The 120,000-nt window shown below is 43.8% G+C and overlaps 6 protein-coding genes across 9 annotated transcripts; 4 read left to right on the forward strand and 2 right to left on the reverse strand.

The window, feature by feature from the left end:
• Positions 1-7,341: 7,341 nt before the first annotated feature.
• Positions 7,342-9,309, reverse strand: rps29 (ribosomal protein S29). The gene is made up of 3 exons (XM_083642676.1): positions 9,215-9,309; positions 8,633-8,732; positions 7,342-7,513 (listed from the first exon to the last, which is right to left on the reverse strand). The coding sequence occupies exons 1-3, from the start codon at positions 9,274-9,276 to the stop codon at positions 7,505-7,507; spliced, it is 171 nt and encodes a 56-aa protein (XP_083498802.1). The 5' UTR covers positions 9,277-9,309; the 3' UTR covers positions 7,342-7,504.
• Positions 9,310-11,879: 2,570 nt separating this feature from the next.
• Positions 11,880-14,892, forward strand: mgat2 (alpha-1,6-mannosyl-glycoprotein 2-beta-N-acetylglucosaminyltransferase). The gene is made up of 2 exons (XM_083642840.1): positions 11,880-12,043; positions 13,108-14,892. Exon 2 carries the CDS (start codon positions 13,369-13,371, stop codon positions 14,779-14,781), a length of 1,413 nt encoding a protein of 470 aa, XP_083498966.1. The 5' UTR covers positions 11,880-12,043; positions 13,108-13,368; the 3' UTR covers positions 14,782-14,892.
• Positions 14,893-24,022: 9,130 nt separating this feature from the next.
• On the reverse strand, positions 24,023-31,092 carry wdr20b (WD repeat domain 20b). 2 transcript variants are annotated; one of them, XR_014553016.1, is made up of 4 exons: positions 30,841-31,089; positions 28,226-28,408; positions 26,080-27,656; positions 24,023-25,904 (listed from the first exon to the last, which is right to left on the reverse strand). XR_014553016.1 is itself a non-coding variant. In XM_083642754.1 (4 exons), exons 1-4 carry the CDS (start codon positions 31,087-31,089, stop codon positions 25,845-25,847), a joined length of 1,932 nt encoding a protein of 643 aa, XP_083498880.1. In that variant the 5' UTR covers positions 31,090-31,092; the 3' UTR covers positions 24,023-25,844. The 2 variants fall into 2 exon arrangements, 1 of the variants encoding a protein (XP_083498880.1); XM_083642754.1 differs by having other exon boundaries at positions 26,217-27,656; positions 30,841-31,092.
• Positions 31,093-34,067: 2,975 nt separating this feature from the next.
• hsp90aa1.1 (heat shock protein 90, alpha (cytosolic), class A member 1, tandem duplicate 1) lies at positions 34,068-39,092 on the forward strand. The gene is made up of 11 exons (XM_083642490.1): positions 34,068-34,204; positions 35,626-35,775; positions 35,898-36,264; positions 36,386-36,519; positions 36,661-36,969; positions 37,102-37,267; positions 37,382-37,572; positions 37,676-37,823; positions 37,930-38,198; positions 38,304-38,637; positions 38,781-39,092. The coding sequence occupies exons 2-11, from the start codon at positions 35,626-35,628 to the stop codon at positions 38,888-38,890; spliced, it is 2,178 nt and encodes a 725-aa protein (XP_083498616.1). The 5' UTR covers positions 34,068-34,204; the 3' UTR covers positions 38,891-39,092.
• A 457-nt stretch (positions 39,093-39,549) lies between these two features.
• hsp90aa1.2 (heat shock protein 90, alpha (cytosolic), class A member 1, tandem duplicate 2) lies at positions 39,550-47,643 on the forward strand. Its single transcript, XM_083643511.1, has 11 exons — positions 39,550-39,675; positions 41,329-41,481; positions 41,743-42,109; positions 42,525-42,658; positions 43,304-43,636; positions 43,757-43,922; positions 44,139-44,329; positions 45,254-45,401; positions 46,081-46,349; positions 46,488-46,821; positions 47,082-47,643. Exons 2-11 carry the CDS (start codon positions 41,329-41,331, stop codon positions 47,189-47,191), a joined length of 2,205 nt encoding a protein of 734 aa, XP_083499637.1. The 5' UTR covers positions 39,550-39,675; the 3' UTR covers positions 47,192-47,643.
• A 1,660-nt stretch (positions 47,644-49,303) lies between these two features.
• On the forward strand, positions 49,304-97,717 carry ppp2r5cb (protein phosphatase 2, regulatory subunit B', gamma b). 3 transcript variants are annotated; one of them, XM_083642578.1, is made up of 16 exons: positions 49,304-49,348; positions 49,944-50,003; positions 56,262-56,427; positions 74,103-74,302; positions 81,289-81,399; positions 81,539-81,631; positions 81,832-81,962; positions 82,090-82,149; positions 83,165-83,273; positions 83,578-83,631; positions 85,060-85,230; positions 85,627-85,754; positions 85,907-86,008; positions 88,289-88,361; positions 89,599-89,718; positions 94,612-97,717. In XM_083642578.1, the coding sequence occupies exons 1-16, from the start codon at positions 49,322-49,324 to the stop codon at positions 94,744-94,746; spliced, it is 1,740 nt and encodes a 579-aa protein (XP_083498704.1). In that variant the 5' UTR covers positions 49,304-49,321; the 3' UTR covers positions 94,747-97,717. The 3 variants fall into 3 exon arrangements, with proteins under 3 accessions (XP_083498704.1, XP_083498703.1, XP_083498705.1); XM_083642577.1 differs by having other exon boundaries at positions 49,314-49,348; positions 56,259-56,427; XM_083642579.1 differs by lacking the exons at positions 49,304-49,348; positions 49,944-50,003; positions 56,262-56,427 and adding an exon at positions 66,537-66,679.
• The last annotated feature ends 22,283 nt before the right edge of the window (positions 97,718-120,000 follow it).

Consider the following 120,000-nt stretch of genomic DNA (forward strand, 5'->3'; position numbering starts at 1 on the left):
ATGTGTCCTCTCAATCTGGATACGGCAACTTTATGCGGATTGAGAGGACAACCATTTCTGCAATCTGATGGCAGAAAACGCATGTTAACGCCAGGTGTAAATGGCCTCTATATGTTGCTGGCCTTACTGTATCATTTTACATTCATTAAAATGTTTCTCCAAGTTTCTCCAAGGTTTCTCCTTTCTATTTGTGCCCTCTGTCCCTCACCTGAGCCGCACAGATCCCGCAGTCAGAACAGAGGGAATGAATGAAGGAGCAGTTTGCCTGCTCACAGCCCTTGTGAGGAACCTCTCAGAGAGAAGTGCCTCTTGGTCTGCCTGCTAACAGTTGAAAGCAGGTAAACCCAGTGGAATGTTTCCATGCCAACAGTGCGGCGGCAGCGTAACATTTTCTATTCACTTATTACCGCTGTAATCTGGGGGATGGATGAGAGACCTGTGCAACGTGCAGTTTGGCAGTCAGTCAAACAGCAGCGCTGAGAGTTTAGTCCCCGAGCCGCCAAACAGGCCGTGCGTCTGCTTTGACTGGACTATGCAGTGTTGCTCTCAGGTTCCCTTTGATTGTGAACAAAGAGCGCGTGCACGCACGCACACACACACACACACACACACACACACACACACACACACACACACACACACACACACACACACACACACACACACGCAATAATACAGGAACGCAGAGTGAGTGAAACACACCCAAGATTTCAACACACACACACACACACACACACACACACACATGCACGCACGCACACACACACACACACACACACACACACACACACACACACACACATGCACACACACACACACACACACACACACACACACACACACACACAGGCGCGCACACACACACACACACACACACACACACACACACACACACACAGGCGCGCACACACACACACACACACACACACACACACACACACACACACAATAATACAGGAACGCAGAGTGAGTGAAACACACCCAAGATTTCAACACACACACACATACACACACACATGCACGCACACACACACACGCACACGCACACACACACACACACACACACACACACACACACACACACAGGCGCGCACACACACGCCCACGCTGTCTTTCACCAACGCTGCATCATCATCACCACAGCATCTGTGTGTGTGCAGTGATGACAAAATGCAGTAGACCCTTTTCACGGGGGCCATTTTGTGTCGAAAAGGCAGAATAAACACAGGTGCAAGCAAAAAACGAATGAGGGTTTTTCAAATTCCAATCATGGAAGTTTGAAACCCTCGTTAGTGTTTTGCTTGCACCTGTGTTTACCCTGCCTTTTCGACACAAAATGGCCCCCGTGAGAAGGGTCTATTGCCACCACTCCCCCACGACAGCAACCTCCTTCCACAGAAGTAGCAGGCATTCTCAGATTGCCCCCCCCCCCTACACACACACACACACACACACACACACACACACACACACACACACACACACACACACACACACACACACACACACACACACACACACACACACACACAGCAATATAATATCATTGAGAGGTGTTAAGGAATTACAATTGTAATAAATTGCCATATATCAATATCACCTCTCAGTTCTGACACGGGACAACTGTTGCCAAAAAACTCTTTCTGAGGGAATGGAAGTCCTCCTCGTCACCTTCATTTCAACTGTGGTTGACGGACATGATCTCTGTTATATACGGATGGAGAGACTCAGGTACGTAGCATTACAGCTGGTATCATTACGTTTAATATTGAATGTTGATGTATGCTTTTTCTTTCTTTTCTTTTCCCGTGTCTGAGCCTGTTCGTTTGTTCATGTGTTGTTCTATTTTTTTTTATAAAATATAAAATGATATAATAGCCTATATATATTTTTTTTTATATATATATATTTATATATATATCACCTCTCAGTGATATTATATTGCTTTCTACAGCCGTTAACAGCTGTAGTTAGAATACTTTAGTAGTTATATTTTAACTTCCTGAATATTATTTTTTACCCCTACCTATTGTTGAATACCTGTCATTTTTGAAGACAAGTTTATTGAGGCCAGTGAGGAGGAGTACAGGAGAGTGAGGCTGGTGGGATGGTACGAGAACATCTGCAGCAGTAAGACAAAGGAGCTGGTAGTTGGTTTCCAATGAAGCGGCAGTAAGCGATGACACCTGTCACCATCCAGAGTGAGGAGGTGGAGGAGATGGAGTCCTGCAGGTAGCTAGATAGCTGGGGGGGGGTGTTTCAACAACAAGCTGCTCCAAACAGCACAGATGCTGCTCTCTGTACAAGAGAGGCCATGACAAGCCTGTTCTCAGGGACGTGCACAGACAGACCCCCAGGTGGTGCTCAAGCACCTAGCCCTTTTGGCCTCTGACTGAGGAGTGCCCTTTTTGCAAGACACGTCTGCGGCCGACCTTACAGTCTCTCAGGCTGTAGCGAGCCCATTTCTAAAGCGAGAGTGATGATGCTGTATGAAACTGGAGGACATAAGGCAGAAGTGGCTCCACCTGGTGGTCCGCCAGAGCATTGCTATTTAATTATTGATTGATTGATTGAATGATTGATGGATTGATTGATTTATTCATAAATGTATTCATTGTATATTACATTTTTCCAGTATGTGTGTTGAGCCTGTACTTTAGCAATGAGTTCATGTAAACCTGGTCTTTATTGCCACAGTATTTTCTTTATGTGTAAATTGGAAGGGGGGGGGGGCACTTCAAGTGTAGTCACCCAGGGGCACCACACTGTGTTAATCTGGGCCTGACTCTATAACATTTTTAATAATTAGGAGGGGTGCCCTTTTTTCACTTAAGCACCCCCCCCCCACACACACACACACACAAATGTCTGTGTTCTCCATCTAGACTACACCTCCCAACTCCATGGGTGAGCTGATGCAGCAATATGAGCGCTTCCAGCTTCCGCCTCATCACCCCAAGGTGCAACCTGCAACGCGGAGCACTTTCTGTTGCTCGTCCAAACAGCCCCAGACTCAGCCAACTTGGAGGATGCTGAAGCAGGGCGCCTGCACGGTCTATAAGAACTATCTTTCACTTTTCTGTACGGAATGGATTGTTGAACATATATCTCCTGAGGCCTTACATACAGTTACATATTCAGCTTCCATGTGTGACGACGATGCACCTTACACATTCTCACTGTGTGTGTCTGTTGTGTTTGTGTCTCCATCTGGAGTTTTGGATAGGAGACAGCTGGTATTGGCCATAGTCCAATCTACATGTTTTCCCACATCTGTAATTTGAATTTCGATTATGTTTTTAATGCATTGGGCTGTAATGATATTCAGTGTTTTACCAGCTGCTCTCTGCTTTTAAATGGAACTGTTGAATACATTAATTCAAGGTATGTAGTTTCTTTACAATGCTTATCTACACAGACACTTTCTATACAAAAGCATGGCCTTCTGTATGTGTCAATGTGAATACAAGCACATTTTGTACATCCTGTACATTGTTACATACATACATACATACATACATAGAGCATAGAACTGCATGCATTTTCATACTGCACACATTTCATTCTTTTTAGTATATTCACATATTGTAGGCCTATGTATTTTTCATGTTTTAAATGGAACGGTTGAATAAATAAGGTGTAGTTTTATTTATAATGCTCGTCTCTACACACCTAGACATGTTCTATACAAAAGCATGGCCTTCTGTAGATGTGTTCATGTGAATATAAGCACATTTGGTATGTCCTGTAGCCTAGAGCATAAACACGTTTTCATATTGCACATATTATTTCTATTATGCATTTTTCATGTTTTTCTTTGCCTCGGTTAAGTATTACTGCTGCTATTGTGGACACTCATAATTTACTCTCATCATCATCATCATCATCATCATCATCATCATCATCATCATCATCATCCTACTATTTGCTCATTCAAACAGCCCAGCTTCCCCATGGGATCATTCAAGTTTCATCTGAATCATATTGAGTGCAAAGAGATGTGTTATTTACAATGGAGAGGACTTTGCTTCTCTGTATTCGATGAAACCCCATAATGAACCATCAAAGTGTTAGGTAAGGTGTATAGATCCAGCCTGCGTAGGAATCAAAGAAAAGGGTTTTTAAAAGAAAGCAAGGAAAGAAAAGATCAAAGTAACCGTATTTCAGACAATATTTTCTGTATTATTTCCATCTCTGTGTAGAAGAACCCCCTTCATAAACCTATAGCCTAAAAACTCATATTAGACCTAAAGCTTCCACAACTGCATGAGAGTTGCGTCTGATATGATGGAACCTGAATAATCTGAACGCACAAATAACATTTTGTATTTGTCCGTGCTATGGTGCAGTTGTGGATAGTTTCATTGTCACTCTGTAAATGTCCTTCGAGTTGCAACGTGAAGTATTGCTGCCATCTAGTGCCTCACACTTTACCTTATCATTTAAAGGCAGCAGGCAAAAGAAGGAATGCATCAATATATAGGCTACATCCAGGCCTCTGCACTCTCGCTCTACCAAGGTGCCTGTGAGCTTATTCAGTTTGCAAAGCCAATGTCAAAGTGCTAAGCGATATTATCAACTTGACAGGGGGGGTGGAGAGAGCCTGACGCTGTGCATTATACAGGGTGAAATAAGGGTGATTGAGATATGGTTGAATGGGATGGTAAAACTGGACAGGGTTTATTTTCTTGCCTCAATTCCTCTATTGGCAGAACACATCAGGCAAATGTTAATGAATAGCTTCCATAGCATCCTATAGGGAGGACATGACTACTCAATCATATCACCTTACAGTTTAATTCTCACCTGGGGAATTAAGGTAAAAGATCCCCTGGTTCTGAACAGCATCTGTAGCAGAACAGGTACAACTCAATCTGTTTGCACAGAAGCCTGTAATCCTCCCACATCAAATTGGTGCAGACAGTCAATGTTACTTTCCCTTTTAGCCAGTTCCCAATATTTCAGTCTTAACTAGCATTAGAATAGGATGGGGAGCTAGTCCATTTTATTGAACCAATGCACTTGCTACTTAACATGCAAGAGAACACCCATCACTTCATTTGTGTAGTGTAATTATAGGTGTTCCTTTTAAATGCTTATTTGTGTAATTATGGGTGTATATTGAATGCATCTTATAGTCTTAACTGTTTGCATTTGTATTGTTTTACTGCTGGAACGAAGACCCCCCGCCCAGGGATTATTATAAAGTAGACTACCTACCTACTGTACCTTGTATCACCATTTCAGATTAGCCTATAAACCTACCCGGCAAATAGCCTAAATATAGTACATTTTAACTTTACAATATTTCAATAGAACCTACTGCAGCACTTTGTGCAATTGATTGATTGAGTTCTTTATTGATAATGAATACACAGTATATACAATATACATATATACATACACAGGCCCACCATTATCAAAAGGATAAAAACGCAATAAAGCTAACAGCTTATTTCCATTGCGGTCCTCATGATGACTGTTATAAAATGTGTACTGTTGTGTGTATGTCTGGATGTGTGTAAGTGTATAACAGTGTGAGTGCCACAAGCACTTGTCAGAGTCTGAGGGTAACGCGTGGGTGTGCCTGCCACGCAGGGGGGAGAATGATATGGGAAAGTGGGGCACAGTGAATAACCAATAAAAATAAGCATAAAATAAAATAAAAGACAATTTGTGCTATTAAAAAATAAACCCATCAAGTCCTAATAAATACATACATTAAAATATAATCAAGTAAAATAAATAAAATAAAATAAGATCTAATAAAATACAGGGTCGAGTGAAACACCGGCTCAGTTACTGGCTGGCCGACAACAGGTCGCCCCCCACCTCAAACACCTTGGCTACCATCAAATCCAGCCTACATGTACCTATACTGGACAATATATTATAATATACTATAGCATTACATATCATTACCATACAATATTATATACTATATAATAATATAGATATATAATATATAATATAATAATATAATACCACAATATAACACAACACATTAAATCCAGGTTCTGTTTCTCCTGATCCAGTTCTTGACTTTACCTTTGAAGGAGGGATAGGGGCTGATTGTCTTAATCTCAGCTGGGAGACTGTTCCAGGCTACTGCCGCTGAGTAAAGAAAAGAATTTTGGCCGATACATCTTTTGCATTTTACTGGGACCAAATCTGTGGGGCTCCCTCTAGTGCCGTGCCCATGTACGTCACTGACCTTGGTGAAGTAATTTCTGAGATATTTTGGGACAGCATTGTTGACTATCCTGTGGACCATGCCGAGTTTGATTATATATCTATATATATATAACTATTCACTTACTTGATGTGCAGTTTTACTATCTGCAAGTTACTTTTTGCAACTTATTACACCATTTGCACTGCTGTATCTTACATTATCTATACTTATTTCTATAGTACTTCCTGATACTAGTGTAGAATAATGCACATCATTTTTCTTATTTCTATTCTTATCATTTGTTTATGCATTGTCATTTACATCATTCAGCAGATGCTTTTATCCAAAGCGACTGACCACATTTTGTCAAGAGAAATCAACTATGCAACAGTCTATGGCAGCAGACTTTCTGAAGGAATAGTCTATGGCAGCAGACTTTCTGAAGGAATAGACTATCACTTGTAGAAAGTAGTTTGAAAATGTATAGCTATAACATTCAACGTGTATCTGACTGTTGCCAGGTCTGATGGTTGCAGTCTCTGAGCTGCCAGCTTGATCAGAATCAGAAGTAGGCTACTTTATTGATCTGAGGGGAAATCAGGTAATGCTGTATAGTTCCTCACATTCAAGTAGGGAAAGAAATATTTCTGCAGATAAATAAAATAGCCTACTGCTGATATCAAGCTGGCACCTCTGAGACAATCATCAGAGCTGGCAATAGTCAGATATACTTTGAATGGTAAATGTGATCATCTTCCATATGAGCATCTTTAAGGTGCAAGAGATGTACATCATAAGCAAAGCACCTAACATTTCAAACCAATTGATAAAAATTCTCCATATATCCCTTATATCCCCAGGGATATACTGTAAGTGTGTTCATTGATCATTCATGTACACCCTGAATAGCACTATTTTCATAAATACACTTTCCGGAAAACATTTTAAGTTTCATAATTTGACAGAAAGCAATCTATCTCTGATCGTAATTCATCTTCCCTGAGCAGTATATTGATCCTAACAGTTCATTTCAATCTGACCAAGGCTTCTAGCCTGGATTCTAAGCATCTTCAATAATCGTCAGTCGCGCAGACCATTACCTGCTATGAATAGTTACAAGATGAGCCAAACATCCTTATTGATGCAAGAATAAGCACAGAAGAGGATTGTATTGGTCAAAAGAACATTTATTTGCAGCTGAATTACTCCATCTTGGCTCCCCTAACAGAACACCCAGGTGAGGAAACTTCAGTGCGGACACGCCACTCTGCTGTCAGGTGACTCCGCTAACAGAGATCACCCAGGCGAGGAAACTTCAGTGCAGAACATTTAGTCCAGCTGTATGGAAAAAATATGGATGGAAGAAAATGGCATTTATTGCAAAGTTAAGACATCCAAGCTGCAGCATTATTCAAAATATTCCAAAACACTCGTGAACTTTATAAGCATGTATGCCTGTCATGCAGAGTTTTGCACCCCTGCCGAGAATTGCACCCCCACCATATTTTGGGGCCGTTTTAACTTAAAGGAGAATTTCGTTTTTTTTTAACCTGGATCCATCTCCTGGCATTAATTATGCTTTGGCCACTCACCAGGCGATCTCCGCGGCGTAACCTATGTGGGATTCGAAATAACGAAGGTTATGCCAAACCCCACATAGGTTGCGCTAAAACCACCACCACAAAGCGTCCTCCTGTACTTGGTCAGTCGGCAGGAAAGTATCGCGGGACTTCACGAGACTTGGTGACCGAGATCACGTTTGAGGTAATTTGATCCCTGTGGGACTCCAGGAAACAGCCTTTGGGGAAATATCACTGTGGTGCTTCTTGAGGGATCAGATTCTGACGATATTTGGCGAAAAGGGGAATAAAAATAGCTATTTAGATGCAGGAAAGACAGGCTCACACTTGGCCCCAAGTCAGCTCCATTTTACAACTGACTTGGACGCTATTGATGTCAAAACAACGCTAGGATGGCCAGAAACGCCGCGGAGATCGCCTGGTGAGTGGCCAAATCATAATTAATGCCAGGAGATGGATCCAGGTTAAAAAAAAACGAAATTCTCCTTTAAAAACAGGGATGTCAAATCTCGGCAGGTACAAACCGACGAGATTTGCATCCCCCTCCATAAAGCCAGGAAAGATCCCCTCGCTTGGAGATCACATCTACCCAGACGATTATATCATTTTTAAACAGTTAAGTTTCCGTATAAATCATTACAATATGCTCCAGGAAGGTGGGGATGCAATTCTCGGCGGGGGTGCAAAACTCGGCATGACACTGCCAACTGCCATTATGTTCAGGTCAAGTCAAGATAACATAGCACGTCATCAGTTGCCGTCAGACTTTACTTGCATCCTAGGCCATAATACTAGTACATCAAAGACAGCAGGGATAAGTTATAGCCTACACCTAACAGCATTGAACAAAATTGAAAAATAAGTTAACGTTACTTGCCTTCACGAAGCCGATGTCCTTAGCGTACTGCCTGAAGCACTGGCGGCACATGTTGAGTCCGTATTTACGGATCAGACCGTGTCTGTTCGAGCATACCCGGCTGGAAAACACAAAGGATTGTTAATTAGCTTATGATCGAAGAGCGAGACGTGCCTGCAGCCTTCATTCATCCACATTGATGTCAGGTGAGGCACTTGTACACACAGATAAAACACTGCTTCAATTTACATTGTTATTTGCATCCGGGCTAAAAGAAACATGAGCTAATAAGCTAACGTTACCAAGTATGAGACTTAAACCGAAAGAACGTGTGCAGATACACTGCTGGAAACATAAAGAACCGTGTTGACACAGTTATCGTATCGACAACATTGAGGACAGTGAGGTTCTGACCGAGTCGAGTGAGCTAGCGTTAGCGCTCATTAGCCAGGCGCAGCATCCGCCGCCATGTTAGCTCGAGCTCAGCCTCCATGTGGTGAACTTTTGGACGTAAATGTCGGAGTATGGAGAGCCGCAGAGAGCTCTAAACCGACCCGAATCACAACCTCAATAAATACTCGACCCAACGCGAGCAGGACTGACCAGGATCGGGATCCCTGTCCGAATTTTCTCGGGTGACTCCAATAGAGCTGCTGATGGCCCATCTTGTCTCTTTCGCTCGAGTCTCGGAAAGGAAGGAAAACCGGACGCGCATGCGCAAATAAAACTCACGTGTCATTTGACTCCTTTCTTTCCGGCTGTGGCACCCTGCGTGGCGCCCTCTGGTGGCCGGCGTTGTTCTAATATTAAGCGTGTAACGTTAACATCCACCTCCAGGTGGCAACAGCCACAACAACAATAATCTCAGTGCATGATGTGCGTCCACATTCTGGGCTGGTAATCGGCTACATCTTTGTGACATCATTTTGTAGCAGACATCAAAGCAATTAGTATCAATATCCTATATCAATCCTGCTAAATGCCCAACATGCTTCTCTGTCAATAGCCTACCTGCAACTCCATGTGCAATACTAAAGCTCTCTGCTGCTACTATTGGGCACCTTTCCACTGTACATATTGTGTTACTCTGTTATCTCATTACTGCTGCTATATCATGCAACTTATCACTGTACATATTTTATTACTCTGACTGTCACTTATCTGCAAACCTGTCAACACAAAGCTCACTTACTGCTGCTCTGATGCACCCTCCCTGACCCTGTACATAATCTGTAAACAGCAAACTTAAACAAACCTCACCTAGCTGGCAAGTCTGTTTATACTCTGTTCATATTGTTTATACCTGTTAATACTATCTATATCTCTTAATATCTGTATCCTTTTATAATATTTTACAAGTTTGGTATGTTTCCACTCACACAATATTTTTTACAAGTCTGTTTATACTCTCTTAATACTGTTTATATCTGTTAATACTATCTATATCTGTTACAATCTGAATCCCTTTAGAATATTTTATAATCTCTTTAGACCCTTTATATTTTATTTGTTGATGTCTTGTATTATATTTGTTATTATCAATGTTAATGAGCACCAACCACACCAAGACAAATTCCTAATATGTGAAAAGATACCTTGGCAAATAAAATAATTCTGATTCTGATATTGTATCTAATGAAGATAGGGCCTTGTGCTTTTCTGTTAATAATTTTCTAAAATATTACAAAACTAAAATATAATCAATCCACACCAACATGAATGAATGAATTTATTTGACAAATTAACAATACACCAACAGAGTATAAAATAATTCATCCGGATATCACAATAAAGTCATTAAACTTATTTCCATTGTGGTCCTGAGATCTTGGCTGGGAGGCAAACAGAAAAGGGAAGGACACCACAATACACAACAATACAATACCATACTCCACATGAGAAAAATCAGTAGGCCTATAGAACAACCCAGAATAAAAGAGATACAAACCAACACAAGTTAAAAACCAGTCAAAGAAAGTTTCTGCGCTATATTACTGTAGTTTACGCAGCATGATTTTTTTGAAGGTTTTCAAAACTATTCAGAGAATTAGCAGATTTAATTTCGTTAGGGATTTTGTTCCACTCCTCCGCACAGGTGCAGAGGAATGTAGTTCTCCCAACTTTGCTTTTTAGGTTCGGTTGTTTCAGGTTCGCTACACTAGCCCTCGTGTTCAGGCAATGAGTGTCACAAACAAACTGAAAATACTTGGTAAAATAATTTGGACAAAGGTTATGTAAAATCTTATAGACCATGATAAGATTTAACTGTTGAACCCTACCTTCAACAGGGAGCCAATTCAACTCTTTAAAATGGTTTGGGCTAATGTGCGCTTTTGGACCGAGGTTAAGGATGACCCTCATTAGTTCTGAGCTGTTTGAAGCCTGTCTTTTGATCATTTATTTATACCACGTTCCAGGATATACAGGTGTAGTCATAGTGACATTGAATTAAAGACGTAGCTAAAGTCCTCATGGTCTTCTTATCAAGGAACTTGGATATTCTTGCCAAATGCTTTGTCTTTGAATGGACCTTCCCAATGACAGAGAAGGCCATAGATTCACTGGTCATATACACTGATCCAATTGACTTCCCAGATACGTTAGACAACACTCTCCCTGTAACTTAATACCCTTACATTCAACAGAAAAACTGGGTTGGTCCCTTAACTTATTATGCTTTGTTCCAAAAACAATTTTCCTAAGTGCAAGGATAACTTATTGTTGCATAACCACAACATAATTTACACGATTTTGCTGGGTTTCCAAAAGTAGCCAGGACTCAAAGAAACTATACCCAAATGCTGAGCACAGGGTTTTGCAGACACTGCCAGCCAGTGCCCTTGTTTTTTCCCCACTGAGTTTAATTGAGGCCATCATTTCTGTGGATTCATCATGAATGCTGGTAATTAAAGACGACAAACATTTTTCAGGACTGAATATTCTGAATAATAAAGCATGTAGTCTACAGTAAAAGCATCTACCACCAACACCACCACCACCACCACCAACAACAACAACAACAACAACAACAACAACAACAACAACAACAACAACAACAACAACAACAATCTCTCTCTTGTAATGAACTTCTGAAATGATGAAAGTAGCAACAAGTATTGAAAGTATGATATAAAGCTGTAATTGTTGGACATGGTTGAACTGTGTGCAACTGTGCATCACTTCATCAGCAGGGCAGGCACTGTAGGATCGTTCAGGCGTCTTGAGCGCCCCCCACTGGACTAGTGCATTGTGGGACGGGGCAGGCAGCCAGCCAGTGGTTCTGTATTTGGAATTTTTCGAGCTAGCTGGGTAGTTGCCTTTTAATGCAGACGCATTCGGGAGCCGGATGGGAGGAATGGAGGAGAATGAGAATCTCATGCCACCGTACTGATGTTTCTTGTTGAACGGACTGCGCCGCTCCTCCAGTTTTAGGTAACTAGCATCCTCATTCGTTGGTTCATAATAATGGACGCTGTTGTTGACGGGGTTCATTTGGACGGGCTTGCTAGTTGCTAGCCGAGCGTTGCTGTTAGCATGTTAGAATACCGCTGCCTGGCATTAATCGGATACCGTTGCTGTTGTTTTCGGTTGCTACGGGTAGCTAAATTTCGCGTTGAGTTTGGCGAACAAACGTGTCATGTCGAAATGGATGGAAAGCATCGTTGGCAGGTTAAGCGGAGTCGCGTGGAAAAGAATACAGAGACAAGACGATTTAGTTGTAGGCTGTGGTGGCAAGGCTCAATATGAGCTTCAAGTGTGTGTAAAACGACGCACTAATCAGTAACATGGCAACACGTTAGGGACATGAATAATGCAAGCGTATTGAACAAATCCACATGAGTTTTGCTAACTAACCATAGCCTGGCATCGCCAGACCAATTCACAGTGCAGTGCCATTGCAATTGAAACACGAGCAGTAGATTCGTCAGGTTCCCAGGCTAAACTAATCAGCCATAAGAAAAAATAAGTCAAACAGTATCATGTTACATAAAGTATGCTATTGTACAAGTGCTATCGGCTCACAGTTTGATGCAAATCGCCATAGTAACGAGTGCACAGTGCACACAGTTTTATGACGAGAGACTCCATTATTAGTAGGCAGTGGTGGTGCAACACTGTCACCATTAAGTTGCACAGGGCCTGATAGTGGCTAATATATTACCCACCTTAGACCTAGCATCAAAGCTCTATCTATCCAGCCATTTTGTTCATTTCTGGATTCACGAATTGATTGTGACAGTGCCTCTCGGCAGTGGGAGGAGAGAGGAAGGGGTCAAATATGAAGCGAGAGAATCCACTGCTAATACAACTGAAGATGGAGATTGGTGGTGCAGAGAGACAAGAGTAGAAATGGGTAATACTAATCAGCAGTGTTGACTGAAGTATGTAGTTGCTCTTTAGTGTAGAGATCAGCATCCCAGTTTGTTATGACTATTTTTAAGTGTGTTGCTGTTGCCGTGACATTACCTAACCTTGTTTCTTTATCTTTCATTCAGTGGGTTGATGCACACTGCTACCCTGCTGCCTCCCAGCAACCGGCCTGCCTTATGGAATATCCATCCACCGCCACTGACATTCCAGAGGGATCCATGTTTACATTCCAACAGATCACGTTGCCGAAAATTAGCGTCTCAAGAGCTCTTTTTTAATCGGGCCCGCCCTCTGCGCCGAACACGCCATCTGGATTGCAAACCCTGTGCTTTCCATTTACTGTACAATCAACTTTTCTCCTTTCGCAAAGAGGCCGAGTCCCTATCATGAGATTCCGAATCTACAAGAGGAAGGTGGTGATACTGACTCTGGTGGTTGTCGTCTGTGGCCTTGCTTTCTGGACCAGCGGGAGGCAGAAGAAGAGCGGCGGTGGGCCTTTCCCCAAGGAGGCGGAGCCTGCGAGGAGAAGCAGCAGCATTAGTAGCAGCAGCAGCAGCAGTAGCAGCAACAACAACAACCAGGTGCAAGCCACACCCGCTGTCAGCCGGGCACCCGCGCCCCCACCTGTCGTACAAGCCAATGAGACTCACCCGGAGAAAGAGAAAGAGAAGGACAAAGAGAAGGTAGCCAAGCCAGAGGTAGACAACACCACCTTAGTCTACCGCGGCATCGTCTTCCAGCTCAACTTCGACCAGACGATAAGAAACGAGGAGAAGTTTAAGCGGCAGAAGGACGATCTGGTTGTGGTGGTTCAGGTCCATAACCGGCCAGACTACCTTAAGCTGTTGGTGGACAGTTTGCGGAAGGCCAGAGGTGTGGAGAGCATACTGCTGATATTCAGCCATGACTTCTGGTCTCCCGAGATAAATCAGGTGGTGGCCTCGGTCGACTTCTGTCAAGTCCTCCAGATCTTCTTCCCATTCAGCATCCAGCTGTACCCCCAGGAGTTCCCCGGAAACGACCCCAAGGACTGCCCCAGAGACATCCCCAAGAACGACGCCTTAAAGCTGGGCTGCATCAACGCCGAGTACCCCGACTCGTTCGGTCACTACCGCGAGGCCAAGTTCTCCCAGACCAAGCACCACTGGTGGTGGAAGCTGCACTTTGTATGGGACCGAGTCCGGGGTCTGAAGGACCACAAGGGTCTGGTCCTGCTGATCGAGGAGGACCACTTCGTGTCCCCGGACTTCCTCCATCTCTTAAAGCTGATGACGGCTCTCAAACGGGAGCAGTGCAATGACTGCGACATCCTGTCGCTGGGGAGCTACAGCCACATCGGCTACTCCAGCAAAGCAAACAAGGTGGAGGTCAAGGCGTGGAAGTCCACCGAGCACAACATGGGGATGGCTCTGAGCAGGGAGACGTACCAGAAGCTCATCAAATGCACCGACACCTTCTGCACTTACGACGACTACAACTGGGACTGGTCCTTGCAGTACCTGACCGTGACCTGCCTGCCCTCCTATTGGAAGGTGATGGTCAGCGAGGCGCCACGCGTCTTCCACGCCGGCGACTGCGGCATGCACCACAAGAAGACCGCCTGCATGCCGATCGGCCAGAAAACCAAGATCGAGAACATCCTGCAGAGCAGCGGGAACCAGCTGTTCCCCAAGAACCTCCTGATAACAAAGAGACTGCCGGCCAATGGGGCGGGAGGCGTGGCACCACATGTCAAAAACGGGGGCTGGGGCGATATCAGGGACCATGAACTCTGCAAGAGTTACCTACGATTACAGTGACCTTATTGCTATACTATTATATATTACTATCTCTTTTGCATCCTCTTTAAAGAAAAGAAAGCCTTTTAAAAAGTAAATCTTTATGGACTATTCTTCATATTGCCTGTTTTCTTGGACTGTTCCAAATAAAAAAAAGAATGTTGAGTTTGGGGCCTCTTTAAAACTAGTATGTCTTTACATTGAATTATTTTTTGCCTGATTCCTGATAGGTTCACAATCCTCTGTAGTTCTGTTTATCCCTAAATCTGCAGATCAATGTTTTCTCTGTGGTGAGTTTTGATGACTAAAATACTTAGGCTGAAAATACAGAAAAGAGCAGCGACTGGGCCAGTGATAAATTTGGTGAATTTGTGGACCTAGCAGCAATCCCTCTGTGCATGCATAATTAATTGCGGCTATTTATATCACATAAATTTGCCGAGATCAAAGGAGATCCTTTGAGACACCTTGTTCTATTTAAATGATCTCCCACTTAGCTGATCTTCAACAGGTTTCTAGAGCACACCCAGGGTGTCGTTACTCCTCGACTGGCAATAGGATGTCACTTAAGATACACTGCTTTAAGAAGACTATGTCATCATTAATAAACATGCCACTGACACTTAGTTGAGCGACACTTGGAGACCAGGTATTTCACTGGGCCATGGTTGAAGACAGCTTTGGTGGTGGGTGTGTGCATTCATTTTATTTAGCAGTCATGGAGCAGCACGGTCCATCATAGCTGGTAGAACTCAGTAATTCAGTTTGTGTAGCTGTGTGCATAGATTTTCATTTCACAGGTGATGTGCAGCATCCCCCTGGCCTGGAGAGATCCCGAGGTGATGCAACTCTCTCATCTCTGTTGTTGCTGTAGAGGGGGTGCATTTACATTTTAAGTGCTTGCTTAGAGTGCGGCTTAGTATTGACAGTTTCCGCTAAGGGCCGAGCTTGGCGGTGGCTCCTCTGAGGCCGCATTGATTACTCCCGCCCGCGCCTCCCCCAGCATTGTTTTACAAGCAATCCTGCACACTGTTCCAAATCTGAAATAACTGCAATGCTATCGCTGACTGGGCTTTCCATACATTTATATATATATATATATTTAAAAAGAAAATCCTCTGGCATACTATGCTGGAGGCCTTTTTGCAGACTTGGATCTTTGGCAGGAAATTCTTAAATATTGCATGATATCCTTACTGAAGTGCTTCATCCAGGTGTACCTACACCAGGACTGAGTGACGGTACACCGATGAGGCCTAATAAGGCTTATCCCTCCTGGGACAAACGTCTCCCGCACAATTATTAGACCACACAAGTTCCATTTGATTTCCTAGTCGTGAACTTTAAATTCCTAATGTAGGATGGTGACTTGTGACTTGTGGGATGCTGTGCTGCCGTGTGACCCGTCAGTAGGTAGCACAGCTGCTCACATGATGGTGAATGCACCTCAAGGGGAAAGGCTGCTCAGAATAGAGGGAAAATAGAGAATAAGAGGAAGTGGCTCGTGATGCTGAAGCCTTTGAAACAGGAATGCACTGTGCTCTCCCGAGTCCTGGAAGGTCTACTCTGCACCGACTTTTTCAGATCTGGGGGATGAGAATGAAAAGGGACGCCCACAGTGTCTTCTTCACTCATGCAGTAAAACCATTTTTTTTTGGAAGCAACATTTTAGACAGGGACCCTTTCAACTCAGTATATCTGAAGCGGATGAGAGAAAATAAAATCCATTATACAAAGAGGCATTTTAAAGAACCGGGGCTGAGATCAGTCAATTCCCTCAAGTCCTTGGCTTGTGAGGTCCCTGAGATGGTCCAAGACCTAATCATTGCTCTTATACTGATTTCAAGAGCGGGCGGTGTGTGGGTGTTCTTTCCTCTTCACACACAGGCTTCTGTAGCCTACACTTGATCACATCCACACACCTACACACTGGATGCTGCCTCAGAGGTTGCACAAAATAGCCTCTTTGCTTGGTCGGGGCATCCGCAGCCAAACTGCATTCTTAAGTGTAACTCAATAGTCTTCCTGCTTAGATTTCTTCCAAGTACTTTCTGTTCTTTACATTCATCCAAAGAGCCCTGGTTTCTCAGTGTCGACACAGATATGCTGTTAGATATTTGTAGAGAGACAGTGGAGTTTCAATGGCACACGGGTCTTTCTGCATTTCATAATTCAGACACCCCAACGACTTCTTGAACATTTACCAACGCATAGCATGTGATCCCATGTGCCAGAATCCAGGGTGAACATACAGAGAAGTTAAAAGAATATGATGTAGCTACTACTGACCCACAAATGATGAGGACACGGTCAGAAATCGACACCGTCAGACAGGCGGCAGCATCCCCCACCAATGTTACAGCGTTGAGTGGGAGTGTGCCGGGTGTGCTGGTATATATATATATATATATATATATATATATATATGACTTCTGCTCAGTCATTCCTACAGTTCCCAAACTGCCTACCCAGCCATTTCTAAACCCACTACTGGTCTCAGCATTTGGCTAAATAAATATCCCTCTGGACTTTGAATTAACAGAATTCTTGCTTCATTATTATAATTTCCATAACCACAAGCTAGACTGTCTCCTTGGCGGAGTCCAGTTAAATTTGACAAGCTCTCACATTAGAGAACATCTCCATTTGAGTTGGTCATATTTGGGTTCATATCTCTTGCAACAGTATTATCTGAGGCAGCTTTTGTATAGCAGCTTCCTTAGCTCTGAGAGGCTATATGAATCATGCATAGCCTTAATGCACACTCCTATAGGTAAACAGAACGCTGGCTCAATACAGAGGCGTGCACACAGGGGGATTGCATCGCTCCAAGGAGATGAGTGCGTAATGCAGGACCTTACCTGACCTTATCTATTGGATTCCTATCAGAAGTGACCTATTTCCCAGAGGGAGCAAGATAAATGCAACCGTTTCCTAATGTTTTGCTCTGAATATCAGTGCTTTTGCTGCTAAATAACTCATTAAAATGGCTGGAAAAGACACATTACATTACTAAACATTGTGTGTTTCGTCAGTGCATTTGGGCCAACATGACAAAATTACAACATGGTACAATTTGGAAATAATGCATTGATGTGATTGGTAGATAATGCATTGATGTGATTTGTAGATAATGCATTGATGTGATTGGTAGATAATGCATTGATGTGATTGGTAGTCAATTAACATGACATTTTACAAGAGAGAAACAAAAACATCATAGCAGATCGAATATGCATTTACCATCTTGTTTGTACAGACACGTGTAAATGTACATTTCATTCCCATGCTATTCATGAACTCCTCTGGGCTTCTTCTTCTTCTATGCAGCCCTGGTGGTTTTGTGTCAGACATCTAGCGAACAGCAATCCTGCAGTGCAGCATTGATTTGTGCAGCTCAGGGGATCAGGCAGGCAGGCAGAGCTCCTCAGAGTGGTGACTGACTGACTCCCTGACAGGACGCTCCAGTCTGCCCGGTCACACTTCCATCAGCCTCCACAGTGATCCACAGGCTTCTAGTGTAATAACATGGTATCCATTTAACATTCCTAAGTGCTTTTCTGTCTGCTCGAGACACTCGTAAATGATGGAGGAGCAGTTTTATTTCCCACGTCTTATTGCATCGCTTTTTTGATGTATGAATTAATAGTTCATAGGCCTTCTCGAGACGTCTTTGTCTTTACAGTCATATGGAATAGTTTCCGAAAGCATCATTTTGATACTCCATTCTTATAATTCTTCGTTCTTTGTGACCATCTTAATACAAAAAAAAAAAAAAAAAAACCCAATAGGCTACAACTATCAAAAAGCTATATTTCTTGTATGCAGGCCGGGTGTTTCATCGGTTAATTCTCACTAAAGAACTCACGGGTGTTACACGACCCAACTCGAGAAAGTAACAAAAGGAGGGAGTCACACACCAAAATAAAAGTTATAACAATAAATGATGAACTAAAAGTAAGGGGAAATAAACTAGACAACACAAAACACATTCAACAAAAAGAACAGACCAAAAAGGTGCACAGGTGAGGAGATAGAGAGAACTGAATGGTCTGCACTAATCAGCCTAACAACCCCCCAACCACCAGACTCCTCCTGCAAGACAGCGCCAGGAGAGTGGGATTCAGACGTCTGTTATGATTGTACCATAATGAATCCACAGGGTCTGTCATATTGTGTGCCCCATCTGTCACTAACTCAGAGTGAAGCAGCCTTTAGTCCCATGATGTCAGCCTTCATTAGAATCAGCCTTCACCTCCTGCCATATCATGTCCTTCCCCTCAGTCAGTGGTATAGCCCATTTTCTGCGTTCTTAGCTCTGAGAGACTATATTAATCACTCTGCACACATTGCTGGGTAAACACAACTCTGGGTCAATACAAAGGCGTGCACACGGGGGGGGGGGGGAAAGATGAGTTATGCAGGAGCTTGCAAAAGCAGTGGGGTGCTCTCTGAATATGTTGGATTCCTATCACTGTGACCCCTAGGGGGGGGGGGGGGGGGGGAGGGGGGGCAGATAAATGCAACTGTTTGCAAGCTTTACTCTGAATAAGCTATTATAGTGTTTTGGTTGCTGCTGCTGCTAAATAACAGATTCAAATGACTGGAGAAGATACACTATTACATTAGTCACAAGAACCTGGCTCAAGGAAGTAACAAAGAAGGGAGTCATACGTAAGCAAAAGGTAAAACAATAATTGGTAACACTTTACAATAACGTACACAAATCCTATAGTAGTTACTGATAAACTAACCATTAACTAATCGCCAGTTAATCATTCGCTAATGAAAAATTTGGCATTAGTTTATCACTAGTTAATCATAGTTAATGAGTAGGTAGTCATTAGTTAATGATTAGTATCTAATTTCCTGAGTAGAGTAGTTAATCAGTACCTAATGATTACTAAATTTCAGCTCGTGAATAGAGTAGTTAATCATTACTTAATGATTCCAAAATGTCAGTGCGTGAATGTATTAGTTAATCATTAGTTAATCATTAGTTAATCTTTTTGTGTACCCTATTGTAAAGTGGTGCATCATACTCAGTAGTTTATGAATACTGAATCATTACCTGTCCATTAGTTACTCTTTTCGCACCCTAATATAAAGTGAAAGTTATCCTTATCAAATAAACACTCCCTCCAGGTGAGATTCGAACTCTGAACCCCAAGATTGTTAAATTGTAAGTCTGGTTCTCTACCATCTGAGCTAACCAGCCTGTTACTTGGTAGAGCCATACTATAGGTCTGTAGAGTCAGAGACTAAGTATTATGTCCTATCCACATACTACTTTCTGTTCAAGTACTTATAGTTTTTAAGATATATTCCACCCAAATACTACCTTCTCTCCAAATACTTATAGTTTTAAAGGTATATTCCATCCAAATACTACTTCATGTCCAAGTACTTAGGTATGTTTCAGCCAAATACTACTTATGTCTAAGTACTTGTAAATACTTGGACAGAAAGTAGTATTTGGGTGGAATATACCTTTAAACTATAATACTTGGTCTCAGGCTCTACATTCAATAGTATGGCTCGAACAAGCAACAGGCTGGTTAGCTCAGATGGTAGAGAACCAGACTTACAATTTAACAATCTTGGGGTTCAGGGTTCGAATCTCACCTGGAGGGAGTGTTTATTTGATAAGGATATCTTTCACTTTATATTAGGGTGCGAAAAGAGTAACTAATGGACAGGTAATGATTCAGTATTCATAAACTACTGAGTATGATGCACCACTTTACAATAGGGTACACAAAAAGATTAACTAATGATTAACTAATACATTCACGCACTGACATTTTGGAATCATTAAGTAATGATTAACTACTCTATTCACGAGCTGAAATTTAGTAATCATTAGGTACTGATTAACTACTCTACTGAGGAAATTAGATACTAATCATTAATTAATGACTACCTACTCATTAACTATGATTAACTAGTGATAAACTAATGCCAAATTTTTCATTAGCGAATGATTAACTGGCGATTAGTTAATGGTTAGTTTATCAGTAACTACTATAGGATTTGTGTACGTTATTGTAAAGTGTTACCCAATAATTTATTATATAATATAGGGGGGAAATAACTAGACAACACAAATGACATTGAACAAAAGAAAAGAATACAAAATGTGCATACAAATGTGTTGTTGTTGTTGTTGTTGTTCTTCTTCTTCTATGCAGCCCTGACGGTTTTGTATGAGACATCTAAAATAGCACCAATCCTGAGCGATCCTTGCTCAGTGTTAATACAGCATTGCTTTGTGCAGCCCAGGGGGATCAGGCACAGGCAGGCAGAGCTCCTCAGGGTGGCAGGTTACTGGATTATGAAGGAGCAGTTTTATTTTCCATAATGCATATAGACGGGTTTCACGGTATTGTGGGTGGGGTAGGGAACCGTTTGAAACCTCGCTTATTTGCAGTCAGCTATTGTATTAGCAAACACTGCGACAGGAAGTAGGCAAGGGGCAATTTAGAATGTTTAGGTTGTCAAGTTCAAAGTGTCTTATAGAGAAACCATTTAATGATTTCATCACAAGTGCAGATATAGGGGAGCTCATACAGGAGGCGGACTCAGGACAGGGATCTTGAAGACTTACAGTATGTGGTAGATTCCAGGTTTCTTCTGAAAATGTTGTTTTAATGTTTGTTTTTTGTTCAAAATTGTCTTTACTTTATTAGGTACCACTGGTCGATAGATGTTGAGAGCGAGAGGGAGAGAGAGTGGGGGTTTGTGTGTGTGGGAGGGTTGTATTTGTTTTGTTGTGTTTATTGTACAAAACCTATATTGTAATACTTGCAATAACAGTTGATAATTGTACAGGGAAAAATTTAATAAACATATTATAAAAAAAAAAGTGTCTTATAGAGGAGCACCTGGTGTAACACACCGTTCTCATTGGCTATACTATTTGCTATACCTCATAACCTCCAACACATTAGGCTGCATGCTGGGGAGACCCCCTTGAACCCCCTCAAGGACCCCTGGGGGTCCCCGGAACTACTCTGCTATAGGCTATTTAATCATCTTTAATAGCTCTGCTGCCTCCTACTGATGAAGCAACAAACATGCACCGAGAAACCCAGATGGTAACATCAGTTTATCACCTCAGAAGGTGCTAGAATATGTGTCACTCGCGGTATTTATTATAATATTTCAGGTTTTGTCTGCCTGCTGTGCTCAACCCTCGCTACCAACCTCAGGGCAGTGAAGGTAGCGTTTCAGGTGACCTCTGTGCCAGCTCCTCTTGTGCCCTACAGTCGGTCTTTCTCTGGGTGGGTGTCCTCTCCTCGACCCATCTCTAAAGTAGAAGACGAGAACTGTGCCTGGGACCCGCAGGACACACGTTTGACAGAGATGTGGAGCTGTTGATTTATTACAAAGATGCTCACCAGCCCACTGCAGTGGTGGAGGCAGGACAGGCTGAGCCTGTACTGTACCACTGGAGCAGTTGGGGTTAAGGGCCTTGCTCAAGGGCAACTGATGGTGGTGGTAATGAGCGAGGGCCAATGAGGGCCAACTATGATGTCACGATGCTCCTGGAAAGACCCGGAGCACAACTATGATGTCACGATGCTCCTGGAAAGACCCGGAGCACAACCATGATGTCACGATGCTCCTGGAAAGACCCGGAGCACAACTAATGTGTGTGAGAATACACACAAAAAAAGCCAATCCTCTTGTGATATATGAATATGGTAATGTCTTTGTAAGCTCTTTATTCGACTGGAATAGTTTCCAAAAGCAGCAATTGTTTTAATCCTCCAATCATATAATCCTTCATTGTAACAATCTCAATACAAAAATTAATTACAGCTGATCAAAAACCCGCATTTCTTGTGGGTTGTTCTATCCGTTTAATTCATTCTCACTGCTAGGATTCAGAAGTCTGTTATGATTGTTCCATAATGAATCCACGGGATCTGTCATATTGTGGGCCCCATCTGTCAGTGAGAGTGAATCAGCTGTTAGTTTGATGTCAGGCGGCTGTGTCAGCCTTCATTAGAATCAGCCTTCACCGTCTGCCATCATTTCCTTCCCCTCAGTCAGCTGTAGCGGCCTTACCCAGACCTCATCTCAACACTATATTCACATACACAGATGCACACACAGATATTAGAGACCTTTCCACACATGGAACATGAATTCCCTTACTCAGCCCTCTGGCCTTCCTATCCTAGAACCACATAGACACACACACACACACAGCATGCCAGCTCATTCCCTTGATTATTCCTAGCTGCAGGGCCAGACATTTTGACCGTTAACTCCATATTGGGAGCAGAAAATGCCCGTAAACCAAGAAATATTTCAAACAAATGTAATGAAGATTGTAGTGATGATTCAAGCGGGCCTAAAGAGTGAACATATTCATTTCGCGTTGAGGTGCCCCTAAACTTTTATTATTCAAGTTCAACTGTAGTTTCCCACTGCTCCTAGTTCTAGGACGGTTCCTACAGTAGAGGATGGGTCAAATGCAGAGGATGAATTTCCCCATGGGGATAAATAAAGGATAAATCTTTAACTTGACTTTGTTTTGGCAAGCCATCACCCTGCTGCAAGTGTCCTTGAGCAAGAAAACTGCATCCCTACCTGCTCCAGAGCTGCTGCTCTGTAGCCGAGCCTGACCTGATGGAGGAAAGCAAAGGTATTTTTCCCTTACAGGCATCAATAAAGTATCACATTCAATAAGGCTGCAACATTCATGAAGACATGGATCTATGGGAGTATACCAAGCTGCTCAAAATGAAGGTTGCATGATGCAAGTGATGTAAAAAACTCCCCATTCCTATTTTAGGTGTGGACATTGCAACATTGACCGAATTGACTTGAACGCAATTGTATCCTTGTATACTCTATTCGACTGTAAGCACATCGGTCTTATATTCCAACATCCAGAGCCATGATGGGCTGCACGCGCTCTCCTCTCCTCTGAGCAAGACCAGTCCAGGAGTGCAGACCATGGACAGTGATGTGAACAGGAGTGCAGACCATGGACAGTGATGTGAACAGGAGTGCAGACCATGGACAGTGATGTGAACAGGAGTGCAGACCATGGACAGTGATGCGAACACAATTTGGGGGGTGAAATAGCAAAGATACAATATAATGCAGTGTAACGATCATCGTATCATTTGACTTTGCCCTGTGATTTTACACCGATGCATGAAACATCAAACTCAACTGTCAGCGGTGAACAAAATGACTCGAGGTCAAAGACGTCTGGTCTGTCAAAGCTGTTTTAATAGGTGTCACATGAAGGAAAAGGCTCCCACTATTCATCTCCTGTCTTCCTATGCGGGCGCTCGAAAAACACCCTCACCTCAAGCACAATATTATACCATCATCAAGTGCTGACTGTTTATCAGCTGCTTATCGAACACAGTGTCAATTGTCTTGTTCACAAGAGGGGGGGGGGGGGGGGGGGGGGGGGGGCACTCACAGATTGCCACGCCCTGCCCATGTAACATTGTATCAGTCTGGTTCGTTAGTGAGTGAATTCACACAGATGTCGATGGGTGGGAGGAGCGGTGCCAATGGGGGCGGGGCTACGCCAGCGTTAGTCTTTCCTGTGGTTTACCTGAGCTCTGGGTGATGGCTGAATTAAGAAGACCGCTGCGTCTGCGCCTATCTTGCCTATAACGTCGTAAAGGAGTCTGCAGCAGCGGGCTAGCTAGCGTTCAGCACTACCTGTTAGATAAAGAGGATTCATCTCTCCGATACCAAACATTTCATTAATAAAAATACACCTGAATTCTCTTTTATGTACAACAGAAAAGAAACATTTAACCTGCATAAATTCAAGATTAATCTTTAATATTATGTATATATTTTCTGTATTAGAAATATCGCTATTTTCTGAAATGAGGATCTTTAAACTAATGTAATAATCATGATCATTTCACCCATAAATCATTGAAGTACAATATTTACATATAATACAGAGCCCATTTAATCTGAAACAATATTAAAATAAATGTTCAATAGATACAAAGTTATTTTTTTTCTTTTTTTTTAATTCTATTTATATTTCATCAACCTTGTCAGGGAGTCCTTACACACTCCAAAATTGTAAAGCCATTCTCCTCTAACAAACTATTTAAGTGCAAACAATTTTCTTTTTTTTCTTATAAAAAAAAACTAATTTATGATTGCAGCATCCAGCGTTGAGACAAGCCGTTTCCCCTCAAGTGCTTCCAAAGGTGTCTTTGAAACAATTTCACTTAAGATCCACCATCATCATGAATTCAAAATGAATGGGGCGGGAAAAAAACACGACAACAAGAATGAAAGAAAAACAACACAATCTGTGCAAAAATACTCTGATATCTCCGATTAAGATTAAAAGCTTTTGTTGTTGTTGTTGTAGTTGTAAAGGAAGCAAACCGCTCCGGTCTCTCCCGTTGCTGTGAGCACGAGGGCGAGTCCGCGGCTGCACGAGGGACCGTCCAGGAGGCGAAACTGAAAGAGACGCCCGCATGTGCCGTGATGTCTCCTCGTCTCGCTCTCTCTCTAAAAAAAAAAAAAAAGTCATCCTATTCCCTTTATTCTCTGCAAATAGATGGGAATAAACAAGATATAGGAGGTGTAGTAAATATGTCAAAAGGGTTAGGTAGAGGCTGTTACTGCTTACACCTCATCTAGTCGTCCAAGATCTACAGGCACAAAGGATAGGGGTAACTAGAGGTTATTTTCAGACTAGATCAGACCTGATATGGCCCTAGATGGGACACAGTAACGAAACGAGCCAGGCAACCCCTCTCCGAAACCTCCTGGACAATTTCAAGCTTGCCCCTCTGACTTCCGCAGTGTTTTTTTTGCCCCCCCCCCCTCGACGACGGGGGTCTAAGTTCCTACCCTGGCTTGGCCATCGTCAGTTATCTCGAGACGAGTGGTAACACAAAGAAAAAAGAGAGTGTCTGGTTGTTGTAGTGATGAGAATGAAGATGCGGTTTTGCGAGTGACGGTGGGTGGGTGTGAGGAGCAGCGCTGCGGGGCCTTGGCCTTGGCTATCCCCCCCCCCGTCTCGGTCGCGCGGAGCAGCTGTCCTTAGCGGCACCAGCGCCGGGGGCGGGCTATACTACTGTTCCGCTGGGAGAGTTGGCCGTTGGGTTGTTTTGAGATGATTGCAATCCCTGTGGAAAGACAAGACAGGCAGAAAAACGCATTGATAACAAACAAGACAGTGATGGATGTCAGGTTTTTTACACATCGTGAAGATCATCATCGTCTGAGCAAAATGTGGCATTAAACCATCAAAATAATGTGAGCGTGTTGTAATGAATCTTGTATGGAAACGGCGATAAAAACCTTTGGTGGCGTTGGCGCGCACACAGAGAGAATAAGCGTTTCTGAATGCAGTGAGGGGAGAGGCCTGTATTCGAAACCCGTCTGCTTAGTTTGAGAGGTCGTCACATGATGGTGTCCGTGCGAGGCCGGTCACTCACCACTTTCCCAGGCCTAGCCCATGTGCAAACGAAGCCCTCCTGGCAAGCTGTGACCAGACAGTCCTCCAGGAAGATCAACACAGTGAGTCTCTCGTGAGCGATCTTCTTGCACACCAGCGGCTCCAGCAGCGGCACGTCCTCCATGCGCGGGCACAGCGTGGTGCCCAGAGTCTTGGCGGCGTCGGCCTTGGCCGTCCGCGACGAGCTCAGCTGGTTGAGCTTGTCGCTGCTCTTGCTGCTGATGTGCCCCATGCTGTGGTTGCGCTTGTGGTCCTTCTCGTGGCGCTCCTTGCGCGAGTCGTGCAACGACAGCGTCGCAAACTTGCTGACGCCCGTGGCGATGAAGGCGCTGTCTATGATGCTGCTGCCCTTGGCGGCGGTGCTGTTGCTGCTGCCGCCGCCGCCGCTGGTGCCGGTGTGACTGTTGGGGGTGCTGCCCCCCGCTGGGTTGGAGGAGTGTGGCAAGCTGTTGGAACGAGGCAGGGTGTTGGGGAGGGAGTTCGCTGGGTTGCCAGTGGTGCTACCGCTGCTCACGCTGCTGTTGCCATTGGTGTCAGTGGGATTAGCGGTTGGGGCGGTGGTGGTGGTGGTGGTGGTGGTGGTGATCGCGGTAGCAGCCTGCCCCCCGGTGGCAGGAGGGCTCGTGGCACTCATAACGTTAGTGTGAGTCCTGGTGCGGGACAGCGGGAGGTGCGGGAAGAGAATGTCCTCCGTAAGGTCCCACAGACACAGCTGGGTATCCTGGCCTACCGAGCCAAAGCGGTAGGTGACGCTGACGGGCCTACCGTCCGTAGAGTTCCTCTTAGAGAGCCGAGAGTGAGCGCTGTTGGCCCGGTCTCGGCCCGCGCCAAAGTGAATCTGCTCGTGGAAGTCCTCGTCGCTGCCGCTGAACTCGGCGGGGGGGTCCCCGTCCTCCACGCTGGTCGTGCAGTGGTCAAACGCCACCACGCTCACCCACGACTTGTGGCCGTGTCCGCGCGCGATCACCCTGCAGTCCGAGAAGGACCACACCGTCACCAGGTCGTCCTCGCCGCCCGCCACGATGTAGCGTCCGTCGGGGCTCCAGCACACGCACAGCAGGCCGCCGAAGTAGCTCTTCATGGTGCCGTGGAGCTCGGCAGCGTCGAAGCCAAACACGCGCAGGAAGCCGTCCTGGCTGGCGCAGGCCAGGAACTTGCCGTCCGGGGAGAAGGCGAACTCGTGGAGTGCGCCCTCGCCCACCGTCCAGCGGAGTAACGGGTTGCGGGCCGACTTGCTCTTGCAGGTGTGCACGGCGTAGTTCTCGCCCTGCTTCAGGAGCTGGTAGTGAGGCGGCGTGGTGCCGCAGGTGTGCTCCACGTTGTACAGGTACAAGCTGCCGCTGGAGTGAGCGACCAAGAACAGGTTCTCGGAACCGGGAACCCATCGCACGCAGGTCACCCGCGACTTGTCTATCAGTCTCTGGAGGGGAGAGAGAGAAGAGATAGAGAGACTGGTCAGTGTGTGTGTGTGTGGGGGGGGGGGGGTTGCGTTTAAGACAGATGTCTGTCTTAAACGGATACACACACAAATGAGGGATATACACGCAAATGCTGCATCAGGTATCAATGGGTTAATAGAAATAGGTAATTAAAAATTATCAATAATTATCGGTATCGGCTGATATGAAATATTTTATATCAATACTTTTTTTTTTACTATATCGCCCAGCCCTATGTGCTGGTATGATTCAAAATCTAGTCCATTTTAGGAAAAGCAAAGTAGTGTGTTGTGCTATTGGTCAGAGTATTGGATAGTATTCCGTTACATCACCACACGGCCATCTTGGTAGGAAAATAAAAGGTGATTGTAATCAATTAACAGGTGATTACAATCAAGTGACACAAACAGCCAATGAGCTGTGTGTATTGTAGCACCATATTGGTAGGAAAATACTTGTGACATCATGATGGGAATACTATGAATAGCGTGAAAGTGTGCAGAACAAGGCTCCCTAGAACCTCACTGGAGGCTCACTAGAAAGAACCCACCTCTTCATTGAAGAGCTTGCTGGTTTCCTTCTTAATCGGGTCGATGAGCTGCACCTGGCCAGCGGAGAAGCCCACCAGCAGGGAGACGCTCTCCGCTGTGGCTGTGAGGGGGTTGAAGTCATGGCAGGTGGGCTGCGTTCCTTTGTAGATCCTCTTGTCTACGGGCTTACTAAGGTCAGCAGCCTAGAAGAAGACAAGAGAAAAGTCTTGTGAAAATCAAACAAGCTTGCTGCCGCAAAATGGCCAAAAAGGCACTGCTCCGCTTCCTGGTGCCCGATAGTGACGATGACTTCTGAAACACGGGAAGTCATCATTCCAAAGGGAGATGAAGAGCAGCCCCAGAAGGAAATGTAGGTTAACCTGCAGTGCCTATGTCTACCAACAGGTGGTTGAGGGCACACGGACTATGTAGTGAGATAGCACAATAATTAAACCTAATTTGTCAAGCTGTTATAAAAGAAAAGGTGGTTTGTTAAACCTTATCAAAAATCATACAATAAGATGTTAACCGGTTCGCCGTAGCATAACGCACGTTCAGACAGTGAGAGCCTACAGAATGAGTATCATTATGGTAACAACATTAAGTGTTCTGTAAATTTGCACCCAAAACGGACACTATTCATCTCTGGCAAATAGGCTGTTTCAGTTCTGTAACTAAAAAGAAAGACAGTGAATGTAAAAGATAAAATGCCTGTTTCAGCCACAAAATAAAAAGCCTGATCACACTGATGATTACACATTGGGTCTGGACTACTTGCTGTAAGGACAAGTTTTAAGTTTGTAGGTCAATTCACTGGTTGATTGTTGATTGATCAGAATCAGCGAGTGTGGCAAAACAGCACATATAACTAACTAGGCATCTCGTTATGACATCACAGTGAGACAGACAGACAGACAGACAGACAGACAGACAGACAGACAGACAGACAGACACAGCCTAGGCTCCCATTTATATACTGATGATGATGATAGAATGGTTCATCTGGGGACAGTTTTTCCCTCTTCATTCAGATTGAATGATACAGTCATGTGACCTAACAGCAATCCTACATAAGAGAATATGTTCCCCCAAAAAGCTGATAATCTCAATTACAAATGGTTACAAAAAAAGATAATGTAAATCCTTGAGAATGTAACAAATATTTGTTCGTTGTATGACAGAGAGTGCACAATTAAGCTATTAAGCTGGACATTACCACCCACTGTCTGGAGGTTGACGTTCTGATTCTAAGTACCATTGGGGCCTGTGAAACACAACAAATAAGGCCGTTCCCTCTTTAGGGAAATGTGTCAGACTCGGATCACAGGAGGATGACAGAGCATATGATCATGTGGCAATGAATCCTTGTCAAGACCATTTCCCAGATCCGCTCGCTGCCCTGGGCCTCCAGTCCTCCAGTCCTCTGAGCTTTTTCATGTGCTCCCTTCTGCTCTGCGACGTCACAATTACAGACCCACAAATAAAACATTTGAGTCGTCATCCATTGCGGCCAGGAATGTGGTTTGGCTATATCAACCACCAACCTAGTAGGACTCGATTTCCTTCCAAGAGAATACCACTATTCTAAATTCCAATCCTCTGCTTTTCCTGTTTTGGGCTGGTTGAGGGCAGCTCTACAAGGTCAATAACTTCATACATTTTGTGTTATTTACGAGAGAGAACACGGGGGTACCCTGCATAGGAAAAGAGTGGTGAACTCCGGCCAAAACCCTCATACCCAAGCTGTCATTAGAAAGATAAGTCTGCTAATATTGTTGGACTGCACAGTCAGGGGGGGGTAGGTAGCCTTTCCAGGAACAACATCACCAGCATGACTGTCACAACCGCCACTCTTGTTTGCTAATGTAGACAAACGTGGCTTGCTGCAATGACATCATCACTGTGTACAACCCAACCACCGGGTTCACATTGCATCACATCCAAAGGCTGACATAAGAGTGAGCTCAGCATAAAAACGTTACAACAACAAACACGCCTCATCTCCAGTGCGATAGTTATCTGGAGAGACAGTATGTAACACTGTTTTATTTCTGTGATTAAAACAAAAACAGACATTTCTGATGGTCGCTCGCTAGTGAAAACTTTACACTTATATCTACAGTGTGTTAAGAATGGAGATAATAAAAAACAAACAAGTTGATGACCTGAATGTGACAGCAGTTTCCATCTCGAAGTGACACATGCAGACATACATAATAATAAGCTACGGACGCGGGATGTCAACATGTCATTGTCATGTCACAACTCATGACAAGCCATTTCTCACGCGTCCAAGGTTAAAGCGTGTGCTTTCGAAGAGCAATCCATCATTCACACTCCGGGTTAACGTGTCATCACAGCTTAGCTAGACCCTGACTGAACACACTCAAACGGAGGGACTGTTGGAATCCGAAGAGCACGCATCTCAATCGAGGCAAAAACAAACTGTGGCGATGCTAGCTAGGGATGCTAATAACTAAGTTAGCTAGGTCAGCTACATGGCCTTGTCTGGCAATCTGCGCACTTCAGTGACATAACCAAAGAGGCTACAGTGACAGCGGCGACGCAACACGTCTCACGACGCCCGGCTTCTGGACATCACACAGGCTGTGTCGGTGTAGTTGATGCTGTTTACCTTTCTCACGCCTTTGTAGATATAAAAGTACAGCTCCCGGCCCACATTGAAACAGATTCTGTCGCCGTTGCCGGACTGGTCGTTCACGTTGACGAAGGAGACCTTGACGGGATTGGAGCCCTGCGAATTAAAAGGCACCCTGTTCGGGCGGCTGTATTCAGAGTGAGTGAGGAGTTTATAGACGCCTTCTCGTGTAGTGAATTGAGTTTTAATTTCGTTCATCTCCTTCCCTCCTCCCTCCGCCGCCATCTTGGAAATTGGCGTTCATCCTGTCCAAGCCCCGGATGTTACCGACAGCGCATGCGTTCCACCGTTGAAGCCGAGGCGAGAGAAGCCCCTCGGCCCCTCAGCCCAGCAGCCATGCGTTTAGCTCGATACTTCCATGGATGGATGGTACACACCTGACCTGATGTAAGTCAGTTATGAGGGCTTCACTCACTGCCTTAGCACAGAAACCGGCAACAGACACAGTATCTATACATCTGATAGATTCATCCAACCGGGTGAATATAATACAGAGAGAGAGAGAGAGAGAGGGGGGGAGGCTATAATAGTAGGCTATATAATGGATGGCTACACAGTGACATCAGTGATTTGTGATGCAAATTGTGAGATCAGTGAGATCATCAGCGATGTCATAAATCCCACAGTGTGCAGAGCGCGAAAGTGAGGGAAGTTAAATCATCAGTTGTCACGTTTTGTCACTTCCTGGGAAAAAGTTGGGCGACACACAATTGCTCAACGGTGTGATGTCACTCAGGCAGTTGTGATGTCATCAGTGATGTCACTCGAGCAACTGTGATGTAGTATGAGCCGATGGCACACAGTTAATTGCACGATGCTACACAGTTGCACAGGCGCATAGTTGTCAACTGTGATGTCACTTGAGCAGCTGTGATGATTGAAGGGCCGATGGCGCACAATTGCTGAAATGTGATGTCACTCGGGCACTTGTGATGTCATTAGTGATGTTACTCGAGCAATTAAATGTGCAGTTGAGCAATTGTGTGCTGCGCATGCCAATAGAGCAGGCGAGGCTGTGCAGCGGGCGACTTGTGGGCGAGGCCGCGTTGCGGCCGAGCTGTGTATGCGAGCCTGCGGAACGGGCGATTTCCATAACTGCATCCATGATGCATAATCTCCAGTGTCTCCGCCCTAGGAATTGAGCGTGCTACTATCATAAAATCTTTCAATAGTCTTTACAAAAAATAATAATCAAAAAAGGTTTTTTGCCCAATCATCAAATAATTTCATTATAGACGTAGCACAGGTGACCCCAAGCTGGAAAAATGGGTAGGCTAAGGTATTGGTCCCTTTTGCAGTGCCCCTTTTCTCCAGGGCATACTGCATTTTAAGTGCCACCCAGAATATGAATACATAATCAATGTTCATAAAGCAGATAGTCTTACACCAACCATCTTACCGGTATTTTCTAGATATGTTCTGAACACAGCCCCGATGAACTGTACTGCAGGCTATCTGCTTTTTGAAAAGGTCATCCCGCAATGATTGCGAAACTTCCACATTTCTAGAATTACAGGGAAGCTTCTAGTAACGTTTGCTGCTATCAAATGGAAACATGGATTACATAACTGATCTGTAGAAAGTGCTGTGCAGCACACTGCCATCCTCTGGTCAGCTGAATCGAAACACCCACACCGACACCAGACCAGAGAATTCTAGCCTTTCTGGTGCTTTCTTTTTTCTTTTTTTTCCAAACAATATATATATATATATATATATATATAATAGAGACAAAAATACGTACAAATACATTGAGATATACATTATCATCTTCACGGCATTAGAGTGGTGAAAATAGAGACCAGTCAGATAGTCATTCAATCAAGTGGGATGGGAGATCCTCCATGTAGTTGAGAAAAGGCTGCCAGATTTGATAGAAAAGATGTATCTTATTCCTTAATGAGTAGGTTATCTTTTCCAGAGGTACAGTATGCAGCCTACTGTGAGTGTGCATCTATTAAGAATTTCAGCAGCTTCCGTTTTTAGTCAGCATATCATCTTGCAATAAACAATTAGCGGCCTACACAAAGAGATTTAATAGAAAATGTATTACTTTGTAAATAAAAATGTGTGAGATAGAAAGCACCAGAAAGCCAATAGACAGCCAAAGTGAACGTCACTTCCTGCTTCAGCACTGTACCAGAGATTTTCTTCCGCAATTTATTTTCCCATAGACATTTCGTAAATTGCTTATAAAAATAGTTTTACTTGGTCAAACCAAACGGTTCAGCTATATTTAGAATCGGGAGAGACCATAGGACATTTCACTCAGACCAAAACTAAAAAAAACAACATTGAAAAAACATTTTCTTTAAACCCGCATTTTTTTTTAACATTTTGGTCTGAGTGAAATGTTTCTAAATATATCTGAACCATTTGGTTTGAACAAGTACAATTATTTTTATAAGCATTTTACGAAATGTCTATGGGAAAATAAACGGCGGATGAAAATCTCTGGTACAGTGTTGAAGCAGGAAGTGACGTTCCACTTTGGCTCTCTATTGGCTTTCTGGTGCTTTTCTATCTCACACATCTTTATTTACAAAGTAATACATTTTCTATGAAATCTCTTTGTGTAGGCCTGCTAATTGTTTATTGCAAGATGATATACTGACTAAAAACGGAACCTGGTGAAATTCTTAATAGATGCACACTCACAGTAGGCCTAATCAAAAGGCAAATGTGTCCAGTGAAAGCGGTGTGTGGCGCTGATGGTCTTGCTCAACTGCTTTCAAACGTGTGAAACTTCTGATGTTCTCCCCCCCAATCCTGCAGGCCAAAAAAAGACAAGGGCCTGCTATCTCCTGGAAGCCTCATGGTCTGCGTCTGTCTCGAGGGCTGCCATGACAGCAGGTGATACTACATGCAGCGCACAGCTGTGACGCTGACAGAGGGGGTATGGATGGGCCTATAGCGCAGGCCTGCTGCTGCAAGCTATCAGGAAAGCCCTCGGCCCTGAGTGACAGACACCCCTTGTGACTCTGCAGCCCTATAAGGGCACAGCAACTTTAGGGCTCTGGAGTCTCTTGCTGACACCCCCCCTACCCTCCCAGCCGTTCTTTACCCCCCCTTTACACCAACACTGTAGTGAAGAAATCTTCTGGAAGCTTCTGAATGGGAGCTTCTGGAAACCACCCCTTGAGTATAAAAAGACACATAGCATGCCGCCTGGTCAGCATAGAGTGAAGTGATAGTCACTTGAACCCACGCAGAGACTTATACTGCCCACAGGAGCAGCGGCGAAACTGATTTGGAGCGAGGCGAGCAGACAAGCTCACGGATTCGTTCAACGTCTGATTTTTCGAGAAATAACTGACGAGAGGGATTTTTTTGATCAAAGGTAAGACCGGGACACCCCACATGAAGAACATTGTGTTTGTTCGAAAGAAGAAGAATACTTTTGAATTGGAGGAACAACTTTCTGGGTGCTAATATGCTGGACAACTGGCATGACAAAAAGCTTATAGGCTAGTAATACAAAAAAAATAAAAAATAAAAGTACACAATTCAGATATCAGCTCTTATTAAATGAACTGTGTCTGAGGCGTGTCTCTGCCATCAATATCTGTGTGAAGGCATAGCATGCAAGTAGCACATGGCAAAGAGGGTGACCCTGGGTGTGAGAGCAATGGCGGATGAACAGGAAAACTGGCCGGCATGGAGATCAGTTCCAGCAGAATCACATCCAGATAGAGAAAATGAGCAAAGAAGATAATTAGGGGCAATATTAGATTGTTTGTTTACAAAGGAATCTGGTGGACTAATTTTCTTGATTTGAGGAAATGTTACTACGATAACGCAGAACCATTTTCTTCCTCAAAAAGTCAATGATGCTGATTATGAACATACTGGTATTGAACATACCCACTCTCATGAAAATAGATTACTACAGCTCTTTAGATATCTTAAACACAAACACCAGATTTACTATTTCCTTCTATCTTTGTCAGCATTGTGACTCCATATTCCTTTCAAAGAGTGATGTTATCTGACACACATAGCAGCTGTTGGCAGTAGGGTGGGAGGGGCATAAGAAGCTGTTGGCAGTAGGGTGGGAGGGGCATAAGAATCGCCACCCTTTTTTTTCCCAGATGGCAACTCTTTGATTGACATGTAACATGTGCAACAGGAGCCTCCCCAGCATTAGCAGTATCAGCTGTCCCCTCCCCAGCTTGCCTCATGTGGCTTTCTTTGCAAAAGAGGAGAAGGAGCTTTTGAATGAATGAATGAATGAATGAATGAATGAAAATGTATTTCAAATGTTAAAAAAAGGAAATATACATGTACACATATAATAAAATAAAATAAGAAATAAAAACAGACAAAAAAACAACAAAATAACTAATCAAATGGTCATGTCCGAAAAGGAGTAGGAGGAAGCAGATGCTTGTCTAGTCCTACCGCTATTCTCTAATATACTCTGTTCCAGAGTTCGTCATAACTAGGCTAAATTTACATAGATAATTATCAACATTATAACAGTTACTCAATCAAAACCGTATTCATTCATGAATGTAAGAAGAAGAAAAAAAAGTGTTTATAGAAAAGCCGACACTATTAAGATGACTTTTGATGAAGAGAGCAGAAATGAATTGTGAAGAACTACTGCACATTACATTAAAATTAAATTAAATGTAAGTTTTGCGAGAGAAAAGCAGCATTTTTCATCTCTCGACAGCTACCTGAAAAAAAGTACATTAATCCAGATTGAAATCGTTTTGCTGTTCAAACCTAATTGCCAATTTACTTCCATCTATTCAGATGCCAGGGAAGGCCGGACACACAATGGAGGAGGAAGTGGAGACCTTTGCCTTTCAGGCTGAGATTGCTCAGCTGATGTCTCTGATCATCAACACCTTCTACTCAAACAAAGAGATCTTCCTTAGGGAGCTCATCTCCAACTCCTCAGATGTAAGTAAAATACTTAGTTTCTTACCCCCCATATACTTTCCCAAATGTAAACAGCCATAGTGTGAAACACACAATACATCACTACAGGAGCTCACAACTTCTGTTCCATTCCTTGCTGGCAGGCTTTGGACAAAATCCGATATGAAAGCTTGACAGACCCCAGCAGACTCGAGTCTTGCAAGGAGCTGAAGATCGAAATCACGCCTAACCTGCTCCATCGCACCATAACCCTGATGGACACGGGTATCGGCATGACCAAGGCTGACCTGATCAACAACCTGGGAACCATCGCCAAGTCCGGCACCAAGGCTTTCATGGAGGCCCTGCAGGCCGGAGCTGACATCTCCATGATCGGTCAGTTTGGTGTGGGTTTCTACTCCGCCTACCTGGTGGCGGAGAGAGTCACAGTCATCACCAAGCACAACGATGACGAGCAGTATATATGGGAGTCTGCAGCTGGAGGGTCCTTCACAGTTAAAGTTGACACAGGTATTTTTTTCTTATTTCCTTCTCTTTCCCCCATTCAAACTATTTCACTTTCTTGATGAACAACATAGTTTGACACACCCTGGCACTGCTCTCACCCTCAATTTCATTTGACTCGTTTTAGGTGAGTCCATCGGCCGCGGCACTAGAGTGATCCTGCATCTCAAGGAGGACCAGTCTGAATATTGTGAGGAGAAGCGCATCAAGGAAGTCGTGAAGAAGCACTCACAGTTCATCGGCTACCCCATTACACTCTATGTAAGTTCTTGTTGTACAGGCCCAATATCTGTCGAAGTGCTACACATCGACTAGCTCAACCTAACGAAGCTTGAAGCCACATCTAAATGATGTTGACATGTAACTAACACAAAATAAAATGCTCTTTTCGTGATGTTCAAGGTGGAGAAGACTAGGGAGAAAGAGGTGAACCTGGAAGACGGAGAGAAGGTAGAAGAGGAAGTGAAGGACGCTGCTGCACCTGATAAGGACCAACCCAAGATTGAGGACGTGGGCTCTGATGAGGATGAGGACTCAAAGGACGGCAAGAACGTGAGGAAGAAGAAGGTCAAGGAAAAGTACATTGATGTTCAGGAGCTGAACAAGACCAAGCCCATCTGGACCCGTAACCCCGACGACATCACCAACGAGGAGTATGGCGAGTTCTACAAGAGCCTCACCAATGACTGGGAAGACCACCTGGCTGTCAAGGTGAGTCTTTTGATGGGAAACAAACTGCAAAGTGCAAACAAGTTACCTAAAGTCGTTTATGGGTTAATTATTTGTCGGCTAACGTGTTCATTGTAAGTTCACGAGTTCATAACTTGTCTCTTGTCTCTGCAGCACTTCTCGGTGGAGGGCCAGCTGGAGTTCCGCGCCTTGCTCTTTGTGCCCAGAAGGGCCTCATTTGACCTCTTTGAAAACAAGAAGAAGAGGAACAACATCAAGCTGTACGTGCGCAGGGTCTTCATCATGGACAACTGCGAGGAGCTGATGCCAGAGTACCTCAGTGAGTGGCCTGTCCCACACATTAAGAAATATTTTTGTATTTGCATTAGTTTCAAATCTCATCAGCTCTCAATTTTGATGTATGGCTGACCAATTTGTCTTTATCCTTCCGTAGACTTCATCAAGGGCGTGGTGGACTCTGAGGATCTGCCCCTGAACATCTCCAGAGAGATGCTGCAGCAGAGCAAGATCCTGAAGGTCATCCGCAAGAACCTGGTCAAGAAGTGCATGGACCTTTTCACTGAGCTGTCAGAGGACAAGGACAACTACAAGAAGTTGTACGAGCAGTTCTCCAAGAACATCAAGGTAAGTCGACCTATGTGAAATTATTTGTTGCTTTGTTGCATTATTTGAATTTATTTGGTTTAACCTTCAGGAATTATACAATATTTCATTTTTCATGTTTTAGCTGGGCATCCATGAAGACTCCGCGAACAGGAAGAGGCTGTCTGAGATGCTGCGTTACTACACTTCAAATTCAGCTGATGAGATGGTTTCCTTGAAGGACTATGTTTCACGCATGAGGGACAACCAGAAACACATCTACTATATCACTGGTTAGTAATTCAACTCCATTTCCAATCCTTTAACTTTGATTCTACTTTTTCTTTAAAAAAAAAAGAAAAAAATACATGTGATTTACGTTTTCGTTTGCTTTCATAGGTGAGACCAAGGACCAGGTGGCTAACTCTGCCTTTGTGGAGCGCCTTCGCAAGGCTGGTCTGGAGGTTATCTACATGATTGAGCCCATTGATGAGTACTGCGTCCAGCAGCTGAAGGAGTATGATGGCAAGAACCTGGTTTCAGTAACCAAGGAGGGTCTGGAGCTGCCTGAGGATGATGACGAGAAGAAGAGGCAGGAGGAGCTCAAAAATAAATTTGAGAACCTTTGCAAGATCATGAAGGACATCCTTGACAAGAAGATTGAAAAGGTAATATTTCTTCTCTTAAAATGTATATTTCTACACCAATGGACTAATATAATGGCCCATATTGTGTTTGATCAGGAGAGTAATCCAGAATTTAATCATCACCAGGTTGCAGTCTCCAACCGCTTGGTGTCTTCCCCCTGTTGCATCGTCACCAGCACCTACGGCTGGACGGCCAACATGGAGAGGATCATGAAGTCTCAAGCGCTCAGGGACAACTCCACCATGGGCTACATGACCGCCAAGAAGCACCTTGAGATTAACCCCCAGCATCCAATTGTGGAGACTTTGAGGGAGAAGGCCGAAGCTGACAAGAACGACAAGGCTGTGAAGGACCTGGTCATCCTTCTGTACGAGACCGCTCTGCTGTCCTCCGGATTCACACTGGAAGACCCTCAGACACATGCCAACCGCATCTACAGAATGATCAAGCTTGGCCTGGGTAAGCAGCTTCTCCTTGATTGTAAAGAGTTGAGGCAATACAGGAACTGGTCTGGTTGTCAAAAATGTCATGCTGATTCAATTTGCTGAATGAATGAATGCTGAAAGGACCTGGTGCTAATGGACGCTTCTTTTAATTCATAGGCGTTGACGATGACGACGTGCCAGTTGAGGACCTCACTCAGCCCAGTGAAGATGACATGCCTGTTTTGGAAGGAGACGATGACACATCAAGAATGGAGGAAGTTGACTAAGATATTTCCAGCGTACACAATTTCTTGCTTTAGCTTTATTTTTTAAGCTATAGTGCTGCTTCCAAATAGACTTTCCAATTTTACCCAACTGTATTTACCGGTGATTGTTAATTCATGATACTACTGTTAGTCCACCATTATACTGTGTACATCATACCAGCTATTTAAAACAACTGGAAACCAAAGTCAACAGGAATTTGACTTGTCTCGCTTTTTGTAATTGTTTGATGTTTTTTATTAAAATAATACAGATTTGTAATAAAAATGTATTTAGAAAATTCCCTCTTGCTGAGTCTGTATCATAGTGCTTTCGTGTTACAGAATTGATTTTCTCTCTTATTTATTTATTTATGTATTTATGTATTTATTTATTTATTTATTTATTTATTTATTTATTTATTTATTTATTTATTTATTTATTTATTTATTTATTTATTTATTTAGTTAGTTAGTTAGTTAGTTAGTTAGTTAGTTATAGTGGAATTTCCAGGTGGAAGTCCTCTGTATTGATTCATCATCTCTAAAACCCGCCTACTCAGCTAAGTTAAATGGAAGAGGGGCGTGTACAAAGAGCATGATTGACGGGCCACTGAGCGTGTCAGTGGCCTCCAGCTTTCGCTAGGAAGATTCCAGATGGTTCTGGAAGCTCAGGGTTTCTCGAACACTCTGAAGGAATATAAAATCCGCTCAGCTTCTCCAAGTCATCCTGCCTGCTGCCTGGTCTGTTAACGCCAGACGAAACAAACAAATTCCCAAGTGGAATTTTCGCTACGTTGAGGAACAAGGTAAACCGACTGAACAATATTTTTCTACAGGGTTTCAGCACGATTGAAATGAAAATGACAATTCACGTTACTGCCTTTGATGCTACATTTTATCACTCACATTTCTAACGCTAATGGGGCTAACTGGCATTAACGCTATCATTAACTTATGATTAGCCGTTTTCATTGGAAGTTGACATGTTCTAACATTTCCATAGAAATCCCAGCGTCCATCAATGATGGTGTCATTTAGGATAACGTTAATATAAGTTAGCTATTGTATGTCTAACTAACGATGTGTCTAACTTTATTGAAAGACCATGACATGATCCACATGTTGATTTTCCTCGTCATAAAACTTTGACCAAGATTATCATGCTGAATGAATTGACAGCTCACAGATCAGCTCTGCTTCTACCCACACTGGAAGACAACCAGGCACACCACACCGCACATGGTGATGATGGTGCATCCAGACACTTATGTCAACCAGGATTATTATAGGCCAGAGAGCGCACAACCTAAAAGTCAGTTTTATTCTTCAAAATATATGATGCAAGACTTGAATGGCTCAATCAAGAACGAGTGACCGTTCTTGTATTGTTAAAACGCTATAGTGGAGACTATTTCGATTCCTAACCATAGCCAATGTATAGAAACTGCAGGAGTGTCCTGGTAGCTTCTAGAATCATGCATTTTCCAGGGGAGCCGGCAGGTGGCGTGTTTTTGGTGCTGCTGAGATGCACTTTAGTGCCATGGGCTCCTCTCATCATGAGCAGTTATTAACCAGTCAAGGCTTTTTCAAGTACTATCAGGTTAGGGTATTGCAATTCTCCACAAATACTACTAATATCAATATTATGTCATTTGTGTCCCGGGCAGAAGGAGTTGATTTTAATCTTATTTGCCAAGGATGGATTATAGAATTGAATCACATCAGAACTGGACAGTCTTTTACACCACCTGCCTTTATAAGCCATATAGGCTCTTTTCACAGCAACGTTTAAAGCAGGCATAACCAATAACATTAACGAGGACCCTGGCACTGTGACACCTAAATGTAACGGAACCATAATTCATGTTATTGGTTACACCTGCTTTACTACCGGCTTTTACCACCTCAAAACGGTTGCTGTGAAATGCGTCCATATGGTTGTGCATATTTACCTGCATCATTGCTGATGCACACCTCATTGCCATCAATTAAATGAATGGATTTCAGTTGGCTTTCAGAATTTCTTCACTACCATCAAATTTGGTGCAATATGAGAGCAGGCTATATATGCATTATGCAATATGACCGTTGTCAAGGTTTCGTGGTAATTTTGGTAAAATCGCATTACGTAAGGTAAGAGTGGCTGTGCCAGTTTCATCATATTCAGTGACTCATGTTGGAATTGAGCTGTAGACCATTGGACGCAAGGGGCTGTTGTTAGAAAGAGGTGTGACGTTACTGCTTCTGATGCTGCAGCGCATGGTTTCATCTTAGTCAAATCAAATGTGATGGCCTGTGTGCATTGCGCTTTAGGCGGATAATATTCAATCTATACTGTATGCCCTCAGCCTCAGCATAACCCAAACAGTGTATTACATGACAATATATGTCATTTGGTATAATGCAAATGACTTAGGAGAAATGTGCATTCACCTCCTCTACTCATCACCTCTGCTCAGATGCCTGAGGCACATGACCATGAGCCCATGGAGGAGGAAGTGGAGACCTTTGCCTTTCAGGCTGAGATTGCTCAGCTGATGTCTCTGATCATCAACACCTTCTACTCAAACAAAGAGATCTTCCTCAGGGAGCTCATCTCCAACTCCTCAGATGTAAGTTGATCATGGTATTTGCCTATTAAGCCTGTGTGCTCACTCTGATATGTTGCTGTTTTCAGTGAATTGTCCAATGGAATGATGTTAATATTGTCTCTACACTACACTTATTATTAATTTTTTTATCATATGCGACAGCTATAATCGCTATACTGCACTGAAAATGAGGAAAGCTATTGTTAATGACTGTATAATCCCAAAAATCCTGAGGTTTAACAGTTCCGGCAGCAAACCTCTTATCAACGTTTAATTCTTTAGGCCCTGGACAAAATCCGCTATGAGAGTCTCACTGAACCCAGCAAGCTGGACTCTGGCAAGGACCTCAAGATTGAAATCACTCCCAACAAAGAGGAACGCACCGTGACCCTGACTGACACGGGTATCGGCATGACCAAGGCTGACCTGATCAACAACCTGGGAACCATCGCCAAGTCCGGCACCAAGGCTTTCATGGAGGCCCTGCAGGCCGGAGCTGACATCTCCATGATCGGTCAGTTTGGTGTGGGTTTCTACTCGGCATTCCTGGTGGCGGAGAGAGTCACAGTCATCACCAAGCACAACGACGACGAGCAGTACATCTGGGCGTCCTCTGCCGGAGGCTCTTTCACTGTTAAAGTGGACAATTGTAAGTGACGCAAAGGCCAAATTGGTGTCGGTTCATAATAATCCTAGTTATAATAACAACAATACACTTTATTTATAAAGCACTTTACATGATGCTCAGACACTTTACAAAAGGTGAAAAATAAATATCTTAAAACAAAACAAGAAAAAAGAGTGAAAGGTAATACAATTACGATGCAAGTGTAAATTACATCAGTACAATCCAAACAGTGATGTGGGTGATCACAGCTGGGGTAGCAGTGGGAGTCAAATGTTGCATGCAGTTTTGTGAAAAGGTGGACTTTGATTTGATATACTTTCAACACTAGGAATAGGTATAGCTAATGTAGTTTTGTTTACAAGGAAATATTATTCCAGGTGTTACCATGATCCTCTTGATATACACTAATCCATGCTTACTTTCCTCCCTCTCATAGCTGAGCCCATTGGTCGGGGCACCAAGGTGATCCTGCACCTCAAAGATGACCAGACAGAATACATTGAGGAGAAAAGGATCAAAGAGATTGTGAAGAAGCACTCACAGTTCATTGGCTACCCCATCACACTCTTTGTAAGCACTCAATCCTATTGGCTTAGTAGAATACCATTCACTTAGAACTTTTGAACCTTCAGGCATGGCATCCATTGTGTGGCAACACCTCCAATAGGATAATTGAGTATTAAACATTCAAATATATACATTTATAATGATGTGGGGAAATGTATCAGATGATGGATATCGATTTGCTCTAATTAAATAATTATTTCTGTTTATTTTAAAAAATTCTCACAAGTCACAGCTGTAATCCATTTGTCGTTTTACTTATTTTATTATAGAACTTGACATTTTTCCATTTAAATCCGTATTTGCATCTTATATGCTGATTTTTACATGCATATTTACATCATTGTATAATTTTTCTACAAAATATGGTGCACAAATAGCATTTGCATTATCACGGCCTACTTTCCCTTTGGAAAGGTCTCTCTTCCACAACACTATAGAACGTGAACTTGGTGGGTGATGGCAGACTGTGTACAGCTAAAAATCTCTGTGCATCATACTGTATAACTGTGTGGCTACTCACCTGAAATACAAAAAAAACATCAGCTATACTGGGCTAATATTTAATTTTTAAACGTATGAAGCTCCAGGCCATATAATAAAAACGTAGTCAGTGAAATGACCATTGACTAATGACTTCTCTCTATTCAGCTAGAGAAAGAGCGTGACAAGGAGGTGAGCGACGACGAGGCTGAGGAAGAGGAGAAGGAGAAGGAGAAGGAGAAAGAGAAGGGAGAGGAAGATGAGGAGAAGGACGAGGACAAGCCCGAGATCGAGGACGTGGGCTCCGACGACGAGCACGACCACGACAAGTCTGCGGACAAGAAGAAGAAGAAGAAGATCAAGGAGAAGTATATTGACCAGGAAGAGCTGAACAAGATCAAGCCCCTGTGGACGCGTAACCCCGACGACATCACCAACGAGGAGTACGGAGAGTTCTACAAGAGTCTCACCAACGACTGGGAGGACCACCTGGCCGTCAAGGTGAGGGAGTGCACTCGTGGATCAGCCAGCGGCGTCTAGGCCACGTTATTGATGTTTGACGCAAAATGAACCGAACAACTAATTAGGAAAAAATGGTCTGATCAACCCGTCTTCCCACAGCACTTCTCGGTGGAGGGCCAGTTGGAGTTCCGAGCCCTGCTGTTCGTGCCTCGTCGCGCTCCTTTCGACCTCTTCGAGAACAAGAAGAAGAAGAACAATATCAAGCTATACGTGCGCAGGGTCTTCATCATGGACAGCTGTGATGAACTCATCCCCGAGTACCTCAGTGAGTCTCAACACAGCTGGAATGGCCGAACAAAGACGCGATCTTGACTCCCGAGTACGGAGACAGAAAGGCGTGGTTTAACTCTTTGCGTCGCTGTAATTTCCACAAGAAGCACCTATTTCAATACATCACAACCTGTCGTTATATTTTGGGAAAATAATGTAATAATACCATTTTAGCGTGGCCGACCAATCTGTCTCTATCCCTCCTCGTCAGACTTCGTCAAGGGCGTGGTGGACTCTGAGGATCTGCCCCTGAACATCTCCAGGGAGACGCTGCAGCAGAGCAAGATCCTGAAGGTCATCCGCAAGAACCTGGTCAAGAAGTGCCTGGAGCTTTTCACCGAGCTGGCCGAGGACAAGGACAACTACAAGAAGTACTATGAGCAGTTCTCCAAGAACATCAAGGTCAGTCGCTGCAACTTGCAACTGTGCCTGCTGCAAGCTGTCCATCATCAGTCATGGCAGCCACCTTGTGTGTTGTATGCAGTGACTGCATTGTGCCATGCGTCTGACACTATGTCATTTGTCATGATTTCACAAGCTGAATGTGATCTAAATTAATTAGGTTAATTTTGTCTTCTTTTTATTAAATTATGTTTTTAGTTTTCTTATTTTCAGGCAAATGAAGAGTATGGTGTTATTTTACCTGCTGACGGTTTCGGCTGTAACTACAGCCTTCTTCAGAGCGGTCATCTGACTTCCTGGTGATGAAATAACACCATACTCTAATTTGTCTGAAAATCAGAAAACTAAAAACATAACTGAATGTGATCTGTTCCATAGTGTGGTAGGGATTACACATTTATTTGAAAGATGCTCATTTGAGCCACTAAATTGAAAAACCGTCAAAGTACAAACCGCCTATTTGTCTTAGAACCTTCTGAATTTGAGCTACTGCTTTCCCCCTCTAACCTTTCATGCAGCAGCCACCTGTCTGATCCTCTCGCCATATTGCCCCTATGATAAGCTGCTTTCGGCTTCATTCAGAGCTCCTTACTGCCATCTCTGTTTTGTCTGAACGGAGGCTGTCCGGGTAGCAGAGTTCAGCACATTATGTTATTTGAACAATACTGCAACATGAGCCTCTGCTGGGGAAGGCCTATTGAATAAATCCAATTTAGAGATAACGACCTCATTGTGATTAAAATGCCAACTGAATTTCTAGCCTACTAGAGAACCGCCTCGTTCCCCACCGCACGTTACCGGCACTTTGAACGAGTCATTAATTAAACATCGTCTGTCCACGTTTTTTTTCCAGCTCGGAATCCACGAGGACTCCCAAAACAGCCTTTACAGGAATGATACAATATTTCATTTTTCATGTTTTAGCTGGGCATCCATGAAGACTCCGCGAACAGGAAGAGGCTGTCTGAGCTGCTGCGCTACTACACCTCAGCCTCTGGAGAGGAGATGGTCTTCCTCAAGGACTATGTCACACGCATGAAGGACTCCCAGAAACACATCTATTACATCACTGGTGAGGATGATGCTCTTTCACTCACCTCAAGTCTGTCCACTGTAAATGCAAATGATAAGATGTACAATTAACTGAATTTATATCAAAGTCAAAGTCAATTTTATTGTCAATCACTACCATATGTACAAGACATACAGAGCATCGAAATTCCGTATCTCACGATCCACGGTGCACTCAATATACAGATAGGAGACAACACATGACATAAAATACGAAGATAAAATACATAAAAAAACATACAATAAAATACTACCGTAGGGGTCATAAATAAGGTCACTGTAATCACTGTAATAAAAGTCAGATAGTGCAAATAGTGATGGCAGAAAAGTGCAATAAAATGAACAAAGCGACATAGTAATTATGCATAAAGTGACTGGTGCTGAGTGTAGATATGGGTTCAAGTCCAGACTAGGGGCAGAGGGAAGAGAGGGGAGAGAGTTTAACAGCCTGACAGCCTGGTGGACAAAGCTGTTAGCCAGTCTGGTGGTGCGGGCCCGGAGGCTCCGATATCTTCTCCCCGACGCAAGCAGGCAGAAAAGTCCATGAGAGGGATGGGTGGGGTCGCACACAATGTTAGTGTGTGCGAATATTCTACTGTATACGGTCACTATTTCATATTTTGTTATATCAAGTAGCAGGATATACCTTCTTTGACAACATTACCACGACTTTATTTCAGGTGAGACCAAAGACCAGGTCGCTAACTCCGCCTTTGTGGAGCGCCTTCGCAAAGCGGGCCTAGAGGTCATCTACATGATTGAGCCCATTGATGAGTACTGTGTGCAGCAGCTGAAAGAGTTTGAGGGAAAGAACCTGGTGTCGGTGACCAAGGAGGGCCTGGAGCTGCCCGAGGACGAGGAGGAGAAGAAGAGGGCGGAGGAAACCAAAACTCAGTTTGAGAACCTGTGCAAGATCATGAAGGATATCCTGGAGAAGAAGGTGGAGAAGGTGAGGAGATTGACCGATAATTCACACAGCATGTGTTGACGTCCTGTTTAAAACAACTCAATTTGATATTGTTTTACGATGCACTGATATCCCAGTATTATGTTGGAAAATGGCATGAACTCTCCTGTCCCTCCACAGGTCACAGTCTCCAACCGCCTGGTCTCTTCCCCTTGCTGTATTGTCACCAGCACCTACGGCTGGACGGCCAACATGGAGAGGATCATGAAGGCCCAGGCCCTGAGGGACAACTCCACCATGGGCTACATGGCCGCCAAGAAGCACCTGGAGATCAACCCCGACCACCCCATTGTAGAGACCTTGAGGCAGAAGGCCGAGGCGGACAAGAACGACAAGTCCGTGAAGGATCTGGTCATCCTTCTGTTCGAGACCGCCCTGCTCTCCTCGGGATTCACCTTGGACGACCCCCAGACCCACTCCAACCGCATCTACAGGATGATCAAGCTGGGACTGGGTGAGTACCTGCACGTTAAGTCGTTATATAGCTTAAATCTTTGATATTACATTTGATCTGTCCTTGCATACGCTGTGTGTTTTAAGCAAACAAGAATATCGCTCTAGGTATAAGTTGAGCCATCTTACAGTATGTTTCTGGTGAGTCATCGATAGATACCGTATTTTCACTGCATAACATACGCTTAGTCATCAACCGATAAAATAACCATTATGCAGCTTCAGTGACTCATAACCCACTTCCCTGGTCCTTCCCCACAGGTATCGACGAGGATGACCTGCCGTCAGAAGAGCCCACGTCAGCCCCCACCGAGGACATGCCCCCTCTGGAAGGGGACGACGACACGACCAGGATGGAGGAGGTGGACTAAAGTTGAGTCCACGTCGTCGATCAGTTTAGCCACTAAACTGATTGGGTTTCATCTGCCTGCTAGTTTGGCAGTAGTGTTATATAATGACAAGAGTTTGATGTTGTTAATGAGCCTGGAGTGACCTTCCCACTCCAACCCCTTTGTGCCCCATCTCACTGAACGCCCCCTTGCATCGACCATTATGCAATTCAGATTCATTCCTTTTTTTTGTGTTAAAGTCATTACTTTTTGTATCTTGAGTTGTATCAATACATGTTTTATATTTATTGACGTTCCGGCATTCTTGTTTGTTCTGACTTTTACTGTAAATATCTTCTAAAAAGATTATTGATACTGTTATTTGAAACGGTTGGACCCAGAAATAAAGTTGACGATGTTAACGAGTCACGTTTTGTTCACCCTTGCTCTGATTTCTCTGAAGTGATTAAGAAAATGTGCGTCTTCCAACTTGGTTTAATAGTCATAATAATGCGGTGCCTCTCACCGATTAAGTATATATTGGCATCAACTTTGGCTTCTAGTCTGGCTAAGCCTAAGGACTTGACTAGTAGTCAGTGTTGGGGGTATTCGCATTACAAAAGTAACATTACATGTAATATATTACTTTTAGCAGTAACAGCAAAAACGTATTACTAATAGGATTTCGGTAATTATATACCAGTTACTTTGTCAAGTAACGCAAGTTACGAATTGAGTTAATTTTTTGGATTATCCAAGCACATCTTTAAATAAAGATACAATCATTTCCTAATACAAATGTGTGTTTTTATGCAAATAACCACTATAGATGACAATAAACAACAACAAAGGAAAAGGATAACATTTAGAATTTTGGACGGTTTACACTGACTTCAAGACGGTTTAAATTATTTTTTGGGATGGTTCCAGGGTGGCGATGTCATTCTGTTACTGCTGTTATTTTGGTGAAAGTAGTGAAATAAGTAACGACTCCAAGTATACTCTACACAGACAGTAATATTGTAAAGTAACATTACTTGCAAATGAAAGTAACCAGTATTATGTAGTATATTACATTTTGAAAGTAACTTGCCCAACACTGGTAGTTGACATGTCCTTGTGACACCTATTTGTCTTCAGTATTGTAGTGTTTTCTTTTCTTATAATAGAAGCTTCCACAGTGGCTTTTCAGCATTTTTCATTTCAGTCTGAGGATGAAATATTACATCTTTGCTACATTTACAGGAACAATTTGCAGGGCCCCAAGGTTTTATTAATTGGAAACCATCATGATATACATATAAACCTGATCGTTGGGATATGTGAGATTTATTCTCCAATAAAACTTGCTTCAATTGGAAGGTTTTAACACCAGGTGGCGTCTGCCAAAAAGTAGCCTAATAAGTGGAATACGGGGTAAACCAGTGGTCGTTATGGTTTTAACTGCTGGTGACGCTAGTTATTGAATGGAACAGACATTAATATGGGATGTCTGGAAAAAGGCAGTCCACCTCAGTTTCATACCTGCTGAACAGGACAGACCATACAAGGGATCAGCCGAGCAGCATTTTGGTAAACAAACCGCGTCACTGGGTGGCAATGGCAATGGACTATGGAGCCCAAGTGGCGCGAGGCGCGCGTGAGTGTCTGCTCTAGTCGTCTGTTTACATTTTAAAAACTGCGACAGTTCACACAACTTTAACACGACATGCATTATACATCAAACTCTTGAGCTACTTCTGCTCTCACTCAGAGTGTCAACATATAAGCGATGGTGATGTATAGTTTTTGAGATATATTAACGTGTGTTGCCACCGTACACAACTCATACTATTAACTGCCGCGAGGTTCCGTATTTCTGGGTGGCAAATGACGTCACGCTGATTCGTCATAGACGGTTAGGGCCTCGGGACAGGCCCTGATTGAACAGTATTTGATCTGTCAGCCGGGGCGGTAATTTGTCTCGCCGGCAGAGAGCTCCCACTCTCTTCCACGGCGCTGTCTGTCAAAAACGAGACGCCGAGAGTCACCTGACCTGACAGCAGCCTATCGCATCAGAGCACAGGCTGCCCGCCACAGTGTGGTGCCCTCCCCTCCCCGAAGAACAGTCGTCCACACCAGGATTTGGTTGTGGAGTATCCAAAGGGGAGCAAGGGCGGCTACGTTTGTGCAATGCCGAATAAAATGAAGAAGGAAAAGGTGAGTTTTAGGGGGGCAGGTTAGGACTATGGTGAATAAAGTTCACCCAGATGCATTTGAATATATTTTTTTGGATAAAGGGAGGCCTTTAGTACAAAACATTTATCAGTGCAAGTTATAGAATAGTGTCCCATCTAGAGAGCGAAGCGACAAGCCAACTAGCAATCACCACCAGCTAGCTAGCGGCTAACGTTAGTCTGCTAACGAGTTAGCATTTGCTACGTTTGGGCTGCCTAATTTAACGCTGCCTAATTTAACGCTACCGTTATCCCGCAAGTAAATGGTTCTCTAAAGTTACAGATGTTTTCTCAGAGGATGTATGTGTCTTTGTGCAAATGTAGGCATTTGCTACAATTCTTTTTAATATAAAAGTGGAAAATATGGTTTGTGTGACTAGCTTAGCTTTGAAGTAGCTAACGTAGCTAGAAGCAGATTTGCCAATGTATTCAATGTGAGTGTGTGGTCAGGGTTGCTGTGTTTGGCTAGGATCTGTGCATGGCTGCCATGGCAGCATAAAGTGACACCGCTTAGCATTATTTTCCAGCCTATTACCCGCTAATGGTACGTTCACTGAAACATTTTAACTGCTTTTCAGGAGTCCCCCAAGTCTGGAAAAGTGGGCAAGAGTGGAGGACAAGAGAATTCAGAGCATGAGGTGGGCTTGAATCACAAGCACTTTGCTTGACACAAGTTCAAATGACACTTTTAAATGGTCACTAGGTATTTTAAAAATGGAATGTGTTTTTATTATTAGTCTCTCTAGTGTGGTGTTGTGCTTTTGTGTTATGTTTGAGCGCAACATGAGACAAAACAGAGTTGAAAACTGGGGAAATAGTCATTGCTCACTGATGCAGTGTGTGGCAAGGAGTAAATTCTCAAAAATCATGAAGATATATGCCAAACAAAGAGAAACCGTACTGGCTAAGAGGATCAGTGGTTGCTAGTTGAATGTATCTGACAGGAATAGTCATACACACAGTAGGTAGTTGAACATCACAAAATGTGGACATCAGAAATGACAACAGAATTCAATCCCTCAGAAAATCATGTGTGTGAGCTTCATAAAACTGGTATTGGAATGGGGCTGATACTGATACTGATACTGCTCTTGTTTTATTTGATGTACTTTTATCTTTTTGTTTTGATTGTTTGTTTATATCCGTCTGTAATTCTGCAACCTCTGTAAATGTTTTTATTGTAAGTAACAGGGATCCCTTGAAAATGAGAGCGTGCTCTCAAGGGTTTTACCCCTGCATAAAAAAAACAAATTAGTGCATTGAAACAGTAAACTTCAATGGAAATGTAGTAATGAACTAGAAATACAAAACACAAATAGAACAAATATATTTAACTTGAGTTAAGAAAAAGGATCAAAATACACAACATGCTGTCTATAACTTTAAACAATACAATAAAATATCGGCCGATACCGACATATTGGTGATAGGCTAATATCGGTCGACTGATATATCGGACGGGTTCTAATTGGAAGGCGCGAAATCAGTATTTATTTTGCCAGGTTGCTTCAGAATACTGTACCAACCAGATCTAAATCTTTAGGCTGCTATTATTATTATTATTGGAGTCAAATTGATGCCAATCTATAGACACGTAGGCCTATCCAGTGAGTTTGGCAACTGATCAAGTTTGTAAATTGAAAGGTTTAAATAATACAGCCTGTGTACTGGGTTGAAACCTATTTAGATAAGATGTAGATAAGCGTGTATTTGATTAATCTTGTTTTATTGGATTGTCCTGGTTTCGTTCTTGTATCAGTACCACATTCAATCAGTTGTGCAGAGCTTAGCGGTTTGGTCGACTCGTCACCTGTTAACCCCCCTGTACTGGGTTTCTTCAGGCTGTGGTCTCTGCCCCCGGCTGACCCTCCTCTCACTCGGTAGTAATCCTTGATGATCTGCTCTCTGTTGTGTGCCGGCACTCAGCAGCCATGCAGCAGATCTGCTAATGCGCCAACCTTGTGTCAAATTGAAATTGCTGGGCAGCAAGCTGTTGCTGTATTACCTTCTCTAAGCACCTCCTTCATTCTCTAAGCCCCTCCTTCACACATTATTCTGGCTACCAGGACTATCAGCTTTTAGATGTCCGACTCAGGAATGAGAGACAACAACAGACATATCTAGCTTTTAAGTCGGTTTGCAGTAAAATGGTACAGAGAATATATTGCTGGGTAATAAACCAAGAATATATTGAAACCGACATTTAGAACCTCTAACCGACTTAATCTTACTCATGTCAATTAATTCTGTTAATGCTTTACCCAATGCGATGCGTTCATCAACTGTGCTGTCCCCATAAATAAAAATGCTATGTCATGTTGAGTCACGTGCCCCCCCCCCCCCCACACACACACACACATTTGGGAAGGCATGGGGAGTGACCATTGATTAGGTTTAGGCATGGGGAGTGATGATCGATTAGGTTTAGGCATGAAGAGTGATCATTGGTTAAGGTTAGGGTGAAATATCAGGCTAAGCCAATCAGAGTAGGGTCGGACTCAGCGTAAATGCAGTGTGTGTGTGGAGGGGGTAGTGCCCCCATTATTTGGACGGCACGGTGGCTCAGTGGTTAACACTGTTGCCTCACAGCAAGAAGGTCCCGGGTTCGAACCCCGGTCCGTCCCAGGTCCTTTCTGTGTGGAGTTTGCATGTTCTCCCCGTGTCCGTGTGGGTTTTCTCCGGGTGCTCCGGTTTCCTCCCACCATCAAAAGAAAGACATGTATGTTAGGGTTAATACTCCTGTCAGTGCACCTGGCCAAAGGTACTGGCAAAAGAACTGGAGTTGGTCCCCGGGGGCTGCACAGTGGCTGCCCACTGCTCCTAGTTCTAGGAAGGTTCCTAGAGGATGGGTCAAATGCAGAGGATGAATTTCCCCAAGGGGATAAATAAAGGATAACTTAACTTATTAGTTCGTGTTCACTCACGGGGGGGGTTGGCTATTTTAGACAAATTTTACGATGGGTCTGGGGAACAAGCAAGACGCGGACATGATGTCATATCGCCCAGCCCTAACATAATGCCATATCTGTGTCAGTCTGTGGATAAGTTGATAGCAGCTGGCTTGCCTGTGGTGGCAGATGCCGCTGTTCATGCCACCTCAGGACAGTTAGTGTCACTGCATCCACTGTGCATTTGTGTGTATGCCATGGCCTTTTCCAACAGGTCCTGGGCCCTGGCTCCTTTGTCCTCCTTTGGGTGCGTTTCTCCTCGCTAACAATTTGTACGCACGTTCAAGTCTTTTTGTCACTGGAAAGTCCTGCCTCAACAGTCCACGTACGTCTGCTTGCCATGTTCTCTTACTGACATGACAAACCTGTGTGTAGATTCATAGCATGCAAACAGAATCTGTTGGGCGATGAGTTTCCTCCATATTGGGTTAATGCACTGGCAAGGACAGGAGATAAGTCCTTATGTTGCATCACATGCATTATGTGTCATCTAGCCCACAACGTGGGCCAGCTCGGCTTGATTTCCCACACTACTCGACAGCTTGCTAATGTCTCCCCACTTCTAAACTGCTGTCTTGTAGTTCTGCAGACAGTGTAGTGCTGCAGACAGCGTAGTGTTTCAGACAGCATAGTGCTGCAGACAGTGTAGTGTTTCAGACAGCATAGTGCTGCAGACAGTGTAGTGTTTCAGACAGCATAGTGCTGCAGACAGCATAGTGCTGCAGACAGTGTAGTGCTGCAGACAGCGTAGTGTTTCAGACAGCATAGTGCTGCAGACAGCGTAGTGTTTCAGACAGCGTAGTGTTTCAGACAGCGTAGTGTTTCAGACAGCGTAGTGTTTCAGACAGCATAGTGCTGCAGACAGTGTAGTGTTTCAGACAGCATAGTGCTGCAGACAGCATAGTGTTTCAGACAGCATAGTGCTGCAGACAGCGTAGTGCCGCAGACAGCGTAGTGTTTCAGACAGCATAGTGCTACAGACAGCGTAGTGTTTCAGACAGCATAGTGCTGCAGACAGCATAGTGCTGCAGACAGCATAGTGCTGCAGACAGCGTAGTGCTGCAGACAGCGTAGTGTTTCAGACAGCATAGTGCTGCAGACAGCGTAGTGTTTCAGACAGCATAGTGCTGCAGACAGCGTAGTGTTTCAGACAACATAGTGCTGCAGACAGCGTAGTGTTTCAGACAGCATAGTGCTGCAGACAGCATAGTGCTGCAGACAGCGTAGTGTTTCAGACAGCATAGTGCTGCAGACAGCATAGTGCTGCAGACAGCGTAGTGTTTCAGACAGCATAGTGCTGCAGACAGCATAGTGCTGCAGACAGTGTAGTGTTTCAGACAGCATAGTGCTGCAGACAGTGTAGTGTTTCAGACAGCGTAGTGCTGCATAGTGCTGCAGACAGTGTAGTGTTTCAGACAGCATAGTGCTGCAGACAGTGTAGTGTTTCAGACAGCATAGTGCTGCAGACAGCATAGTGCTGCAGACAGTGTAGTGTTTCAGACAGCATAGTGCTGCAGACAGTGTAGTGTTTCAGACAGCGTAGTGCTGCATAGTGCTGCAGACAGTGTAGTGTTTCAGACAGCATAGTGCTGCAGACAGTGTAGTGTTTCAGACAGCGTAGTGCTGCAGTGTAGTGCTGCATAGTGCTGCAGACAGCATAGTGCTGCAGACAGTGTAGTGCTGCAGACAGCATAGTGCTGCAGACAGTGTAGTGCTGCAGACAGCATAGTGCTGCAGACATTATAGTGCTGCAGACAGTGTAGTGCTGCAGACAGCATAGTGCTGCAGACAGCATAGTGCTGCAGACAACGTAGTGCTGCAGACAGACAGTGTAGTGCTGCAGACAGACCAGCATAGTGCAGACAACGTAGTGCTGCAGACAGACAGCGTAGTGCTGCAGACAGACAGCAGCCAGCTTCAGCTGGGTTTTTCAGTGAATTTGATCAATCCCCTGTGAGCCAGGCTGACGCAGCTCCACAGCTGCATGTGGTGAAGTGAGGCCTCTGTGCTGTCAGGTGTGGGACCAGCCGTGAGAAACGTCCCACATTCACTACATTCCACAGCAACACAATGTCCAACCTCGCTGGGCTTTTGGATCAGTGGATCCAGGGAGAAGCTAGGTTTGTCCAAGTCCTATGCCTTGGTAGTAAGAGAATGAATCTCTTGATAGATGGTCTTTTGCTGGGATCTTCCAGACAATCTTAAGGGTATTGAATAAAGCCCCAAGCTGTGTCTTTTTCTACCGTCAGTCCATGGGAGTTATGACTTTAGCTGCATCGTCGTGCCTTGGATTGCCCTTGGGACTAGAATCAACTTTTCTTGTCACCTACCCATCAATCTTATGGCAGTCATACTGTTTGTCTTAAGCCCCCCCCCCCACCTCACATGATCTGTACCGCTGTACGGTACGTACCATTGTTTTCCTATCGGGAGAGAGTGGTGCTGCCCAAAATAATATGCAGCAGCGCTACCCTTGGCGTCGTGCAGCGCTCGAATTTGCCACCGTGCCACTGCACTCAAAGTTCACATGATTTCAACTTTGACCTAGTTACCCCTGACCTTTCATGAGTGCACCCAGTGTTGCCTAGCAACAGCTACTGCTGCTCGTCGCTCAAACTCTAACATCGTGATGGATGATGGCACCATGTCGTGGGGGGGGGGGGGGGGGGGGGGGGGTTAATTAATGATTTATGAAGTCGCTGCTGTGTCGTAATGCCGTTTGGCTCCACCGCTGAAATGCACGTTCACATTAACAACAGGACAGCTGAGCTCTACTACATGAGACTGGCAGGCAGGCTACTTACTACTGCACGGACTAGAGCCAGGCGACTGAAGCAGTGGCTGTATCACTACCAGCAATATTGAACCAACTGCGCAAAACAAATTACGTTAACGTTACAGATCCTGACCAACAACGTGTGTGTGTTGATGAATTTCACTAGCCGGCAGAAAACTGTCAGAATTTCTGGCGTATATAACGTTAGATTCGTGTGGGCTTTTGAACCTAATGAGAGAGAGAGAGTTGAGGAGAGATTTGAGAGAAACTACAGCAGCAGCTGTATGTAATGGAGTGACTTCAACTTTCACTTTGCGAACATGCGAGTTAAATTCACAGTTGAAGACTTGTACTCACTTTGGGTTGAAAACGGGAAAGAACGTGAAGTTTCTTCTTTGTCTTAAAGTTTTCACAACAGCATAACCGACTTGTCACGCCCGGTGGACGCGCGGGCGACATTAAACAAGCGCACCCAGTTCAGAGAAGCAGTAGAGCGGAGGAGGAGGAGGGGAGGCTTCTCTGAACTGGGTACGCTTGTTTGATGGCACCGGCGCTTCCCCCGCGCGTCACGGTAAGTGGACTTGGCCTTTTTTTATTGCAAACTGCAAAATTGTAATTGGAACAGATAATTAATCACGATGATCCGATGTAGAAGGCTCAGAGGTCGATGGGGGTCAGCCCATCGACAATGGTCGATGCCATCGTCCATGTAGGGGTGTCAAAAATAATCGATTATAAGATGCATCGCGATGCGGACGTGCACGATTCTGCATCGATTCACAAATGTCAAAAATCGATTATTAAAAAAATAAAAATAAAAGATTTTATAATCAAATAAAATATAATGGAAGTACATGCAGTTGTTTATTTTAATTATGGATCATAATACAATGCAATTCCAGATGCACTTTTATTTTAAAAGTAGCCACACAGTGAGAAAAAAGAAAGTGAGAAAAAATAAATCATGTATTGCGGAAAAAAGTGATGCATCGATTTAAGATGCATCGAGATGCATCGATGGAATCGTAGCCCTCTGAATCGTAATCGAATCGTGAGGCCAGTGAAGATTCACAGCCCTAGTGCCAAGCCTAAGTCACTCTTTGCGCACCCGTCTGGACCTCTTTAGTCTGTGTCACTGTTACTAATGCTGGCTCACTCTCTCTCCTCAGCAGGGCTCCAACAGGAAAGCCAGCAGCAATAGCGTTCCTCCTACCACTCAGCTGCTGAAGGGGAAGCAGCCAGGTACCCAGACACCTGTCAAAAAGGAGAAGAGGCAGAGCTCGTCTCGCTTCAGCTTGAGCAACAACAGGGAGCTGCAAAAGCTACCGGCTTTCAAAGGTAATTCACCTGCTCAGGTGCAACAACCTGACTTCACTTACCGGTAATCACCTAATGATCCATCCAACGCTCTAACTGAGGTCTCTCAGCAGCATGTATGCTGTGCTATACACTTGGGGCTGTTTGTGAAATTGGATAAGGGTTATGCCCCCAGAGCATTGAAAGACTTTTAGTACAGCTTTGGTGGTAAACTTGCTACATTGGCAGGTTTTGCACATGGATGAGGCAGTGCAGATAATATAAGTTCCACAAAACCTTTTCATATGCAAAATAATGCATTGAAACCTTTTTCAAGCCTGGATAATATAATATTTTATTTTATTTATATAGAACTTTGGAAAACAAAGCTGTTAGCGCTTCACGGTCATAAGAGGTAACTGTGTATGCAGGACTGAATAACTCATCCAGAAGCCATATTTAAAGAAATCAAACAAATCGGCTGCTTAAAGTGGAATTTGGATGATTTGACGTGTGGTTGTATGAGGTACTTCTCGATAGAGACAGTGTGTTACATACAGTAGCTTGTGGTCGTTGGCACGCTCCCAGTTTGGAGAAGCAGCAGCTGCAGCACAGGAGCCAGTTAAAAGAAGGCCCACCTAAACAAATCAATATCCGTTTAAGTGGACGCTATATTGACAACATTTTCAGCGTGTGACCTTGCCTTCAAACAGCCCTTTCCTTTAGCACTATATCTTGTCAACCGTAGCACATCTGCATGCCGCCGCGCATGCTATGAAAACATAGTTTGTCTAAGATGACAGGTTGAGAGGCGGGTCATAGTATCATGTCGATGATTTTATTTGACAATTCTGGAGACTGGATTGGGCTTTGGCCAATCCTGGCGTGTTCCGCCTCCAAATCGAGTGGGATTCAGTGTGTTGTGGCGCTCCCCTCGGGAAGAGCCCTTTGACGGAAGGAGTGGAGCTCAGCGAGCCACAGGCAGCCAGCTGCCTTTCGTGTTGCCGAGCGGAGAGTGCAGCACGTCGGCCTGGAATCTCCGAAGTGCGACCCCTGACAACCAAGCTCTCGGATGCGCGTGCCATTATCGCTGCTGTAAATACGATATCCCTGGAATGCGCGTTTTAACGAGCCAGTTACATTTCTTTGCATTCTTAGAGATTATAGTTTTTGTTTTTTGTTCATGTTTCTAACAATTGGCCAAGTTAGTAGTTTGTTTATGGGATAGGAATTCTGCCAGATGACAGGCACTAGGCACCATTTTCTCTTTCTTTTGGAAGAGAAAATTATCCTGAAATGAAGATTTGATTTGACAGCTGCATGTCATGATATGATTGGTTGAAAAATGGGGTAGAAATTTGATAGTACTAGGTGACGTCAGCAAACTGTACATTACTGTTATCAATGAAATCTTGAAAAATGAACTTTTGATGTGAAAAAGTGTGAAAAACGAAAGAAATTAGACTTTTGTGATTTTGTTTGCATACATTATTAAATAGGTGCACTCACTGCATACCCAGGTATTTGAACTAAAAGAAAAGAAAAGTAATTTTTGGGTTCAGCTCGACGTTAGGGTTAGGGTTAGCAGTGCGGGTGCACTGACCGGGGCTCTACACTGCAGGTAACACACTGACTATCGATAAGTAGCTCATATACAACCCCCGCGTCAAATAATCCCAACTATCCCTTTAAGTGTTTTAATGCGTATAGGGAAATCCCTATAATTGACACATAAGTAAATGCAACCATTGCATGTGTGTGCGAGCACACGCTCAGTCATGCACTCACTCTCTCTGCTCCTGACCATCCTCTCTCTGCTGCATCATCACCCTGAGATAACAGCGAGCTGACACATGGAAACAAACAGACAGAGGGACGTACATGGCATGGACTTTGTGCTGGATTTAACCCAGGCGTCTATATTTAGGCCTAATCCAGAGATAAGGCTTTTAATGCTGTGGTCCTTGCGTTTCAGGATGTCGCCGGTGCCCAGATAAGCAGCGTCTGGCAGCTATACTACTATTTCCCCCCCCCCCTTCCCTCTCTCTCTCTCTCACGGGACACTCTCTCTCTCTCTCTCTCGCTCTCTCTCTCTCACGGGACACTCTCTCTCTCTCCCTCTCTCTCTCTCTCTCTCTCTCTCTCACGGGACACTCTCAGCAGATGTACAGTATGTAGTTATATAATGCAGCCCAGCACCAACATAGCACTAGATGCAGTAGGATTTAGGCCATGTCTACATTAGCCCGTTTTTTTATGGCTCGGCACTTGGTTTGCACCTGTTGTCCACACTACCTCTATTGTTCTGAGCATCAAGCTGTTTGATGAAATGTAGACTTTGGTCTCCGGCTATCTGGCCCGTCTTTGTCACCAAAACCCGCGCTAGAGTGGAAGTGTAGACGGGGGGGAAACGCAGAACTTTGGAATCCCCCCCCTGTAGGCTATCTCTATATTTTCATATTCTTTCTGAAATAGGCTATATTGTTGTGGGGATTATGTGGGCTGTTCCTGGCCCTGACAGAGATTCAACATTTCAATTAGGAATTAGGCTATAAATAGGCTGCTGGCAATCATATAAATATGGCGTGGCTGCTAAATAAAAAGGCAGGTTTATTTAGTCTATTTTATGTTTAAGAGAAATACAGTAGCCAAACTAGCCATCCTGTTAAGGAGATGTCAGTTCAAATGCCGTGATGCAGATGATTCTCACTAGCCTGACTTTGCAGAAAGGAGTGTTGGCAAGTGCTCTTATGACATCACTGATGATGTCACAATGCCCACGCCCGCCCTGCTCGACCGCTGTGCAGGCTTACGTGCCCTTATGACATCACTGATGAATGACATCACCGATGATGTCACAACTTTGCATCTTATGACATCACTGATGACATCATCCATGATTTATGACATCACTGATGACATCAGTGATGTCACCTACGACATTCTTTTGTGATGCCTATACGTGATGAATGAAGCGTGGATTGGCTACAAATGCACAGTGCGCCTCTCGTCACTTGATGTGAATAATATTTGCTTTTATGGAAGAAAAAGGTATAAATATAGCGTATTGTGTTAGTTACCTGTATAGCCTATATGAAAGCAATCACTTGATGTTTGAGACCACATGGCTGCCTCTGTGATCATAACCTATAGGCTACTGTACTTACCATAAAGTAAACCGTTGCACGGCGAATCCAAGAGGGGAGTTTGAAACACGCGGATCTTCGCTGCCAATCTATATGGCATGCGCCAGTCGGCAATAAATATGGTTATTTTTTGGTTCATTTTCAAAGAGTGTTTATTCTATTTTATTTAATCTGATAATATGTATAGGCCTAAAAAGCTGTAGGGAATTCATTGTGTTTATAGGTGTTGACCCACACCCTATGCACATGTCTAATTTATTATAGTCAATAATGTTTGGTATAACTACTCTACTTTACTTTTGAATTAAAAAAATATACATTTATGCCTTATGTTATTTAATATATACATTTATGCCTTATGTTATTTATAGGCTATAGCCCTTTTCAGGGGATCTGTGTGGACAAAGAGAAGGATTAGTGTAAATAGAAAACGGCCTAGTGAAGATGTAGCCTTACACACAGCATGTAGCCTTACACACAGCATGTAGCCTTACACACAGCATGTAGCCTTACACACAGCATGTAGCCTTATACACAGCATGTAGCCTTATACACAGCATGTAGCCTTATACACAGCATGTAGCCTTATACACAGCATGTAGCCTTACACACAGCATGTAGCCTTATACACAGCATGTAGCCTTATACACAGCATGTAGCCTTATACACAGCATGTAGCCTTATACACAGCAGCGCTTGCCAGTTCTTTTTTCCAGCAATCATCAAATCCATTCAAATGATCTGACCTAATTCATGATCCAAAACAAACAAATATAACTGAATTACAGTTCAGAATAAGTACATGATGGCAGTATAAATGTCCAAATAGCACAGTTTTAAACTTTAATAACAGGCAGTGGAGCTGATACTGGAAATAAGATGATTGAGTCAATAAAAGCAGGAGTGCAATAAAAGCTAGCTCATCAGTCCAAAATACAAAGTTCTTATCGAGGTTTCTCAAAATGAAACTCCCATGTGTCCCTTTGGAGCATTAGGACACAGTTAAGCCACTATCTCTGACTTGAGGAGAGTGCTGCTATGGTTTTGTTAATGTGTGCCACTTGTTCGCCATTCAGTCTCCTCCAAGATTAGACTTAATTGACACATAAAGGAGTTGTTCCTCCAGTGATGTTTACCTTCGGTGTACATTCTTTAGCTTGGCCCTGATTGTCAAGAAACTAAATAAGCATAACTTTATGCTTCAGTTCAGTTCCCACACCCCAATGAGAACTTTGATAACATTCTCCAAACAGTCCCACGGTGGGCCCAGTCGATGGTATCAGTACTGTGTCCAAACAGGCACCTTGCTCGGCCTGTCTTCGTTCCAGGGCATGCTCTGCACCTCCTGATGGGAACGCTTCTGGAGAGTTCTAAGGTGGAGGCGAGACCGAAAACCCTGACCAGTGACCAGACCACACAAGTAGGCCTTTCCCCTGAACTCACCCTCGGATCTAATGCTCCGCTCTTGTTGTGATTCCAGTGTAGGTTGAACTGCCCTCCTTGAGTCATTTTATAAGTTCCAATGCTGCTTCCTCTAGTAAGATGCTGACCTGCTGCTTATGTTGGAGTTTATAGGCTCAGGCTGAGTGTTTGGTTTTGGTTCAATCAGAAATGTGTCCATTTTGGCAAAATTTGGCGACAATATGTGTGCTGGAGATATTTTTCACTGCAGCAAGTAACGTAAGCACGGGGACAAATTCACTGTTGTTGTTTGAGGAAAAACGTCCGATCCATTACATTACATTACATTACATTACGTCATTTGGCAGACGCTTTTATCCAAAGCGACTTACAATAACACATTTTTTGTCAGCAATAGAGCAATCTACTATGGAGCACAGTCTATGACAACTACAACTTCTGAAGGAACAGTGGTACAAGTTTAGGTTAGTGGTACAAGTTTAGGTTAGTTTTCTTTTCTTTTCTTTTTTTAATAAAGAAAGAGAGAGAACGAAGTTAGATCAAGAAGGGCCCAGATGGAGCCTGAAAAGGTGCGTCTTTAGTCTTTTCCGAAAGATCGGCAGTGATTCAGCCGTCCTGACCGAAGGTGGAAGCTCGTTCCACCATCGAGGTGCCAGGGACGAGAAGAGTCGAGATCGGGATGAGCGACTTTTGAGCCCCCGTAGCGAAGGAGGGGCGAGGCATCCTGCACTGGTGGGGGAGCGAAGGGAGCGCTGAGAGGTTTGGAACCTGACCATAGATTGCAGGTACAGGGGAGCTGACTGGTGTACTGCCCTGTAGGCCAGTACCAGTGTCTTGAATTTGATGCGGGCCGAGATGGGAAGCCAGTGGAGCTCCTGGAAGAGGGGAGTGACGTGAGAGAATTTGGGTTGGTTGAATACCAGACGGGCTGCAGCGTTCTGAATGAGCTGAAGCGGTCGGATGTCGGTGGCAGGTAGGCCGGCCAGGAGCACGTTGCCATTGGCATTTGGCATGGCATGGCAATGGCCATTGGCAGCACTTCAGACAGGTGACAGGTGACAGTTGATCCTGGTCTCATTTGAACTGCCGACACATTTGCCAAAAGGCACAGCACAACAACAGTTGTTGTTGCCTCTACAATGTGTTCTGTTTCAAAAGGGAGGAGCCATTCCTGCATGGAAGTAAACTGTCGCACAGGATTTGGCTCCACCTGCTGGTGAGAGTGAGGGATTCTTGAACTGGGACAGACTCTAATGTGAGGTAACCTAACCCAGCCCCTGATCTTTTAGTCATGCATAAGAAACAAAAGCGATTAGGATGTGAAATAGATTCTATTGTGTGTAATTGTTGGCAGGCACTTCCTTGCTGGTTTGTGCCATTATACTCATTCAAACTGTAGATTACTGTTATGAATGAAATCTTGAAAAATGAACTTTTGATGTGAAAAAGTGTGAAAAACTAAAGAAATTTTTATTTTTTTATTTTTTTTGGCATGGGTGCACTGAATACCCAGGTATTTGAACTAAAAGGAAAGAAAAGTCATTTTTGGGTTCAGCTCGACTTTAAAGGGTCCCTTTGCTGATTTTCATTATGAGCTTTGCATCATATGTCTGGGAACGCCCACAAAATGTTAAACGGCTGGCGCGCGAGTGGGGTAAAACCGCGCCGATATATCTCATGGGCTGACTCACCAAAAGACGGTGCTGCGGCTCTAAACTACAGGTTTGGGGGTTCTAGAGCAGAACACAAGACGTCTGCTCAGATGTGCGTTTACTGCGGTGGTTAAATCCCCGATCGTGTCTGCCTGGGCTGGGCTAGCAGCTAAATTCTAACTTTGCTGAATGGATAGAACGGGGGTTTTTACCCCACCCTGACCACGCCCCCAGCCAGGCTGAGCCAGCTAACCAGTCTGTCCTGTCTATTGTGGGCGTTCCTAGAGCCTGTATGGGCGTTCCCAGACATGCGGACTGTCTCTATTACAATGTCTGTAGTACTCTGTATATGCAAATGAGCAATGTTGACCTTCCCTCCATGTTGCCTGTAGCGGGCGCTCTCCTCTTATTGAACGGGGAAATACCCTTCCCGGAACCGAGGTGCCGTGTGACTGTTGGGGCCGTTGCCATGGTAATCATGGTATAGGGCAGGCTATAGGTAGCCTGGTAAACCAGCCGGTCACGTGAACTCACATTTCATTTGGTTCTTGGTTCCCGTCTGGCCTGAAGCCTTCACAACAGTCTTTGCAGTGGGCGGAGGTTGGGCCGATGTACTTGCCTTGACAGACAACTCCTTCAGCCAATCAGCATTGGATCCAGTGTCTTTTCCGCCCAGAAACTCATTACATTACATTACGTCATTTGGCAGACGCTTTTGTCCAAAGCGACTCACATTAACACATTTTTGTCAGCAATAGAGCAATCAACTATGCAACACCAGTCTATGACAGCTACAACTTCTGAAGAAATAGTGGTAAAGTTTAGTTTAGTTTTTTTTCCACTGTTGCATACTCGTGTACGTTTGATTCTTGTGTATTAGAGTCTATTTCTGCAATAACTGCACTTTATGGCTGTTTAAGCTAGACGAACATTGACATTACTCCTCGAGGCGGACAGGCAAGGAGGCGACCATTACGGTTTTGCTAGCGACGTTCCTGATTGGTCGGTTACGACGTCAACTACGAGGCGGGTCGCCGATTGGCTCGTCCGCTTTGCAGTTTCTGCAGAAAGCCCTCCCAGAGTTGAGGCCAGACAGACGGTCTGGTGGAACGAAATGAAATGTGAGTTAACATGACCGGCAGGCTTACCAGGCTAGGCTATAGGATTATATTGTATTGACTACATCAGATGCTGGATCAAAGCTACCCATTTTGTAACAGCCAAATAAAGGATGTGATGTCTATGAAATGTATCTATATGATACAGATAGTTCAGCTGCTCTTAAAAGGGGCGTGTGTCCTGAACCATGTTGATAGGCCTGTTTCTCCAAATAGACTACGCAGGACCGTAACGTTGCGATGGAGGGATCAGCAGGCGACCCATAAATGAACCACTCAGCTATTTATATGTATGCTGGCCTACTGCTAGTGAATCCTGGGAAAGCTGTGCTAAAACACAAACCAAACGAGCTCTCCATCACATCCAGGACAGACTCATGATGACACCTCACAAATTCACACCCTTTCCTCTGCTGAGAATAGCCCTGGACTGTCTGACTCAGTCAGAAGCTCCAGCCTGCTGGCTGCATGGGCCCACACAGGAGCATTTAGAGCAGACCTGGGCATTATGCGGCCCGGGCCCGGGGCCAGATGCGCCCCTCATGATGGTTCTGCCTGGCCCGGGAGGTCTAAGACAAAACCACGCTATTTTAAGCAACAAAAAAAAAGACTTCAAATTAGCTATTTTATTTTGAAACGCGTATGTCGTGAATATGTACTGTATGTACAGTAGGCTATATTGAGAGTAGACCGTTTTGGACGTCTGAGCTAGTCTTGTACCAAATGGACTACTACACTGCTAAATGGGGTCCAACCATCACATACTTTTGACTAATATCAATAATTAATTAGGGAGAACATTTTGCTACGCATCTGCCATTTTTTTGGCCTTTGAATGATATCAAAATATCCTAAAATGTGACTGTAAAAAGGTAATTCAGACCGGTCACACTGGCCATATAACTCTGAATTGGACCTTTAGTTTATATATGAATGCTCACCTTGGATTATACAGCAGAAAGAAAGGATAGTAACAACCTTTTTTGTGCTATAGTAGAATGGTGAATTGTTGTTTTTATTCAGTTAGCATTAGAAATATCACAGTAGGTAGAATGACTTATATTATATACTTATAATATATACTATACTTATAATGGTTATGTGAGATGCGCAGGAGGAATGCATTTCAATGGATCTAATTTGCAGCTGTGTGGAAATTAGGGATGCACCGATCCACTTTTTTCACTTCCGATCCGATTCCGATACCTGAATTTGGATATCTGCCGATACTGATATTATGCCGATACCGATATTTTTCTTGAATATAGACGGTTTTCACCAGAGCGCAACCCCACAGCACTTCCTTTTTCTCAGCATTCGGCAAACTGCAGAAATATTCACTCGACATCGTTACTTTTGTTTTCGCTGCTCAGCTGTATAGACGGTTTTCACAGAATGGTCAGTCCTGCACTTGAATGTTTTTTTTTCTTTTTTGTCCATAGCAAACACTGCAACAGGAAGTGAGCGGGGGTTCAATTTAGAATGTTTTTGTTGTCAAGTTAAAACCGTCTATACAATATAGGCAAAGATTTGGCCAATTAAAGTTTTTTTTTTTTTTTAATATACCTTGCAAAAAGCAGACAAAATTAAGAAAATATACAAGGCAAAGAAGGATACTATTATACATGGGCAAAAAATAAAAGAAAACATTTTTATTTTTTATTTTTTTTAATTCCGATCCGTGAATTCGTGCCAAATCGCCTACCGATATTGGATCGGATCGGCCCCGTCCCTAGTGGAAATACTAGGAGTAGCTTGTATGTATCTGAGCAGAACTTTGAAAGCTTGGTAGGAAAACCTAAGTAATGCTGTACACATTTGCTGTATACCACTGACATGACACGAGCGGGCTCAACATGAGTATTCTCTTTCTAACTGTTCAACAGTGCAGGGGTTTGTATTCCGTGCTGCCGAGACAGACAGAGAGTGTTGCTCCTTGCATCGGCACATCCTGTGTTGCTCACATAGAGACTTCCTGCCTTCCTGTTTCTCCCTCTCTCAATACACCTGGGCTCGAGGGGCTGTGCTCCCCCAGAGCCATCTGTCAGGCCGACAAACACACACACACACACAGGTCACAGGACGAGTACAGACTGTCATTTGACAACAAGCACTGTTTGTTAGCGTCTCTTGTCTTGGACAAACCTCAGTTTATTGTTGAAGTCGAGGTTATATCATAATGTTGTAGCTCTTAATATATGATGCGTCCAACACCTCTTCAGTTGCCGTATGTCTTGCATGCCTGTATGTCCGTCTCTGGAAGTTTTGATATTGGACTTGAGTATTGTAATTTGTTACATCAACTGTGGTCTTGTCTCTTGTGGCTTGTTGTGTGGGTTGACTTGGGGGTGTGGCTGCGAGTGTGTGATGAAAAGTGTCACTTTTCCTTCCCCCCTGATTTATTTTGATTTATTTGTGAAGTATTTGATGTAGCCTAAGTGTTGTATAGGATTCTTTTTTTTCTGGCGTTATCGTAGTATTTGTGTAAATCTCAGGAGAGTGTGTCTACTCTAAAACTGATCTGTAGTTTGGCACCGTGCAAACACAGACCCCAGCCGCTCTCTCGCTCCAATCACAGTCAACGTCCCGCCCCTCCCCTCTCTCAGCCCCACCAGCCAATCCCTTCCCCTCATGTTTATGCATTCTGACAGCCCCGGCCCACGTGACCGCGGCCGGCCAACCAGGCGGCCCTCTGCCAGGGATGATGACATCACTAAAACTAAAGCTGCTTCCCTCCAGCAGCAGGGGCGCCTCATTTTCTGCTCCGAGTGTTTGTGCTAAAATGGAGGCTGGCTCCTCGCCTTAGCCCGGGCTCTCCTCCTCCCTCCTCACTCCTCACTCCGGCTTCAGCTCTCCCTCATGTTGTTGGCATGTTCTAGAGCCGACAGCGGGATGGTTCTGGAGGCACAGAGCTCCAACGGGCCATTCCAGCCTGTGGCCCTCATGCATTTTAGAGGTGAGAATCTATCTACCTCCTTAGCTGCTCTGTGTGTGTGTGTGTGTGTGTGTGTGTGTGTGCTTTCGAGGGGAGGTGGGTCAGAATGTTTTTGCCATTTAGCAACGGTAGCTACTAAATGGGATTCTTGTAGAAGAAAATCTTTCTTTTTTTCTAAAGAAGTTATTACGAGTGTTTATGATCCTCTTTGTCTCGGTGGCGTGTTGTGTATCTTTGGAGCAGGACGTGTGGGATTGTTTGTGTATGTCAGGCAGCGAGGAAGGCTTTTGCCAGTGCTTTGCATAGCTTAGCTACAGCGAGAGAGAGAGAGAGGAGGAGGGCTAGTGTTGAGTCTCCCATCCCCCACCAAGACTGTTGATGTCAAAGGATGTGAGGTCAGAGCCTGTTGTCAGCGGGTGTGCGTGTCAGTATTGTATACGTGTGTGTGTGTGTGTGTGTGTGTGTGTGTGTGTGTGGTGTCACTTGACAGATCTATGCTACGCTAGCTCGGCTCGTTTTTCAGAGTAGGCCTTTAAAAGACGAGATGACTCGGATTCCCGTGTTTTTTTTTTCACTGTTTAGTCAGAGAAGCCTGATGCTTGGGCCTGAGACCCACAACACATATTCTGAGTGTGTTGAGTTCAGCGTGGAAAACAGAAACACATTGAATGAAGGCGCAGCAGCACTACTACACTGCTTCTGTGAATGAATGTTCCAGTAGGACAAAACAACATGTACGGTAGTCACGTCTTCTCCAAAAACACACTGTGCTAATGCACTGGCATTACCAACCTTACAGACTATTGTTGCAAAGCACTGAGTTCTTTGTTTTTCTGTGGTGACTTGCGGGTTGCAAAAGTGGCCTCATGTAGGCCTTCAACTCAACATGAGGGTTTTGAAGGAGAGGAAAAGCCTGAGCGTAACTATAGTCAATATTGGCATTTCGGTCGCAGACTGCCCACAATTGTATTGATTGACCTCTTGTTTGCATTGGGGGCAGACTATATGGATCGGCCTGATCTGATCTACGAGCAGTTTGGTCCATATTCTCCCCCCAGTGCTCACTGGCATGCCAGATCTATGCCTGAGAGCCATTTTGTTTCCATAGGCTGTTTCCCCCCGACTGCAAGCTGAAGCTTGTAGGCGAGTAGAGGTTCTGGGCCCAGCCGTGCAGACGGGCCTGCTGTGTGTGTGTGTGTGAAGGTTCTGGGCCCAGTCGTGCAGACGGGCCCGCTGTGTGTGTGAAGGTTCTGGGCCCAGCCGTGCAGACGGGCCTGCTGTGTGTGTGTGAAGGTTCTGGGCCCAGTCGTGCAGACGGGCCCACTGTGTGTGTGTGTGAAGGTTCTGGGCCCAGCCGTGCAGACGGGCCTGCTGTGTGTGTGAAGGTTCTGGGCCCAGCCGTGTAGACGGGCCCGCTGTGTGTGTGTGTGAAGGTTCTGGGCCCAGCCGTGCAGACGGGCCCGCTGTGTGTGTGAAGGTTCTGGGCCCAGCCGTGCAGATGGGCCTGCTGTGTGTGTGTGTGAAAGTTCTGGGCCCAGCCGTGCAGATGGGCCTGCTGTGTGTGTGTGTGAAGGTTCTGGGCCCAGCCGTGCAGACGGGCCCGCTGTGTGTGTGTGTGAAGGTTCTGGGCCCAGCCGTGCAGACGGGCCTGCTGTGTGTGTGTGTGAAGGTTCTGGGCCCAGCTGTGCAGATGCGCCTGCTGTGTGTGTGTGAAGGTTCTGGGCCCAGCCGTGCAGACGGGCCTGCTGTGTGTGTGTGAAGGTTCTGGGCCCAGCCGTGCAGATGGGCCTGCTGTGTGTGTGTGTGAAGGTTCTGGGCCCAGCCGTGCAGACGGGCCTGCTGTGTGTGTGTGAAGGTTCTGGGCCCAGCCGTGCAGATGGGCCTGCTGTGTGTGTGTGTGTGAAGGTTCTGGGCCCAGCCGTGCAGACGGGCCTGCTGTGTGTGTGTGAAGGTTCTGGGCCCAGCCGTGCAGACGGGCCTGCTGTGTGTGTGAAGGTTCTGGGCCCAGTCGTGCAGACGGGCCTGCTGTGTGTGTGTGTGAAGGTTCTGGGCCCAGCCGTGCAGACGGGCCTGCTGTGTGTGTGTGAAGGTTCTGGGCCCAGCCGTGTAGACGGGCCTGCTGTGTGTGTGTGTGAAGGTTCTGGGCCCAGCCGTGCAGACGGGCCTGCTGTGTGTGTGTGTGTGTGAAGGTTCTGGGCCCAGCCGTGCAGACGGGCCTGCTGTGTGTGTGTGTGAAGGTTCTGGGCCCAGCCGTGCAGACGGGCCTGCTGTGTGTGTGTGTGAAGGTTCTGGGCCCAGCCGTGCAGATGGGCCTGCTGTGTGTGTGTGTGAAGGTTCTGGGCCCAGCCGTGCAGACGGGCCTGCTGTGTGTGTGTGTGAAGGTTCTGGGCCCAGCCGTGCAGATGGGCCTGCTGTGTGTGTGTGTGAAGGTTCTGGGCCCAGCCGTGCAGACGGGCTGCTGTGTGTGTGTGAAGGTTCTGGTCCCAGCCGTGCAGACGGGCCTGCTGTGTGTGTGTGTGAAGGTTCTGGGCCCAGCAGTGCAGACGGACCTGCTGTGTGTGTGAAGTCTGCAGTTGCACATGATCATCATGTCCCTTAATATTTTAGGCGTGTACAGAAACTCTAGTTGTGTAACAGGAGAACAGGAGCAGGCTTGAGGTAGACGGTACCTCTTGGTTGGTTGTGTTAAGCTGCGTTCACACCGACCTATTAAAGTGTGTCGCTGGCATCGAGTTTACATACAAAGTCAATGCAAACGAGCGATTGAGCGTATATTCGCCTGGGAGAATAATCGCTGGGCGTCCGAGCGGCAGAGACAGAGCGACAGGGAGAAAATACGCTCGTTGCCCGAGATGAAATATCCCAACTCGAGCGAAAATACGCTGGCATCAGTCGCTCGCTGTTCAATGCTGATTGGCTGCCGTGTGAGAGCGAGTCAAGGATCACACTGGCTTGGAACAAACCGCTGGTTTATTGTGTGGCAACAAACCGCATTGACAGGCTGACAGCTGACATGAAGTGAAGTCTGTACTACCGGTATGCAGCTCGCATTAGGAGCACGCTGATAGGCTTTAGCTTGTAAACAATGACGGTGGCTCGTAGTGGACAAATATCATGACATTGCGTAACGTTATATCCCCCACATGTCCGTCATTTCGTGTGCCTGTTGATGAGCGATTTAAACAGAGCGACAGAGCGATTCCAAAGGGTTGACTTGAGCGACAGAGCGAAAAATAAATATCTCGGTGTGAACGCCCCTTTAACAGGAGAACAGGAGCAGGCTTGAGGTGGACCTCTTGGTTGGTTGTGTTAACAGGAGAACAGGAGCAGGCTTGAGGTAGACCTCTTGGTTGGTTGTGTTAACAGGAGAACAGGAGCAGGCTTGAGGTAGACCTCTTGGTTGGTTGTAGGGATGTCACGATACTATCATTTCTACTTCGATACCGATACGATACCCAGGAAAATATCATACTCCATACCATTTTTCGATACCACGGGAAGGGGGGGGGGGGGGTGACGACACATCAAGAGGCATAAACATAAAGATAGACAGATGGACGGACAGACGCACACTTCTCCATAATCTAGGCCTGATCAAACTTTGAATTTAGACAGCAGATTAACCCTGATCTAGACATCAACCTATCAGAACACGTTTAGCTTGTTGAAGCAACAGATACCCACCAATTTCATTAAAAGAAAGCACTGATTGTATCGAAATGGTTGCAAATGAGTATTGTACCCGTTTAAATTTTTTAGTATTGATACTTATCAATACTGTCGATACCCGTTGCAAATGAGTATTGTATCCCATTCAAATGTTCAGTACTTCTCGATACTATCGATACTTTTGACAACCTCCCTGGTGGTTCAGTACATTTGAAGGTCAGCTCAAGGTTTTGGACTCATCCATCATTGGACACAGTGCCCCTTCATATGGCTGATAAGTGAACATCAGTGATTGTGTAATAGATTGTCAACTGCCAGGCCAGCACCATTTTACATGAAAGTTGACCGTTTTAGAAAAACCTTGCCTGCATCACCATGACCCTGAGTGCAAAAAAAGTCATTTTAATTTAATTTTGCAAGTTGTACCTGTGTGTAGTGGCAGCTACTGCATTTTTATTTCAATTGAAACAAGTCTGCGTTGCACAACCCACTTTTTTGTCATCATAAAATGTGATCAACAAGGCAGAGCATTCACTTCAAAAAAGTGGAATAACCCCAAACTACCGCTGAGAAAGTCCTCAATCTTCATCCTTCTTGTAATTCTCTTGAATAGGAGTTCACCTTATGATGCAATTTTTTTTTTCCTTATGATGCTATTCAATAGGCCCAGACTGCTTCATATTGTAGTCACCGACTGTAGTCACCGCCCCCCTAACAGCTTGAAATATGCACATTTTTCTGTTGAGTCTACAGTTTGTATTTTCATGTTAGGTGAGGCTAAATTGACTTGTGGCGTCCAGTTCACTCCTGGTATGATTCAGTGTGTCACTGCTATTTCCTACTGCGGTTTTAAAATGGCTTGTTATTGTGATACCTATTCAGTCTTGTATCAGGGCTGTGTGTACTAACTGTAGTCAGCCTTATTTCTGTTGGGGGCCGGGGCTGAGGAACAACAAGGCCAGTTGCTTTTAAGGTTTTCTAGAATCAGGGTCAGTTGACCACTAGCTCCGGGAAAGTGTCCACCAACCAGCACGACGTGTTGTGTTGAAAGGCTGCTGTTAGCGTTAGCTATTAGCTGTGTGTGTACAGGTTTTGTATTGTGTGTGTGTGTGAACAGCTTGCTGCATCCGCTGGGAATGTGTTGTTGTCGTCATGATAAAGTTGTACTGCGTTGCACTGCAGGTCCTAATTGTTGCTCATCTAAACCTTTTGCAAGGATAATAGCAGCATGATGCTACTACTATCTTTTAGGTTTCACTTGGATTTATATTAAATGTTGTGAAGAAAACGGGTTGGCTAATTGATCCGAGTTGTTTTCTCATCATGACTCCTAGATTGGCTTAGTTTTACACAGTTAGTTTTTTACACAGTTAGTTGGTTTCATGTATGTCAGTATAAGACTGACACAGTACAGTTTGATAGCATCAGCAAATCAGCAGGATACGATTCAAACTGACCCAGTATCCAGCTGGCTGGATACATTTCTATTAGCAGTGGTGGTCACCCCCCCCTAGTCCAAAGTCCTGTCCCTGGCAGTGGTCGCCATGGTGATGTACACATTCAGATTGTTCACGGTGAGAGTGGACTGACTCAGAAAGCATAGACTGTGAAGGAAGAAGGCATAAAACCTACCTACAGTGTGGCCCTTGATTTGTATAAGTTTTGACATTTTCTGTTTGAATTCGGCAATCCCCATTATTGAGTGAACATAAATTAGTAATATAATGTTAGAATCTCAGTAATATTGATAGGGAAATTTACTCGATTTGGTTTCAGGGTAAGTTTTGTGGTTTGGACATCTGACCAATGGGCTACATGCACAACTCCACTACTTCCTGAAATTAGTACAGCTTCTTCATTTCCTGTCATCACTATTGGATGAACTGATTAATGTCAGGTGTGCTGCAGTCACAACAATGATCAGGCACACCTGATTAATCAGTTCATCCAATAGTGTAGGACAGGAAATAAAGAAGCTGTACTAATTTCAGGAAGTAAAAAAGTTGTGCATGTAGCCTATTGAGGCAAACTCTTTGAGCAGGAGAGCGTCACTTAGTGTTGTCAAAAAGGAGGCGTTGTGTGTTCATCTTCCTGTTTTCCTTAAAACCTTCAAAGTCAAAGAAGCTCCAGGCTTTCACATCCCAGGTGCTTGGTAAGTTAGATGGAAAACATATAATAAAGCATATATTTATTATACTAGTAGCCTAACCAAAACTGTAGTGTAAAAAAAATGAATGAAAAAATTAAAATGTAACATTGTTTTTTTGCTTTAGTGAAAGTCCGCTTTCCAGCACTGTCATCTCTACAGACTGTAGCCTATAATAATAATAAGAGTGACAATGTTTTGACAGCTTTGTAATAATGATTGATTGGTTTGAGGTTGCGGTTGTGTGCTCGTTAACGCATGCACAGCACGTAGGCACAGCATGACGGATGGCTCGTTGACATTGATGAGTGTGCAATTGGCTACAATGAGTTGCATTGATTATTGAAAAGGTAACGATTATAGGTGGACAGGTCAGGTGTGCCACAATATTCCTGGAGGTCGATTTAGGACGTTTTTTATTTTTTATTTATTTAGTGGCACTGGTGATGACAGTCTTGGAATGAGTGAATTGGCAATTTAGGAAGTCTTTGCTCCAAGTCGCTACATGTTGACTAATGAACTACACCATTGCAAGTGTAACAGATGAACAATGACTAACATAGAGAGCCAAAGTGGAACGTCACTTCCTGCTTCAGCACTGTACCAGAGATTTTCATCCGCCATTTATTTTCCCATAGACATTTCGTAAAATGCGTATAAAAAATAGTTTGACTTGTTCAAACCAAACGGTTCAGATATGTTTAGAAACAGGAGAGATCGCATAACAGTTCACTCGGACCAAAACGTAAAATAATTGCGGGTTTCAAGAAAATATTTTTTCGATGTTTTTTTTTGTTTTTTTTGGTCCGAGTGAAATGTTCTATGGTCTCCCCCGATTCTAAATATAGCTGAACCGTTTGGTTTGACCAAGTAAAACTATGTTTATAAGCATTTTACAAAATGTCTATGGGAAAATAAATTGCAGAAGAAAATCTCTGGTACAGTGCTGAAGCAGGAAGTGACGTTCACTTTGCCTCTCTATTGACAGTGTCCAGTGCAAGTGAACATGCCTTTGTTACATAATTAAGCTTTAACCTCATATCCCCGTCCCCCTGCACGCACACACACACACACAGACACACACACACGAGGGCTGTCAAAAATAATCGATTATAAGATGCATCGCGATGCAGACGTGCACGATTCTGCATCGATTCACAAATGTCAAAAATCGATTATTATTATTATTATTTTTTTAATCAAATAAAATATAATGGAAGTACATGCAGTTGTTTATTTTAATTATGGATCATAATACAATGCAATTCCAAATGCACTTTTATTAAGATGCATCGATAATCGTGATCGAATCGAATCGTAGCCCTCTGAATCGTAATCGAATCGTGAGGCCAGTGAAGATTCACAGCCCTAACACACACACGCACGCACACGCACACACACACACACACACACACAGAGAGTGTGAGAGCCAGATTTCAGATACAGTTTCTTTGGAAAACACCTCGCTGGTGTTCTCTCTGGTGTCAAATGGAATTAGCGATCTGTCTTGTAAAGAACATTGGGGAACTTTGTTGAAGCCGAAGCAGAAATCTTCACACACACGATTACTGACTCCTTATCTCCCGACCCTCCCGTCCTCCTCCTCCTTCTTCCCTCTCCGTCTTGTAGATGTTCCGCCTGCAGAGCAGGAGAAGCTGTTCATCCAGAAGTTGCGGCAGTGCTGCGTCCTCTTCGACTTTGTTTCAGACCCACTGAGCGATCTGAAATGGAAGGAGGTGAAGCGGGCGGCGCTGAGCGAGATGGTGGAGTACATCACCCACAACAGGAATGTCATCACAGAGCCCATCTACCCAGAGGTGGTCCACATGGTCAGTGCTGAAACACAATGCGTTTTTCGGGGATGCATGTTGGGTTAGTACAGGGATGAAGTCACACTTCAAGTCAAATGGCATTTGCAAATAATTCATAGGAACTGTTTCAGCCTGCATAGAGTGCTGGATTGATTGCAACTCATCTGAAATCAGAAATGTATGTTGAACTGTCTTTAAAATACGTATGAAGATGTGCGCTAAATTGCTAAATTATCAGTCACAATCGTCCATTATGGCTAACAGCATGGTAACATAAAAAGCATCCCTCAATCCATTTGATATGCCATTAAGAACTACAAAATGGTCTGCCATTTATAAACGCGTAGATCTGCTGTTTTCATCTGGGTTTTATTCTATTTCTGCACCATGGGAAGAGAGGCTACTGTGGTTGCCATTGGCAGGAGTACTTGCTGGTTATTTCAGACCCATTCTTATATAGTGTACGTCTTGCTCTGGACGGAGTCATAGGAAACTCACATGAGCATCACTGTCCTCTGTTTGAACCAAAGGATCTGTGTCACATAAACCTCTACTGTTACCCTTTTAGACTCGGCTAAGCTATTCTGTAGCTATTGCTCCAAGTCAATTCTAGTATGGCTGCCGATATAATAAAACAGTGTTATTTTATTGGACATTATTAGTTATTTATTTAAGTTATTTATGTATGTATTTATCTATCTATCTATCTATCTATCTATCTATCTATCTATCTATTTATTTATTTATTTATTTATTTATTTATTTATTTATTTATTTATTTATTTATTTATTTATTTACCGTAAATTCCGGACTATAAGCCGCGGCTTTTTTCCCGTTTTTTGGCCTTTTTTGGCCCCTGCGGCTTATATAACGGTGCGGCTTATCTATGGATTTTTTCCAAAAAAAAAAAAAAAATCTCTCTTTTTTAGCACTCTTTCTAACTATAAATCCACTTCTGTTTTAATTTCCTCTCTTGCCCTCTTTTAACAACATAACATAACATAACATAACACAACACAGGTAAGCAGAAAGAAAAAGACAAGCAATCACCGCCATGAATGAGGAAATGACTCACCTGCTGGAGGCTGGAGATACACGGCTTGGGCTAAACTTTTACTCCGTGAAACACTATCGATTAAGTCCGACATCGCTCAGAGGTTTGAGCAGCTTGAAAACAAGTTTGAAAACGTAAACCGAATGAAACCCTGCACACGCAGGTTGATGACTTAATCAGCAGGAGTAAAAGAAATAACATTCGCCTGATCAATGTAAAAGAGGGAGCTGAGATTGGTGACATGGACGCTTTCGTCGTTTCGTGGCAAAATCCTGTGTTACATCCTGGACCTGAAGGAAGGCGAGAAACCACCAGAGGTGGACAGGGCACACCGGGCGCCTCGGCCACGTCCAGACCCCGGCCTGCCACCGAGGGCCATCTTCATCTGCCTACTCCGCTGGCCCGACCGTCAACTCATCCTCCAGGCTGCGGGGAAGAAGCCCCTCACCTGGGAGGGTACGCGCTTTTTCGTCCGGCAGGACCTCTCCGCGTTGGTGCAACAGAAACGCGCAACATACAACAGCATCATCGAAAAGGTTAAAGTCAATGGATATCGCTTTGGCGTACTGTACCCAGCGAGACTCGTCATAACCATTGATGGACAGCGGCGGAACAAGAGCTCAAAGTGAAACTGCCGAATATCTTTTGAGTTGGACTGGTCAATAGTACTGTGAGTAACTAAAATAAAAAAATAAAAAACGGAATTCTCTCTTCTTTAGCACTCTTTCTAACTATAAATCCACTTCTGTTTTAATTTCCTCTCTTGCCCTCTTTTCACCACACCGCGGACACTGTGTGCACTGTAAAAAAAACAAAAAATACCATTAAAACACCCGCGGCTTATAGTCCGGTGCGGCTTATATAAGAAAAAAATAGTCAACTTTGAAGGTGCGGCTTATATACCGGTGCGCCTTATAGTCCGGAATTTACGGTACTTACTTACTTACTTACTTACTTCCTCCAGTGATCAGTTATCTCCAGTGATCACTTAGTGGTGCTTGCAGAGTGCTGTCCTTTATGAGGTTGCTCTAGATAAGAGGATCCGTAGCGACTACTTATGCAGATCATTCTGAACCCTCTTGCGCTGTACTCAGTCGCCGGTCCACCTGCCGCGCTACTGTACCTTTAATTGATTGAAATAGGTTCCACTGAGGTTGTGGTGGGCGTGGCCTGGATGTGTTCTGGTGCCCGGTTTGCTTTCCCCAGTCAAATGTAAAAAAAAAAGCCTTTGATCTGAATCAAAGCCCTGCCTCAATGCCACATGCTAAACTGCAGATGATCAAGGTGCACGTTTACCTCCATTCTCCTTGTCCTCGCTGCATTTGATCAGTGTAGCAGAAAATGCAAGGCTGTGCTGCTGCCAAATCAGCATGAAAATATCCTCTTATTCCTGGCTGCCCCCTGCCCTTTGCCCCGTTAACCACAAGGACACTTTGAAGTCCACCGATGGCTTTCATCATCAAAGTGTGGAGATTGACACGACTAACTCCTTTATAACCATAAAGAGTGTATTCTTATGGTAAGGGGGGGAACTACACAATATTTTATCACACAAAGTCCTTGTTCTCTCAGAGCACAGTTGATGGCCACACTGTTGAAGCTCCAGCACAGTATTTTGGTTCGACTTTGGGATGAAGTCCCATTCTCTGGTGGTGGTGAACGAAATGGCTTCTATACTAAGAATATAAACGATAGAACTTTAGGATCATGAGCGAGTCTGTCTTGATCTCTGGTGTACGGCACTCTGGAGGGAGTGTCTTGAGTGTGCTCTCACAGGCGTTCGTAGCTCAAATATGCGGCTGGTCGCCTAGGTAACCTGCGTACTTGAATACATTTTTGTTTTATCTCTTTTTTCCCCCGCAGGCTTTATTGCTTGAAAACTGCTTGAAAAATCCTTGAAATGTATCATTACAAAACAATGGCAATCCTGAAGTTGCAGAAGTTGTTTGTGTGTCTGCGACCGTAGTGACAGCCCGTCTACACCTGGTTTTTAAATGTGACCTGTATCCGCATGTTATCTGGATAATGGTTGCATTTAAATACCAGGTGTACTGTAAATGGGGTGTAAGCGATCTGACAGATGTGGTCAGGTCAGTGAGGCCATTTACACCTGGCGTTAACATGCGTTTTCTGCCATCAGATTGCAATCAGATTGTATTTTATCACTTCAGCCTGATTCCATTTACACCCGGCGTTAACATGCATTTTCTGCAATCTGATTGCAATCCGATTGCAGAAATGGTTGTCCTCTCAATCCGCATAAAGTTGCTGTATCCAGATTGAGAGGACACATTGCATTTACACTTGTGTTCAATGTGTACACAATGCATCCCTGACCACCTCCGGAGGTGGTTTGGCCGATCAGATTGAAATCCTTCTTCAATGCGTTTTGGGTGTGTTTACACCTGGCATTTCAAGTGATAAAACACAATCTGATTGCAATCTGATCACAGAAAATGCATGTTAGCGCCAGGTGTAAATGGCCTCAGTGAGTTCTGATCACATCCTGGTCACGGATGCATTTTACACCTTGCATTAGCATGCGTCTTTCCTTATCCAGATAACTTATCCGGATACAGGTCACATTTAAAGACTGGGGGGGTCACAGACACACAAACAACTTCAGGATTGCCATTGTTTGTTTTATAATGATACATCGCCAACAAGACCAGGTGTAAGTGGGTTGTCAGTGTGTTCTTCATCATTTTCTTCTGGCAAACAGCTCGCAGGTGCCGAGTGTGTGTTAGAGATAGAAATGGAAATTAATTTAATGTAAATAAAATGATCCAAATCTTGGGGCCAATTTTGGCCCCTCGATCACGGTTTTTAGGGGCATTCTGAGATTTCTTGGGGCATTTTTGCCCTTGTCCCTGGCTAATTTCCTACACTGCCAGTGGCTGTTTTAACAGCCACCGGCGACATTGTGGCTGTGCAAAAGCATCTGTTTTATCTGTAAAATTGTTTTTTGGAATTGAGACAATGTTTTGTCGAAGTGGCAGGTACAGTAGACTTTCCAGCCAGTGCTAAGTAATGTTTACCTACATTTGGCAATGTCAAGTGTTCATTTCTCACCTTGGATAAGTGCACGTCTAACTGCAGTAGAGGAGGTGAGTGTAGGTTTGATCGATCGATACGGGGGGGCAGTGTTTGAGAATGCCACAATCACCTGTTGAGCATCCTGCAGGAATAGTAGGTACATTGTTATGTTACTACCTGCCTTTTTTCCCCCCTTTGAAAATCCAAGTCAGCTTTCTACATAGGTGCTCAGCCTGGGATAATAGCAGAAGTGTCTTAGAGGCCATTTACACCTGGCATTAACATGCGTTTTCTGTGATCAGGTTGCAATCTGATCGCATGTTTAACGCCAGGTGTAAATGAAATCAGGCTAATGTGGTCAAGCACTATCCGATTGCAATCTGATCATGTTAGTGCCAGGTGTAAATGGTAGGGGTGGGAATCACCAGATGCCCATGATACGATACTAAAACGATACTTGAGTCACGATACGATAGTATTGCGATATTGCGATATGCTTGTTCAAATATACATGCTACAGCATGCGCTGGGACGCGTCATCAGTGATGTTAACTGGGGTCGTGGTGGGGTGTTTCGGGTCTGTCAACATCATACACCCTCGCCCAGTAGACCCAGCCGAGGCCGATTACAACCCTGACCCGCGTCCCAGAAGCAGCCGCTCACGGATCGCAATACTATATCGCTAGTATTACGATATATTGAATATTGCGATATTTCGATATATTGTCTAACTACTTTTCCTACCTTTTCCTTGACCTCACCAGAAGTAAAACATGCAGTGTTTTTTTTGTTTTGTTTTGTTTTTGCCCCACATGTACAGTACCGGTAGGCTACATTATTAAGCTTCTCTGGACTCAATACGCCACTGCAGGCGCAGACTGCAACATCGGGCGCTTCAGGCAGATGCCCGGTGGCCTGGCCTGGCATGGCTTGCACAATTTCTTTATTTTTATTTTTATATCGATACTTGGCGTCCAAATATGGATACAATATCGTCAGGCAAAATATCGCGATACTATGGTGTATCGACCCCCCCCCACCCCTAGTAAATGGCCTCTATATGATATCATGTGTTTTGGCAAATATATCACTCACATAAGCTGGTTGGAAGGAAAGCAAAAGTGCATTAGAGGAGGAAAAGCGACGGACAGAAGAATGCCTGTAAGTGGCATTCTAAAAGGTGTTGACATTCTGTCGTGCCCCTGCATGTGCTCCATGTCCTCGTTTGTCAAACAGGTTTGCTTGACTGGTTTTCCAATTTGTGACTCGAGCAGAAAGATCTCCTTAATTAAATGGATCACAGCTAAATTATATCACAGTGCTAATCTTCAAGGGTGATATGCACAGGCTCAAGATACTATTAGGGCGGTGAATCTTCACTGGCCTCACGATTCGATTCGATTACGATTCAGAGGGCTACGATTTGATTCGAGTACGATTATCGATGCATCTTAAATCGATGCATCACTTTTTTCCGCAATACATGATTTATTTTTTCTCACTTTATTTTTTCTCACTGTGGCTACTTTTAAAATAAAAGTGCATTTGGAATTGCATTGTATTATGATCCATAATTAAAATAAACAACTGCATGTTCTTCCATTATATTTTATTTGATTATTAAAAATAAATAAAAAATTAATAATCGATTTTTGACATTTGTGAATCGATGCAGAATCGTGCACGTCCGCATCGCGATGCATCTTATAATCGATTATTTTTGACACCCCTAGATACTATACGTATAGAGTTCAGAATCAAATATTTTCACTGTACCAAAATTGATAACTTAAGTGTCATTGACTTGAATTGTTCCCCAGGTTAACTTTTTTTAACTTTTATTTTGTTTAACTTATGATGCTTAGTGTGAACATTTCTCCACCATATGATTCCTGCAAAATGGAAAAAACGGACGGAATCATTGAATTTGGTAATAAAAAGGGAATCAACTGTAAAACATGGAATATTGCAGAATTTTCCATAATTTGGCCGAAATTGATAAAAGTAGGCCTAATTATCAAAATAAGAAGTAGATCTAATGATCGTAGTGACCTAAATGATTTCATAATTGTAAAATAGGCCTAGAGGTGTTTTGAGAGGGGGGGTCGGTCTTGCGTGGGACCCTTACTGCACCTCACAACTTAGTTTTTACCTTGAGATACATGTCGAAGAGACTGTCTGAGAGAGCCAAGTCATCAAAAAAAGAACAAAAATTTCGCTCCTAACCCCTAAATTAAAATTAACATGGAAAAAACGGAATTTGGACAAAAATAAAACTGATTTCATATGGCTCTACTGTACTGTGATAATGTGCCCTGTTAGAGCAAATGCCCCAATGTGAGATTCAAACTTGTCATGTGTATTGTCATAAAAAGAGGTAATTATGTTTTTTAATGCTTTGAATGAAAGGAAGAAAGAAAAAAGTGACTTGATCCGCCCCCCTTTCCCACACACGCGAGGCTATTGGATATCTCAGTATTGAAGGAACATGGATTTACGGTGGTGTAGTGGTAGCGCTGTCACCTCACAGCAAGATGGTCCTGGGTTCGATTCCCGCCTGGGACACTGTGGGCGCTGAGGGTGTGTCCCCATCCCCATGTCCTCAGTGCCTACACTGCCCAGGTGGGCTATCTCGTCAAAAGGGCCTTTCTGTGTGGAGTTTGCATGTTCTCCCCGTGCTCCCCTGGGGTTTCCCCCAGATAAGAACCTCTGCTAAAAACACACAAACATGCAACGCAAACCTGTCATTATCCAGTGACTCCAAAACTAATGGGTTTGTTCTGTCAAAGTAAGAGTTTGGTTCAGTAATTGATATCTATATGGAGAATGGTATCAGTGGACTCCTAGTCTTGAGTGTCTCTAGATTTTCAGCAGATTGTTGTGTTGACCTAACTTTCTCCGTCTGTTCTCCAGTTTTCTGTGAATATGTTTAGGACGTTGCCGCCATCGTCCAACCCCACAGGGGCCGAGTTTGACCCTGAGGAAGATGAGCCCACGCTAGAGGCTGCATGGCCACATCTGCAGGTACACACACACACGCGCGCGTGCACACACACACACACACACACACACACACACACACACACCTCATTGTGAGTTGATGAAAATCAACCCATTTTGCGCTTCCTGTCCAGTGTCTAAGTCTGTGCCCTTCTCTCCACAGCTCGTCTATGAGTTCTTCCTTCGGTTCTTAGAGTCGCCGGACTTTCAACCAAATATAGCGAAAAAGTATATTGACCAGAAATTTGTAATGCAGGTGAGTGTCAACAACGGGAGTGTGTATGCAGTGTTATAGGTGTTTGTTTTTGACAGCAAGACGGCAAAATATGAACATCCATGATGACCCTGAGCATACTTTTTTTCTTTTGATAGATCTTTGTATTTTAAATGATTGGAGCGCTCAGTTGAATGCTATCAGTGTCAGTGTCTGATTTTATTTAACTTTTTGGTGGCCAGCTGTTAGATCTCTTTGACAGTGAAGACCCCAGGGAAAGAGACTTTCTAAAGACCACTCTTCATCGCATCTATGGAAAGTTCCTGGGCCTGCGAGCGTTCATCAGGAAACAGATTAATTACATATTTTATAGGTAAGTAGTGGTTGAGTTAGATGCATGAGTGACATTTGTGTTGTGAACACTTAACGGGTTTGCATTTTGATCAATGTGTCACCTTGACGCGTCCTCATGTTTTTGGTGTGCTTGTTGTTTTCCCCAGCTTCATTTATGAAACTGAACATCATAACGGAATAGCAGAATTACTGGAAATATTAGGCAGGTAAGGGAGGTACAGCAATACCACTTTTTCTGAACACTAAACTTTAAAACATGGCACCTTTTATACCATTTTTGCTTTTGCCCCATTGCCAGCAATGGTTTTCAGTAATAGAAAGAAGCACTTTCATAGACGCATGTCTCCTGTCTCTGACGCTTCCAGAGTCCAATTGAGTCATAATCTTTGATTGCTAAAAATAACACTAATATTAGCATGTCTTTAATGGGTACTATCTTCTGTTGCAAAACCAAAGGAAAGCAAACAACAATACCAGCTATTGCTTAAAGGGACAGCTCACCCTAAAATCCAAAATACATATATTTCCTCTCACCTGTAGTGCCATTTATCCATCTATATCGTTTTGTGTTCGTTGCCTGAGTTTTGGAGATATCGGCGGCAGAGTTTCTGCTTTCTCTCCAATACAATGGAACTGGATGGCACTCGGCTTGTGGTGCTCAAAGTGCCAAAGAAATACATTTGGAAAAACTCAACAGCAATGTCTCTTTCCAGAAATCATGACCCCGTTACTCAAGATAATCCACAGACCTTGTTATGAGCAGTTTCATGGAGGAACTATTTTCCCTTGACCGAACTACACCCTCTAGCTGCTAGCTAGTTCTTACACGAGACTGCAAAAGAAAATCGTTCCTACATGAAACTGCTCACAACAAAGTCTGTGCATTATCTTGAGTAACCGGGTCCTGATTTCTGGAAAGAGTTTTTCAAATGTATTTTGTTTTGGTGCTTCAAGCCGAGTGCCCTCCACTTCCATTGTATTGAAGAGAAGGCAGCCATCTCTGCGGCCGATATCTCCAAAACTCAGGCAACAAACACAAAACGATATAGATGGATAAATAGCACTACAGGTGAGAGGAAAAATATGTATTTTGGATTTTAGGGTGAGCTGTCCCTTTTTAAGAATTTAGTTGACTTGCCACCCACCCTAAGCACAACTGTAGCATTGCATTTCCTTTATGCATTTCCCTTATGACAATCCTTTTCTCTCTGATCCTCGCAGCATAATCAATGGATTTGCATTGCCATTGAAAGAGGAGCACAAGATCTTCCTGTTGAAAGTTCTTCTGCCTTTACATAAAGTCAAGTCTCTTAGTGTCTATCACCCACAGGTGAGTCTCTTAGTGTCCATCACCCACAGGTGACACTCCACTTCCCTCATTCACTTTTGTGCAAGAACATTATCTCTCTGTTGCTCTTCTAAGAAGAAAACTTAAACCCATTTATACCTGATGCAGCATTTGTGTGTGTATCCCTTGCGGTCTTAAAGGGTTACACACACAAATGAGGGATATACACGCAAATGCTGCATCAGGAATCAATGGGTTAAATCTGTGTTGTACATGCTCTGATTTTGTTTGAATGAATAACCTTTTTGCTAACTCTTAATCTCTTGATAACTCTTTTCCCCATTAGCTGGCCTACTGTGTGGTGCAGTTCCTAGAGAAGGACAGCACACTCACAGAACCGGTAAGATTTGATTTATGAATGGATGAAAATCAGATATCGTTGTTTGACTTGGGCTTATATCCTCTCTAACCAAGCTACACTTAGTTAATCCATCAACACACAGAGTCGCTTGCTTCAGTCTTCTGTTTGATGGCATTTCATTGACATGCTCAGTCGTCGTGCGATCAGTCTGGTGATTGCCAGTCCTCTTGTTAGTATTGATCAGAACAGTGTTTCTTGCATGTGTTGTGCAGCTGCAAAACTGCCTTACGTTACTGCTACTTTATAGCCTCCCTGTGTGCGTCACAGATTACTACACTGCCAGCATTCATTAGTGAGAATAAACTCTAAAGCGAATGCTTACTAATTGTACTTCATTGAGTTTGAGTCACAGTGAACCATAATTCAGACAGAGTGTAGTTGACCAAGTGCACGCTCTTCAGGGAAGGCTGAGATGCACGAGGAGGAACATCATTGATTCAGACTACACGTGCGCTTCTCTAAATTTGGCTTTCCATCAGAAATATGTGAAGTAGTGTAGTCTTTAATATGCCGTCCGCGGTTGCCAGGTTTTATGATCTGAATGCTTTGGAAAAGGCCAGAGAAAATGCATTGAATTTATGCTAGAAACTTTTGCTAAATATTGGGAGGTCATTTTAATGCTTGACTTGTTTGATTTCAGTACAATCGATAGGGAAACAAAACGCTGTCTATTTTATTGCATTTTAAATAGGTTGTCGTCTATTAATAGAGAGGCAAAGTTACCGCCTAGTTCCTGCTTCAGCACTGTACCGGAGATTTTCATCCGCCGTTTATTTTCCCGTAGACATTTTGTAAAATGCTTATAAAAAATAGTTTTACTTGTTCAAACCAAACGGTTCAGATATATTTAGAAACAGGAGAGACCACATAACATTTCACTCGGACCAAAACGTAACAAAATTGCGGATTTAAAGAAAATATTTTTTCGATGTAGTTTTTTATAGTTTTCTTTGAGTGAAATGTTCTATGGTCTCTCCTGTTTCTAAATATAACTGAACCGTTTGGTTTGACGAAGTAAAACTCTTTTTATAAGCATTTTACGAAATGTTTATGGGAAAATAAAGGGCGGATAAAAATCTCTGGTACAGTGCTGAAGCAGGAAGTAGGCGGTCACTTTTTCCTCTCTTTCCTGCTTACATCTTCAGTCCCACATGATAAACCAACACTGATATACAAATGAATGTATTTCTCAACCTCAGATTCCATTCATTTTTTATTATTATTGTTTGAATCAGTCTTATCACCCTCACGATGAGTCCCACTACATTACTGTGTGTACGCTGTATCTCTCCGGATAATGTTGCATACTCTGTCTGTGGTCTCGTACACCAACGATCAGCTGGACAAACCACCTGTCCAAAAGACATCCTCAGCCCCATTGTAAGCCTGTTGTCCTGTCTTTTGCAGACGGTGATGGCTCTGTTGAAGTACTGGCCAAAGACCCACAGTCCAAAGGAGGTGATGTTCCTCAATGAACTGGAGGAGATCCTGGATGTCATTGAGCCTTCTGAGTTTGTCAAGGTCATGGAGCCTCTCTTCAGACAGCTGGCCCAGTGTGTGTCCAGTCCGCACTTTCAGGTTGGACATCCCTCTCTGTGCACGGGATCTGTGTGTGTGTGTGTGTTTGTTTCTGTGTTTGTGCTATATGTATTGCACGCCGCACGCATGCATAAGTGTCTTGTTTTCCAACCGGTTGCATTAGTGCCTGCGTGTACCTTGCAATCTCTGTGTCACTTGTGGTGTTTTCCTCTCTAAAGTTCCGTCTGTGTACCCTGCTATATAGACTTGTGTTGTCACGTGACCTGTGTGTGTTCCTGTATGTTTATGGCACATGTATTGCACATGTGTTTCTCAACCAGCTGGATTAGTGCTTGCGTGTACCTTGCAATCTGTGTGTGTGTCTCTTCCGCTGTTTTCCGCCCTGAAGTTGCGTACGTGTGCGTAACTGTGGTATAAACTCAACGTGTTCTGTAGGTGGCAGAGCGAGCGCTGTACTACTGGAACAACGAGTACATCATGAGCCTCATCAGTGACAACGCCGCCAGGATTCTGCCCATCATGTTTCCCGCCCTTTACCGCAACTCCAAGACCCACTGGAACAAGTGAGTCACCAACAGCACCACACTGTCTTTCCACTGTCTGTTTATCTCAGGGTCTTCCTGTTGAGGAGAGGCCATGGCAGCGTAAGAACGTGAATAAGAACGTCAATAGAGTTGGCCCTCCGTAATCTTCTGCTTCTTTGTGTTGTGTGCAGGACGATCCACGGGTTGATCTACAATGCTCTGAAACTCTTCATGGAGATGAACCAGAAGCTGTTTGACGACTGCACGCAGCAGTTCAGGGCAGAGAAGAGCAAGTAAGGCCCCAAGCCTGCCGTCTGCTTCTAGATTGAGCAGAGGGGGAGCGATCACCGCTCAGTCCAGCGTGGTCGAGTTGGAATGCAATTCTCCATTTACAGCCATTTCAGACACTGTCAAGCAAGAGTCTTACTCACAGTAGCATTTTGCACTTTTAACAGTCATATTAGGAGAAATTGATCGTAGAAGAGGCGGAGCTACAGTACATGACCAATTTCTGCATTGACACTAGCCTCTGTAGACCAGAATGCAATGCGGCCACAAGACGTGTTGCATCTTGGGTAAAGGGGACGAGTCTCACTGGTTTTCACCTGGAAAAACTCACTCTTGCTCTTACGGTTATAATGCTATTGCTCTCTCCATCTAAACATACAGTATGTTTATGTTATGTGTGTGTTATGGCTGTCAGTTGCCCTTAAAGTCGAGCTGAACCCAAAAATGACTTTTCTTTTCTTTTAGTTTAAATACCTGGGTATGCAGTGCACCTATTTAATGATGTATGCAAAGAAAATCTCAAAAATCGAATTCCTTTAGTTTTTCACACTTTTTCACATCAAAAGTTCATTTTTCAAGATTTCATTGATAACACTAATCTACAGTTTGCTGACGTCACCTAGTACTATCAAATTTCTACCCCATTTCAACCAACCATATCACGACATGCAGCTGTCAATCAAATCTTCATTTCAGGATAATTTTCTCTTCCAAATTAAGTAGAAAATGGTGCCTAGTGCCTGTCATCTGGCAGAATTCCCATCCCATAAACTAACTACCGTAAATTTCGGACTATAAGCCGCGGCTTTTTCCCCGTTTTTTGGCCCTGCGGCTTATATAACGGTGCGGCTTATCTATGGCTTTTTTCCCAAAAAAAAAAAAAAAAAAAAATCTTTTTTTTAGCACTCTTTCTAACTATAAATCCACTTCTGTTTTAATTTCCTCTCTTGCCCTCTTTTCACCACACCGCGGACACTGTGTGCACTGTAAAAAAAAACACAGGTGGTGTTGTGTTATGTTGTTTTGTTGAAATGTTAATAAATGGGAGCTTCCTCAAACAGCCATCTCTTTCCCGACAATCCCCTCTGTGCATGAACCCTTATATGGTAATTAAACATTAAAACACAATTAAAAAATAAATAAAATAAAAAATAAAACACCTGCGGCTTATAGTCCGGTGCGACTTATATATGTAACAAACAGGCAATTTTGCTGCTGCGGCTTATACTCCGGTGCGGCTTATAGTGCGGAAATTACGGTACTAACTTGGCCAATTGCATGAAACATGAACAAAAAACAAAAACTATAATCTCTAAGAATGCAAAGAAATGTAACTGGCTCGTTAAAACGGGCATTCCAGGAATATCGTATTTACAGAAATAGCGTAAAAGGCGCGCGCTTGAGAGTGTGGTAGTCAGGGGTCTCCCCTCAGAGATTTCAGGCGGGCGGGCAGCACCCATGCATCGGATTGTCCGCTCGCTCCGCACGAAGCAAGTGGCTGCCTGGTACTCCGCGGATCCCACTCGCGTAGCACGACAACACGCTGAATCCCACTCGATTTGGGGGTGGAACACGCCATGATTGACCAATGCCAAAGCCAGCCGACAGAATTGTCAAATCAAATCATCGACACGTATATGGTCCGCCTCTCAATTTGTTTTCAGTCTCTGACGCTCGTGCTATTGCATTCGCCTCCGGTTCACTTCGACTTTAAAATACGATTTCATTGTGAATTGACTGAAATTCAAATGAGTCACATAATTTGCCTGAAATTCAAATATAAATAAATGATGGTATTTACATAGTATTGACACATGAAAGCAGGGCACAATGAACAGTCGATGTGTCCCAAACAGAGATTCTCTCTGTAGTTCACATCGAGGAGAATCCAGTTAGATAGTTAGATAGTTGTCAGGCTGGTGTTTTCTGCCATGATGCCACTAGAAAGAGCACAGATGAGCAGGCTGGTAGAAGAGTGTCACAAGAGAGCAACAGAATGATACCAAATCATTCTGGGAAATCTATCGAAACAAATCTGAAATCACTAACTGAAGGGGAAGATGAAGCAGGTTGAGAGCAAGAAAGTAACATACTGTATGTGCTGTGAAGAGAAGCCAAAGACACGTTTCCACTAAGGTGGACAATAAAGTAAATCAAATCAAATCAAAGACGCAGGAAAAAAGGAAACCCCAACACAAACTTGAGGACTGCAGTGAACATCACAGATCCATGTGTAACGGATCTGACGGTGGAGTTTTCTAATCTTCTTGTCCTGTGTGTGTTAGAGAGAAAGCCAAGTGGAAAGAGAGAGAAGACGCGTGGCTGAGGATCGAGAATCTGGCCAAGTCAAACCCACAGGTGAGCAGAGAGCCTTTAACACAAGCGGTCCTACTGAAGCCAGGGTTGCACAATGAATCGTAGATAATCATGTATCGCAATTGTATATCTTCCAATCGTCTAATTTGGTGATATAAGTGTGTCTTACACAGTATTTTCAATTCCCCTTGAAGGTCCTGGTCTGGTATATCGAGGGCTATTTTTGTCACTGCTGCGAAAAAATAATCCAATAGAGGCGACTGAACAAGCAGTGAACTCAATTGCAATCTTTTTATGTCAGGTTGGTAATGAAATGAAAATGAATGAAAATTGATACGGAGAAGCGGGCAGAGAAACATGCAGCATGTGCGCTAAATTATCCTGTTGCGGGAATACAGGAAGAATAATCGCATAGATGACGACAACGGGTGCAAACGATCATAATAAATTGCGTGGATGATGACACAGAGAGGCAAAGTGGAACGTCACTTCCTGCTTCAGCGCTGTACCAGAGATTTTCATCTGCCATTTATTTCCCCCTAGACATTTGGTAAAATGCTTATAAAAATAGTTTTACTTGGTGAAACCAAACGGTTGAGCTAATATTATAATTGGGAGAGACCATAGAACATTTCACCTGGACCAAAACTTAAGAAACGACATAAAATAAAAAAAAATCTGCAATTTCTTTAAGTTTTGGTCCGAGTGAAATGTTATGTGGTCTCTCCTGTTTGTAAATATATCTGAACCGTTTGGTTTGACCAAGTAAAACTATTTTTATAAGCATTTTACAAAATGTCTATGGGAAAATGAATGGCGGATGAAAATCTCTGGTACAGCGCTGAAGCAGGAAGTAGACGGTCCCTTTGCCTCTCTATAGCGGCATAGTTGTAAATTCAGGAATTGAATGTTGGCTACAGTGTTGCCAGAGGTCCTACTTGTGTACTGAGGGAGCCCGTACACCCAGCTGACACCTGGGGGCTGTCTGTGATAACAGACAAGCAGGAGCATGCACACAAGTTCATGCATTGAGTGTGATTGTGAATGACAGGCGGTTGACACCTGTTCCTTCACACTACCACACCTTTTCACATATCTAGACCTATTGAAATACCTAACCCATGTACATTTTAATGTCAATAATTGCAATCTACACTGCAAAAAGATATTTTGTTAAGTCTAGATGTGTCTGCCCCCTCGCTGTTAACTTTGGTCTTGCAGCCTGTGGCGTGTGTTGCCTCACAGTCCTTCCTCATGTTCTTCTCTCGTCCCCATACAGTTCATGTTGTACCTCGACGGGATGGACTTGGGCAGTCCAATGGACATGGAGACAGATGCCTCCATGATCGATGCAGTGGACCAGATGCTAAAGAAGACTGTAGAGGAGGAAGCCATACAGGTAAGAAATGGACCGTTGCTTTGTGGGCGTAGCTGTGATTGCGTACGTGCGACAGTGGTGTGACTTTACTGTAGGCTTTTGTGGTTGGTGCTCAAATAGCACACAGAGACTTGATGTAAAATATGCATGGCCTGTGTAAACGTTTGCTCTGCTCTGTAATAGAACTGTTGAAAGGGTTGCTTTTTTGCTTTTTCTAGCTAAAATATATATTTCTGGTCAGTGGTCAGTATTATCTTCTGGCAGTCTGGAGAAAAGCTTTTTTTGTTTGCCTTCTCTTGCTTCAGTTACTGTATATCTCTCAAGCCCTCCAACAAACTTCCACAAAAATGCACTAGTCATGGGCTGAGTTATGTGACACATTTTTTTAGCAAGTTGCTACTTTCACGCACCTTGTTTTCTACTTTGTTTGCTTTCAAAGTAAAACGTTCATAAGGAATAGAAGCGGCCTCATGGCCAGGAAACGATCTAATGTCCACTGCAAATGACTCACCTTGTCTCCAACATGGCCCTAATGTACTTTCAACTCTGTTCTATCCATTACAGTGGGCGTTTCACTGAGCATGTCTTGGGTCAAGTATTGGTCTCGTATTTGTTTATGTCGGCCTGTTTTGTATTTTATAATTGTATTCATTGCAATTATGCTTAAATAAAATCATGTGTAAAGTGTAATCTTGAAATTATGCTTCTCTAGCGGGGGAGCTACCGTAAATTCCGGACTATAAGACGCACCGGTGTATAAGCCGCGGGACCAAAATTGACTATTTTTTTCTTCTATAAGCCGCACCGGACTATAAGCCGCGGGTGTTTTGATGTTTAATTACCATATGAAAGGGTTCGTGCACAGAGAGGAATGTCGGGAAAGCGATGGCTGTTTGGGGAAGCTCCCATTTATTAACATTTCAACAAAACAAAACAAAAGTCAGGTCACTAATCCCCAGACAAAATCACACAACAATAGGCTATATGTGCAGCAAACCTGTAACCAGAGAAGTCAAGTCACTAATCCTCGTCTTCCTCTTCTTCCTGCGTACTGAAACCACCAAAGTCCTCATCTTCAGTGTCGGAAACGAACAGGTTCAGGGTGGCTTCGTCAACCACTCTCCTCTCTCCTTCAGGTGCCATGGCACGAGTCCGATACCTCACGAGTCCGACACCTCACGAGTCCGAAAAAAGAGGCTAACTTCCCCCAGACCCTAACCCAAAACCTAACCTCTCCCACCCCCACGCCTAAACCTAACATCCCCCAGACCCTAACCCAAAACCTAACCTCTCCCACCCCCACGCCTAAACCTAACCTCCCCCAGACCCTAACCCAAAACCATGAGGTGTCGGACTCGTGAGGTATCGGACTCGTGAGGTATCGGACTAGGGGGCAGTCCCCGCAGCGGTGATCCTCTTCATCCCGCAGCAGTCCAGCGTTTTGGAACCCGTTGGTAATTGTGGATGTTTTCACACTCCTATAATATTCCGTGATCTTCCTTTGTGTGAATTCGCCGAAGTTTGTGATTTTCTCCTGGTAGTCGGGAGGGAGTTGTTCAGTAGTTCTCCCCCGGACGGACAGTCCCTTTTGCCCAGGTTACGCGCGGCTGCTCTGTTTGATCGGCGGCTGCTCTCTTTTAATGCGAGATTGACTGCTTTCAACTTGAAAGCTGCCTCGTGTGAATTTCTGCGTACCTTCCCCATGGTAAGTGAGAGTGTTGCTTCTACTGCTCGTCTTGTTGTGAATATTCCTTGATCTTCCTTTGTGTGAATTCGCTGAAGTTTGTGATTTTCTCCTGGTAGTCGGGGGAGGGAGTTGTTGCCCGAGTGGCCGTTTGCTTACCGTAATTACCATATGTAAGTGGTCACGCACAGAGGGGATTGTCGGGAAGAGATGGCTGTTTGAGGAAGCTCCCATTTACCGTATTACAACATTTCAACAAAACAACATAACACAACACCACCGTTGTTTATTTTTACAGTGCACACAGTGTCCGCGGTGTGGTGAAAAGAGGGCAAGAGAGGAAATTAAAACAGAAGTGGATTTATAGTTAGAAAGAGTGCTAAAAAAGAGATTTTTTTTTTTTTTTTTTTTTTTTTCTGAAAAAATCCATAGATAAGACGCACCGTTATATAAGCCGCAGGGGCCAAAAAACGGGAAAAAAGCCGCGGCTTATAGTCCGGAATTTACGGTAGTTAAATACAGGTGTTTGGCTGTGATGGGATAGGTAGGCTAGCAGGCTAACATGACTTGTTTAGCCGACCGGAGCTAAAGTTGTCAGCTCAAATATTTGAGGTTACTTCAGGTAATGTTACATTCCAGGAAGAACAACAATCTCTTGTCACCCTCCTTCATAAATGATTTAGCCGTTTGACCTAGTTTAAACCGGTCAAAGGTTTGAGTCGGTGTTAAACCCCACAGGCACGATGCATGCATTCAGAATACCCATGAACCCTGGTTACTTTTTATTTTTTTATTTTTTTACCACGCAAACAAATGTTATTAAACGCTGTAGAATGAAAACAAAATTTAAACTCAACCACACCACCAAGTTACATTTTCAAAGATTACAGTATATATTAGAGAAAAAAAACAAGAAAGTATTCCCAACCACAGTTCAGTTAATTCTCAAACAGAAATGCACAAAGCTTGAGTCAAGTCACACGGGCACCCAGCTGTCACCGTGACCGGCTTATCTGGCTGAGTAGAGGAGGAGACGTCTGGCTGTCAGATCCTCCATTGATTTCCTGAAGTTTATGAGAGATGTTTTGCCAGGTTCACGAGGACACGCGGATCAAACGTGGACTCAACGGCACAAATGCCTGAGGAGGCTTATGAAGTGCAGCTCCATCTTCTTCTGGGGAGGCTTATGAAGTGCAGCTCCATCTTCTTCTGCGGAGGCTTATGAAGTGCAGCTCCATCTTCTTCTGACGAGGCTTATGAAGTGCAGCTCCATCTTCTTCTGGGGAGGCTTATGAAGTGCAGCTCCATCTTCTTCTGAGGAGGCTTATGAAGTGCAGCTCCATCTTCTTCTGCGGAGGCTTATGAAGTGCAGCTCCATCTTCTTCTGGGGAGGCTTATGAAGTGCAGCTCCATCTTCTGCGGAGGAGGCTTATGAAGTGCAGCTCCATCTTCTTCTGGGGAGGCTTATGAAGTGCAGCTCCATCTTCTTCTGCGGAGGCTTATGAAGTGCAGCTCCATCTTCTTCTGCGGAGGCTTATGAAGTGCAGCTCCATCTTCTTCTGCGGAGGCTTATGAAGTGCAGCTCCATCTTCTTCTGGCGAGGCTTATGAAGTGCAGCTCCATCTTCTGCGGAGGAGGCTTATGAAGTGCAGCTCCATCTTCTTCTGGGGAGGCTTATGAAGTGCAGCTCCATCTTCTTCTGAGGAGACTTATGAAGTGCAGCTCCATCTTCTTCTGGGGAGACTTATGAAGTGCAGCTCCATCTTCTTCTGAGGAGACTTATGAAGTGCAGCTCCATCTTCTTCTTGCTAATTCTCACCCTACTGATTTGTGCGTCGCATCGTAAAGGGACCTACTGTAAGGGGCCGGTCTTTCCGAAAGCGGGTAAATCAGAGCCATATCATTGGTTGACATGGCTGGTGGGTGTGTGCGTGTGGAGGTGAGTGGGAAAAAAAACAGACTGATGGCTGGAAACCTATTTCTTATAATTTATAACAACATCGTTTGGGCCATCGCCACAAGAGGATTATTCAAAGCGGACGAACATGATGGTCATATAATTTTGGGAAGACATTCAAAGACAAAGAGCAACTAGAAATCAAAATGTAATGACCTGATGACCCGGTGCATTTGAAAGCTGCAGTTGGACTTGAATGTGATTGGTTCTGTTGGACTTGAATGTGATTGGTTCTAGCACTTGAATGTGATTGGTTCTAGCACTTGTTGTTTCATTTGCGTAATAACCTTTCTCATCACGTTCTGGGCCAGGTTCATGTTGCCGCCTCGCTTCTCTTAGACAATGAATGGAGGCAAACTGTTTGTCGAGGGAAATCGGATCTGTTGTGCAACTCGTGTGAGACACCTTTTTGTTTTGGATCAGATTGTATGATCTTTGCTATGTTGTTTGTTGAAAGTGTAAGAACAGGGTGATTGAGAGGGCAGTCTGATGTGTTTTTTTCCCCTTGATCAGGATCGAGGATTTGAAATATTATTTCAAAGGTGAGAACTTGAAGGTGACAGTGATGAATATCACACTGCTGTTCCCTTCTGTTCACCAGCTTCAGGACATGTTGACAACACAGGCACGGTGGCACAGTGGTAGTGTTCTTGTCTCGCACTCTCGCCCCACAGCAAGAAGGTCCCGGGTTCGATTCCCACCTGAGATGCTGTTGGCTCTGGCCGGTATGTCTCCCCAAGCCATCAGTGCCTGGTGCCCAGGTGGGCTATCTCGTCTCCAGAAAGGGTCTTTCTGGAGTTTGCATGTTCTCCCCATGTTGCCCTGGGGTTTCCTCCACATAACAATATGGACCCATCCCCCCCCCCACACACACACACACTAAAAACATGCAGAAGATCATCGTCTGACCAGCGGCGGATGGAAGAAGTTGGTCCCCGGGCGCTTCACTGCAGCTGCCCACCGCTTCTGCCCTGAACCATGGAGGAGGACGAGCCAGGATGGGTCAAACGTGGGGGACAAAGTTCACGGCGCCTCCAATTGCATGTGTGGCGTCTGTGACGAAATAAAGACAGGGTTTGTCTGTCCAGTTTCTGAACACGTGACGCAACCTAGAGACCAGCCAGGGTCACCATAAACTGCTGTGCAGAAGGTTCAAGAGCACTGAATCAGTGGGGATTGTCTGTGAGGCTTTATGTTTGTACCTCTACAGTGTGTCTTTATGCTGAATGTGTCCTGACCACTGTCCACTCTGCCTCTCACCCCATGTCTCCAGCTCCAGAGGGACCACCGTATGGACCGTCCGCTGATGAGGAGGAAATCGGAGCTTCCCCAGGACATCTCCACCGTCAGTGCCCTGGAGACGCACCGGAGGGCCGTGGACATGTTGACAACACATGACGGCCACTAAGAGACTCTCCTCGACCACCATGAACCAGCAACAGCATCCACAGAGGAACCACAGAGGAACCACAGGCCCACCGCGGCCCAGGCCAGCACAACAACAACAACAACAACACAACTACGGTATCTCAGTCCAGTCCAGCACAAACACAGAACTGAACTCAAGAGCCCCCAGCTCCACCTGACACTGAAAATGCCTGGTGCTGGACGGCCTGGCATGACCAGAACATGCACCATGCCCTGAACGTCACCCAAGATAGTGTTTTTTGTCTCTCTCTCTCCTCCCTCTTTTCCGCCTGTCCCCTCCTCTCGACTTGTCAATGTTTTAGGGGTGCTGTGCTGCCCCCTTCTGGTCATTTCTCTCAGGTGTTCCTTTCTTCTGTATGTGAGCGGTCTTTCTCTTGCCTCCTCTTTATCGATGTCAGGTGCTTGTACAAATAATATGAGCCCCCAACTGTAACCTCAGTAGAGGGTTTCTTTAGTTTGATTAAAAAAAGACAACAAGAAATCGGTTGATAATAACAAAAAATTATTGTTTCTATATATTTAACATTAGCTATTTTTCTCACAACTTAAACTAAACCGCTGTTAATATTTTTTTTCCTACATAGTATGAATGTTATGAGCTATTCTCACCTTAAGCAAGGAGAAGAAAGCACACTTACCAATCTGTATAGCGGTTAGTGCTCTAAGCGTAGGAGCTTGATATCCTCCCCCCCCCCCCAGTACATCTTCCATGCCCTGCGATGATTCATGGATTTTTTGCTTGATCAGCACAACATCTCGTCATGCGACTGTGTCTGGATTACAAGCGTCGTAACGCGGTTCTGTTCATCCGAAAGTGCTGGCCTGCCAGAGGTTCAAGTTCCAGGTTCTTCATCCAGTGGATCTCCGTTCCTGTGTAGAAGAATGGTTTGGTGCCAACTCCACTTAAACTTCACTTCATTTTATTTCTAATTGTGTTAGTAGGCAATACGTTAGCACAGGTTGGTTGCGGAGTGTGTTGGTGGCTCAAACAATGTGTCATTGTTCATAATTATACCTGTGGATGTATTTGATTGGAATCAGTCCAAGCTCAAGCCTGGTTTTGCTGCGCCAGTTACACGAGGGGACACACTGTAGATCTAGTCCAGTCATTTAGCTCGTGTGTTTAGTTAGCATGCTCGTTAGCGCACACTATTTGTCACTGTCATCCATGATGCTTACGAGAGTTCAGAGAGATGACGATGTTCGTTAGTCGTAGAGTTTACAAACCCCCCCCCCCTCGCTGAGATGCAGACATCATATCGCAGTGCGGTCGCGCGAGGAATCAAAAGGGAGGCGCCTGTTCTTGGGGGGGAGTCGTTGCTGGTCGCTTTGCTTTTTCTACTCCTCTCAAGCAAGACCCTTTTCTTTATCAAAAAGCTTGTTCGCTTCATCGACGAGATACGTTTGGTTTGAACAGGTCAAACACGAGCCTTTCTTTTCACAGTGCCTTTTATAGTCTAAGGGGATGTCGGCTCGGCTGAGAGTAGAGTAGTAGCGTTATCGAAATGCCAAAACCATAAAAAATTGTAAACGTCGGTTTCCAGAACGACGACGCGTTCGTAAGTCCGTACCGAACTCCGCACACACCTTGTTAACGGCAAAGTGCGTCCGAGCTGCTTTGACGACAGCACCACACGCCTTGTTCAATCTACAAAGCATCGTATAGAGTGGTGAAGCTAGAGAGGGGGAAGCAGAGGAGTTAGGCCCCGCCCCCCCCCCGACCACTTCAACGACAAACAAGCACTTCCTGGTGAAAACTTGAAGAAAAGAAAATGGAAACCTAACTGGAAGAAAAAAAAACTCGTAACTAATTGAAATCCGTGATGCTGTCCGTCTCGGCGCGTGGGCGGGGTCAGCTGCTCTCCTGTGTGCCTACTGATAACCGCTAGCCGACTCGCGGGAGAGGAAACCACCTCCCATAGCAACTTCTCATTCTGTGCCCCCCCCCCCTCTATCCCATTCCACTTTTCATTTGTGTCCTTGCGCCCATTGTCTGCCCCCCCCCCCCCCCCCCCCCGGTCCTCGTCACTGGCTGCACTTCCTCAGTAGAAGCCCACTACCCTTGAGGGGATCATTATTTCTGTTTGATCTGCTTCTGGAATCTGGACGCTTGCGACTTGTTTTTGTCGTGGTTTTATTTGTTCCTTGTTGGCCTGCAGAACACACCCGTCAGTGTTTTGGACTGAATGTGCAAGTTGTAAATAATAACCCATTGTTTCATTCTCTCCTTGTTTTTGTCTTAAAATAACATTTACCAATGATTTCATGCTTTTACCAAAATCCCATCCCCTACGTCTCCCCCTAAGTCTTGGTAAAATGAAGAAAAAAAAAATCTTCCATCACATCAGTGTTCAGTGTTCCGCCTCCTCTGGACTTGTGGGGTGTGCTGTACGAGTAGCGCAGCAACACGGCCCCGTTGTCCGCCCCCCCCGGAGCAGAGGAGTGTCCCGTTGGTGACTGTTGTTGTTCATGAAATGGCTTTAATAACTGCTTCTTTGGAGCTTTCTTCATTTGACATAAGCTTTGTTTTTCGTTGAAAAAGGATGATTATTTTGCAAGTGTCCTTTTAGTATACGTCTCGTACTAAATGGCTTCTAATATTGTACATATAGCGTACTTTTATTTTATGTTATAACTATTATTAAATGGTAGATTTCATATTTTGTACAAAGTACCCCCGTGTACAGAACACAGAGGTTATTAGCAACTGCAGACAGTTGGTATGTGGCACAGACTTCAACACGTGACTATTTACATTTAGAAACCGTATAGAATTTGGGTAGTTTTTTTTAAATACATTTGTAACGGACATCTTTTTTGTTTCCACCTCCAGACCTGTGTTGAGAGATCCTGCATACATTAGCTTTTTGTGTTTGCTTTTATCCAAATCTCCAGTGGTGTACATCTATCTATAATATGGCAAATAAAGAGAACATGTGAGTTTTATATTTTCATCCTAAAAAAAAATGTGCGTGTCATTATTAGCTAGTCTGTCTTTTTCTACCAATCGGCTCTCTAGATTCTGCCCAGGATCCCAGCCTTTCCCATAGGGACACTGCGGGAGCGTGTCGTCATTCAGAAACCACGCCCACGCGGAAACAAAAACTCCCCCCTCCCCCAAGGCGTTCTCCTATGTCACGTGTTGCACACAAAGATGATGTATACGGAAGATGAACACTCCCAACTTCCTTGACAGCTAAATCCACATTTTTCTTCTCGCCAATTCTCAATGGCTTCCTTGTTTTGCTCGGGAGTACAATTTTTTTTTTAATTGGCCATTTTTTACATTTGTTGTCTGCGCAGCCCACCACCACACAACAGCTTTTAGCTATGTTTAATTCAAGGAAAATGACGCTGGTGTATGGGAGCGAATGGGGTGCTTTCCCCCGTGATGGGCGTGGCCTATTTCATGCAGTGTCTCTTATAGGAGGGTTTGACATCCCATATTCACAGTACACGCTGTCCTCAAAACATTCACACTGAGTAACACGTCCCTCCTAATTGGAGAAGCACTTGTTAGGACTTGCTCGACTTTGACTTTGGTTCAAACAGCGGTCAATCCTGAAGGGTATTTAGAAAATGACCTTACATTGTAATTGTCAAACAGAATGCATCGGTTTCCCTTCCCTGTACTTGTTGGCTAGACGAATAGATCAAGGGAAGGTTACAGGGAAGCTTGGCTACATTCCAAAAATGTCACAGCTGCTTCGTTAGTTCACCCTCTCGTTACCACTCCTCTGTCAGGAAGAGAAGGGAGGCGGGGTGAAAGACAGCACCTGCACTTGAGCATCATCGCTGAAATTCAGTCTCTACGAGGAGAGTTCTAGCCTATATATGTACGAAGATATACTAACATAGCCTACATAAACTTTCAGATCTTGATTTCATCGTCATTTTGTATTCTTTTTCTTAGGGATGTACGATATTGTCTTTTTTTTGGCCGATATACCGATATTGTCCAACTCTTCATTTCCGATTGGATATCGGCCGATACCGATATATGCAGGCTCTTTTTTCACCAAAACTAATTTCAGGTAACAACATCACATTATCTCCTGTGGGTGAATTAACACATTATTATGCCTACTTTTATTGTGATGCCCCACTGGATGCATTCATAAATGCAACAAGGCTTTCCAAATGTAAACATTCTCCGTGCTAAATAAGAAAACGACTCCAAACAAACACAAAACCCACACACTCGCGCTCAAAAACTATACATCACATCGCTTATATTTTGACATTTTGAGTGAGAGCAGAAGTAGCTCAAGAATTTGATGTATATTATATGCATGTCGGCTTAAAGTTGTGTGTCATCATTGGCATAAAAACCGATACCGATATTTTCCGATATTACATTTTTATGCTAATATCAGCCGATGATATCGGACATCCCTACTTTTTCTCATACCTGATTGTCCAATCACCTCACATCTAGGAAGCACAGTATTTCACAGACTGCTGATCATAAGACAAACAATCATACTTTACTCCCTGGAGACGTGCCGAAGGAGACAGATTTTCTCGTCTCCTTTGTTCATGACCTTATAGTGCCAGCTGTCCTGATAAAGGTTTGCAGATCACAGAGGTGGAGGAGCTGTTGGTGGAGGAGCTGTTAGTGGAGGAGCTGTTGGTGGAGGAGCTGTTGGTGGAGGAGCTGTTAGTGGAGGACTACTTGACTACTGATGCTACAAGCAACATTGTTTGGGGAGTAATTCTGGGATGGAGGTACACATTTAATATAGGTAGGTACTGTATATTACATTTTCTTACAACTATCCCTGGTGATGAAATATGTCAGGAAATCATTTGTAGTTTAGTTAATAGCATTTTCCATTTGCCTCCAGCTCAACAGCCAAGAAACAATACAAAGACTCTTCACATTTTAGCATAATGTTTCCTTTACAAAAGTCTAACAACCTAAAAGCCAGTTTCAGTGTAACCTCCCTTATTGCATTTTCTTTCATAGTCCTTTGATGCCACCTTCTGGACGAAATGGGGAAACGTCCATCATTTCTGGTCATTGTGCTGTTGATTGAGTTACAAATTATCGCTTTCATACTGTACGTGAATTATGCTAATTTCTATTCAGCGGTTTTTAGAGTAATACAGGAGAGAAAAACAGTCCAGTGCCGTCTTTTCCCTTTGAAACCAACGACTTTTCTCAGTCAACATAGATCTCCAGATCTATCATACATTGGAGAACATTTTATTGGAGGTAGAAAGAGACTGACATCAGCTGACTGAAAACACAACATATTTCTGACACAATGGGTCAAGATCTCAAGCTTTGTCATTTTAGCTTTTTATTCATATAATTGAAGTTTTTGATGTTTGCTGTTTTAATCACTTTAGTCACAAATTGTCCTCAACATTAAAGACAATACATTATTTCTCATGGCTGGAAGTAGAGTGGTCCTGCGATCATTTTTTCCCCTCCGGCATTGGGCAGACCCGCTGCGCGGGCTCGCCGCACGCAGCTCGGCTGCTGCGTGGCCTCACCTGCTCTTGCATGCGCAGCGCACAATCACATGCTCTATTGGCATGCGCAGCGCACAATGGTTCAACGTCGCATCACTGATGACATCACAATGCCTATGACATCACTGATGTCACAATGCCTATGACACCATCAGTGCCTATGACATCATCAGTGATGTCATAAGATGATTTTGGTCAATAATGGTGTCACTGATGATGTCATAGACATTGTGACATCAGTGGCACATTATTTTGGTCAATAATGATGTCACTGATTAAATATTTTTTGAAATATTGAAAGGAGACGCATTCATGAAATTAGCACACCAGCATTCTAACTGAATTCATACCAATCAAAAGATTTATAAATCATGTGTTCATGAACAGATTTCTTGTTGGACGCTGCTAGGTGCCCTCACCAGCCATTCTCAGACATCTTCAAGCTCTTTAACAGACTTGTCTGAGGTCACTCAGTTCCCCATTCATTTTGGAGACAGCAGTGGCGGTTGGCAGCCACCCTCCCCTCGTGTCTTGTGTCTAGCACCCCTGCTGGAATCCGCGCTGAACTGAAATTAACCTGCACAGGAGAATGAAGGGATTCTGACCTTTTTCACCTTTTTTAAAACGCCACCATGGCAATAATGATACATTCCAAAAGACACTGGCATCATCGGGTATAGATTTGTCAGAATAGCTTTCTCCATTCTCCAACTCTTCAGTCGTGTCGTTTCTATTCCTTCAAAGTCTGTTTGATGGCTTTAAAATAGTTTGTTTCTCCTAAATGACTGCCCTAATGAGCATGCAAATGGTCCCTCACAAATGAAATAACCCAATTTGCATAATTATCAACACACGGCATCCCAATTATCTCAAAGAAAAGACTCCTTTGATGGGCTTGATGCGTCACTGAGGAATCAAATTACGTCAATGTTTTAAATTACTTTATCTCCCTCTTTCTCACATCACCCCCCCCCCACACACACACACACACACACACACACCTCATCTAATCGTTTTCCTGCGCTCAGAGATGAGCTCATTTAGATTCATTGTTTTTGCCCTGCAGTGAAAGTGCCGTGGCGTTTTCCTACTTCAAATCTGCTGTGTTGCGTTTGTGACGATGAGGTCCCGAGGGCCTCCTTTAACTGTCTTGTCGGTGATCAAATCTCGCTGTGCAACCCCCCTCAGGACTCCCCCGGTAACCACAAGACATCCTGTCACGACAAAGAATGTCAGACCCTATCGCCATGGAAACAGGGCTCATAAGTTTTGAGCGTCGACCCCGTTGTGACTGCATCCAATCGGATTTGAGGAAAAGCTTTCACTGCTTTACTCCGGCATTTGTGTGCATGTGAATCTATAGGCTATGTCTGGGTATGTCTCTTGTGTGTCTTTCTTTGTATGCCAATCCATTTTTTGCGTCCGTGTGTGTGTGTGTGTGAGTATAATGTCCAAATCTGGAGGGATTTGATGGTGTGTGTGTGTGTGTGTGTGTGTGTGTGAGAGAGATAGGTGGGTGGGTATGACTCAGCAGCAGCACAGCTTTTTGTGGCTGAATGGTGGAGAGAGAGGACCAGCTACCACGGGAGGATAGGAGCCAGAGAGTGACTCATCTTGACACCCTGGGGGTCTTGGATGCAGAGCAGCAAACACGACTGCTGCATGGTGTTGTATCCACTTCTTCCCCTCTCTCCTCTCCCCTCTCTTGGACAGTGTTGTTGGGCAGTAAAGTAACGCGTAGCGGAGGGTACACCGGGGCAGAGGGTGCGCCCGCCCTGGGCCCACTCCACAGTGGGCCCCCATTTTTTTTATTTTATTTTTTTTGCAGGCCAGGCCAGGCCACCGGGCATCGGCCCGACGTGCCCGATTATGCAGTCCGCGCCTGTCTTTGTGTGAGAGGGAGAGGGAGACAGGGGCAGACAGGGTGCTGTCTGTGACAGCCTGTCGCTGTCCATCTGCGGTGGTGCTGAACCCGAGGGCTGTGCCTCGGTGCTGAAACATCTGAAGAGGCCTGGCTGGCAACCTGTGTTGCTGTCTGTAAAGTGGCTTCACTGTAGGCTTTCTTGGACATAATATTACTTGGCTCAATGAGTGACAAATTGTGTTTTTGGATATAGGGGCTATCAGCTATTTTACAGTTGTGACTTAAAATGACTATTTAATAAAGTCAATGGTGTGAGTGGTGTGAGTGGAATTCGAATGCTGTGGGCTCCGTTACAGACAAGGTGCAGTTGGGTAAATAGTGCGAGTAACTTGCCCCACGCTGCTGTTGAATGAGAGAGTCGAGGCTTTTCTCATCGCCACATATAGAGAGGCAAAGTGACCGCCTACTTCCTGCTTCAGCGCTGTACGAGATTTTCATCCGCCATTTATTTTCCCATAGACATTTCGTAAAATGCGTAAAATGGTTGTACTTGTTCAAACCAAACGGTTCAGATATATTTAGAAGCAGGAGAGACCGCATAACATTTCACTCAGACCAAAACGTAAAGATATGGCTGATTTAAAGAAAATATTTTTTCAATGTAGTTTTTTTTTAGTTTTGGTCCAAGTGAAATGTTCTATGCTCTCTCCCAATTCTAAATATAGCCGAACCGTTTGGTTTGACAAAGTAAAACTATTTTCTATAAGCATTTTACGAGATGTGTATGGGAAAATAAATGGCGGATGAAAATCTCTGGTACAGTGCTGAAGCAGGAAGTAGGTGGTCACTTTGCCTCTCTATTAAAGACAGCCTGAGTGCAGCCCGGTCTCTTTCTTTGATGCTTGACACTCGCCATCACAGTCTCCTCAGCATCAAAGCAAAGCACTTGGGATCAGGCCAGGCGCCAGTCGGCCATCTTGCCTCACAGAAGACTGGCGGGAGAAGTTGGTAACGCTTTAGAATACAGTCCGTAACTTCCAGGGTCAATACAGGGTAACACAATATGAAACTACAGGGCAGTGTTGTTGGGCAGTAAAGTAACGCGTTCAGTAGCGGAGGGTACAGGGTAACAAAATCTGAAACTACAGGGTAAGTACAGGGTAACAAAATCTGAATTTATGGAATAAGGGGGTAATAAAGGGGGACTTATAAAGAACTTATACCGTAGCTATTTTTGTAACTACTACAACTACAACTTTTGTCACTTTTCGTACCTACTCTGTGGTTACAGGGTACTACGACCTATGAGAAATAATCATTTAAATTTAATTTCAATTTAGAAGAACTTGTACTGTAGTTATTCCGTAACTATTGGGTACAATAGTGACAGGACACATGATGTCCCCTAGAGGGGAGAGGACAGGACGGGACACATGATATCCGTTACAGGGGAGAAGACGGGACACACGATGCTGTTTGGAAGTTGGTGAAATGACGCTGTTGGTTTGTAAAATGACACTGACACCAGGCTGAAGGAGAGGGACAAAATAATATGCAGAGTAAGATAAACTTTTTTTTCCCTAAACACAAAGAAATAAAAAGTAGGAAAGGAAAAACTAGACGTTTATTTGAAAAGGTAATTTAAAGGTGAGGTAAATAAAGTAGCTTCTCGTGTGTGTGTGTGTGTGTGTGTGTGTGTGTGTGTGTCTGTGTCTGTGTCTGTGTCTGTGTGAGGTGGGGAAGGGGAGTTTCACCGTCACAAATTTTTACTCCAGTAGATGAGTTTTTCCATCAAACAATTCACATGCTATGAGTAAAGAGATATATCAGGTTCAACAAGACTCACCGGTGTTACACATGATTTGAGTCTACTTACTGTACTCCTACAACCTCTGTTTACCACGTCTCACCTCCTTCCATAGATTTGACTAAGTATACATTCAGCCCAAGCAGCCAATTCTTTTCACCTCGAACGCATGCGTTAGAAAGTGGCCCGGCGTGCAGCCATATCAAATCATTTACTTGTCATGGAAATTGAGCCATAATAGAAACTAATGTTACAGTACGTCTTCTCCGTTGTGTGTGTGTGTGTGTGTGTGTGTGTGTGTGTGTGTGTGTGTGTGTGTGCGCGCGCCTGCGTACATAAGTGCACGTGGGTGCATCCATAGATATAGAGAGGTGATAGAGAGGGCCACACAAAAACAGTAGCCTACTGTAACACCATCACTCCCAAATACAGCTACTAATTTGATGAAAAGGACTGGTAAACAAAGTTTATTATACCAACATTTATATTTTTCATATTCAAATTTAGTCATTCTTCCATTCAGATGACACCAGAAATTTTGCTCTAGCTTTAAAACAGCCCGCTACAGCAATTTGATGGGGTACATCACCCTAAGTTATACTAATCAGATTAGTAATGTTGCATGTGTGCAATGTGCATCCTGGATATAGTTTGTTACAATAGTGTTAACTCAAATGCTAACATTAAACAGTATGTGGATGGACAATGCTAACACCATTAGCGCTTCTGGAATGTACAGTCAAATAAAAACACAGATTTGGGTGGTCTAACCTAACCAACATTTTTATTTTGTTTTATTTATTAGTATATATATTTTTTGGGGAAATTAACCCAGGGGCCACACTGAGTGAGGTCGGGGGCCACATGCGGCCCGCGGGCCGCTAGTTGCCCACCCCTGATCCAGGGGATCAAGCTGTGGCAACCTCTTGACTAATAATCCCACTGCCATACACTCTTCTTCTACTGTGCCTGTCTGGAACATACAGACAGGAGAGCTTTATTACCTTCTCATATCTGGGCCACGTAGGGACATCCTCATTGTCTGCTAGATCAGCAGCAGGTCTGTACAATAGACGCATGTAACTGACTGTATGTGGGGCAGATGAAGCAGGACGCTGTTAGACGACGCAGCCTCACCTGACCGTCTGGAGCCCTCGATGCTCTCGGCAGACAAGGTCGGCGCACACACTTGAGGGAGGTGAGGGGCAGGAGAACGCCGGGAGACGAATATTGAAAGACTGTGAGAGGGAAATGGAGAGAGATAGAGGACAGGAGGAGGGAGGGAGAGAGAGAGGACAGGAGGAGGGAGAGAGAGTGAGAGAGGACAGGAGGAGGGAGGGAGAGAGAGAGGACAGGAGGAGGGAGGGAGAGAGAGAGAGAGAGAGAGGTCTTTTGCACTCTGTGCTCTTCTTCTACATGGGTGAGCAGGAGCAGAAAGGGATGTTTGGTTGAGAGGCTTCATCCAAACAGCATGGGTTGTGTGTGTGTGTGTGTGTGTGTGTGTGTGTGTGTGTGTGTGTGTGTGTGTGTGTTAGATGTGGGAGGATTACAATGATTCTTTACAACATTGGAGGTGCCATGCCCCTCCACTCCCACCTCTCTCTCTCTCTCTCTCTCTCTCTCTCTCTCTCTTGCTTTCTGTGTGTGTGTGTGTGTGTGTGTGTGTGTGTGTGTGTGTGTGTGTGTGTGTGTGTGTGTGTGTGTGTGTGTCTTGCTCTCTCTCTCTCTCTCTCTGGCTGTTTGCATACATTTTTACTGTTACTGTTATGAAATCTCATCTATTATTAACCCTGGGACATGGGGCCAGGTTAACAAAACCTTCGGGGGCAGTGGGTAGGGGGGTAATATATATATATATATATATATATATATATATATATATATATATATATATATATATATATACAGTATATCCTTTAGTTTAAATCATTTTCATAGCTTTCTGATTTTGCTTGTGATAAAAAACAAACACACGAATAAATGGGGTTCTTGGAAGCAAAGTTCTCATAATGTTTGAATGAAGAGCGTGTTTGGACTGCATGTTAGCAGCAACATCAGCTTTACCGTTTCACTGACTTGAGAGTCAATCTTGTCTGGAGAAGTAGGTAGGAAGTCTACAAGAGACACATTTGGCCAGTGCTGACCTTTGTGGAAACCAGAATTCATTTCCCCTTGAAAACATCTGTTGGCATGTCCCAAAAACAACATTCTTCATTGTGCTCCAGAACAGACTTATTTTGGTTTCAAGTTAGCCGTAAAAAATAACCCCAAAGTTCCTGATGTGTATTAAGGCCTGCATGGATATCATGTTAATATCATGTCACGTTAACTTGACCCATGACCAAAACTTTACCTAACTCTAACTGCACATTAGTAAAGGCCCAGTCCACTAAAAGACAACTATAATTTCTCCCCCAGCATTCAGTATGTTTATTGGAAAAAAACAAGACTAGTCGGAACCTAGCATATGGCCAGCACGATAAAGCGTTCACGAGCATTGGCACTCAAATCGGCATGCAAATTGGACTGGACAAAGCCAGATATAGGGGCCGCTTGCGCTGGCCAAAAATCATTGTTTGTAATATTTTAAGTGAACATTGTATGAACAAAACCTCAATTGGCTCAGAGTGGGTTTCAAGTTCGGCTTAGAATTGCTTTTTGGGTTTTGATTGTGGGAGATTGCTTTGACCCTCTTGGAAAGCATGCAGCACTCCTGGCAAACTACAGGTACAGCAGGCTACATGAAGCTGAAGTATGCCATGATGAAAGTTTGAAGTAACACAATCAATTGTCATGATGGTAAAATAGGAAAATAAGGCCCAGGTTGAAAATAACCAGAATTATCATATAAATATAAACCAGAATTATCCTTTAACCAAATGTGTTTGACTTGTCTCAATTCAGCCTAACCTTTAGCTAACCCTGTGGCAAAATAGCATGTCTCATCCATTGCAACATAATCCAATCTGTGGTGGTGGAGGAACAGAATCTTTTGTTTGCGTAATTGTGCACATACATTTTGTACACAACTCTGCGTTATATGTTGACTATAAATGGTTATATTTTAGTTTTACGAATTTAGAATAATCAAAATGACCACAAATAAATAAATAAAGGAAAAAACTCACAATGAGCCATCGGTTCATCACACATTTATTACACATACGCAGATAAACCTGGATATATATTACACAAGCACGCAAACTGTAGTAGAAATGGACCATTCTGTTCAGCATATTCGTTACTAAAGATTAAATATGCTGTGCGACTTCAATATAATTCCGGCTATGAAAATCATGCAGTCACACTTGGTCTTTTTTTTTTTTTACAGATGTACCCCATTTATTTTTATTATATATATTTATAGAGTATGCAAAAGCAATCTGCCACCTCCCCTGCCTGATCTAATTGAAATGTTAGACGGTTCGGTGATCTCTTGTGCGTGACTATTGCTAAAACTATGTATACAACTACAGCATCCACAGAGTCCAATGGAAAATGCATTTGACCTCTTTAGAGACCTAACTTGGCCCGAAAGAGAACAGAAGGTTATATAGGACCATGCTGGTTGAAAAACACCCTCATAGCCCTGCAGGGTTTATAATTTGTTACTTAATTATAGGTCTGCCCTCTTGCCTATTTTTAAGAAATTGTAGGCATTTATTAAGAAATTGTTTCAGCATCATTTAACAATTGAATATGCTGAGCACTTGTGACTGGGCGGGTAGTTGATGGGACAGAACACCAAGCTGTGGTGCCCGAAGACAACATTTTGTCCTGAGTTCCCCTGTGGGATCATCGTGACATGCTGAACACACTGGAGCTGAAAAAGAGCATTGTTAAAGTAACACGATGTTCTAGCTCCAGGACAACATGATCAAAGTTTCCAAAGCTGCAGTTCGAGTAGGAAAGTGATACTTGGCTGATGATTAAAGCTTTTTTTTGTTTATTGTATGGTGGTCTAAAGCCAGATTGGAGGATATTACCGAATTTGATATTGTTTGAATTCAGGAATTAGGCTAACCGCTGCCGGGCTACCACTTTAATCTAGAATGTTGATGTGCAAACAAAACAGGAAGGAATGTGGTTGTGCTCTTGTCATGTTGCTGTGATGACACGTCGCAGATTGTGATATTATCTCAGGCATGTGTTTGTTTGGTCCATGTGGAGTCTGAGGGTCAAGAGGTTAATTCTAGTATAGAGATTGGAAAAGGAGTTCAAAGTACAGAGCTTAGCTGTTGACCGATGTATTGTCAACTGGACTGCTTAGACCAGTGTTGCTCAACTTGCGGCCCGGGGGGCCCCCCACGATAGGGTGCTGCAGAGTGGCCTCCCTAACCATTGTCTACTCTAATTCACTATGAAAACTAATGTTAAATCAAGTTTGACTGAGATCCAGCTGTCAATTGTCAAATATCGCCGCCTGCTTGTCGCCCGGCACTTAACCTAATCTAATTATCCAGTGTGTGCACAAAGTCGTCCAGCTGACCAGTCAGTTGGTCTGAGATGTTTTGGTTAATTTTCTTTTTGGAGAGATCCTTTGTTGATTTGTTTGGGGGCAAAGGTTTACTTTGAACAGATTTGAGAACTGAATTGAAGTGAACAAACTGAATTTCTAACTTTTGTTTATGATGATGATGATGATGATTATTATTACTACTATTTTAACTCTGAACTCCATTTTTGGTGAATAACATCTAGTTTGTTTGATCATGTGGACTTGCCTGTAAAGGGCATTTTTCTTTTGTGAGTGGTTTCCATTGTACCTCCAATACATTGGATTTATATTGAACTGTGTTTGCATTGTCACTCTGATTGCTTTGATTGTTTGATTGTCAGAATGAACTCCGGCTGGCACCCCAAAAACCTACAATCCGCTACAGAAAAATCAGTGCCAAAGTGAACTGGCCGAGTGATAGTATAGTTTTTTTCGGATTAGAACTGGTTACGTGTAAAAGGTGAGGAGAAAATGTCAGATTGGTCAATTGACAACGTTTCATCTTTAGTAACAAGGACTATAGATAGAGGGTGTGCAGTCAGCAGTGAGTCCAGAAAAGCGCTGGATGACACAGAGAGAAATAAAGGCCCAAAACAATTTATTTTACAGTGTATTTCATTATATTGGCCTGCACATTATTGTAGGTACACAGTGGTAGATGGAGAGAATTGTAGATATGTAAGCTGCAATAAAAACAACAACACACCAAGGATCACATTTAAGTGATAGCCTATTTTATTACCAGGTCTGTAAGAAAATGTGCAGATCCTTTAAGAAACATATGGACTGGAAGGTTTATAGAGAATATTAAAGGCAAATAAGTAAATAATTATACGATTGCTATCTGCTTGGGTGGACTTAATTATCAAATCCATTTTTAGACATACCCATAATGGATTTGGTTTAAATTATATTAATGCTCTATACCAGTACACAAACTGAAGAGGAAATTGATTGGATTAAGCAGGTTTCAGTTGCTATGGAATCTAATCTATGATCCATATAACCTCATCAATGAGACATGCCTAAGACATTGTGATCTTATGTCAAAGGTCAGTTTCAATATGGGATCTGATGTCCAAACACAGTCGGGGACAATGTCTATATAGGACAGCGTGTAAAGGTCACTTCATTCCCTCTAGGAAAGGTAGAGGCTCTTTCACAGACCTGACCAGAAACACAACATTTCTCTTTGAACACTTAACTGTTAACTGTAAGAGAAACTGCCTGCCAGCCTGCAATTGAAGAAGCTAAACCTACTGTCGATGTAAACATGACTTCCCTCTAACACAACATTAAACACAGTTTCTTGTGTGGATATGCAAGAACTAAAGCCAAGGGGCAAAATTAGCTGCAATTATAAAATCAAGACCCATGAATAAATAAAATAGAATGTGTTCAACTCAATGACCCAACTGTACTTTCACACAAGTTAATCTCTATTCACCCGTTACGAAAAATAAATTATTTGTTGTCCCAACCCTGTCCCAGTCTAACCCCTCCACCACACATAGTATGTTGAGCGTGTTGATTTTATTTTGATAACACACGTACAACTAAATCAAATCTTTTGCGTTTCCTCTTTGCTAATACTAATTGATAACCACCATTGGTTCATCTCAGTATTTTTCAGCAATGGCATCGTTACATAGAACCCTCCACTTTTCCCAGCAGCATAAATGAGTTATGGAATGAGTGTGATTGCAGCTCAACAGATTGAATCATCTGTCACGTTTAAATAATGCATCTAACTAGCATGCAAAAAGGTAATAGGTATCGACCCTCTCATGGAGACCCTTCAGCAGGGTAGATGTTTGACACGCAATGCTGCCTTCCCAGATTCGATTCAGCTGTGAGCTGAGCTATTACTCATTTCAATCAGAGAGACACATTTCTAGAATGACAATGATTTATTAATGATTAGATGCATGAGCCTGTAGGCACATTAAATATACTTGGCGATTAGACTCCATCATGACGTCAGCTTGATGATGACGTCATGATCAGCAGGGGTAGTGCAGACAGGAGTAGGTGGCCTTTTACTTTGACAGCTAGATGATGATAGGCTGAATGGGAAGATGTGTCTTACTCTGATTGGTTTATATAAGCGATACCGCCCACGAACGATGACGCTAGATAGAAGTGGGAAAGGAGTGATTAATGATGAAGGGGATGAAGGGGCATGACAATTAGAGGGTTTCTCCTAGAAGTGGGAAAGGCGAGGGTCATTAAATGACTGGGCAACTAAAGGATTTCTCCTTAGGAGAGTGAACAAATGAAGGAGAGTGAATGAATGACAACTGACAGGTCTCATCTTTAAGAATTTTCGCTTAAGCTTAATTTATTATATGAGCTATGTTGTCCAATGTTTGTGCTAACTAACGAACTATAGCAGTGAACGTGATCTTACCTACCTAAATCACAATCAATGTGGCTGTCTTGTGGGTGTTTGACATCGAACCGATGACAGCTAGTGGGACTTTCCACATTCAGTCCTCAAAGGAGCTAAGCCTACAGCACCACAGTAACTGTTTTGCTACACCAGCTGTCTTTTGGCTGAAATAGCTCAAATGCTCTGATGAAGAAGAGTGCATTACAGATGTGAACACTTTTGATGCTGTTTAAGCATCAAGCATTATCTGGGGGAAAAAGGAATGGTGTGGCACTGCAGCCTGGGACAGCAATTTTTTTTTTTTTTTTTTTTTTCGGTGAATAAAATAACATTTGTAAACTGTTTTAAACGACTTTCGCTCAGTAAATCGCCAATGAATTCATGAATATGGTTTTAATCTATTTTTGGGATAGAAATCCTTGAGCTAAATTGTGTCCAATCCAATCATTACCCATTTTTATGTGATAACTGATCTGTAGAACATGATAGTCTCTCCTCGTTTAAAGCTGGTGAAATGAGCTAAACCACTACAGATTTCTCTCTCATTTTCTTCCCAATTGTGTATTTGGCCAATTCCTCCTGCTGTCCCAGTCGTTGCTCTACCCCCTCTGCTGATCTGAGGAGAGTTGTAGACGAGCACATGCCTCCTCTGATACACGTGCAGTCGCCAGCCAGTTCTTTTCATCTGACAGTGAGGAGTTTTACCAGCAGGACGTAGCGCGTGGGAGGATCACGCTATTCCCCCAGTTCCTCTCCCCTCCGAACAGGCCCCCCCGACCGTCCAGAGGAGGAGCTAGTGCAGCACATAAGACACTCCACCGGCTTCCCACCCACAGACACGCGCAATTGTGTCTGTCGGAAACGTCTGACCAAGCCGGAAGTACCGCTACTGGGAATTGAACCCGGGGATCCGCGTGGGTCGGCGAGTGTTTTACCTCTACGCTACCCAGACGACCCCTTTAGCCACTACACATGTAGTGGCCACATTATTAGGTACAGCTCCATGTTTATGCTAACCGCTAACGGCTTGAGAGGGATGACAGCTTTGATTACTACGGATGTGAACATGTATGATCACTTGGTGCCAGATGGGCCGATTCCAGCATCTCAGAAAAGGCCAAGCTTTTACACAGGTTTTTTTTGCACACTAGTGCCTGGCTGGACTTGAGCAAAGATGGTGTGGTAAATCAGAAAGGTACTGTCAGAGCAGTCCTTGTTGATGAGGTCAGAGAATGGCAGGCCTGTCTTGCTCCAGGGAACAAACAGGCCACAAGTATGCAAATAACATCTCAGTGCAACAGTGGTGTGCAGAGAGAGGGAGGGGCATCTCCAGACTCAGAAAGCACAGCTCATAGAACCTTGGAGCCGGTAACGGAAGACCACTCCATTCAACTAAGAACAAAATGATTAGGATGCAATCACCAAAACTGGATTACTGAAGAGTGGAAAAATGTCGCCTGGTCTGACGAATCACAAATGTCTGTTATTAAACGCCCATGGCAGAGTCTGATTTTGGTGTAAACAAATGCACCGATCCATCCATCGCACAGCCTACCTTTTTTTTCTTCTTCCAAATCAATAGTTCCAGCAGGATCATCTACCATCATACCACCATGGCTACAGGAACACGACTTCAGTTGTCAGATCTCAACCAAATAGAGAGGCAAAGTGACCGCCTACTTCCTGCTTCAGCACTGTACCAGAGATTGTTATCCGCCATTTATTTCCTCATAGACATTTCATAAAATGCTTAGAACAATTGTTTTACTTCATCAAACCAAATGGTTCAGCTATATTTAGAATCGAGAGAGACCATAGATTTCACTCGGACCAAAACTTAAAAAAAAAAAAAACTACACTGCAAAAATATTTTCTTTAAATCCGCCATTTTCTTTTACCGGTTTGCTCCGAGTGAAAGGTTATGTGGTCTCTCCTGTTTTTAAATATATCTGAACCGTTTGGTTTGAACAAGTAAAACTATTTTTATACGCATTTTACGAAATGTCTATGGGAAAATAAATGGCGGATGAAAATCTCTGGTACAGTGCTGAAGCAGGAAGTAGGCGCTCACTTTGCCTCTCTAGCTACCGTTGAGATGAGGTAGAATTCATTAGATGGCTGCTTGCAGCACGAATGTGCCGCAGCAAAAGAAATATGCAGAAAGAATATGTAAGGCGTGATCAAGTCAGCAAAGGACTGAGATCCCTGAGGAATCTTTCTGGCATGTTGTTGAATCCATGCCTCAAATCAAATTCAAGCTGTCCTGTGGAGGCAGAGCGGGTCCAACCTGATGAAGCACCCTCTAGCTTTATGTAACATGAACTACAAGCCATGCTGATCATAAAGCTCCAACAAACTCCCTCCAATACACATACATACATAGCACACGGCAGCAAATTAGATTGCTACCCATGCTTAGTGGGTCTCTCTCTCTCTCTCTCTCTCACACAGACACACACACACACATACACTCTGTTTGCTCGCAGGTCAGAAGGGAAATACGCTGATTTCCATAGGCCATTAAGAGCTATTAACTATTGGAAAGCAAAGTGGGTGGTATTCCCACTTCTGTGGGGATGCTGCACGCGTCAGAGGTGCAGCGACATGCGTCATGCAGGGACCGCTCTGCTCTGCTCTGCTCTGCACAGAGCGGTCCTGAGGGTGGCGACTGGGACAGGAGGATGGGGGGGGGGGGGGGGGGGGGGGGGGGGGGGGGGGGGGAGAAGTGTCAGGCTGGATGTTGATGAGCATGTTATGCTTTTCATTTGACACATGTAATATTGGGAGGCTGGGGGAGAGCGTGTATTCATGGGTTTATCGTTTTGGACAGATTGCACAGAAGTTGAACGATATCATTCCAACAGTGTGTGTGTGTGTACTGTAGCCTAATAGGCTGTGAAGGATTCATCACATGACATCCAAATTGTCTGATGCAGAAAAGATTTGAATAAAGTAAAAAAACAATATTTGAATAAAGTAAAAAAACAATGTGACTTTTTGACTTGATTCAAAATCTTTTCCGACAGTCCCGGGTCAGAATAATGTGAACGATGTCTTGTCATTTGACCAAGCCTTTGTTTAGTGAGAGCAGCACCACCGGTGACATCTGCCAGATCTCCAGATAAATTGAGCTCATAGCAACCACGTTGCCATGGTAACCCGGGGCACAGGTGCCACGCTGAGGTGATATGCAGAGTGACTGGCTGCCAGACTGACATTTCTTCCCCGATAGAAAAAAAAAAACACACATAATTGAATGATTCATCGAACTTTCCGTCCCAAATTATCGTCTTCATAATTGCCCTCCTTGCTGTTCCTTGTCTTGTCTATTCTTTTCTTTACTTTTTGACCATTTCTCTAAAGTAGCCTGCACATACCATGATCGATGTGGCCATCAGTGATCGTTAAGTCACTGAGCTATGCTACAGCTACTAAAGGACGGCACGGTGGCTCAGTGGTTAACACTGTTGCCTCACAGCAAGAAGGTCCCAGGTTCGAACCCCGGTCCGTCCCAGGTCCTTTCTGTGTGGAGTTTGCATGTTCTCCCCGTGTCCGTGTGGGTTTTCTCCGGGTGCTCCGGTTTCCTCCCACCATCAAGAAAGACATGTATGTTAGGGTTAATACTCCTGTCAGTGCCGCTGGCCAAGGTACTGGCAAAAAATAACTGGAGTTGGTCCCCGGGCGCTGCACTGCGGCTGCCCACTGCTCCTAGTTCTAGGAAGGTTCCTAGTAGAGGATGGGTCAAATGCAGAAGATGAATTTCCCCAAGGGGATAAATAAAGGATAACTTAACTTAACTTAACTTAACTAATTAGGAACCTTTGCCACCGCTTTATTCAAACTTTTTCACAGCTCTATCGTTCCGACTTTGCAAATGAAACGTGTAATTGTTGCTCACATTGTAAGAGAGGTCAGAGAGGTTCAACTGTTAGACTTACTGCTAGCACTTACAATAAGGTACACAAATAATGTAGTAGTTACTAGTAAACTAATCATTAACTAATAGTTAATGACTAGTTAATGAATAATTTGTCATTAGTCAATCACTAGTTAATCATAGTTAATGAGTAGGTAGTCATTAGTTAATGATTAGTATCTAAGTTCCTGAGTAGAGTAGTTAGTCATTACTTAATGATGACTAAATGTCAGCTTGTGAATATAGTAGTTCATCATTAGTTACCGATTAGTCGCTCAGTTCCATGAGTAGAGTAGTTAATCGTTCGTTAATGATGAATAAATGTCAGTTTGTGAATATTAGTTAATCATTAGTTACTGATTAGTTACTGATATTAGTATTATCATTAGTTATATGATTCACTAGTGGTTGCTCGTCTGGGCCAGAGGTGAAGGAGAAAGATCTGCTCCATGTGGGAGACGGTGGTGTCACTGCTGTGGAGAAGATGACAGGATGATTGCATGCAGCTATATCAGAGCCACGGGCACTGATATAAAGCTGGACTTTTCTCCCAGCTAGACAGAGAGATAACTTCAGTTGAATACTTGCACTGAATACATGCCTCTCTAATGCCTGTGAGTCTCAAGTGCACTTAGACGGCCGAGAGACAATTCTTACCAGCTGTGACAGCAAGGCTGGTATCGTTTTCACCGTGTGTGTGTGTGTGTGTGTGTGTGTGTGTGTGTGTGTGTGTGTGTGCGTGCGTGTGTGTCATCATGGCAAAATGTGGTCCTGGAGACAGCTATTGTAGCGGGAACTACCACACAAGCTGTTTTGAGTACTTTGTCTGTGCCAGATTTTGCCAACGCGATAGCGTCAAAACGTAACTTAACGGGTGTGTTAGTCAACATAGAAATGCAGGTCGAGTTAAAAAATGGACGGTTTCCAAACAAGGGGGGCCGGCCAACCACCCCCCCCCCCCCCCACACACACACACACACACCCCTGGCTCACATTCATTTGAAGTGGTGAGCGTCACGGCTCGCGTGATCCCAATTCTATCACCAGATGCTCTCTAGTCTCCACTGCCACTGTGTTCCCCAAACAACTGCCCTACTCTCCACCAGCACAAGGTTCCTCCGCAGAAAGAGCGCGCGGCCTCTCCAGGGTGACAACAGTCCAGCTGCCCTGTCTGTGGGTTCCCCTCGCTTCCACACTCCGCCCCACCTCTGCCCTGGACTCCCCCCTCACCTCTGCCCTGGACTCCCCCCCCACCTCTGCCCTGGACTCCCCCCCCCCCCACCTCTGCCCTGGACTCCCCCCCCACCTCTGCCCTGGACTCCCCCCACCTCTGCCCTGGACTCCCCCCACCTCTACTCACCTATACTCCACTCACCAATGCCCCCCCCCATGCCCCCCCCCCCCCCCCTGCTCCCCCCCCCCAAGTTCAACCACCCTGACCACCTCAGCCTTCACCCACACACCAACAGCTCGGAGAACGAGAGCGGCCGCTATCAGCGTCGGCAGCAACTAGGACACCCTGGGCCTCTGCTGTTCCAGAACTGTTATTCATAAATTATCCCATAGAAAGCCGAGGCCCTGGGAGAGAACAGCCTTCCCAAATACAATCGCCACAGTGTCAAGACTAAGCGGGTCACAGTACAAATCTTACGATCCTACAAATTCTATTCACATTCCCCGTGAGCCAAGTATTTCCAGGCCCTGCTCCAACAGACCTAAAACTAGCCCTATTGAAGTATTAGGTCCCTGTGTAACAAGTCACTTTTCATCAGTGATTTGATAGCCTCTTACCAGCTTGATTTGATGTTCTTAACAGAGATTTGGCTGGACACCAAGAATGGGAATGCTATCCTTATTGTATGCCCCACCCCCCCACCAGATTTCATATTTGAGTTTGAAGCATGACAGAACACAAAACGAGGGGTGGTTTGTACCTTTTTTAGGGGTAGGTTGCTTAAGAAGTTATCATTGAAATAGTTATCATTCTTATAATCAGAGATGGGAAGTAACGAAGTACAAATACTTCGTTACTGTACTTAAGTAGATTTTTCGAGTATCTGTACTTTACTTGAGTATTTAATTTTCTGACGACTTTTTACTTTTACTCGTTACATTTTAACACAAGTATCTGTACTTTTACTTGTGTACATTTTCAAAACAGGTTCGTTACTTTTGTTTAAATGCACGAGAATGTAATTTAAAAACGAGTAGAAACGGGAGAACGGAGCAGAAGTAATAGACGAGTTTCCCAGCGCTGCTGATAAAAGCTCATTCCAGCTCCGCCAATAGTATGACTTGGCACTCCTCCGGGGCGTGGACAAAGAAGAGAAACACGGATTTTCTCTGAGGGGAGACACACGCAGACATTAGGAGCCATGCAGACAGCCAGCACTTATTAGCGCTCCTCTTTTTGCAATTCATTCTCTATAAGTACGCGCTTAGCGCGCATCTCTTTCAAGAAGCATTTCATCGCGTTTAAAAGCTGGTGGTGTTTTTTTTAGCGCAGCGCTCTGGGCGCTGAAAGCTGAGGAAAGTTTAACAGGAAAAGCGCCCTGCTCCTCTTCTCCCAGGAGAGGAGGATTTTCATCTCGCTGCTTCCAGAGTTGCCAATAATCTGGCTTTTCCAAGCGTTCTTTTTTAAATAACCGCATGGCCCCTTATGGTGTTGTTCTAACACATACATTCAGTGTGTGCACTGTCAACATTCAGCTAATATGGAATATGGTGGTGTTCTAACACCAGAGACAGTTCTGTCTTAATAATAAACCTTGAATTTGTGAATGTGATCAACCTGTGGACATTCAGTTCCTTATCCATTAGGTATCAGCAGAGATGGGCAGTATTTTAAATAAATGTATTTAAAATACGTATTTCAAATACATTTGTGTATTTTGTAATTTGTATTTGGCTGGACCGAGAAAAATAAGATGTAATTTGTATCAAGATACTTTCAGACCTTGTATTTTGTGTATTTTAAATACATAAAATACTTTTTTCTTTAATTTTATGTTATTTGATTCTCAAATTGACACATTCTTACCATTGACACAGGTTTAAACTGTGGAGGAAAGAAATGTGACATGTCACTTCTACTATAGAAACACAGCATCAGGCAGCCTACACAGTATGTAATGGAGAGAGTTCCTGGAAACAGGCGAGTTGAATTCACAGTTGAAGACTTGTAACATTACTCACATTGGGTTGCAAACAGGAAAGAACGTGAAGTTTCTTCTTTCTTAACATTTTCACAACACAACCGACTTCTGCTTATCTTATCTTCCTCTCCGCCTTACCACTTCTCTGAACTGGGGATAAGGTACGCTTTGCCGCTTGTTTAATGCCGCCTGTGCGTCCCCCGTGTGTCGCGGTTGAGTGGAGATAGTCTTTTTTATTATTAAATCTGCCAAATTTTTAATTCGAACAGATAATCACGATGGTCCGATGTAGAAGTGTCAGAGGTCGATGGGGGTCGGCCCATCGACGATGGTCGATGCCATCGTCTATGGTGCCAACCCTAGTACACAAAGGAGAATACTGTCACAGAGGACTAAGAGATGATTTACCATCTAAGGAAACCAGAAAATTTCACATTTGATAAGCTGGAATCAGAGAATTAGGACATTTTCTTTACAGAAATGGCTCAAAATGATAAAGAGATGATCAAAATAGGCAATTAATGTAATATTTAGCAATGAATTGATGGATTGACTAATTGTTGCAGCTCTTTATCAGTTTTTATAAAATGTATTTTTATGTATTTTCAAAATACAAAATACGTATTTGTATCTCAAATACATTTTTCAGACGAGTATTTTGTATTTGTATTGTGATACATTTTTTGAGCAAGTATTTGTAATTTGTATCAAAATACTTTATGATGTATTTTTGCCCATCTCTGGGTATCAGTATCATATCAGTCTCGAGTATTGTGATTCTGCACTTTGTAAGGGACACCTTGTATCCAGCAGTTAAACTTGTCTAACTATTTGCACATTCATATATCATGGAAATATTAATGAGGGAGGACTAGATATGATTTTAATGGGGTTTTTTTGTGTGGAAAAACCATAGCACACTATTTAAAGTAGAGTTTTAAGATGTGTAAAACATTTGTAGGGGATCTTTTATCCTCAAATTATATTCTATGATGTGAGGTTCAGTCATTCAGAAAGATACGGTAAAAATACTTTTACTTTTACTCGTTGGGTACATTTCAGAGCCTGTACTTTTTTACTTTTACTTGAGTAAAATAATTGAATCAGTACTTCTACTTTTACCAGAGTAGTTTTTTACACAAGTAACTGTACTTCTACTCTAGTACAGAATGTCAGTACTTTTCCCATCTCTGCTTATAATATTATGTAATTTAAAATGGAACTGAAATTGTCGCATGTTTTCGAGTTATATGCAGGCCACTGAAATACTCTCCACATTTCCTTGATGATTTTACTGAGATTCTTTTAATTATCTGCACTGAATTTGACTGTGTAGTCATTATGGGTGATTTTAATGTACACAATGTCAGTGACAAAAATGCTAAATTAACTTTCTGCCATAAGTGACACGTTTGATCTGTCTCGATCATTGATTCTAAGTAGTGTAGCGGTAGATTCTCTACCTACCAACACGAGGGTCGCAGGTTCGCACCCCCCTCGTGTTACCTCCGGCTTGGTCAGGCACGATTGGCTGGTGTCTGTGGGTGGGAAGCCGGATTAGGGGTATGTGTCCTGGTCGCTGCGCTAGTGCCTCCTCTGGTCGGTCGGGGCGCTTGTTTGGGGCAGAAGGGAAGTGGTGGGAATAGCGCGATCCTCCTACGTGCTACGTCCTGCCGGTGAAGCTCCCCGCTGTCAGGTGAAAAGAAGCGGCTGGCAACTGTGCATGTGTCGGAGGAGGCATGGTGCATAATAGTCTACGGCTCTCCCCAGATCAGAAGGGGGAAAATTGACCGAGTACAATTGGGGAGAGGGGGGGGGGGGATCAGAAAAAAAAACATTGATTGTAAGAGATATGGACATCGTGACAACTCCCCAAAAGGGAAACCAAAACATGTCAATCGTGCCGTGCGTCTGGCTGCAATATACTGGTATGTCATAAATCCTGCACCCTCCGTGTTCACAGATGGGAGATGAAACTACAAAAATCATGGCCACTTGAAAATCAAAATTTTTTTTGCAGCCCACATCTGAGCGTAAACAGTACAGAGGCCAAACAATGCATTCTCCCAACACCTTTTTTATTTGAATGACAAAAGGAGCTGTCCATCAGCACCACACATA

The sequence above is a fragment of the Poromitra crassiceps genome, assembly GCF_964638095.1.
Source record: "Poromitra crassiceps genome assembly, chromosome: 9".
Classification (NCBI taxonomy): Eukaryota; Metazoa; Chordata; class Actinopteri; order Beryciformes; family Melamphaidae; genus Poromitra; species Poromitra crassiceps.

Coding starts and splice junctions, on each gene's coding strand:
- ppp2r5cb (XM_083642577.1), top strand. CDS start 49,322: ATGCCGAATAAAATGAAGAAGGAAAAG. Junction 82,150..83,164: donor TTACTGGAAATATTAGGCAG/GTAAGGGAGGTA, acceptor TGATCCTCGCAG/CATAATCAATGGATTTGCAT. Junction 85,755..85,906: donor TCCAAGACCCACTGGAACAA/GTGAGTCACCAA, acceptor TGTTGTGTGCAG/GACGATCCACGGGTTGATCT.
- hsp90aa1.2 (XM_083643511.1), top strand. CDS start 41,329: ATGCCTGAGGCACATGACCATGAGCCCATGGAGGAGGAAGTGGAGACC. Junction 42,659..43,303: donor GCTACCCCATCACACTCTTT/GTAAGCACTCAA, acceptor CTCTCTATTCAG/CTAGAGAAAGAGCGTGACAA. Junction 43,637..43,756: donor AGGACCACCTGGCCGTCAAG/GTGAGGGAGTGC, acceptor GTCTTCCCACAG/CACTTCTCGGTGGAGGGCCA.
- hsp90aa1.1 (XM_083642490.1), top strand. CDS start 35,626: ATGCCAGGGAAGGCCGGACACACAATGGAGGAGGAAGTGGAGACCTTT. Junction 37,573..37,675: donor AGTTCTCCAAGAACATCAAG/GTAAGTCGACCT, acceptor TTCATGTTTTAG/CTGGGCATCCATGAAGACTC. Junction 37,824..37,929: donor ACACATCTACTATATCACTG/GTTAGTAATTCA, acceptor TTGCTTTCATAG/GTGAGACCAAGGACCAGGTG.
- rps29 (XM_083642676.1), bottom strand. CDS start 9,276: ATGGGCCATCAGCAGCTCTATTGGAGTCACCCGAGAAAATTCGGACAG. Junction 8,733..9,214: donor GGACAGGGATCCCGATCCTG/GTCAGTCCTGCT, acceptor TGTGTTTTCCAG/CCGGGTATGCTCGAACAGAC.
- mgat2 (XM_083642840.1), top strand. CDS start 13,369: ATGAGATTCCGAATCTACAAGAGGAAGGTGGTGATACTGACTCTGGTG.
- wdr20b (XM_083642754.1), bottom strand. CDS start 31,089: ATGGCGGCGGAGGGAGGAGGGAAGGAGATGAACGAAATTAAAACTCAA. Junction 28,409..30,840: donor TCTACAAAGGCGTGAGAAAG/GTAAACAGCATC, acceptor GTCTTCTTCTAG/GCTGCTGACCTTAGTAAGCC. Junction 25,905..26,216: donor GGGCTAGGCCTGGGAAAGTG/GTGAGTGACCGG, acceptor GTCTTTCCACAG/GGATTGCAATCATCTCAAAA.